The sequence below is a fragment of the Pongo pygmaeus genome, chromosome 21 (assembly GCF_028885625.2).
Source record: "Pongo pygmaeus isolate AG05252 chromosome 21, NHGRI_mPonPyg2-v2.0_pri, whole genome shotgun sequence".
Classification (NCBI taxonomy): Eukaryota; Metazoa; Chordata; class Mammalia; order Primates; family Hominidae; genus Pongo; species Pongo pygmaeus.
Genome location: NC_072394.2, coordinates 26,116,667 through 26,260,845, shown reverse-complemented (window position 1 = coordinate 26,260,845; position 144,179 = coordinate 26,116,667).

Genomic DNA, 144,179 nt, shown 5'->3' with positions numbered 1-144,179 from the left:
AGAACAGTTTTGAAACACTAAGTTTGTAGAATCCGCAAGTGTTTATTCGGAGCACCTTGAGGCTTATGTTGGAAAAGGAAATAACTTCACATAAAAACTAGAGAGAAGCATTCTCAGAACCTTCTTTGTGATGAGTGCATTCAAGTCGCAGACTTGAACCTTCCTTTTGAACGAGCAGTTTTGAAACACTCTTTTTGTAAAAGCTGCAAATGGATATTTGGAGCACTTTGAGACGTATGCTGGAAAATGGAATATCTTCATCTAAAAACTAGACAGAAGCATTCTCAGAAATTTCTTCTCGATGCGTGCATTCAACTCACAGAGTTGAACCTGTCTTTTGATAGAGCAGTTTGGCAGCACTGTTTTTGAGAAATCTGCAAGTGGATATTTCCAGCAAATTGAGGCCTATGCAAAGAAAAGGAAATATCTTCACATAAAAACTAGGTAGCGGCATTCTCAGAAACTTCTTTGTGAGGAGCGTATTCAACTCACAGACCTGAATGTTCCTTTTGATAGAACAGTTTTGAAACACTCCTTTTGTACAATCTGCAAGTGTTTATTCGGAGCGCTTTGAGGACTATGTTGGAAAAGGAAATATCTTCACATGAAAACTAGACACAAGCATTCTCAGAAACTTCTTTGTGATGAGTGCATTCTACTCACAGAGTTGAACCTTCCTTTTGATAGAACAGTACTGAAGCATTCTTTTTGTAGAATCTGCAATTGGATATTTCGAACGTTTTGAGTCCTATGCTGGAAAAGGTAATATATTCACATAAAAACTAGACAGAAGCATTCTCAGAAACTTCTTCGTGTTGAGTGCATTCAACTCACAGACATGGAGCTTCCTTTTGAAAGAGCAGTTTTGAAACACTCTTTTTGTAAAATCTGCAAGTGGATATTCGGAGCACTTTGAGGCCTATGCTGGGAAATGGAATATCTTCACCTAAAAACTAAACAGAACCTTTACTCAGAAAGCTCTTCTCGATGCATGCTTTCAACTCACAGAGTTGAACCTGCCTTTTGATAGAGCAGTTTGCAATCCCTCTTTTTATAGAATCTGCAAGTGTATATTTGGAGCGCTTTGAGGCCTATGCTGCAAAAGGAAATATCATTGCCTAAAAGCTAGACGGAAGCATTCTCAGAAACTTCTTTGCAATGAGTGCATTCAACTCACAGAGTTGAACCTTCCTTTTGATAGACCAGTTTTGAAACACTGTTTCTGTGGAATCCGCAAGCGGATATTTGGAGCTCTTTGACACTTATGCTGGAAAAGGAGATATCTTCATATACAAAGCAGACAGAAGCATTCTCAGAAACTTCTATGTCATGTGGGGATTGAACTCACAGAGTTGAACTTTCCTTTTTATGGAGCAGTTCTGCAACACTCTTTTTGTGGAAACTGCAAGTGGATATTTGGTGCGATTGCGGCATCTAGTGGAAAAGGAAATATATACAGATGAAAACAAGAGAGAATCATTCTCAGAAACTTCTTTCTGATGAGTGCATTCAACTCACAGACTTGAACCTTCCTTTTCAAAGAGCAGTTTTGAAACACTCTCTTTGTAGGATCTGCAAGTGGATATTTGGATCGCTTTGACGCCTATGCTGGGAAATGAAATATCTTCACCGAAAAACTAGACAGAAGCATTCTCAGAAACTTCTTCACGATATGTGCATTCAACTCACAGAGTTGAATCTTTCTTTTCAAAGAGCAGTTTTGAAACACACTTTTGGTAAAATCTGCAAGTGGATATTTGGAGCGATTTCAGGCCTATGCTGGAAAAGGAAATATCCTCACATAAATACTAGACAGAAGCATTCTCAGAAATTTCTGTGTGATGAGTGCCTTCAACTCACAGACTTGAACGTTCCTTTTGAGGGAACGGTTTTGAAACAGTCCTTTGGTAGAATCTGCAAGTGTTTATTTGGAGCGCTTTGAGGCCTATGTTGGAAAAGGAAATATCTTCACATAAAAACTAGACAGAAGCATTCTCCGAAACTTCTTTGTGATGATTGCATTCTACTCACAGAGTGGAACCTTCCTTTTGAAAGAACAGTTTTGAAACACTCTTTTGGTAGAATCTGCAAGTGGATATTTGGAGCGATTTGAGGCCTATGCTGGAAAAGGAGATATCTTCACATAAAAACTAGACAGAAGCATCCTCAGAAACTTTTTCTGATGTGCGCATTCAACTCACCGAGTTGAACCTTCCTTTTGATAGAGAGGTTTTGAAACACTCTTTGTCTAGAATCTGCAGGTGAATATTTGGAGTGCTAAGAGGCCAACACTGGAAAAGGAAATATCTTCACATGAGAACTAGACGGAAGCATTCTCAGAAAACTTCCGTGGCTTTATGCACTCAACTCACATAGTGGAAACTTCCTTTTGATAGCCAGTTTTGGAAACACTCCTTTTGTAGAATTTGCTAGTGGATGTTTGGAGCGATTTGAGGCCTATGCTGGAAATGGAAATATCTTCACATAAAAACTAGACAGAAGCATTCTCAGAAACTTCTTTGTGATGAATGCATTCAACTCAAAGACTTGAACTTTCCTTTTGAAAGAGCAGTTTTGAAGCAATCTTTATGTAGAATCTGCAAGTGGATATTTGGAGCGCTTTGAGGCCTATGCTGGGAAATGAAATAATTTCACCTGAAAACTAGACAGAAGCCTTCTGAGAAACTTCTTTGTGATGAGTGCATTCAACTCACAGACATGAACGTTCCTTTTCTTGGGACAGTTTTGAAACACTGAGTTTGTAGAATCCGCAAGTGTTTATTCGGAGCACCTTGAGGCCTATGCTGGTAAAGGAAATATCTTCACATAAAAATTCGACAGAAGCATTCTCAGAAACTTCTTTGCGTTGAGTGCATTCAACTCCCAGACTTGAACCTTCTTTTTGAACGAGCAGCTTTGAAACACTCTTCTTGTAAAATCTGCAAATGGATATTTGGAGCACTTTGAGGCGTATGCTGGAAAATGGAATATCTTCACCTGAAAACTAGACGGAAGCATTCTCAGAAAGTTCTTCTCGATGCGTGCATTCAACTCACAGAGTTGAACCTGTCTTTTGATAGAGCAGTTTGGAAACACTCTTTTTGTGAGATCAGCAAGTGGATATTTCCAGCGATTTGAGGCCTATGCAAGGAAAACGAAATATCTTCACATAAAAACTAGATAGCAGCATTCTCAGAAACTTCTTTGTGAGGAGCGCATTCAGCTCACAGACTGGAACGTTCCTTTTGATAGAACAGTTTTGAACCACTCCTTTTGTACTATCTGTAAGTGTTTATTCGGAGCGCTTTGGGGCCTATGTTGGAAAAGGAATTATCTTCACTTAAAAACTAGACAGAAGCATTCTCAGAAACTTCTTTGTGATGATTGCATTCTACTCACAGAGTTGAACCTTCCTTTTGATAGAACAGTTTTGAAACACTCTTTTTGCAGAATCTGCTAGTGGCTATTTGGAGCGCTTTGAGGCCTATGTTGGAAAAGGAAGAATCTTCACATAAAAACTAGGCAGAAGACTTCTCAGAAACTTCTTCCGATGGGCACATTCAACTCACAGACTTGAAGCTTCCTTCTGATAGAGAGGATTTGAAACAATCTTTGTCCAGAATCTGCAAGGAGATATTTGGGGTGCTAAGAGGCCAAAACTGCAAAAGAAAATATCACCACATGAGAACTGGACGGAAGCATTCTCAATAACTTCCATGCACTTTATGCATTCAAATCACATAGTGGAATCTTCCTTTTGATAGCGCAGTTTTGAAACACTCCTTTTGTAGAATTTGCTAGTGGATGTTTGGAGCGATTTGAGGCCTATGCTGGGAATGGAAATATCTTCACATAAAAACCAGACAAAAGCATTCTCAGAAACTTCTTTGTGATGAGTGCATTCAACTCACAGACTTGAACCTTCCTTTTGAAAGAGCAGTTTTGAAACACACTTTTTGTAGAATCTGCAAGTGGATATTTGGAGAGCTTTGAGGCCTATGCTGGAAAATGAAATATCTTCACCTGGAAACCAGACAGAAGCACTCTGAGAATCTTCTTTGTGATGAGTGCATTCAACTCACAGACATGAACGTTCCTTTTGATAGAACAGTTTTGAAACACTAAGTTTGTAGAATCCGCAAGTGTTTATTCGGAGCACCTTGAGGCTTATGTTGGAAAAGGAAATAACTTCACATAAAAACTAGAGAGAAGCATTCTCAGAACCTTCTTTGTGATGAGTGCATTCAAGTCGCAGACTTGAACCTTCCTTTTGAACGAGCAGTTTTGAAACACTCTTTTTGTAAAAGCTGCAAATGGATATTTGGAGCACTTTGAGACGTATGCTGGAAAATGGAATATCTTCATCTAAAAACTAGACAGAAGCATTCTCAGAAATTTCTTCTCGATGCGTGCATTCAACTCACAGAGTTGAACCTGTCTTTTGATAGAGCAGTTTGGCAGCACTGTTTTTGAGAAATCTGCAAGTGGATATTTCCAGCAAATTGAGGCCTATGCAAAGAAAAGGAAATATCTTCACATAAAAACTAGGTAGCGGCATTCTCAGAAACTTCTTTGTGAGGAGCGTATTCAACTCACAGACTTGAATGTTCCTTTTGATACAACAGTTTTGAAACACTCCTTTTGTACAATCTGCAAGTGTTTATTCGGAGCGCTTTGAGGACTATGTTGGAAAAGGAAATATCTTCACATGAAAACTAGACACAAGCATTCTCAGAAACTTCTTTGTGATGAGTGCATTCTACTCACAGAGTTGAACCTTCCTTTTGATAGAACAGTACTGAAGCATTCTTTTTGTAGAATCTGCAATTGGATATTTCGAACGTTTTGAGTCCTATGCTGGAAAAGGTAATATATTCACATAAAAACTAGACAGAAGCATTCTCAGAAACTTCTTTGTGTTGAGTGCATTCAACTCACAGACATGGAGCTTCCTTTTGAAAGAGCAGTTTTGAAACACTCTTTTTGTAAAATCTGCAAGTGGATATTCGGAGCACTTTGAGGCCTATGCTGGGAAATGGAATATCTTCACCTAAAAACTAAACAGAACCTTTCTCAGAAAGCTCTTCTCGATGCATGCTTTCAACTCACAGAGTTGAACCTGCCTTTTGATAGAGCAGTTTGCAATCCCTCTTTTTATAGAATCTGCAAGTGTATATTTGGAGCGCTTTGAGGCCTATGCTGCAAAAGGAAATATCATTGCCTAAAAGCTAGACGGAAGCATTCTCAGAAACTTCTTTGCAATGAGTGCATTCAACTCACAGAGTTGAACCTTCCTTTTGATAGACCAGTTTTGAAACACTGTTTCTGTGGAATCCGCAAGCGGATATTTGGAGCTCTTTGACACTTATGCTGGAAAAGGAGATATCTTCATATACAAAGCAGACAGAAGCATTCTCAGAAACTTCTATGTCATGTGGGGATTGAACTCACAGAGTTGAACTTTCCTTTTTATGGAGCAGTTCTGCAACACTCTTTTTGTGGAAACTGCAAGTGGATATTTGGTGCGATTGCGGCATCTAGTGGAAAAGGAAATATATACAGATGAAAACAAGAGAGAATCATTCTCAGAAACTTCTTTCTGATGAGTGCATTCAACTCACAGACTTGAACCTTCCTTTTCAAAGAGCAGTTTTGAAACACTCTCTTTGTAGGATCTGCAAGTGGATATTTGGATCGCTTTGACGCCTATGCTGGGAAATGAAATATCTTCACCGAAAAACTAGACAGAAGCATTCTCAGAAACTTCTTCACGATACGTGCATTCAACTCACAGAGTTGAATCTTTCTTTTCAAAGAGCAGTTTTGAAACACACTTTTGGTAAAATCTGCAAGTGGATATTTGGAGCGATTTCAGGCCTATGCTGGAAAAGGAAATATCCTCACATAAATACTAGACAGAAGCATTCTCAGAAATTTCTGTGTGATGAGTGCCTTCAACTCACAGACTTGAACGTTCCTTTTGAGGGAACGGTTTTGAAACAGTCCTTTGGTAGAATCTGCAAGTGTTTATTTGGAGCGCTTTGAGGCCTATGTTGGAAAAGGAAATATCTTCACATAAAAACTAGACAGAAGCATTCTCCGAAACTTCTTTGTGATGATTGCATTCTACTCACAGAGTGGAACCTTCCTTTTGAAAGAACAGTTTTGAAACACTCTTTTGGTAGAATCTGCAAGTGGATATTTGGAGCGATTTGAGGCCTATGCTGGAAAAGGAGATATCTTCACATAAAAACTAGACAGAAGCATCCTCAGAAACTTTTTCTGATGTGCGCATTCAACTCACCAAGTTGAACCTTCCTTTTGATTGAGAGGTTTTGAAACACTCTTTGTCTAGAATCTGCAGGTGAATATTTGGAGTGCTAAGAGGCCAACACTGGAAAAGGAAATATCTTCACATGAGAACTAGACGGAAGCATTCTCAGAAAACTTCCGTGGCTTTATGCACTCAACTCACATAGTGGAAACTTCCTTTTGATAGCCAGTTTTGGAAACACTCCTTTTGTAGAATTTGCTAGTGGATGTTTGGAGCGATTTGAGGCCTATGCTGGAAATGGAAATATCTTCACATAAAAACTAGACAGAAGCATTCTCAGAAACTTCTTTGTGATGAATGCATTCAACTCAAAGACTTGAACTTTCCTTTTGAAAGAGCAGTTTTGAAACAATCTTTATGTAGAATCTGCAAGTGGATATTTGGAGCGCTTTGAGGCCTATGCTGGGAAATGAAATAATTTCACCTGAAAACTAGACAGAAGCCTTCTGAGAAACTTCTTTGTGATGAGTGCATTCAACTCACAGACATGAACGTTCCTTTTCTTGGGACAGTTTTGAAACACTGAGTTTGTAGAATCCGCAAGTGTTTATTCGGAGCACCTTGAGGCCTATGCTGGTAAAGGAAATATCTTCACATAAAAATTCGACAGAAGCATTCTCAGAAACTTCTTTGCGTTGAGTGCATTCAACTCCCAGACTTGAACCTTCTTTTTGAACGAGCAGCTTCGAAACACTCTTCTTGTAAAATCTGCAAATGGATATTTGGAGCACTTTGAGGCGTATGCTGGAAAATGGAATATCTTCACCTGAAAACTAGACGGAAGCATTCTCAGAAAGTTCTTCTCGATGCGTGCATTCAACTCACAGAGTTGAACCTGTCTTTTGATAGAGCAGTTTGGAAACACTCTTTTTGTGAGATCAGCAAGTGGATATTTCCAGCGATTTGAGGCCTATGCAAGGAAAACGAAATATCTTCACATAAAAACTAGATAGCAGCATTCTCAGAAACTTCTTTGTGAGGAGCGCATTCAGCTCACAGACTGGAACGTTCCTTTTGATAGAACAGTTTTGAACCACTCCTTTTGTACTATCTGTAAGTGTTTATTCGGAGCGCTTTGGGGCCTGTGTTGGAAAAGGAATTATCTTCACTTAAAAACTAGACAGAAGCATTCTCAGAAACTTCTTTGTGATGATTGCATTCTACTCACAGAGTTGAACCTTCCTTTTGATAGAACAGTTTTGAAACACTCTTTTTGCAGAATCTGCTAGTGGCTATTTGGAGCGCTTTGAGGCCTATGTTGGAAAAGGAAGAATCTTCACATAAAAACTAGGCAGAAGACTTCTCAGAAACTTCTTCCGATGGGCACATTCAACTCACAGACTTGAAGCTTCCTTCTGATAGAGAGGATTTGAAACAATCTTTGTCCAGAATCTGCAAGGAGATATTTGGGGTGCTAAGAGGCCAAAACTGCAAAAGAAAATATCACCACATGAGAACTGGACGGAAGCATTCTCAATAACTTCCATGCACTTTATGCATTCAAATCACATAGTGGAATCTTCCTTTTGATAGCGCAGTTTTGAAACACTCCTTTTGTCGAATTTGCTAGTGGATGTTTGGAGCGATTTGAGGCCTATGCTGGGAATGGAAATATCTTCACATAAAAACCAGACAAAAGCATTCTCAGAAACTTCTTTGTGATGAGTGCATTCAACTCACAGACTTGAACCTTCCTTTTGAAAGAGCAGTTTTGAAACACACTTTTTGTAGAATCTGCAAGTGGATATTTGGAGAGCTTTGAGGCCTATGCTGGAAAATGAAATATCTTCACCTGGAAACCAGACAGAAACATTCTGAGAATCTTCTTTGTGATGAGTGCATTCAACTCACAGACATGAACGTTCCTTTTGATAGAACAGTTTTGAAACACTAAGTTTGTAGAATCCGCAAGTGTTTATTCGGAGCACCTTGAGGCTTATGTTGGAAAAGGAAATAACTTCACATAAAAACTAGAGAGAAGCATTCTCAGAACCTTCTTTGTGATGAGTGCATTCAACTCGCAGACTTGAACCTTCCTTTTGAACGAGCAGTTTTGAAACACTCTTTTTGTAAAAGCTGCAAATGGATATTTGGAGCACTTTGAGACGTATGCTGGAAAATGGAATATCTTCATCTAAAAACTAGACAGAAGCATTCTCAGAAATTTCTTCTCGATGCGTGCATTCAACTCACAGAGTTGAACCTGTCTTTTGATAGAGCAGTTTGGCAGCACTGTTTTTGTGAAATCTGCAAGTGGATATTTCCAGCAAATTGAGGCCTATGCAAAGAAAAGGGAATATCTTCACATAAAAACTAGGTAGCGGCATTCTCAGAAACTTCTTTGTGAGGAGCGTGTTCAACTCACAGACTTGAATGTTCCTTTTGATAGAACAGTTCTGAAACACTCCTTTTGTACAATCTGCAAGTGTTTATTCGGAGCGCTTTGAGGACTATGTTGGAAAAGGAAATATCTTCACATGAAAACTAGACACAAGCATTCTCAGAAACTTCTTTGTGATGAGTGCATTCTACTCACAGAGTTGAACCTTCCTTTTGATAGAACAGTACTGAAGCATTCTTTTTGTAGAATCTGCAATTGGATATTTCGAACGTTTTGAGTCCTATGCTGGAAAAGGTAATATATTCACATAAAAACTAGACAGAAGCATTCTCAGAAACTTCTTTGTGTTGAGTGCATTCAACTCACAGACATGGAGCTTCCTTTTGAAAGAGCAGTTTTGAAACACTCTTTTTGTAAAATCTGCAAGTGGATATTCGGAGCACTTTGAGGCCTATGCTGGGAAATGGAATATCTTCACCTAAAAACTAAACAGAACCTTTCTCAGAAAGCTCTTCTCGATGCATGCTTTCAACTCACAGAGTTGAACCTGCCTTTTGATAGAGCAGTTTGCAATCCCTCTTTTTATAGAATCTGCAAGTGTATATTTGGAGCGCTTTGAGGCCTATGCTGCAAAAGGAAATATCATTGCCTAAAAGCTAGACGGAAGCATTCTCAGAAACTTCTTTGCAATGAGTGCATTCAACTCACAGAGTTGAACCTTCCTTTTGATAGACCAGTTTTGAAACACTGTTTCTGTGGAATCCGCAAGCGGATATTTGGAGCTCTTTGACACTTATGCTGGAAAAGGAGATATCTTCATATACAAAGCAGACAGAAGCATTCTCAGAAACTTCTATGTCATGTGGGGATTGAACTCACAGAGTTGAACTTTCCTTTTTATGGAGCAGTTCTGCAACACTCTTTTTGTGGAAACTGCAAGTGGATATTTGGTGCGATTGCGGCATCTAGTGGAAAAGGAAATATATACAGATGAAAACAAGAGAGAATCATTCTCAGAAACTTCTTTCTGATGAGTGCATTCAACTCACAGACTTGAACCTTCCTTTTCAAAGAGCAGTTTTGAAACACTCTCTTTGTAGGATCTGCAAGTGGATATTTGGATCGCTTTGACGCCTATGCTGGGAAATGAAATATCTTCACCGAAAAACTAGACAGAAGCATTCTCAGAAACTTCTTCACGATACGTGCATTCAACTCACAGAGTTGAATCTTTCTTTTCAAAGAGCAGTTTTGAAACACACTTTTGGTAAAATCTGCAAGTGGATATTTGGAGCGATTTCAGGCCTATGCTGGAAAAGGAAATATCCTCACATAAATACTAGACAGAAGCATTCTCAGAAATTTCTGTGTGATGAGTGCCTTCAACTCACAGACTTGAACGTTCCTTTTGAGGGAACGGTTTTGAAACAGTCCTTTGGTAGAATCTGCAAGTGTTTATTTGGAGCGCTTTGAGGCCTATGTTGGAAAAGGAAATATCTTCACATAAAAACTAGACAGAAGCATTCTCCGAAACTTCTTTGTGATGATTGCATTCTACTCACAGAGTGGAACCTTCCTTTTGAAAGAACAGTTTTGAAACACTCTTTTGGTAGAATCTGCAAGTGGATATTTGGAGCGATTTGAGGCCTATGCTGGAAAAGGAGATATCTTCACATAAAAACTAGACAGAAGCATCCTCAGAAACTTTTTCTGATGTGCGCATTCAACTCACCAAGTTGAACCTTCCTTTTGATTGAGAGGTTTTGAAACACTCTTTGTCTAGAATCTGCAGGTGAATATTTGGAGTGCTAAGAGGCCAACACTGGAAAAGGAAATATCTTCACATGAGAACTAGACGGAAGCATTCTCAGAAAACTTCCGTGGCTTTATGCACTCAACTCACATAGTGGAAACTTCCTTTTGATAGCCAGTTTTGGAAACACTCCTTTTGTAGAATTTGCTAGTGGATGTTTGGAGCGATTTGAGGCCTATGCTGGAAATGGAAATATCTTCACATAAAAACTAGACAGAAGCATTCTCAGAAACTTCTTTGTGATGAATGCATTCAACTCAAAGACTTGAACTTTCCTTTTGAAAGAGCAGTTTTGAAACAATCTTTATGTAGAATCTGCAAGTGGATATTTGGAGCGCTTTGAGGCCTATGCTGGGAAATGAAATAATTTCACCTGAAAACTAGACAGAAGCCTTCTGAGAAACTTCTTTGTGATGAGTGCATTCAACTCACAGACATGAACGTTCCTTTTCTTGGGACAGTTTTGAAACACTGAGTTTGTAGAATCCGCAAGTGTTTATTCGGAGCACCTTGAGGCCTATGCTGGTAAAGGAAATATCTTCACATAAAAATTCGACAGAAGCATTCTCAGAAACTTCTTTGCGTTGAGTGCATTCAACTCCCAGACTTGAACCTTCTTTTTGAACGAGCAGCTTCGAAACACTCTTCTTGTAAAATCTGCAAATGGATATTTGGAGCACTTTGAGGCGTATGCTGGAAAATGGAATATCTTCACCTGAAAACTAGACGGAAGCATTCTCAGAAAGTTCTTCTCGATGCGTGCATTCAACTCACAGAGTTGAACCTGTCTTTTGATAGAGCAGTTTGGAAACACTCTTTTTGTGAGATCAGCAAGTGGATATTTCCAGCGATTTGAGGCCTATGCAAGGAAAACGAAATATCTTCACATAAAAACTAGATAGCAGCATTCTCAGAAACTTCTTTGTGAGGAGCGCATTCAGCTCACAGACTGGAACGTTCCTTTTGATAGAACAGTTTTGAACCACTCCTTTTGTACTATCTGTAAGTGTTTATTCGGAGCGCTTTGGGGCCTGTGTTGGAAAAGGAATTATCTTCACTTAAAAACTAGACAGAAGCATTCTCAGAAACTTCTTTGTGATGATTGCATTCTACTCACAGAGTTGAACCTTCCTTTTGATAGAACAGTTTTGAAACACTCTTTTTGCAGAATCTGCTAGTGGCTATTTGGAGCGCTTTGAGGCCTATGTTGGAAAAGGAAGAATCTTCACATAAAAACTAGGCAGAAGACTTCTCAGAAACTTCTTCCGATGGGCACATTCAACTCACAGACTTGAAGCTTCCTTCTGATAGAGAGGATTTGAAACAATCTTTGTCCAGAATCTGCAAGGAGATATTTGGGGTGCTAAGAGGCCAAAACTGCAAAAGAAAATATCACCACATGAGAACTGGACGGAAGCATTCTCAATAACTTCCATGCACTTTATGCATTCAAATCACATAGTGGAATCTTCCTTTTGATAGCGCAGTTTTGAAACACTCCTTTTGTCGAATTTGCTAGTGGATGTTTGGAGCGATTTGAGGCCTATGCTGGGAATGGAAATATCTTCACATAAAAACCAGACAAAAGCATTCTCAGAAACTTCTTTGTGATGAGTGCATTCAACTCACAGACTTGAACCTTCCTTTTGAAAGAGCAGTTTTGAAACACACTTTTTGTAGAATCTGCAAGTGGATATTTGGAGAGCTTTGAGGCCTATGCTGGAAAATGAAATATCTTCACCTGGAAACCAGACAGAAACATTCTGAGAATCTTCTTTGTGATGAGTGCATTCAACTCACAGACATGAACGTTCCTTTTGATAGAACAGTTTTGAAACACTAAGTTTGTAGAATCCGCAAGTGTTTATTCGGAGCACCTTGAGGCTTATGTTGGAAAAGGAAATAACTTCACATAAAAACTAGAGAGAAGCATTCTCAGAACCTTCTTTGTGATGAGTGCATTCAACTCGCAGACTTGAACCTTCCTTTTGAACGAGCAGTTTTGAAACACTCTTTTTGTAAAAGCTGCAAATGGATATTTGGAGCACTTTGAGACGTATGCTGGAAAATGGAATATCTTCATCTAAAAACTAGACAGAAGCATTCTCAGAAATTTCTTCTCGATGCGTGCATTCAACTCACAGAGTTGAACCTGTCTTTTGATAGAGCAGTTTGGCAGCACTGTTTTTGTGAAATCTGCAAGTGGATATTTCCAGCAAATTGAGGCCTATGCAAAGAAAAGGGAATATCTTCACATAAAAACTAGGTAGCGGCATTCTCAGAAACTTCTTTGTGAGGAGCGTGTTCAACTCACAGACTTGAATGTTCCTTTTGATAGAACAGTTCTGAAACACTCCTTTTGTACAATCTGCAAGTGTTTATTCGGAGCGCTTTGAGGACTATGTTGGAAAAGGAAATATCTTCACATGAAAACTAGACACAAGCATTCTCAGAAACTTCTTTGTGATGAGTGCATTCTACTCACAGAGTTGAACCTTCCTTTTGATAGAACAGTACTGAAGCATTCTTTTTGTAGAATCTGCAATTGGATATTTCGAACGTTTTGAGTCCTATGTTGGAAAAGGTAATATATTCACATAAAAACTAGACAGAAGCATTCTCAGAAACTTCTTCGTGTTGAGTGCATTCAACACACGGACATGGAGCTTCCTTTTGAAAGAGCAGTTTGAAACACTCTTTTTGTAAAATCTGCAAGTGGATATTCGGAGCACTTTGAGGCCTATGCTGGGAAATGGAATATCTTCACCTAAAAACTAAACAGAACCTTTCTCAGAAAGCTCTTCTCGATGCATGCTTTCAACTCACAGAGTTGAACCTGCCTTTTGATAGAGCAGTTTGTAATCCCTCTTTTTATAGAATCTGCAAGTGTATATTTGGAGCGCTTTGAGGCCTATGCTGCAAAAGGAAATATCATTGCCTAAAAGCTAGACGGAAGCATTCTCAGAAACTTCTTTGTAATGAGTGCATTCAACTCATAGAGTTGAACCTTCCTTTTGATAGACCAGTTTTGAAACACTGTTTCTGTGGAATCCGCAAGCGGATATTTGGAGCTCTTTGACACTTATGCTGGAAAAGGAGATATCTTCATATACAAAGCAGACAGAAGCATTCTCAGAAACTTCTATGTCATGTGGGGATTGAACTCACAGAGTTGAACTTTCCTTTTTATGGAGCAGTTCTGCAACACTCTTTTTGTGGAAACTGCAAGTGGATATTTGGTGCGATTGCGGCATCTAGTGGAAAAGGAAATATATACAGATGAAAACAAGAGAGAATCATTCTCAGAAACTTCTTTCTGATGAGTGCATTCAACTCACAGACTTGAACCTTCCTTTTCAAAGAGCAGTTTTGAAACACTCTTTTTGTAGGATCTGCAAGTGGATATTTGGATCGCTTTGACGCCTATGCTGGGAAATGAAATATCTTCACCGAAAAACTAGACAGAAGCATTCTCAGAAACTTCTTCACGATACGTGCATTCAACTCACAGAGTTGAATCTTTCCTTTCAAAGAGCAGTTTTGAAACACACTTTTGGTAAAATCTGCAAGTGGATATTTGGAGCGATTTCAGGCCTATGCTGGAAAAGGAAATATCCTCACTTAAATACTAGACAGAAGCATTCTCAGAAATTTCTGTGTGATGAGTGCCTTCAACTCACAGACTTGAACGTTCCTTTTGAGGGAACGGTTTTGAAACAGTCCTTTGGTAGAATCTGCAAGTGTTTATTTGGAGCGCTTTGAGGCCTATGTTGGAAAAGGAAATATCTTCACATAAAAACTAGACAGAAGCATTCTCCGAAACTTCTTTGTGATGATTGCATTCTACTCACAGAGTGGAACCTTCCTTTTGAAAGAACAGTTTTGAAACACTCTTTTGGTAGAATCTGCAAGTGGATATTTGGAGCGATTTGAGGCCTATGCTGGAAAAGGAGATATCTTCACATAAAAACTAGACAGAAGCATCCTCAGAAACTTTTTCTGATGTGCGCATTCAACTCACCGAGTTGAACCTTCCTTTTGATAGAGAGGTTTTGAAACACTCTTTGTCTAGAATCTGCAGGTGAATATTTGGAGTGCTAAGAGGCCAACACTGGAAAAGGAAATATCTTCACATGAGAACTAGACGGAAGCATTCTCAGAAAACTTCCGTGGCTTTATGCACTCAACTCACATAGTGGAAACTTCCTTTTGATAGCCAGTTTTGGAAACACTCCTTTTGTAGAATTTGCTAGTGGATGTTTGGAGCGATTTGAGGCCTATGCTGGAAATGGAAATATCTTCACATAAAAACTAGACAGAAGCATTCTCAGAAACTTCTTTGTGATGAATGCATTCAACTCAAAGACTTGAACTTTCCTTTTGAAAGAGCAGTTTTGAAACAATCTTTATGTAGAATCTGCAAGTGGATATTTGGAGCGCTTTGAGGCCTATGCTGGGAAATGAAATAATTTCACCTGAAAACTAGACAGAAGCCTTCTGAGAAACTTCTTTGTGATGAGTGCATTCAACTCACAGACATGAACGTTCCTTTTCTTGGGACAGTTTTGAAACACTGAGTTTGTAGAATCCGCAAGTGTTTATTCGGAGCACCTTGAGGCCTATGCTGGTAAAGGAAATATCTTCACATAAAAATTCGACAGAAGCATTCTCAGAAACTTCTTTGCGTTGAGTGCATTCAACTCCCAGACTTGAACCTTCTTTTTGAACGAGCAGCTTTGAAACACTCTTCTTGTAAAATCTGCAAATGGATATTTGGAGCACTTTGAGGCGTATGCTGGAAAATGGAATATCTTCACCTGAAAACTAGACGGAAGCATTCTCAGAAAGTTCTTCTCGATGCGTGCATTCAACTCACAGAGTTGAACCTGTCTTTTGATAGAGCAGTTTGGAAACACTCTTTTTGTGAGATCAGCAAGTGGATATTTCCAGCGATTTGAGGCCTATGCAAGGAAAACGAAATATCTTCACATAAAAACTAGATAGCAGCATTCTCAGAAACTTCTTTGTGAGGAGCGCATTCAGCTCACAGACTGGAACGTTCCTTTTGATAGAACAGTTTTGAACCACTCCTTTTGTACTATCTGTAAGTGTTTATTCGGAGCGCTTTGGGGCCTATGTTGGAAAAGGAATTATCTTCACTTAAAAACTAGACAGAAGCATTCTCAGAAACTTCTTTGTGATGATTGCATTCTACTCACAGAGTTGAACCTTCCTTTTGATAGAACAGTTTTGAAACACTCTTTTTGCAGAATCTGCTAGTGGCTATTTGGAGCGCTTTGAGGCCTATGTTGGAAAAGGAAGAATCTTCACATAAAAACTAGGCAGAAGACTTCTCAGAAACTTCTTCCGATGGGCACATTCAACTCACAGACTTGAAGCTTCCTTCTGATAGAGAGGATTTGAAACAATCTTTGTCCAGAATCTGCAAGGAGATATTTGGGGTGCTAAGAGGCCAAAACTGCAAAAGAAAATATCACCACATGAGAACTGGACGGAAGCATTCTCAATAACTTCCATGCACTTTATGCATTCAAATCACATAGTGGAATCTTCCTTTTGATAGCGCAGTTTTGAAACACTCCTTTTGTAGAATTTGCTAGTGGATGTTTGGAGCGATTTGAGGCCTATGCTGGGAATGGAAATATCTTCACATAAAAACCAGACAAAAGCATTCTCAGAAACTTCTTTGTGATGAGTGCATTCAACTCACAGACTTGAACCTTCCTTTTGAAAGAGCAGTTTTGAAACACACTTTTTGTAGAATCTGCAAGTGGATATTTGGAGAGCTTTGAGGCCTATGCTGGAAAATGAAATATCTTCACCTGGAAACCAGACAGAAGCACTCTGAGAATCTTCTTTGTGATGAGTGCATTCAACTCACAGACATGAACGTTCCTTTTGATAGAACAGTTTTGAAACACTAAGTTTGTAGAATCCGCAAGTGTTTATTCGGAGCACCTTGAGGCTTATGTTGGAAAAGGAAATAACTTCACATAAAAACTAGAGAGAAGCATTCTCAGAACCTTCTTTGTGATGAGTGCATTCAAGTCGCAGACTTGAACCTTCCTTTTGAACGAGCAGTTTTGAAACACTCTTTTTGTAAAAGCTGCAAATGGATATTTGGAGCACTTTGAGACGTATGCTGGAAAATGGAATATCTTCATCTAAAAACTAGACAGAAGCATTCTCAGAAATTTCTTCTCGATGCGTGCATTCAACTCACAGAGTTGAACCTGTCTTTTGATAGAGCAGTTTGGCAGCACTGTTTTTGAGAAATCTGCAAGTGGATATTTCCAGCAAATTGAGGCCTATGCAAAGAAAAGGAAATATCTTCACATAAAAACTAGGTAGCGGCATTCTCAGAAACTTCTTTGTGAGGAGCGTATTCAACTCACAGACTTGAATGTTCCTTTTGATACAACAGTTTTGAAACACTCCTTTTGTACAATCTGCAAGTGTTTATTCGGAGCGCTTTGAGGACTATGTTGGAAAAGGAAATATCTTCACATGAAAACTAGACACAAGCATTCTCAGAAACTTCTTTGTGATGAGTGCATTCTACTCACAGAGTTGAACCTTCCTTTTGATAGAACAGTACTGAAGCATTCTTTTTGTAGAATCTGCAATTGGATATTTCGAACGTTTTGAGTCCTATGCTGGAAAAGGTAATATATTCACATAAAAACTAGACAGAAGCATTCTCAGAAACTTCTTTGTGTTGAGTGCATTCAACTCACAGACATGGAGCTTCCTTTTGAAAGAGCAGTTTTGAAACACTCTTTTTGTAAAATCTGCAAGTGGATATTCGGAGCACTTTGAGGCCTATGCTGGGAAATGGAATATCTTCACCTAAAAACTAAACAGAACCTTTCTCAGAAAGCTCTTCTCGATGCATGCTTTCAACTCACAGAGTTGAACCTGCCTTTTGATAGAGCAGTTTGCAATCCCTCTTTTTATAGAATCTGCAAGTGTATATTTGGAGCGCTTTGAGGCCTATGCTGCAAAAGGAAATATCATTGCCTAAAAGCTAGACGGAAGCATTCTCAGAAACTTCTTTGCAATGAGTGCATTCAACTCACAGAGTTGAACCTTCCTTTTGATAGACCAGTTTTGAAACACTGTTTCTGTGGAATCCGCAAGCGGATATTTGGAGCTCTTTGACACTTATGCTGGAAAAGGAGATATCTTCATATACAAAGCAGACAGAAGCATTCTCAGAAACTTCTATGTCATGTGGGGATTGAACTCACAGAGTTGAACTTTCCTTTTTATGGAGCAGTTCTGCAACACTCTTTTTGTGGAAACTGCAAGTGGATATTTGGTGCGATTGCGGCATCTAGTGGAAAAGGAAATATATACAGATGAAAACAAGAGAGAATCATTCTCAGAAACTTCTTTCTGATGAGTGCATTCAACTCACAGACTTGAACCTTCCTTTTCAAAGAGCAGTTTTGAAACACTCTCTTTGTAGGATCTGCAAGTGGATATTTGGATCGCTTTGACGCCTATGCTGGGAAATGAAATATCTTCACCGAAAAACTAGACAGAAGCATTCTCAGAAACTTCTTCACGATACGTGCATTCAACTCACAGAGTTGAATCTTTCTTTTCAAAGAGCAGTTTTGAAACACACTTTTGGTAAAATCTGCAAGTGGATATTTGGAGCGATTTCAGGCCTATGCTGGAAAAGGAAATATCCTCACATAAATACTAGACAGAAGCATTCTCAGAAATTTCTGTGTGATGAGTGCCTTCAACTCACAGACTTGAACGTTCCTTTTGAGGGAACGGTTTTGAAACAGTCCTTTGGTAGAATCTGCAAGTGTTTATTTGGAGCGCTTTGAGGCCTATGTTGGAAAAGGAAATATCTTCACATAAAAACTAGACAGAAGCATTCTCCGAAACTTCTTTGTGATGATTGCATTCTACTCACAGAGTGGAACCTTCCTTTTGAAAGAACAGTTTTGAAACACTCTTTTGGTAGAATCTGCAAGTGGATATTTGGAGCGATTTGAGGCCTATGCTGGAAAAGGAGATATCTTCACATAAAAACTAGACAGAAGCATCCTCAGAAACTTTTTCTGATGTGCGCATTCAACTCACCGAGTTGAACCTTCCTTTTGATTGAGAGGTTTTGAAACACTCTTTGTCTAGAATCTGCAGGTGAATATTTGGAGTGCTAAGAGGCCAACACTGGAAAAGGAAATATCTTCACATGAGAACTAGACGGAAGCATTCTCAGAAAACTTCCGTGGCTTTATGCACTCAACTCACATAGTGGAAACTTCCTTTTGATAGCCAGTTTTGGAAACACTCCTTTTGTAGAATTTGCTAGTGGATGTTTGGAGCGATTTGAGGCCTATGCTGGAAATGGAAATATCTTCACATAAAAACTAGACAGAAGCATTCTCAGAAACTTCTTTGTGATGAATGCATTCAACTCAAAGACTTGAACTTTCCTTTTGAAAGAGCAGTTTTGAAACAATCTTTATGTAGAATCTGCAAGTGGATATTTGGAGCGCTTTGAGGCCTATGCTGGGAAATGAAATAATTTCACCTGAAAACTAGACAGAAGCCTTCTGAGAAACTTCTTTGTGATGAGTGCATTCAACTCACAGACATGAACGTTCCTTTTCTTGGGACAGTTTTGAAACACTGAGTTTGTAGAATCCGCAAGTGTTTATTCGGAGCACCTTGAGGCCTATGCTGGTAAAGGAAATATCTTCACATAAAAATTCGACAGAAGCATTCTCAGAAACTTCTTTGCGTTGAGTGCATTCAACTCCCAGACTTGAACCTTCTTTTTGAACGAGCAGCTTTGAAACACTCTTCTTGTAAAATCTGCAAATGGATATTTGGAGCACTTTGAGGCGTATGCTGGAAAATGGAATATCTTCACCTGAAAACTAGACGGAAGCATTCTCAGAAAGTTCTTCTCGATGCGTGCATTCAACTCACAGAGTTGAACCTGTCTTTTGATAGAGCAGTTTGGAAACACTCTTTTTGTGAGATCAGCAAGTGGATATTTCCAGCGATTTGAGGCCTATGCAAGGAAAACGAAATATCTTCACATAAAAACTAGATAGCAGCATTCTCAGAAACTTCTTTGTGAGGAGCGCATTCAGCTCACAGACTGGAACGTTCCTTTTGATAGAACAGTTTTGAACCACTCCTTTTGTACTATCTGTAAGTGTTTATTCGGAGCGCTTTGGGGCCTGTGTTGGAAAAGGAATTATCTTCACTTAAAAACTAGACAGAAGCATTCTCAGAAACTTCTTTGTGATGATTGCATTCTACTCACAGAGTTGAACCTTCCTTTTGATAGAACAGTTTTGAAACACTCTTTTTGCAGAATCTGCTAGTGGCTATTTGGAGCGCTTTGAGGCCTATGTTGGAAAAGGAAGAATCTTCACATAAAAACTAGGCAGAAGACTTCTCAGAAACTTCTTCCGATGGGCACATTCAACTCACAGACTTGAAGCTTCCTTCTGATAGAGAGGATTTGAAACAATCTTTGTCCAGAATCTGCAAGGAGATATTTGGGGTGCTAAGAGGCCAAAACTGCAAAAGAAAATATCACCACATGAGAACTGGACGGAAGCATTCTCAATAACTTCCATGCACTTTATGCATTCAAATCACATAGTGGAATCTTCCTTTTGATAGCGCAGTTTTGAAACACTCCTTTTGTCGAATTTGCTAGTGGATGTTTGGAGCGATTTGAGGCCTATGCTGGGAATGGAAATATCTTCACATAAAAACCAGACAAAAGCATTCTCAGAAACTTCTTTGTGATGAGTGCATTCAACTCACAGACTTGAACCTTCCTTTTGAAAGAGCAGTTTTGAAACACACTTTTTGTAGAATCTGCAAGTGGATATTTGGAGAGCTTTGAGGCCTATGCTGGAAAATGAAATATCTTCACCTGGAAACCAGACAGAAGCATTCTGAGAATCTTCTTTGTGATGAGTGCATTCAACTCACAGACATGAACGTTCCTTTTGATAGAACAGTTTTGAAACACTAAGTTTGTAGAATCCGCAAGTGTTTATTCGGAGCACCTTGAGGCTTATGTTGGAAAAGGAAATAACTTCACATAAAAACTAGAGAGAAGCATTCTCAGAACCTTCTTTGTGATGAGTGCATTCAACTCGCAGACTTGAACCTTCCTTTTGAACGAGCAGTTTTGAAACACTCTTTTTGTAAAAGCTGCAAATGGATATTTGGAGCACTTTGAGACGTATGCTGGAAAATGGAATATCTTCATCTAAAAACTAGACAGAAGCATTCTCAGAAATTTCTTCTCGATGCGTGCATTCAACTCACAGAGTTGAACCTGTCTTTTGATAGAGCAGTTTGGCAGCACTGTTTTTGTGAAATCTGCAAGTGGATATTTCCAGCAAATTGAGGCCTATGCAAAGAAAAGGGAATATCTTCACATAAAAACTAGGTAGCGGCATTCTCAGAAACTTCTTTGTGAGGAGCGTGTTCAACTCACAGACTTGAATGTTCCTTTTGATAGAACAGTTCTGAAACACTCCTTTTGTACAATCTGCAAGTGTTTATTCGGAGCGCTTTGAGGACTATGTTGGAAAAGGAAATATCTTCACATGAAAACTAGACACAAGCATTCTCAGAAACTTCTTTGTGATGAGTGCATTCTACTCACAGAGTTGAACCTTCCTTTTGATAGAACAGTACTGAAGCATTCTTTTTGTAGAATCTGCAATTGGATATTTCGAACGTTTTGAGTCCTATGTTGGAAAAGGTAATATATTCACATAAAAACTAGACAGAAGCATTCTCAGAAACTTCTTCGTGTTGAGTGCATTCAACACACGGACATGGAGCTTCCTTTTGAAAGAGCAGTTTGAAACACTCTTTTTGTAAAATCTGCAAGTGGATATTCGGAGCACTTTGAGGCCTATGCTGGGAAATGGAATATCTTCACCTAAAAACTAAACAGAACCTTTCTCAGAAAGCTCTTCTCGATGCATGCTTTCAACTCACAGAGTTGAACCTGCCTTTTGATAGAGCAGTTTGCAATCCCTCTTTTTATAGAATCTGCAAGTGTATATTTGGAGCGCTTTGAGGCCTATGCTGCAAAAGGAAATATCATTGCCTAAAAGCTAGACGGAAGCATTCTCAGAAACTTCTTTGTAATGAGTGCATTCAACTCATAGAGTTGAACCTTCCTTTTGATAGACCAGTTTTGAAACACTGTTTCTGTGGAATCCGCAAGCGGATATTTGGAGCTCTTTGACACTTATGCTGGAAAAGGAGATATCTTCATATACAAAGCAGACAGAAGCATTCTCAGAAACTTCTATGTCATGTGGGGATTGAACTCACAGAGTTGAACTTTCCTTTTTATGGAGCAGTTCTGCAACACTCTTTTTGTGGAAACTGCAAGTGGATATTTGGTGCGATTGCGGCATCTAGTGGAAAAGGAAATATATACAGATGAAAACAAGAGAGAATCATTCTCAGAAACTTCTTTCTGATGAGTGCATTCAACTCACAGACTTGAACCTTCCTTTTCAAAGAGCAGTTTTGAAACACTCTTTTTGTAGGATCTGCAAGTGGATATTTGGATCGCTTTGACGCCTATGCTGGGAAATGAAATATCTTCACCGAAAAACTAGACAGAAGCATTCTCAGAAACTTCTTCACGATATGTGCATTCAACTCACAGAGTTGAATCTTTCTTTTCAAAGAGCAGTTTTGAAACACACTTTTGGTAAAATCTGCAAGTGGATATTTGGAGCGATTTCAGGCCTACGCTGGAAAAGGAAATATCCTCACTTAAATACTAGACAGAAGCATTCTCAGAAATTTCTGTGTGATGAGTGCCTTCCACTCACAGACTTGAACGTTCCTTTTGAGGGAACGGTTTTGAAACAGTCCTTTGGTAGAATCTGCAAGTGTTTATTTGGAGCGCTTTGAGGCCTATGTTGGAAAAGGAAATATCTTCACATAAAAACTAGACAGAAGCATTCTCCGAAACTTCTTTGTGATGATTGCATTCTACTCACAGAGTGGAACCTTCCTTTTGAAAGAACAGTTTTGAAACACTCTTTTGGTAGAATCTGCAAGTGGATATTTGGAGCGATTTGAGGCCTATGCTGGAAAAGGAGATATCTTCACATAAAAACTAGACAGAAGCATCCTCAGAAACTTTTTCTGATGTGCGCATTCAACTCACCGAGTTGAACCTTCCTTTTGATAGAGAGGTTTTGAAACACTCTTTGTCTAGAATCTGCAGGTGAATATTTGGAGTGCTAAGAGGCCAACACTGGAAAAGGAAATATCTTCACATGAGAACTAGACGGAAGCATTCTCAGAAAACTTCCGTGGCTTTATGCACTCAACTCACATAGTGGAAACTTCCTTTTGATAGCCAGTTTTGGAAACACTCCTTTTGTAGAATTTGCTAGTGGATGTTTGGAGCGATTTGAGGCCTATGCTGGAAATGGAAATATCTTCACATAAAAACTAGACAGAAGCATTCTCAGAAACTTCTTTGTGATGAATGCATTCAACTCAAAGACTTGAACTTTCCTTTTGAAAGAGCAGTTTTGAAACAATCTTTATGTAGAATCTGCAAGTGGATATTTGGAGCGCTTTGAGGCCTATGCTGGGAAATGAAATAATTTCACCTGAAAACTAGACAGAAGCCTTCTGAGAAACTTCTTTGTGATGAGTGCATTCAACTCACAGCCATGAACGTTCCTTTTCTTGGGACAGTTTTGAAACACTGAGTTTGTAGAATCCGCAAGTGTTTATTCGGAGCACCTTGAGGCCTATGCTGGTAAAGGAAATATCTTCACATAAAAATTCGACAGAAGCATTCTCAGAAACTTCTTTGCGTTGAGTGCATTCAACTCCCAGACTTGAACCTTCTTTTTGAACGAGCAGCTTTGAAACACTCTTCTTGTAAAATCTGCAAATGGATATTTGGAGCACTTTGAGGCGTATGCTGGAAAATGGAATATCTTCACCTGAAAACTAGACGGAAGCATTCTCAGAAAGTTCTTCTCGATGCGTGCATTCAACTCACAGAGTTGAACCTGTCTTTTGATAGAGCAGTTTGGAAACACTCTTTTTGTGAGATCAGCAAGTGGATATTTCCAGCGATTTGAGGCCTATGCAAGGAAAACGAAATATCTTCACATAAAAACTAGATAGCAGCATTCTCAGAAACTTCTTTGTGAGGAGCGCATTCAGCTCACAGACTGGAACGTTCCTTTTGATAGAACAGTTTTGAACCACTCCTTTTGTACTATCTGTAAGTGTTTATTCGGAGCGCTTTGGGGCCTATGTTGGAAAAGGAATTATCTTCACTTAAAAACTAGACAGAAGCATTCTCAGAAACTTCTTTGTGATGATTGCATTCTACTCACAGAGTTGAACCTTCCTTTTGATAGAACAGTTTTGAAACACTCTTTTTGCAGAATCTGCTAGTGGCTATTTGGAGCGCTTTGAGGCCTATGTTGGAAAAGGAAGAATCTTCACATAAAAACTAGGCAGAAGACTTCTCAGAAACTTCTTCCGATGGGCACATTCAACTCACAGACTTGAAGCTTCCTTCTGATAGAGAGGATTTGAAACAATCTTTGTCCAGAATCTGCAAGGAGATATTTGGGGTGCTAAGAGGCCAAAACTGCAAAAGAAAATATCACCACATGAGAAGTGGACGGAAGCATTCTCAATAACTTCCATGCACTTTATGCATTCAAATCACATAGTGGAATCTTCCTTTTGATAGCGCAGTTTTGAAACACTCCTTTTGTAGAATTTGCTAGTGGATGTTTGGAGCGATTTGAGGCCTATGCTGGGAATGGAAATATCTTCACATAAAAACCAGACAAAAGCATTCTCAGAAACTTCTTTGTGATGAGTGCATTCAACTCACAGACTTGAACCTTCCTTTAGAAAGAGCAGTTTTGAAACACACTTTTTGTAGAATCTGCAAGTGGATATTTGGAGAGCTTTGAGGCCTATGCTGGAAAATGAAATATCTTCACCTGGAAACCAGACAGAAGCATTCTGAGAATCTTCTTTGTGATGAGTGCATTCAACTCACAGACATGAACGTTCCTTTTGATAGAACAGGTTTGAAACACTAAGTTTGTAGAATCCGCAAGTGTTTATTCGGAGCACCTTGAGGCTTATGTTGGAAAAGGAAATAACTTCACATAAAAACTAGAGAGAAGCATTCTCAGAACCTTCTTTGTGATGAGTGCATTCAACTCGCAGACTTGAACCTTCCTTTTGAACGAGCAGTTTTGAAACACTCTTTTTGTAAAAGCTGCAAATGGATATTTGGAGCACTTTGAGACGTATGCTGGAAAATGGAATATCTTCATCTAAAAACTAGACAGAAGCATTCTCAGAAATTTCTTCTCGATGCGTGCATTCAACTCACAGAGTTGAACCTGTCTTTTGATAGAGCAGTTTGGCAGCACTGTTTTTGTGAAATCTGCAAGTGGATATTTCCAGCAAATTGAGGCCTATGCAAAGAAAAGGAAATATCTTCACATAAAAACTAGGTAGCGGCATTCTCAGAAACTTCTTTGTGAGGAGCGTATTCAACTCACAGACTTGAATGTTCCTTTTGATAGAACAGTTTTGAAACACTCCTTTTGTACAATCTGCAAGTGTTTATTCGGAGCGCTTTGAGGACTATGTTGGAAAAGGAAATATCTTCACATGAAAACTAGACACAAGCATTCTCAGAAACTTCTTTGTGATGAGTGCATTCTACTCACAGAGTTGAACCTTCCTTTTGATAGAACAGTACTGAAGCATTCTTTTTGTAGAATCTGCAATTGGATATTTCGAACGTTTTGAGTCCTATGCTGGAAAAGGTAATATATTCACATAAAAACTAGACAGAAGCATTCTCAGAAACTTCTTTGTGTTGAGTGCATTCAACTCACGGACATGGAGATTCCTTTTGAAAGAGCAGTTTTGAAACACTCTTTTTGTAAAATCTGCAAGTGGATATTCGGAGCACTTTGAGGCCTATGCTGGGAAATGGAATATCTTCACCTAAAAACTAAACAGAACCTTTCTCAGAAAGCTCTTCTCGATGCATGCTTTCAACTCACAGAGTTGAACCTGCCTTTTGATAGAGCAGTTTGCAATCCCTCTTTTTATAGAATCTGCAAGTGTATATTTGGAGCGCTTTGAGGCCTATGCTGCAAAAGGAAATATCATTGCCTAAAAGCTAGACGGAAGCATTCTCAGAAACTTCTTTGCAATGAGTGCATTCAACTCACAGAGTTGAACCTTCCTTTTGATAGACCAGTTTTGAAACACTGTTTCTGTGGAATCCGCAAGCGGATATTTGGAGCTCTTTGACACTTATGCTGGAAAAGGAGATATCTTCATATACAAAGCAGACAGAAGCATTCTCAGAAACTTCTATGTCATGTGGGGATTGAACTCACAGAGTTGAACTTTCCTTTTTATGGAGCAGTTCTGCAACACTCTTTTTGTGGAAACTGCAAGTGGATATTTGGTGCGATTGCGGCATCTAGTGGAAAAGGAAATATATACAGATGAAAACAAGAGAGAATCATTCTCAGAAACTTCTTTCTGATGAGTGCATTCAACTCACAGACTTGAACCTTCCTTTTCAAAGAGCAGTTTTGAAACACTCTTTTTGTAGGATCTGCAAGTGGATATTTGGATCGCTTTGACGCCTATGCTGGGAAATGAAATATCTTCACCGAAAAACTAGACAGAAGCATTCTCAGAAACTTCTTCACGATACGTGCATTCAACTCACAGAGTTGAATCTTTCTTTTCAAAGAGCAGTTTTGAAACACACTTTTGGTAAAATCTGCAAGTGGATATTTGGAGCGATTTCAGGCCTATGCTGGAAAAGGAAATATCCTCACTTAAATACTAGACAGAAGCATTCTCAGAAATTTCTGTGTGATGAGTGCCTTCCACTCACAGACTTGAACGTTCCTTTTGAGGGAACGGTTTTGAAACAGTCCTTTGGTAGAATCTGCAAGTGTTTATTTGGAGCGCTTTGAGGCCTATGTTGGAAAAGGAAATATCTTCACATAAAAACTAGACAGAAGCATTCTCCGAAACTTCTTTGTGATGATTGCATTCTACTCACAGAGTGGAACCTTCCTTTTGAAAGAACAGTTTTGAAACACTCTTTTGGTAGAATCTGCAAGTGGATATTTGGAGCGATTTGAGGCCTATGCTGGAAAAGGAGATATCTTCACATAAAAACTAGACAGAAGCATCCTCAGAAACTTTTTCTGATGTGCGCATTCAACTCACCGAGTTGAACCTTCCTTTTGATAGAGAGGTTTTGAAACACTCTTTGTCTAGAATCTGCAGGTGAATATTTGGAGTGCTAAGAGGCCAACACTGGAAAAGGAAATATCTTCACATGAGAACTAGACGGAAGCATTCTCAGAAAACTTCCGTGGCTTTATGCACTCAACTCACATAGTGGAAACTTCCTTTTGATAGCCAGTTTTGGAAACACTCCTTTTGTAGAATTTGCTAGTGGATGTTTGGAGCGATTTGAGGCCTATGCTGGAAATGGAAATATCTTCACATAAAAACTAGACAGAAGCATTCTCAGAAACTTCTTTGTGATGAATGCATTCAACTCAAAGACTTGAACTTTCCTTTTGAAAGAGCAGTTTTGAAACAATCTTTATGTAGAATCTGCAAGTGGATATTTGGAGCGCTTTGAGGCCTATGCTGGGAAATGAAATAATTTCACCTGAAAACTAGACAGAAGCCTTCTGAGAAACTTCTTTGTGATGAGTGCATTCAACTCACAGCCATGAACGTTCCTTTTCTTGGGACAGTTTTGAAACACTGAGTTTGTAGAATCCGCAAGTGTTTATTCGGAGCACCTTGAGGCCTATGCTGGTAAAGGAAATATCTTCACATAAAAATTCGACAGAAGCATTCTCAGAAACTTCTTTGCGTTGAGTGCATTCAACTCCCAGACTTGAACCTTCTTTTTGAACGAGCAGCTTTGAAACACTCTTCTTGTAAAATCTGCAAATGGATATTTGGAGCACTTTGAGGCCTATGCTGGAAAATGGAATATCTTCACCTGAAAACTAGACGGAAGCATTCTCAGAAAGTTCTTCTCGATGCGTGCATTCAACTCACAGAGTTGAACCTGTCTTTTGATAGAGCAGTTTGGAAACACTCTTTTTGTGAGATCAGCAAGTGGATATTTCCAGCGATTTGAGGCCTATGCAAGGAAAACGAAATATCTTCACATAAAAACTAGATAGCAGCATTCTCAGAAACTTCTTTGTGAGGAGCGCATTCAGCTCACAGACTGGAACGTTCCTTTTGATAGAACAGTTTTGAACCACTCCTTTTGTACTATCTGTAAGTGTTTATTCGGAGCGCTTTGGGGCCTATGTTGGAAAAGGAATTATCTTCACTTAAAAACTAGACAGAAGCATTCTCAGAAACTTCTTTGTGATGATTGCATTCTACTCACAGAGTTGAACCTTCCTTTTGATAGAACAGTTTTGAAACACTCTTTTTGCAGAATCTGCTAGTGGCTATTTGGAGCGCTTTGAGGCCTATGTTGGAAAAGGAAGAATCTTCACATAAAAACTAGGCAGAAGACTTCTCAGAAACTTCTTCCGATGGGCACATTCAACTCACAGACTTGAAGCTTCCTTCTGATAGAGAGGATTTGAAACAATCTTTGTCCAGAATCTGCAAGGAGATATTTGGGGTGCTAAGAGGCCAAAACTGCAAAAGAAAATATCACCACATGAGAACTGGACGGAAGCATTCTCAATAACTTCCATGCACTTTATGCATTCAAATCACATAGTGGAATCTTCCTTTTGATAGCGCAGTTTTGAAACACTCCTTTTGTAGAATTTGCTAGTGGATGTTTGGAGCGATTTGAGGCCTATGCTGGGAATGGAAATATCTTCACATAAAAACCAGACAAAAGCATTCTCAGAAACTTCTTTGTGATGAGTGCATTCAACTCACAGACTTGAACCTTCCTTTTGAAAGAGCAGTTTTGAAACACACTTTTTGTAGAATCTGCAAGTGGATATTTGGAGAGCTTTGAGGCCTCTGCTGGAAAATGAAATATCTTCACCTGGAAACCAGACAGAAGCATTCTGAGAATCTTCTTTGTGATGAGTGCATTCAACTCACAGACATGAACGTTCCTTTTGATAGAACAGTTTTGAAACACTAAGTTTGTAGAATCCGCAAGTGTTTATTCGGAGCACCTTGAGGCTTATGTTGGAAAAGGAAATAACTTCACATAAAAACTAGAGAGAAGCATTCTCAGAACCTTCTTTGTGATGAGTGCATTCAACTCGCAGACTTGAACCTTCCTTTTGAACGAGCAGTTTTGAAACACTCTTTTTGTAAAAGCTGCAAATGGATATTTGGAGCACTTTGAGACGTATGCTGGAAAATGGAATATCTTCATCTAAAAACTAGACAGAAGCATTCTCAGAAATTTCTTCTCGATGCGTGCATTCAACTCACAGAGTTGAACCTGTCTTTTGATAGAGCAGTTTGGCAGCACTGTTTTTGTGAAATCTGCAAGTGGATATTTCCAGCAAATTGAGGCCTATGCAAAGAAAAGGAAATATCTTCACATAAAAACTAGGTAGCGGCATTCTCAGAAACTTCTTTGTGAGGAGCGTATTCAACTCACAGACTTGAATGTTCCTTTTGATAGAACAGTTTTGAAACACTCCTTTTGTACAATCTGCAAGTGTTTATTCGGGGCGCTTTGAGGACTATGTTGGAAAAGGAAATATCTTCACATGAAAACTAGACACAAGCATTCTCAGAAACTTCTTTGTGATGAGTGCATTCTACTCACAGAGTTGAACCTTCCTTTTGATAGAACAGTACTGAAGCATTCTTTTTGTAGAATCTGCAATTGGATATTTCGAACGTTTTGAGTCCTATGCTGGAAAAGGTAATATATTCACATAAAAACTAGACAGAAGCATTCTCAGAAACTTCTTTGTGTTGAGTGCATTCAACTCACAGACATGGAGCTTCCTTTTGAAAGAGCAGTTTTGAAACACTCTTTTTGTAAAATCTGCAAGTGGATATTCGGAGCACTTTGAGGCCTATGCTGGGAAATGGAATATCTTCACCTAAAAACTAAACAGAACCTTTCTCAGAAAGCTCTTCTCGATGCATGCTTTCAACTCACAGAGTTGAACCTGCCTTTTGATAGAGCAGTTTGCAATCCCTCTTTTTATAGAATCTGCAAGTGTATATTTGGAGCGCTTTGAGGCCTATGCTGCAAAAGGAAATATCATTGCCTAAAAGCTAGACGGAAGCATTCTCAGAAACTTCTTTGCAATGAGTGCATTCAACTCACAGAGTTGAACCTTCCTTTTGATAGACCAGTTTTGAAACACTGTTTCTGTGGAATCCGCAAGCGGATATTTGGAGCTCTTTGACACTTATGCTGGAAAAGGAGATATCTTCATATACAAAGCAGACAGAAGCATTCTCAGAAACTTCTATGTCATGTGGGGATTGAACTCACAGAGTTGAACTTTCCTTTTTATGGAGCAGTTCTGCAACACTCTTTTTGTGGAAACTGCAAGTGGATATTTGGTGCGATTGCGGCATCTAGTGGAAAAGGAAATATATACAGATGAAAACAAGAGAGAATCATTCTCAGAAACTTCTTTCTGATGAGTGCATTCAACTCACAGACTTGAACCTTCCTTTTCAAAGAGCAGTTTTGAAACACTCTCTTTGTAGGATCTGCAAGTGGATATTTGGATCGCTTTGACGCCTATGCTGGGAAATGAAATATCTTCACCGAAAAACTAGACAGAAGCATTCTCAGAAACTTCTTCACGATATGTGCATTCAACTCACAGAGTTGAATCTTTCTTTTCAAAGAGCAGTTTTGAAACACACTTTTGGTAAAATCTGCAAGTGGATATTTGGAGCGATTTCAGGCCTATGCTGGAAAAGGAAATATCCTCACATAAATACTGGACAGAAGCATTCTCAGAAATTTCTGTGTGATGAGTGCCTTCAACTCACAGACTTGAACGTTCCTTTTGAGGGAACGGTTTTGAAACAGTCCTTTGGTAGAATCTGCAAGTGTTTATTTGGAGCGCTTTGAGGCCTATGTTGGAAAAGGAAATATCTTCACATAAAAACTAGACAGAAGCATTCTCCGAAACTTCTTTGTGATGATTGCATTCTACTCACAGAGTGGAACCTTCCTTTTGAAAGAACAGTTTTGAAACACTCTTTTGGTAGAATCTGCAAGTGGATATTTGGAGCGATTTGAGGCCTATGCTGGAAAAGGAGATATCTTCACATAAAAACTAGACAGAAGCATCCTCAGAAACTTTTTCTGATGTGCGCATTCAACTCACCGAGTTGAACCTTCCTTTTGATTGAGAGGTTTTGAAACACTCTTTGTCTAGAATCTGCAGGTGAATATTTGGAGTGCTAAGAGGCCAACACTGGAAAAGGAAATATCTTCACATGAGAACTAGACGGAAGCATTCTCAGAAAACTTCCGTGGCTTTATGCACTCAACTCACATAGTGGAAACTTCCTTTTGATAGCCAGTTTTGGAAACACTCCTTTTGTAGAATTTGCTAGTGGATGTTTGGAGCGATTTGAGGCCTATGCTGGAAATGGAAATATCTTCACATAAAAACTAGACAGAAGCATTCTCAGAAACTTCTTTGTGATGAATGCATTCAACTCAAAGACTTGAACTTTCCTTTTGAAAGAGCAGTTTTGAAACAATCTTTATGTAGAATCTGCAAGTGGATATTTGGAGCGCTTTGAGGCCTATGCTGGGAAATGAAATAATTTCACCTGAAAACTAGACAGAAGCCTTCTGAGAAACTTCTTTGTGATGAGTGCATTCAACTCACAGACATGAACGTTCCTTTTCTTGGAACAGTTTTGAAACACTGAGTTTGTAGAATCCGCAAGTGTTTATTCGGAGCACCTTGAGGCCTATGCTGGTAAAGGAAATATCTTCACATAAAAATTCGACAGAAGCATTCTCAGAAACTTCTTTGCGTTGAGTGCATTCAACTCCCAGACTTGAACCTTCTTTTTGAACGAGCAGCTTTGAAACACTCTTCTTGTAAAATCTGCAAATGGATATTTGGAGCACTTTGAGGCGTATGCTGGAAAATGGAATATCTTCACCTGAAAACTAGACGGAAGCATTCTCAGAAAGTTCTTCTCGATGCGTGCATTCAACTCACAGAGTTGAACCTGTCTTTTGATAGAGCAGTTTGGAAACACTCTTTTTGTGAGATCAGCAAGTGGATATTTCCAGCGATTTGAGGCCTATGCAAGGAAAACGAAATATCTTCACATAAAAACTAGATAGCAGCATTCTCAGAAACTTCTTTGTGAGGAGCGCATTCAGCTCACAGACTGGAACGTTCCTTTTGATAGAACAGTTTTGAACCACTCCTTTTGTACTATCTGTAAGTGTTTATTCGGAGCGCTTTGGGGCCTATGTTGGAAAAGGAATTATCTTCACTTAAAAACTAGACAGAAGCATTCTCAGAAACTTCTTTGTGATGATTGCATTCTACTCACAGAGTTGAACCTTCCTTTTGATAGAACAGTTTTGAAACACTCTTTTTGCAGAATCTGCTAGTGGCTATTTGGAGCGCTTTGAGGCCTATGTTGGAAAAGGAAGAATCTTCACATAAAAACTAGGCAGAAGACTTCTCAGAAACTTCTTCCGATGGGCACATTCAACTCACAGACTTGAAGCTTCCTTCTGATAGAGAGGATTTGAAACAATCTTTGTCCAGAATCTGCAAGGAGATATTTGGGGTGCTAAGAGGCCAAAACTGCAAAAGAAAATATCACCACATGAGAACTGGACGGAAGCATTCTCAATAACTTCCATGCACTTTATGCATTCAAATCACATAGTGGAATCTTCCTTTTGATAGCGCAGTTTTGAAACACTCCTTTTGTAGAATTTGCTAGTGGATGTTTGGAGCGATTTGAGGCCTATGCTGGGAATGGAAATATCTTCACATAAAAACCAGACAAAAGCATTCTCAGAAACTTCTTTGTGATGAGTGCATTCAACTCACAGACTTGAACCTTCCTTTTGAAAGAGCAGTTTTGAAACACACTTTTTGTAGAATCTGCAAGTGGATATTTGGAGAGCTTTGAGGCCTCTGCTGGAAAATGAAATATCTTCACCTGGAAACCAGACAGAAGCATTCTGAGAATCTTCTTTGTGATGAGTGCATTCAACTCACAGACATGAACGTTCCTTTTGATAGAACAGTTTTGAAACACTAAGTTTGTAGAATCGGCAAGTGTTTATTCGGAGCACCTTGAGGCTTATGTTGGAAAAGGAAATAACCTCACATAAAAACTAGAGAGAAGCATTCTCAGAACCTTCTTTGTGATGAGTGCATTCAACTCGCAGACTTGAACCTTCCTTTTGAACGAGCAGTTTTGAAACACTCTTTTTGTAAAAGCTGCAAATGGATATTTGGAGCACTTTGAGACGTATGCTGGAAAATGGAATATCTTCATCTAAAAACTAGACAGAAGCATTCTCAGAAATTTCTTCTCGATGCGTGCATTCAACTCACAGAGTTGAACCTGTCTTTTGATAGAGCAGTTTGGCAGCACTGTTTTTGTGAAATCTGCAAGTGGATATTTCCAGCAAATTGAGGCCTATGCAAAGAAAAGGAAATATCTTCACATAAAAACTAGGTAGCGGCATTCTCAGAAACTTCTTTGTGAGGAGCGTATTCAACTCACAGACCTGAATGTTCCTTTTGATAGAACAGTTTTGAAACACTCCTTTTGTACAATCTGCAAGTGTTTATTCGGAGCGCTTTGAGGACTATGTTGGAAAAGGAAATATCTTCACATGAAAACTAGACACAAGCATTCTCAGAAACTTCTTTGTGATGAGTGCATTCTACTCACAGAGTTGAACCTTCCTTTTGATAGAACAGTACTGAAGCATTCTTTTTGTAGAATCTGCAATTGGATATTTCGAACGTTTTGAGTCCTATGCTGGAAAAGGTAATATATTCACATAAAAACTAGACAGAAGCATTCTCAGAAACTTCTTCGTGTTGAGTGCATTCAACTCACAGACATGGAGCTTCCTTTTGAAAGAGCAGTTTTGAAACACTCTTTTTGTAAAATCTGCAAGTGGATATTCGGAGCACTTTGAGGCCTATGCTGGGAAATGGAATATCTTCACCTAAAAACTAAACAGAACCTTTCTCAGAAAGCTCTTCTCGATGCATGCTTTCAACTCACAGAGTTGAACCTGCCTTTTGATAGAGCAGTTTGCAATCCCTCTTTTTATAGAATCTGCAAGTGTATATTTGGAGCGCTTTGAGGCCTATGCTGCAAAAGGAAATATCATTGCCTAAAAGCTAGACGGAAGCATTCTCAGAAACTTCTTTGCAATGAGTGCATTCAACTCACAGAGTTGAACCTTCCTTTTGATAGACCAGTTTTGAAACACTGTTTCTGTGGAATGCGCAAGCGGATATTTGGAGCTCTTTGACACTTATGCTGGAAAAGGAGATATCTTCATATACAAAGCAGACAGAAGCATTCTCAGAAACTTCTATGTCATGTGGGGATTGAACTCACAGAGTTGAACTTTCCTTTTTATGGAGCAGTTCTGCAACACTCTTTTTGTGGAAACTGCAAGTGGATATTTGGTGCGATTGCGGCATCTAGTGGAAAAGGAAATATATACAGATGAAAACAAGAGAGAATCATTCTCAGAAACTTCTTTCTGATGAGTGCATTCAACTCACAGACTTGAACCTTCCTTTTCAAAGAGCAGTTTTGAAACACTCTCTTTGTAGGATCTGCAAGTGGATATTTGGATCGCTTTGACGCCTATGCTGGGAAATGAAATATCTTCACCGAAAAACTAGACAGAAGCATTCTCAGAAACTTCTTCAAGATACGTGCATTCAACTCACAGAGTTGAATCTTTCTTTTCAAAGAGCAGTTTTGAAACACACTTTTGGTAAAATCTGCAAGTGGATATTTGGAGCGATTTCAGGCCTATGCTGGAAAAGGAAATATCCTCACATCAATACTAGACAGAAGCATTCTCAGAAATTTCTGTGTGATGAGTGCCTTCAACTCACAGACTTGAACGTTCCTTTTGAGGGAACGGTTTGAAACAGTCCTTTGGTAGAATCTGCAAGTGTTTATTTGGAGCGCTTTGAGGCCTATGTTGGAAAAGGAAATATCTTCACATAAAAACTAGACAGAAGCATTCTCCGAAACTTCTTTGTGATGATTGCATTCTACTCACAGAGTGGAACCTTCCTTTTGAGAGAACAGTTTTGAAACACTCTTTTGGTAGAATCTGCAAGTGGATATTTGGAGCGATTTGAGGCCTATGCTGGAAAAGGAGATATCTTCACATAAAAACTAGACAGAAGCATCCTCAGAAACTTTTTCTGATGTGCGCATTCAACTCACCGAGTTGAACCTTCCTTTTGATAGAGAGGTTTTGAAACACTCTTTGTCTAGAATCTGCAGGTGAATATTTGGAGTGCTAAGAGGCCAACACTGGAAAAGGAAATATCTTCACATGAGAACTAGACGGAAGCATTCTCAGAAAACTTCCGTGGCTTTATGCACTCAACTCACATAGTGGAAACTTCCTTTTGATAGCCAGTTTTGGAAACACTCCTTTTGTAGAATTTGCTAGTGGATGTTTGGAGCGATTTGAGGCCTATGCTGGAAATGGAAATATCTTCACATAAAAACTAGACAGAAGCATTCTCAGAAACTTCTTTGTGATGAATGCATTCAACTCAAAGACTTGAACTTTCCTTTTGAAAGAGCAGTTTTGAAACAATCTTTATGTAGAATCTGCAAGTGGATATTTGGAGCGCTTTGAGGCCTATGCTGGGAAATGAAATAATTTCACCTGAAAACTAGACAGAAGCCTTCTGAGAAACTTCTTTGTGATGAGTGCATTCAACTCACAGCCATGAACGTTCCTTTTCTTGGGACAGTTTTGAAACACTGAGTTTGTAGAATCCGCAAGTGTTTATTCGGAGCACCTTGAGGCCTATGCTGGTAAAGGAAATATCTTCACATAAAAATTCGACAGAAGCATTCTCAGAAACTTCTTTGCGTTGAGTGCATTCAACTCCCAGACTTGAACCTTCTTTTTGAACGAGCAGCTTTGAAACACTCTTCTTGTAAAATCTGCAAATGGATATTTGGAGCACTTTGAGGCGTATGCTGGAAAATGGAATATCTTCACCTGAAAACTAGACGGAAGCATTCTCAGAAAGTTCTTCTCGATGCGTGCATTCAACTCACAGAGTTGAACCTGTCTTTTGATAGAGCAGTTTGGAAACACTCTTTTTGTGAGATCAGCAAGTGGATATTTCCAGCGATTTGAGGCCTATGCAAGGAAAACGAAATATCTTCACATAAAAACTAGATAGCAGCATTCTCAGAAACTTCTTTGTGAGGAGCGCATTCAGCTCACAGACTGGAACGTTCCTTTTGATAGAACAGTTTTGAACCACTCCTTTTGTACTATCTGTAAGTGTTTATTCGGAGCGCTTTGGGGCCTATGTTGGAAAAGGAATTATCTTCACTTAAAAACTAGACAGAAGCATTCTCAGAAACTTCTTTGTGATGATTGCATTCTACTCACAGAGTTGAACCTTCCTTTTGATAGAACAGTTTTGAAACACTCTTTTTGCAGAATCTGCTAGTGGCTATTTGGAGCGCTTTGAGGCCTATGTTGGAAAAGGAAGAATCTTCACATAAAAACTAGGCAGAAGACTTCTCAGAAACTTCTTCCGATGGGCACATTCAACTCACAGACTTGAAGCTTCCTTCTGATAGAGAGGATTTGAAACAATCTTTGTCCAGAATCTGCAAGGAGATATTTGGGGTGCTAAGAGGCCAAAACTGCAAAAGAAAATATCACCACATGAGAACTGGACGGAAGCATTCTCAATAACTTCCATGCACTTTATGCATTCAAATCACATAGTGGAATCTTCCTTTTGATAGCGCAGTTTTGAAACACTCCTTTTGTAGAATTTGCTAGTGGATGTTTGGAGCGATTTGAGGCCTATGCTGGGAATGGAAATATCTTCACATAAAAACCAGACAAAAGCATTCTCAGAAACTTCTTTGTGATGAGTGCATTCAACTCACAGACTTGAACCTTCCTTTTGAAAGAGCAGTTTTGAAACACACTTTTTGTAGAATCTGCAAGTGGATATTTGGAGAGCTTTGAGGCCTCTGCTGGAAAATGAAATATCTTCACCTGGAAACCAGACAGAAGCATTCTGAGAATCTTCTTTGTGATGAGTGCATTCAACTCACAGACATGAACGTTCCTTTTGATAGAACAGTTTTGAAACACTAAGTTTGTAGAATCCGCAAGTGTTTATTCGGAGCACCTTGAGGCTTATGTTGGAAAAGGAAATAACTTCACATAAAAACTAGAGAGAAGCATTCTCAGAACCTTCTTTGTGATGAGTGCATTCAACTCGCAGACTTGAACCTTCCTTTTGAACGAGCAGTTTTGAAACACTCTTTTTGTAAAAGCTGCAAATGGATATTTGGAGCACTTTGAGACGTATGCTGGAAAATGGAATATCTTCATCTAAAAACTAGACAGAAGCATTCTCAGAAATTTCTTCTCGATGCGTGCATTCAACTCACAGAGTTGAACCTGTCTTTTGATAGAGCAGTTTGGCAGCACTGTTTTTGTGAAATCTGCAAGTGGATATTTCCAGCAAATTGAGGCCTATGCAAAGAAAAGGAAATATCTTCACATAAAAACTAGGTAGCGGCATTCTCAGAAACTTCTTTGTGAGGAGCGTATTCAACTCACAGACTTGAATGTTCCTTTTGATAGAACAGTTTTGAAACACTCCTTTTGTACAATCTGCAAGTGTTTATTCGGGGCGCTTTGAGGACTATGTTGGAAAAGGAAATATCTTCACATGAAAACTAGACACAAGCATTCTCAGAAACTTCTTTGTGATGAGTGCATTCTACTCACAGAGTTGAACCTTCCTTTTGATAGAACAGTACTGAAGCATTCTTTTTGTAGAATCTGCAATTGGATATTTCGAACGTTTTGAGTCCTATGCTGGAAAAGGTAATATATTCACATAAAAACTAGACAGAAGCATTCTCAGAAACTTCTTTGTGTTGAGTGCATTCAACTCACAGACATGGAGCTTCCTTTTGAAAGAGCAGTTTTGAAACACTCTTTTTGTAAAATCTGCAAGTGGATATTCGGAGCACTTTGAGGCCTATGCTGGGAAATGGAATATCTTCACCTAAAAACTAAACAGAACCTTTCTCAGAAAGCTCTTCTCGATGCATGCTTTCAACTCACAGAGTTGAACCTGCCTTTTGATAGAGCAGTTTGCAATCCCTCTTTTTATAGAATCTGCAAGTGTATATTTGGAGCGCTTTGAGGCCTATGCTGCAAAAGGAAATATCATTGCCTAAAAGCTAGACGGAAGCATTCTCAGAAACTTCTTTGCAATGAGTGCATTCAACTCACAGAGTTGAACCTTCCTTTTGATAGACCAGTTTTGAAACACTGTTTCTGTGGAATCCGCAAGCGGATATTTGGAGCTCTTTGACACTTATGCTGGAAAAGGAGATATCTTCATATACAAAGCAGACAGAAGCATTCTCAGAAACTTCTATGTCATGTGGGGATTGAACTCACAGAGTTGAACTTTCCTTTTTATGGAGCAGTTCTGCAACACTCTTTTTGTGGAAACTGCAAGTGGATATTTGGTGCGATTGCGGCATCTAGTGGAAAAGGAAATATATACAGATGAAAACAAGAGAGAATCATTCTCAGAAACTTCTTTCTGATGAGTGCATTCAACTCACAGACTTGAACCTTCCTTTTCAAAGAGCAGTTTTGAAACACTCTCTTTGTAGGATCTGCAAGTGGATATTTGGATCGCTTTGACGCCTATGCTGGGAAATGAAATATCTTCACCGAAAAACTAGACAGAAGCATTCTCAGAAACTTCTTCACGATATGTGCATTCAACTCACAGAGTTGAATCTTTCTTTTCAAAGAGCAGTTTTGAAACACACTTTTGGTAAAATCTGCAAGTGGATATTTGGAGCGATTTCAGGCCTATGCTGGAAAAGGAAATATCCTCACATAAATACTGGACAGAAGCATTCTCAGAAATTTCTGTGTGATGAGTGCCTTCAACTCACAGACTTGAACGTTCCTTTTGAGGGAACGGTTTTGAAACAGTCCTTTGGTAGAATCTGCAAGTGTTTATTTGGAGCGCTTTGAGGCCTATGTTGGAAAAGGAAATATCTTCACATAAAAACTAGACAGAAGCATTCTCCGAAACTTCTTTGTGATGATTGCATTCTACTCACAGAGTGGAACCTTCCTTTTGAAAGAACAGTTTTGAAACACTCTTTTGGTAGAATCTGCAAGTGGATATTTGGAGCGATTTGAGGCCTATGCTGGAAAAGGAGATATCTTCACATAAAAACTAGACAGAAGCATCCTCAGAAACTTTTTCTGATGTGCGCATTCAACTCACCGAGTTGAACCTTCCTTTTGATTGAGAGGTTTTGAAACACTCTTTGTCTAGAATCTGCAGGTGAATATTTGGAGTGCTAAGAGGCCAACACTGGAAAAGGAAATATCTTCACATGAGAACTAGACGGAAGCATTCTCAGAAAACTTCCGTGGCTTTATGCACTCAACTCACATAGTGGAAACTTCCTTTTGATAGCCAGTTTTGGAAACACTCCTTTTGTAGAATTTGCTAGTGGATGTTTGGAGCGATTTGAGGCCTATGCTGGAAATGGAAATATCTTCACATAAAAACTAGACAGAAGCATTCTCAGAAACTTCTTTGTGATGAATGCATTCAACTCAAAGACTTGAACTTTCCTTTTGAAAGAGCAGTTTTGAAACAATCTTTATGTAGAATCTGCAAGTGGATATTTGGAGCGCTTTGAGGCCTATGCTGGGAAATGAAATAATTTCACCTGAAAACTAGACAGAAGCCTTCTGAGAAACTTCTTTGTGATGAGTGCATTCAACTCACAGACATGAACGTTCCTTTTCTTGGAACAGTTTTGAAACACTGAGTTTGTAGAATCCGCAAGTGTTTATTCGGAGCACCTTGAGGCCTATGCTGGTAAAGGAAATATCTTCACATAAAAATTCGACAGAAGCATTCTCAGAAACTTCTTTGCGTTGAGTGCATTCAACTCCCAGACTTGAACCTTCTTTTTGAACGAGCAGCTTTGAAACACTCTTCTTGTAAAATCTGCAAATGGATATTTGGAGCACTTTGAGGCGTATGCTGGAAAATGGAATATCTTCACCTGAAAACTAGACGGAAGCATTCTCAGAAAGTTCTTCTCGATGCGTGCATTCAACTCACAGAGTTGAACCTGTCTTTTGATAGAGCAGTTTGGAAACACTCTTTTTGTGAGATCAGCAAGTGGATATTTCCAGCGATTTGAGGCCTATGCAAGGAAAACGAAATATCTTCACATAAAAACTAGATAGCAGCATTCTCAGAAACTTCTTTGTGAGGAGCGCATTCAGCTCACAGACTGGAACGTTCCTTTTGATAGAACAGTTTTGAACCACTCCTTTTGTACTATCTGTAAGTGTTTATTCGGAGCGCTTTGGGGCCTATGTTGGAAAAGGAATTATCTTCACTTAAAAACTAGACAGAAGCATTCTCAGAAACTTCTTTGTGATGATTGCATTCTACTCACAGAGTTGAACCTTCCTTTTGATAGAACAGTTTTGAAACACTCTTTTTGCAGAATCTGCTAGTGGCTATTTGGAGCGCTTTGAGGCCTATGTTGGAAAAGGAAGAATCTTCACATAAAAACTAGGCAGAAGACTTCTCAGAAACTTCTTCCGATGGGCACATTCAACTCACAGACTTGAAGCTTCCTTCTGATAGAGAGGATTTGAAACAATCTTTGTCCAGAATCTGCAAGGAGATATTTGGGGTGCTAAGAGGCCAAAACTGCAAAAGAAAATATCACCACATGAGAACTGGACGGAAGCATTCTCAATAACTTCCATGCACTTTATGCATTCAAATCACATAGTGGAATCTTCCTTTTGATAGCGCAGTTTTGAAACACTCCTTTTGTAGAATTTGCTAGTGGATGTTTGGAGCGATTTGAGGCCTATGCTGGGAATGGAAATATCTTCACATAAAAACCAGACAAAAGCATTCTCAGAAACTTCTTTGTGATGAGTGCATTCAACTCACAGACTTGAACCTTCCTTTTGAAAGAGCAGTTTTGAAACACACTTTTTGTAGAATCTGCAAGTGGATATTTGGAGAGCTTTGAGGCCTCTGCTGGAAAATGAAATATCTTCACCTGGAAACCAGACAGAAGCATTCTGAGAATCTTCTTTGTGATGAGTGCATTCAACTCACAGACATGAACGTTCCTTTTGATAGAACAGTTTTGAAACACTAAGTTTGTAGAATCGGCAAGTGTTTATTCGGAGCACCTTGAGGCTTATGTTGGAAAAGGAAATAACCTCACATAAAAACTAGAGAGAAGCATTCTCAGAACCTTCTTTGTGATGAGTGCATTCAACTCGCAGACTTGAACCTTCCTTTTGAACGAGCAGTTTTGAAACACTCTTTTTGTAAAAGCTGCAAATGGATATTTGGAGCACTTTGAGACGTATGCTGGAAAATGGAATATCTTCATCTAAAAACTAGACAGAAGCATTCTCAGAAATTTCTTCTCGATGCGTGCATTCAACTCACAGAGTTGAACCTGTCTTTTGATAGAGCAGTTTGGCAGCACTGTTTTTGTGAAATCTGCAAGTGGATATTTCCAGCAAATTGAGGCCTATGCAAAGAAAAGGAAATATCTTCACATAAAAACTAGGTAGCGGCATTCTCAGAAACTTCTTTGTGAGGAGCGTATTCAACTCACAGACCTGAATGTTCCTTTTGATAGAACAGTTTTGAAACACTCCTTTTGTACAATCTGCAAGTGTTTATTCGGAGCGCTTTGAGGACTATGTTGGAAAAGGAAATATCTTCACATGAAAACTAGACACAAGCATTCTCAGAAACTTCTTTGTGATGAGTGCATTCTACTCACAGAGTTGAACCTTCCTTTTGATAGAACAGTACTGAAGCATTCTTTTTGTAGAATCTGCAATTGGATATTTCGAACGTTTTGAGTCCTATGCTGGAAAAGGTAATATATTCACATAAAAACTAGACAGAAGCATTCTCAGAAACTTCTTCGTGTTGAGTGCATTCAACTCACAGACATGGAGCTTCCTTTTGAAAGAGCAGTTTTGAAACACTCTTTTTGTAAAATCTGCAAGTGGATATTCGGAGCACTTTGAGGCCTATGCTGGGAAATGGAATATCTTCACCTAAAAACTAAACAGAACCTTTCTCAGAAAGCTCTTCTCGATGCATGCTTTCAACTCACAGAGTTGAACCTGCCTTTTGATAGAGCAGTTTGCAATCCCTCTTTTTATAGAATCTGCAAGTGTATATTTGGAGCGCTTTGAGGCCTATGCTGCAAAAGGAAATATCATTGCCTAAAAGCTAGACGGAAGCATTCTCAGAAACTTCTTTGCAATGAGTGCATTCAACTCACAGAGTTGAACCTTCCTTTTGATAGACCAGTTTTGAAACACTGTTTCTGTGGAATCCGCAAGCGGATATTTGGAGCTCTTTGACACTTATGCTGGAAAAGGAGATATCTTCATATACAAAGCAGACAGAAGCATTCTCAGAAACTTCTATGTCATGTGGGGATTGAACTCACAGAGTTGAACTTTCCTTTTTATGGAGCAGTTCTGCAACACTCTTTTTGTGGAAACTGCAAGTGGATATTTGGTGCGATTGCGGCATCTAGTGGAAAAGGAAATATATACAGATGAAAACAAGAGAGAATCATTCTCAGAAACTTCTTTCTGATGAGTGCATTCAACTCACAGACTTGAACCTTCCTTTTCAAAGAGCAGTTTTGAAACACTCTCTTTGTAGGATCTGCAAGTGGATATTTGGATCGCTTTGACGCCTATGCTGGGAAATGAAATATCTTCACCGAAAAACTAGACAGAAGCATTCTCAGAAACTTCTTCACGATATGTGCATTCAACTCACAGAGTTGAATCTTTCTTTTCAAAGAGCAGTTTTGAAACACACTTTTGGTAAAATCTGCAAGTGGATATTTGGAGCGATTTCAGGCCTATGCTGGAAAAGGAAATATCCTCACATAAATACTAGACAGAAGCATTCTCAGAAATTTCTGTGTGATGAGTGCCTTCAACTCACAGACTTGAACGTTCCTTTTGAGGGAACGGTTTTGAAACAGTCCTTTGGTAGAATCTGCAAGTGTTTATTTGGAGCGCTTTGAGGCCTATGTTGGAAAAGGAAATATCTTCACATAAAAACTAGACAGAAGCATTCTCCGAAACTTCTTTGTGATGATTGCATTCTACTCACAGAGTGGAACCTTCCTTTTGAAAGAACAGTTTTGAAACACTCTTTTGGTAGAATCTGCAAGTGGATATTTGGAGCGATTTGAGGCCTATGCTGGAAAAGGAGATATCTTCACATAAAAACTAGACAGAAGCATCCTCAGAAACTTTTTCTGATGTGCGCATTCAACTCACCGAGTTGAACCTTCCTTTTGATTGAGAGGTTTTGAAACACTCTTTGTCTAGAATCTGCAGGTGAATATTTGGAGTGCTAAGAGGCCAACACTGGAAAAGGAAATATCTTCACATGAGAACTAGACGGAAGCATTCTCAGAAAACTTCCGTGGCTTTATGCACTCAACTCACATAGTGGAAACTTCCTTTTGATAGCCAGTTTTGGAAACACTCCTTTTGTAGAATTTGCTAGTGGATGTTTGGAGCGATTTGAGGCCTATGCTGGAAATGGAAATATCTTCACATAAAAACTAGACAGAAGCATTCTCAGAAACTTCTTTGTGATGAATGCATTCAACTCAAAGACTTGAACTTTCCTTTTGAAAGAGCAGTTTTGAAACAATCTTTATGTAGAATCTGCAAGTGGATATTTGGAGCGCTTTGAGGCCTATGCTGGGAAATGAAATAATTTCACCTGAAAACTAGACAGAAGCCTTCTGAGAAACTTCTTTGTGATGAGTGCATTCAACTCACAGACATGAACGTTCCTTTTCATGGAACAGTTTTGAAACACTGAGTTTGTAGAATCCGCAAGTGTTTATTCGGAGCACCTTGAGGCCTATGCTGGTAAAGGAAATATCTTCACATAAAAATTCGACAGAAGCATTCTCAGAAACTTCTTTGCGTTGAGTGCATTCAACTCCCAGACTTGAACCTTCTTTTTGAACGAGCAGCTTTGAAACACTCTTCTTGTAAAATCTGCAAATGGTTATTTGGAGCACTTTGAGGCGTATGCTGGAAAATGGAATATCTTCACCTGAAAACTAGACGGAAGCATTCTCAGAAAGTTCTTCTCGATGCGTGCATTCAACTCACAGAGTTGAACCTGTCTTTTGATAGAGCAGTTTGGAAACACTCTTTTTGTGAGATCAGCAAGTGGATATTTCCAGCGATTTGAGGCCTATGCAAGGAAAACGAAATATCTTCACATAAAAACTAGATAGCAGCATTCTCAGAAACTTCTTTGTGAGGAGCGCATTCAGCTCACAGACTGGAACGTTCCTTTTGATAGAACAGTTTTGAACCACTCCTTTTGTACTATCTGTAAGTGTTTATTCGGAGCGCTTTGGGGCCTATGTTGGAAAAGGAATTATCTTCACTTAAAAACTAGACAGAAGCATTCTCAGAAACTTCTTTGTGATGATTGCATTCTACTCACAGAGTTGAACCTTCCTTTTGATAGAACAGTTTTGAAACACTCTTTTTGCAGAATCTGCTAGTGGCTATTTGGAGCGCTTTGAGGCCTATGTTGGAAAAGGAAGAATCTTCACATAAAAACTAGGCAGAAGACTTCTCAGAAACTTCTTCCGATGGGCACATTCAACTCACAGACTTGAAGCTTCCTTCTGATAGAGAGGATTTGAAACAATCTTTGTCCAGAATCTGCAAGGAGATATTTGGGGTGCTAAGAGGCCAAAACTGCAAAAGAAAATATCACCACATGAGAACTGGACGGAAGCATTCTCAATAACTTCCATGCACTTTATGCATTCAAATCACATAGTGGAATCTTCCTTTTGATAGCGCAGTTTTGAAACACTCCTTTTGTAGAATTTGCTAGTGGATGTTTGGAGCGATTTGAGGCCTATGCTGGGAATGGAAATATCTTCACATAAAAACCAGACAAAAGCATTCTCAGAAACTTCTTTGTGATGAGTGCATTCAACTCACAGACTTGAACCTTCCTTTTGAAAGAGCAGTTTTGAAACACACTTTTTGTAGAATCTGCAAGTGGATATTTGGAGAGCTTTGAGGCCTCTGCTGGAAAATGAAATATCTTCACCTGGAAACCAGACAGAAGCATTCTGAGAATCTTCTTTGTGATGAGTGCATTCAACTCACAGACATGAACGTTCCTTTTGATAGAACAGTTTTGAAACACTAAGTTTGTAGAATCGGCAAGTGTTTATTCGGAGCACCTTGAGGCTTATGTTGGAAAAGGAAATAACCTCACATAAAAACTAGAGAGAAGCATTCTCAGAACCTTCTTTGTGATGAGTGCATTCAACTCGCAGACTTGAACCTTCCTTTTGAACGAGCAGTTTTGAAACACTCTTTTTGTAAAAGCTGCAAATGGATATTTGGAGCACTTTGAGACGTATGCTGGAAAATGGAATATCTTCATCTAAAAACTAGACAGAAGCATTCTCAGAAATTTCTTCTCGATGCGTGCATTCAACTCACAGAGTTGAACCTGTCTTTTGATAGAGCAGTTTGGCAGCACTGTTTTTGTGAAATCTGCAAGTGGATATTTCCAGCAAATTGAGGCCTATGCAAAGAAAAGGAAATATCTTCACATAAAAACTAGGTAGCGGCATTCTCAGAAACTTCTTTGTGAGGAGCGTATTCAACTCACAGACCTGAATGTTCCTTTTGATAGAACAGTTTTGAAACACTCCTTTTGTACAATCTGCAAGTGTTTATTCGGAGCGCTTTGAGGACTATGTTGGAAAAGGAAATATCTTCACATGAAAACTAGACACAAGCATTCTCAGAAACTTCTTTGTGATGAGTGCATTCTACTCACAGAGTTGAACCTTCCTTTTGATAGAACAGTACTGAAGCATTCTTTTTGTAGAATCTGCAATTGGATATTTCGAACGTTTTGAGTCCTATGCTGGAAAAGGTAATATATTCACATAAAAACTAGACAGAAGCATTCTCAGAAACTTCTTTGTGTTGAGTGCATTCAACTCACAGACATGGAGCTTCCTTTTGAAAGAGCAGTTTTGAAACACTCTTTTTGTAAAATCTGCAAGTGGATATTCGGAGCACTTTGAGGCCTATGCTGGGAAATGGAATATCTTCACCTAAAAACTAAACAGAACCTTTCTCAGAAAGCTCTTCTCGATGCATGCTTTCAACTCACAGAGTTGAACCTGCCTTTTGATAGAGCAGTTTGCAATCCCTCTTTTTATAGAATCTGCAAGTGTATATTTGGAGCGCTTTGAGGCCTATGCTGCAAAAGGAAATATCATTGCCTAAAAGCTAGACGGAAGCATTCTCAGAAACTTCTTTGCAATGAGTGCATTCAACTCACAGAGTTGAACCTTCCTTTTGATAGACCAGTTTTGAAACACTGTTTCTGTGGAATCCGCAAGCGGATATTTGGAGCTCTTTGACACTTATGCTGGAAAAGGAGATATCTTCATATACAAAGCAGACAGAAGCATTCTCAGAAACTTCTATGTCATGTGGGGATTGAACTCACAGAGTTGAACTTTCCTTTTTATGGAGCAGTTCTGCAACACTCTTTTTGTGGAAACTGCAAGTGGATATTTGGTGCGATTGCGGCATCTAGTGGAAAAGGAAATATATACAGATGAAAACAAGAGAGAATCATTCTCAGAAACTTCTTTCTGATGAGTGCATTCAACTCACAGACTTGAACCTTCCTTTTCAAAGAGCAGTTTTGAAACACTCTCTTTGTAGGATCTGCAAGTGGATATTTGGATCGCTTTGACGCCTATGCTGGGAAATGAAATATCTTCACCGAAAAACTAGACAGAAGCATTCTCAGAAACTTCTTCACGATATGTGCATTCAACTCACAGAGTTGAATCTTTCTTTTCAAAGAGCAGTTTTGAAACACACTTTTGGTAAAATCTGCAAGTGGATATTTGGAGCGATTTCAGGCCTATGCTGGAAAAGGAAATATCCTCACATAAATACTAGACAGAAGCATTCTCAGAAATTTCTGTGTGATGAGTGCCTTCAACTCACAGACTTGAACGTTCCTTTTGAGGGAACGGTTTTGAAACAGTCCTTTGGTAGAATCTGCAAGTGTTTATTTGGAGCGCTTTGAGGCCTATGTTGGAAAAGGAAATATCTTCACATAAAAACTAGACAGAAGCATTCTCCGAAACTTCTTTGTGATGATTGCATTCTACTCACAGAGTGGAACCTTCCTTTTGAAAGAACAGTTTTGAAACACTCTTTTGGTAGAATCTGCAAGTGGATATTTGGAGCGATTTGAGGCCTATGCTGGAAAAGGAGATATCTTCACATAAAAACTAGACAGAAGCATCCTCAGAAACTTTTTCTGATGTGCGCATTCAACTCACCGAGTTGAACCTTCCTTTTGATTGAGAGGTTTTGAAACACTCTTTGTCTAGAATCTGCAGGTGAATATTTGGAGTGCTAAGAGGCCAACACTGGAAAAGGAAATATCTTCACATGAGAACTAGACGGAAGCATTCTCAGAAAACTTCCGTGGCTTTATGCACTCAACTCACATAGTGGAAACTTCCTTTTGATAGCCAGTTTTGGAAACACTCCTTTTGTAGAATTTGCTAGTGGATGTTTGGAGCGATTTGAGGCCTATGCTGGAAATGGAAATATCTTCACATAAAAACTAGACAGAAGCATTCTCAGAAACTTCTTTGTGATGAATGCATTCAACTCAAAGACTTGAACTTTCCTTTTGAAAGAGCAGTTTTGAAACAATCTTTATGTAGAATCTGCAAGTGGATATTTGGAGCGCTTTGAGGCCTATGCTGGGAAATGAAATAATTTCACCTGAAAACTAGACAGAAGCCTTCTGAGAAACTTCTTTGTGATGAGTGCATTCAACTCACAGACATGAACGTTCCTTTTCATGGAACAGTTTTGAAACACTGAGTTTGTAGAATCCGCAAGTGTTTATTCGGAGCACCTTGAGGCCTATGCTGGTAAAGGAAATATCTTCACATAAAAATTCGACAGAAGCATTCTCAGAAACTTCTTTGCGTTGAGTGCATTCAACTCCCAGACTTGAACCTTCTTTTTGAACGAGCAGCTTTGAAACACTCTTCTTGTAAAATCTGCAAATGGTTATTTGGAGCACTTTGAGGCGTATGCTGGAAAATGGAATATCTTCACCTGAAAACTAGACGGAAGCATTCTCAGAAAGTTCTTCTCGATGCGTGCATTCAACTCACAGAGTTGAACCTGTCTTTTGATAGAGCAGTTTGGAAACACTCTTTTTGTGAGATCAGCAAGTGGATATTTCCAGCGATTTGAGGCCTATGCAAGGAAAACGAAATATCTTCACATAAAAACTAGATAGCAGCATTCTCAGAAACTTCTTTGTGAGGAGCGCATTCAGCTCACAGACTGGAACGTTCCTTTTGATAGAACAGTTTTGAACCACTCCTTTTGTACTATCTGTAAGTGTTTATTCGGAGCGCTTTGGGGCCTATGTTGGAAAAGGAATTATCTTCACTTAAAAACTAGACAGAAGCATTCTCAGAAACTTCTTTGTGATGATTGCATTCTACTCACAGAGTTGAACCTTCCTTTTGATAGAACAGTTTTGAAACACTCTTTTTGCAGAATCTGCTAGTGGCTATTTGGAGCGCTTTGAGGCCTATGTTGGAAAAGGAAGAATCTTCACATAAAAACTAGGCAGAAGACTTCTCAGAAACTTCTTCCGATGGGCACATTCAACTCACAGACTTGAAGCTTCCTTCTGATAGAGAGGATTTGAAACAATCTTTGTCCAGAATCTGCAAGGAGATATTTGGGGTGCTAAGAGGCCAAAACTGCAAAAGAAAATATCACCACATGAGAACTGGACGGAAGCATTCTCAATAACTTCCATGCACTTTATGCATTCAAATCACATAGTGGAATCTTCCTTTTGATAGCGCAGTTTTGAAACACTCCTTTTGTAGAATTTGCTAGTGGATGTTTGGAGCGATTTGAGGCCTATGCTGGGAATGGAAATATCTTCACATAAAAACCAGACAAAAGCATTCTCAGAAACTTCTTTGTGATGAGTGCATTCAACTCACAGACTTGAACCTTCCTTTTGAAAGAGCAGTTTTGAAACACACTTTTTGTAGAATCTGCAAGTGGATATTTGGAGAGCTTTGAGGCCTCTGCTGGAAAATGAAATATCTTCACCTGGAAACCAGACAGAAGCACTCTGAGAATCTTCTTTGTGATGAGTGCATTCAACTCACAGACATGAACGTTCCTTTTGATAGAACAGTTTTGAAACACTAAGTTTGTAGAATCCGCAAGTGTTTATTCGGAGCACCTTGAGGCTTATGTTGGAAAAGGAAATAACTTCACATAAAAACTAGAGAGAAGCATTCTCAGAACCTTCTTTGTGATGAGTGCATTCAAGTCGCAGACTTGAACCTTCCTTTTGAACGAGCAGTTTTGAAACACTCTTTTTGTAAAAGCTGCAAATGGATATTTGGAGCACTTTGAGACGTATGCTGGAAAATGGAATATCTTCATCTAAAAACTAGACAGAAGCATTCTCAGAAATTTCTTCTCGATGCGTGCATTCAACTCACAGAGTTGAACCTGTCTTTTGATAGAGCAGTTTGGCAGCACTCTTTTTGAGAAATCTGCAAGTGGATATTTCCAGCAAATTGAGGCCTATGCAAAGAAAAGGAAATATCTTCACATAAAAACTAGGTAGCGGCATTCTCAGAAACTTCTTTGTGAGGAGCGTATTCAACTCACAGACCTGAATGTTCCTTTTGATAGAACAGTTTTGAAACACTCCTTTTGTACAATCTGCAAGTGTTTATTCGGAGCGCTTTGAGGACTATGTTGGAAAAGGAAATATCTTCACATGAAAACTAGACACAAGCATTCTCAGAAACTTCTTTGTGATGAGTGCATTCTACTCACAGAGTTGAACCTTCCTTTTGATAGAACAGTACTGAAGCATTCTTTTTGTAGAATCTGCAATTGGATATTTCGAACGTTTTGAGTCCTATGCTGGAAAAGGTAATATATTCACATAAAAACTAGACAGAAGCATTCTCAGAAACTTCTTTGTGTTGAGTGCATTCAACTCACAGACATGGAGCTTCCTTTTGAAAGAGCAGTTTTGAAACACTCTTTTTGTAAAATCTGCAAGTGGATATTCGGAGCACTTTGAGGCCTATGCTGGGAAATGGAATATCTTCACCTAAAAACTAAACAGAACCTTTCTCAGAAAGCTCTTCTCGATGCATGCTTTCAACTCACAGAGTTGAACCTGCCTTTTGATAGAGCAGTTTGCAATCCCTCTTTTTATAGAATCTGCAAGTGTATATTTGGAGCGCTTTGAGGCCTATGCTGCAAAAGGAAATATCATTGCCTAAAAGCTAGACGGAAGCATTCTCAGAAACTTCTTTGCAATGAGTGCATTCAACTCACAGAGTTGAACCTTCCTTTTGATAGACCAGTTTTGAAACACTGTTTCTGTGGAATCCGCAAGCGGATATTTGGAGCTCTTTGACACTTATGCTGGAAAAGGAGATATCTTCATATACAAAGCAGACAGAAGCATTCTCAGAAACTTCTATGTCATGTGGGGATTGAACTCACAGAGTTGAACTTTCCTTTTTATGGAGCAGTTCTGCAACACTCTTTTTGTGGAAACTGCAAGTGGATATTTGGTGCGATTGCGGCATCTAGTGGAAAAGGAAATATATACAGATGAAAACAAGAGAGAATCATTCTCAGAAACTTCTTTCTGATGAGTGCATTCAACTCACAGACTTGAACCTTCCTTTTCAAAGAGCAGTTTTGAAACACTCTCTTTGTAGGATCTGCAAGTGGATATTTGGATCGCTTTGACGCCTATGCTGGGAAATGAAATATCTTCACCGAAAAACTAGACAGAAGCATTCTCAGAAACTTCTTCACGATATGTGCATTCAACTCACAGAGTTGAATCTTTCTTTTCAAAGAGCAGTTTTGAAACACACTTTTGGTAAAATCTGCAAGTGGATATTTGGAGCGATTTCAGGCCTATGCTGGAAAAGGAAATATCCTCACATAAATACTAGACAGAAGCATTCTCAGAAATTTCTGTGTGATGAGTGCCTTCAACTCACAGACTTGAACGTTCCTTTTGAGGGAACGGTTTTGAAACAGTCCTTTGGTAGAATCTGCAAGTGTTTATTTGGAGCGCTTTGAGGCCTATGTTGGAAAAGGAAATATCTTCACATAAAAACTAGACAGAAGCATTCTCCGAAACTTCTTTGTGATGATTGCATTCTACTCACAGAGTGGAACCTTCCTTTTGAAAGAACAGTTTTGAAACACTCTTTTGGTAGAATCTGCAAGTGGATATTTGGAGCGATTTGAGGCCTATGCTGGAAAAGGAGATATCTTCACATAAAAACTAGACAGAAGCATCCTCAGAAACTTTTTCTGATGTGCGCATTCAACTCACCGAGTTGAACCTTCCTTTTGATAGAGAGGTTTTGAAACACTCTTTGTCTAGAATCTGCAGGTGAATATTTGGAGTGCTAAGAGGCCAACACTGGAAAAGGAAATATCTTCACATGAGAACTAGACGGAAGCATTCTCAGAAAACTTCCGTGGCTTTATGCACTCAACTCACATAGTGGAAACTTCCTTTTGATAGCCAGTTTTGGAAACACTCCTTTTGTAGAATTTGCTAGTGGATGTTTGGAGCGATTTGAGGCCTATGCTGGAAATGGAAATATCTTCACATAAAAACTAGACAGAAGCATTCTCAGAAACTTCTTTGTGATGAATGCATTCAACTCAAAGACTTGAACTTTCCTTTTGAAAGAGCAGTTTTGAAACAATCTTTATGTAGAATCTGCAAGTGGATATTTGGAGCGCTTTGAGGCCTATGCTGGGAAATGAAATAATTTCACCTGAAAACTAGACAGAAGCCTTCTGAGAAACTTCTTTGTGATGAGTGCATTCAACTCACAGCCATGAACGTTCCTTTTCTTGGGACAGTTTTGAAACACTGAGTTTGTAGAATCCGCAAGTGTTTATTCGGAGCACCTTGAGGCCTATGCTGGTAAAGGAAATATCTTCACATAAAAATTCGACAGAAGCATTCTCAGAAACTTCTTTGCGTTGAGTGCATTCAACTCCCAGACTTGAACCTTCTTTTTGAACGAGCAGCTTTGAAACACTCTTCTTGTAAAATCTGCAAATGGATATTTGGAGCACTTTGAGGCGTATGCTGGAAAATGGAATATCTTCACCTGAAAACTAGACGGAAGCATTCTCAGAAAGTTCTTCTCGATGCGTGCATTCAACTCACAGAGTTGAACCTGTCTTTTGATAGAGCAGTTTGGAAACACTCTTTTTGTGAGATCAGCAAGTGGATATTTCCAGCGATTTGAGGCCTATGCAAGGAAAACGAAATATCTTCACATAAAAACTAGATAGCAGCATTCTCAGAAACTTCTTTGTGAGGAGCGCATTCAGCTCACAGACTGGAACGTTCCTTTTGATAGAACAGTTTTGAACCACTCCTTTTGTACTATCTGTAAGTGTTTATTCGGAGCGCTTTGGGGCCTGTGTTGGAAAAGGAATTATCTTCACTTAAAAACTAGACAGAAGCATTCTCAGAAACTTCTTTGTGATGATTGCATTCTACTCACAGAGTTGAACCTTCCTTTTGATAGAACAGTTTTGAAACACTCTTTTTGCAGAATCTGCTAGTGGCTATTTGGAGCGCTTTGAGGCCTATGTTGGAAAAGGAAGAATCTTCACATAAAAACTAGGCAGAAGACTTCTCAGAAACTTCTTCCGATGGGCACATTCAACTCACAGACTTGAAGCTTCCTTCTGATAGAGAGGATTTGAAACAATCTTTGTCCAGAATCTGCAAGGAGATATTTGGGGTGCTAAGAGGCCAAAACTGCAAAAGAAAATATCACCACATGAGAACTGGACGGAAGCATTCTCAATAACTTCCATGCACTTTATGCATTCAAATCACATAGTGGAATCTTCCTTTTGATAGCGCAGTTTTGAAACACTCCTTTTGTCGAATTTGCTAGTGGATGTTTGGAGCGATTTGAGGCCTATGCTGGGAATGGAAATATCTTCACATAAAAACCAGACAAAAGCATTCTCAGAAACTTCTTTGTGATGAGTGCATTCAACTCACAGACTTGAACCTTCCTTTTGAAAGAGCAGTTTTGAAACACACTTTTTGTAGAATCTGCAAGTGGATATTTGGAGAGCTTTGAGGCCTATGCTGGAAAATGAAATATCTTCACCTGGAAACCAGACAGAAGCATTCTGAGAATCTTCTTTGTGATGAGTGCATTCAACTCACAGACATGAACGTTCCTTTTGATAGAACAGTTTTGAAACACTAAGTTTGTAGAATCCGCAAGTGTTTATTCGGAGCACCTTGAGGCTTATGTTGGAAAAGGAAATAACTTCACATAAAAACTAGAGAGAAGCATTCTCAGAACCTTCTTTGTGATGAGTGCATTCAACTCGCAGACTTGAACCTTCCTTTTGAACGAGCAGTTTTGAAACACTCTTTTTGTAAAAGCTGCAAATGGATATTTGGAGCACTTTGAGACGTATGCTGGAAAATGGAATATCTTCATCTAAAAACTAGACAGAAGCATTCTCAGAAATTTCTTCTCGATGCGTGCATTCAACTCACAGAGTTGAACCTGTCTTTTGATAGAGCAGTTTGGCAGCACTGTTTTTGTGAAATCTGCAAGTGGATATTTCCAGCAAATTGAGGCCTAGGCAAAGAAAAGGGAATATCTTCACATAAAAACTAGGTAGCGGCATTCTCAGAAACTTCTTTGTGAGGAGCGTGTTCAACTCACAGACTTGAATGTTCCTTTTGATAGAACAGTTCTGAAACACTCCTTTTGTACAATCTGCAAGTGTTTATTCGGAGCGCTTTGAGGACTATGTTGGAAAAGGAAATATCTTCACATGAAAACTAGACACAAGCATTCTCAGAAACTTCTTTGTGATGAGTGCATTCTACTCACAGAGTTGAACCTTCCTTTTGATAGAACAGTACTGAAGCATTCTTTTTGTAGAATCTGCAATTGGATATTTCGAACGTTTTGAGTCCTATGTTGGAAAAGGTAATATATTCACATAAAAACTAGACAGAAGCATTCTCAGAAACTTCTTCGTGTTGAGTGCATTCAACACACGGACATGGAGCTTCCTTTTGAAAGAGCAGTTTGAAACACTCTTTTTGTAAAATCTGCAAGTGGATATTCGGAGCACTTTGAGGCCTATGCTGGGAAATGGAATATCTTCACCTAAAAACTAAACAGAACCTTTCTCAGAAAGCTCTTCTCGATGCATGCTTTCAACTCACAGAGTTGAACCTGCCTTTTGATAGAGCAGTTTGCAATCCCTCTTTTTATAGAATCTGCAAGTGTATATTTGGAGCGCTTTGAGGCCTATGCTGCAAAAGGAAATATCATTGCCTAAAAGCTAGACGGAAGCATTCTCAGAAACTTCTTTGTAATGAGTGCATTCAACTCATAGAGTTGAACCTTCCTTTTGATAGACCAGTTTTGAAACACTGTTTCTGTGGAATCCGCAAGCGGATATTTGGAGCTCTTTGACACTTATGCTGGAAAAGGAGATATCTTCATATACAAAGCAGACAGAAGCATTCTCAGAAACTTCTATGTCATGTGGGGATTGAACTCACAGAGTTGAACTTTCCTTTTTATGGAGCAGTTCTGCAACACTCTTTTTGTGGAAACTGCAAGTGGATATTTGGTGCGATTGCGGCATCTAGTGGAAAAGGAAATATATACAGATGAAAACAAGAGAGAATCATTCTCAGAAACTTCTTTCTGATGAGTGCATTCAACTCACAGACTTGAACCTTCCTTTTCAAAGAGCAGTTTTGAAACACTCTTTTTGTAGGATCTGCAAGTGGATATTTGGATTGCTTTGACGCCTATGCTGGGAAATGAAATATCTTCACCGAAAAACTAGACAGAAGCATTCTCAGAAACTTCTTCACGATACGTGCGTTCAACTCACAGAGTTGAATCTTTCCTTTCAAAGAGCAGTTTTGAAACACACTTTTGGTAAAATCTGCAAGTGGATATTTGGAGCGATTTCAGGCCTATGCTGGAAAAGGAAATATCCTCACTTAAATACTAGACAGAAGCATTCTCAGAAATTTCTGTGTGATGAGTGCCTTCAACTCACAGACTTGAACGTTCCTTTGGAGGGAACGGTTTTGAAACAGTCCTTTGGTAGAATCTGCAAGTGTTTATTTGGAGCGCTTTGAGGCCTATGTTGGAAAAGGAAATATCTTCACATAAAAACTAGACAGAAGCATTCTCCGAAACTTCTTTGTGATGATTGCATTCTACTCACAGAGTGGAACCTTCCTTTTGAAAGAACAGTTTTGAAACACTCTTTTGGTAGAATCTGCAAGTGGATATTTGGAGCGATTTGAGGCCTATGCTGGAAAAGGAGATATCTTCACATAAAAACTAGACAGAAGCATCCTCAGAAACTTTTTCTGATGTGCGCATTCAACTCACCGAGTTGAACCTTCCTTTTGATAGAGAGGTTTTGAAACACTCTTTGTCTAGAATCTGCAGGTGAATATTTGGAGTGCTAAGAGGCCAACACTGGAAAAGGAAATATCTTCACATGAGAACTAGACGGAAGCATTCTCAGAAAACTTCCGTGGCTTTATGCACTCAACTCACATAGTGGAAACTTCCTTTTGATAGCCAGTTTTGGAAACACTCCTTTTGTAGAATTTGCTAGTGGATGTTTGGAGCGATTTGAGGCCTATGCTGGAAATGGAAATATCTTCACATAAAAACTAGACAGAAGCATTCTCAGAAACTTCTTTGTGATGAATGCATTCAACTCAAAGACTTGAACTTTCCTTTTGAAAGAGCAGTTTTGAAACAATCTTTATGTAGAATCTGCAAGTGGATATTTGGAGCGCTTTGAGGCCTATGCTGGGAAATGAAATAATTTCACCTGAAAACTAGACAGAAGCCTTCTGAGAAACTTCTTTGTGATGAGTGCATTCAACTCACAGACATGAACGTTCCTTTTCTTGGGACAGTTTTGAAACACTGAGTTTGTAGAATCCGCAAGTGTTTATTCGGAGCACCTTGAGGCCTATGCTGGTAAAGGAAATATCTTCACATAAAAATTCGACAGAAGCATTCTCAGAAACTTCTTTGCGTTGAGTGCATTCAACTCCCAGACTTGAACCTTCTTTTTGAACGAGCAGCTTTGAAACACTCTTCTTGTAAAATCTGCAAATGGATATTTGGAGCACTTTGAGGCGTATGCTGGAAAATGGAATATCTTCACCTGAAAACTAGACGGAAGCATTCTCAGAAAGTTCTTCTCGATGCGTGCATTCAACTCACAGAGTTGAACCTGTCTTTTGATAGAGCAGTTTGGAAACACTCTTTTTGTGAGATCAGCAAGTGGATATTTCCAGCGATTTGAGGCCTATGCAAGGAAAACGAAATATCTTCACCTAAAAACTAGATAGCAGCATTCTCAGAAACTTCTTTGTGAGGAGCGCATTCAGCTCACAGACTGGAACGTTCCTTTTGATAGAACAGTTTTGAACCACTCCTTTTGTACTATCTGTAAGTGTTTATTCGGAGCGCTTTGGGGCCTATGTTGGAAAAGGAATTATCTTCACTTAAAAACTAGACAGAAGCATTCTCAGAAACTTCTTTGTGATGATTGCATTCTACTCACAGAGTTGAACCTTCCTTTTGATAGAACAGTTTTGAAACACTCTTTTTGCAGAATCTGCTAGTGGCTATTTGGAGCGCTTTGAGGCCTATGTTGGAAAAGGAAGAATCTTCACATAAAAACTAGGCAGAAGACTTCTCAGAAACTTCTTCCGATGGGCACATTCAACTCACAGACTTGAAGCTTCCTTCTGATAGAGAGGATTTGAAACAATCTTTGTCCAGAATCTGCAAGGAGATATTTGGGGTGCTAAGAGGCCAAAACTGCAAAAGAAAATATCACCACATGAGAACTGGACGGAAGCATTCTCAATAACTTCCATGCACTTTATGCATTCAAATCACATAGTGGAATCTTCCTTTTGATAGCGCAGTTTTGAAACACTCCTTTTGTAGAATTTGCTAGTGGTTGTTTGGAGCGATTTGAGGCCTATGCTGGGAATGGAAATATCTTCACATAAAAACCAGACAAAAGCATTCTCAGAAACTTCTTTGTGATGAGTGCATTCAACTCACAGACTTGAACCTTCCTTTTGAAAGAGCAGTTTTGAAACACACTTTTTGTAGAATCTGCAAGTGGATATTTGGAGAGCTTTGAGGCCTATGCTGGAAAATGAAATATCTTCACCTGGAAACCAGACAGAAGCATTCTGAGAATCTTCTTTGTGATGAGTGCATTCAACTCACAGACATGAACGTTCCTTTTGATAGAACAGTTTTGAAACACTAAGTTTGTAGAATCCGCAAGTGTTTATTCGGAGCACCTTGAGGCTTATGTTGGAAAAGGAAATAACTTCACATAAAAACTAGAGAGAAGCATTCTCAGAACCTTCTTTGTGATGAGTGCATTCAAGTCGCAGACTTGAACCTTCCTTTTGAACGAGCAGTTTTGAAACACTCTTTTTGTAAAAGCTGCAAATGGATATTTGGAGCACTTTGAGACGTATGCTGGAAAATGGAATATCTTCATCTAAAAACTAGACAGAAGCATTCTCAGAAATTTCTTCTCGATGCGTGCATTCAACTCACAGAGTTGAACCTGTCTTTTGATAGAGCAGTTTGGCAGCACTGTTTTTGTGAAATCTGCAAGTGGATATTTCCAGCAAATTGAGGCCTATGCAAAGAAAAGGAAATATCTTCACATAAAAACTAGGTAGCGGCATTCTCAGAAACTTCTTTGTGAGGAGCGTATTCAACTCACAGACTTGAATGTTCCTTTTGATAGAACAGTTTTGAAACACTCCTTTTGTACAATCTGCAAGTGTTTATTCGGAGCGCTTTGAGGACTATGTTGGAAAAGGAAATATCTTCACATGAAAACTAGACACAAGCATTCTCAGAAACTTCTTTGTGATGAGTGCATTCTACTCACAGAGTTGAACCTTCCTTTTGATAGAACAGTACTGAAGCATTCTTTTTGTAGAATCTGCAATTGGATATTTCGAACGTTTTGAGTCCTATGCTGGAAAAGGTAATATATTCACATAAAAACTAGACAGAAGCATTCTCAGAAACTTCTTTGTGTTGAGTGCATTCAACTCACAGACATGGAGCTTCCCTTTGAAAGAGCAGTTTTGAAACACTCTTTTTGTAAAATCTGCAAGTGGATATTCGGAGCACTTTGAGGCCTATGCTGGGAAATGGAATATCTTCACCTAAAAACTAAACAGAACCTTTCTCAGAAAGCTCTTCTCGATGCATGCTTTCAACTCACAGAGTTGAACCTGCCTTTTGATAGAGCAGTTTGCAATCCCTCTTTTTATAGAATCTGCAAGTGTATATTTGGAGCGCTTTGAGGCCTATGCTGCAAAAGGAAATATCATTGCCTAAAAGCTAGACGGAAGCATTCTCAGAAACTTCTTTGTAATGAGTGCATTCAACTCACAGAGTTGAACCTTCCTTTTGATAGACCAGTTTTGAAACACTGTTTCTGTGGAATCCGCAAGCGGATATTTGGAGCTCTTTGACACTTATGCTGGAAAAGGAGATATCTTCATATACAAAGCAGACAGAAGCATTCTCAGAAACTTCTATGTCATGTGGGGATTGAACTCACAGAGTTGAACTTTCCTTTTTATGGAGCAGTTCTGCAACACTCTTTTTGTGGAAACTGCAAGTGGATATTTGGTGCGATTGCGGCATCTAGTGGAAAAGGAAATATATACAGATGAAAACAAGAGAGAATCATTCTCAGAAACTTCTTTCTGATGAGTGCATTCAACTCACAGACTTGAACCTTCCTTTTCAAAGAGCAGTTTTGAAACACTCTTTTTGTAGGATCTGCAAGTGGATATTTGGATCGCTTTGACGCCTATGCTGGGAAATGAAATATCTTCACCGAAAAACTAGACAGAAGCATTCTCAGAAACTTCTTCACGATATGTGCATTCAACTCACAGAGTTGAATCTTTCTTTTCAAAGAGCAGTTTTGAAACACACTTTTGGTAAAATCTGCAAGTGGATATTTGGAGCGCTTTCAGGCCTATGCTGGAAAAGGAAATATCCTCACATCAATACTAGACAGAAGCATTCTCAGAAATTTCTGTGTGATGAGTGCCTTCCACTCACAGACTTGAACGTTCCTTTGGAGGGAACGGTTTTGAAACAGTCCTTTGGTAGAATCTGCAAGTGTTTATTTGGAGCGCTTTGAGGCCTATGTTGGAAAAGGAAATATCTTCACATAAAAACTAGACAGAAGCATTCTCCGAAACTTCTTTGTGATGATTGCATTCTACTCACAGAGTGGAACCTTCCTTTTGAAAGAACAGTTTTGAAACACTCTTTTGGTAGAATCTGCAAGTGGATATTTGGAGCGATTTGAGGCCTATGCTGGAAAAGGAGATATCTTCACATAAAAACTAGACAGAAGCATCCTCAGAAACTTTTTCTGATGTGCGCATTCAACTCACCGAGTTGAACCTTCCTTTTGATAGAGAGGTTTTGAAACACTCTTTGTCTAGAATCTGCAGGTGAATATTTGGAGTGCTAAGAGGCCAACACTGGAAAAGGAAATATCTTCACATGAGAACTAGACGGAAGCATTCTCAGAAAACTTCCGTGGCTTTATGCACTCAACTCACATAGTGGAAACTTCCTTTTGATAGCCAGTTTTGGAAACACTCCTTTTGTAGAATTTGCTAGTGGATGTTTGGAGCGATTTGAGGCCTATGCTGGAAATGGAAATATCTTCACATAAAAACTAGACAGAAGCATTCTCAGAAACTTCTTTGTGATGAATGCATTCAACTCAAAGACTTGAACTTTCCTTTTGAAAGAGCAGTTTTGAAACAATCTTTATGTAGAATCTGCAAGTGGATATTTGGAGCGCTTTGAGGCCTATGCTGGGAAATGAAATAATTTCACCTGAAAACTAGACAGAAGCCTTCTGAGAAACTTCTTTGTGATGAGTGCATTCAACTCACAGCCATGAACGTTCCTTTTCTTGGGACAGTTTTGAAACACTGAGTTTGTAGAATCCGCAAGTGTTTATTCGGAGCACCTTGAGGCCTATGCTGGTAAAGGAAATATCTTCACATAAAAATTCGACAGAAGCATTCTCAGAAACTTCTTTGCGTTGAGTGCATTCAACTCCCAGACTTGAACCTTCTTTTTGAACGAGCAGCTTTGAAACACTCTTCTTGTAAAATCTGCAAATGGATATTTGGAGCACTTTGAGGCGTATGCTGGAAAATGGAATATCTTCACCTGAAAACTAGACGGAAGCATTCTCAGAAAGTTCTTCTCGATGCGTGCATTCAACTCACAGAGTTGAACCTGTCTTTTGATAGAGCAGTTTGGAAACACTCTTTTTGTGAGATCAGCAAGTGGATATTTCCAGCGATTTGAGGCCTATGCAAGGAAAACGAAATATCTTCACATAAAAACTAGATAGCAGCATTCTCAGAAACTTCTTTGTGAGGAGCGCATTCAGCTCACAGACTGGAACGTTCCTTTTGATAGAACAGTTTTGAACCACTCCTTTTGTACTATCTGTAAGTGTTTATTCGGAGCGCTTTGGGGCCTATGTTGGAAAAGGAATTATCTTCACTTAAAAACTAGACAGAAGCATTCTCAGAAACTTCTTTGTGATGATTGCATTCTACTCACAGAGTTGAACCTTCCTTTTGATAGAACAGTTTTGAAACACTCTTTTTGCAGAATCTGCTAGTGGCTATTTGGAGCGCTTTGAGGCCTATGTTGGAAAAGGAAGAATCTTCACATAAAAACTAGGCAGAAGACTTCTCAGAAACTTCTTCCGATGGGCACATTCAACTCACAGACTTGAAGCTTCCTTCTGATAGAGAGGATTTGAAACAATCTTTGTCCAGAATCTGCAAGGAGATATTTGGGGTGCTAAGAGGCCAAAACTGCAAAAGAAAATATCACCACATGAGAAGTGGACGGAAGCATTCTCAATAACTTCCATGCACTTTATGCATTCAAATCACATAGTGGAATCTTCCTTTTGATAGCGCAGTTTTGAAACACTCCTTTTGTAGAATTTGCTAGTGGATGTTTGGAGCGATTTGAGGCCTATGCTGGGAATGGAAATATCTTCACATAAAAACCAGACAAAAGCATTCTCAGAAACTTCTTTGTGATGAGTGCATTCAACTCACAGACTTGAACCTTCCTTTAGAAAGAGCAGTTTTGAAACACACTTTTTGTAGAATCTGCAAGTGGATATTTGGAGAGCTTTGAGGCCTATGCTGGAAAATGAAATATCTTCACCTGGAAACCAGACAGAAGCATTCTGAGAATCTTCTTTGTGATGAGTGCATTCAACTCACAGACATGAACGTTCCTTTTGATAGAACAGTTTTGAAACACTAAGTTTGTAGAATCCGCAAGTGTTTATTCGGAGCACCTTGAGGCTTATGTTGGAAAAGGAAATAACTTCACATAAAAACTAGAGAGAAGCATTCTCAGAACCTTCTTTGTGATGAGTGCATTCAACTCGCAGACTTGAACCTTCCTTTTGAACGAGCAGTTTTGAAACACTCTTTTTGTAAAAGCTGCAAATGGATATTTGGAGCACTTTGAGACGTATGCTGGAAAATGGAATATCTTCATCTAAAAACTAGACAGAAGCATTCTCAGAAATTTCTTCTCGATGCGTGCATTCAACTCACAGAGTTGAACCTGTCTTTTGATAGAGCAGTTTGGCAGCACTGTTTTTGTGAAATCTGCAAGTGGATATTTCCAGCAAATTGAGGCCTATGCAAAGAAAAGGAAATATCTTCACATAAAAACTAGGTAGCGGCATTCTCAGAAACTTCTTTGTGAGGAGCGTATTCAACTCACAGACTTGAATGTTCCTTTTGATAGAACAGTTTTGAAACACTCCTTTTGTACAATCTGCAAGTGTTTATTCGGAGCGCTTTGAGGACTATGTTGGAAAAGGAAATATCTTCACATGAAAACTAGACACAAGCATTCTCAGAAACTTCTTTGTGATGAGTGCATTCTACTCACAGAGTTGAACCTTCCTTTTGATAGAACAGTACTGAAGCATTCTTTTTGTAGAATCTGCAATTGGATATTTCGAACGTTTTGAGTCCTATGCTGGAAAAGGTAATATATTCACATAAAAACTAGACAGAAGCATTCTCAGAAACTTCTTTGTGTTGAGTGCATTCAACTCACGGACATGGAGATTCCTTTTGAAAGAGCAGTTTTGAAACACTCTTTTTGTAAAATCTGCAAGTGGATATTCGGAGCACTTTGAGGCCTATGCTGGGAAATGGAATATCTTCACCTAAAAACTAAACAGAACCTTTCTCAGAAAGCTCTTCTCGATGCATGCTTTCAACTCACAGAGTTGAACCTGCCTTTTGATAGAGCAGTTTGCAATCCCTCTTTTTATAGAATCTGCAAGTGTATATTTGGAGCGCTTTGAGGCCTATGCTGCAAAAGGAAATATCATTGCCTAAAAGCTAGACGGAAGCATTCTCAGAAACTTCTTTGCAATGAGTGCATTCAACTCACAGAGTTGAACCTTCCTTTTGATAGACCAGTTTTGAAACACTGTTTCTGTGGAATCCGCAAGCGGATATTTGGAGCTCTTTGACACTTATGCTGGAAAAGGAGATATCTTCATATACAAAGCAGACAGAAGCATTCTCAGAAACTTCTATGTCATGTGGGGATTGAACTCACAGAGTTGAACTTTCCTTTTTATGGAGCAGTTCTGCAACACTCTTTTTGTGGAAACTGCAAGTGGATATTTGGTGCGATTGCGGCATCTAGTGGAAAAGGAAATATATACAGATGAAAACAAGAGAGAATCATTCTCAGAAACTTCTTTCTGATGAGTGCATTCAACTCACAGACTTGAACCTTCCTTTTCAAAGAGCAGTTTTGAAACACTCTTTTTGTAGGATCTGCAAGTGGATATTTGGATCGCTTTGACGCCTATGCTGGGAAATGAAATATCTTCACCGAAAAACTAGACAGAAGCATTCTCAGAAACTTCTTCACGATACGTGCATTCAACTCACAGAGTTGAATCTTTCTTTTCAAAGAGCAGTTTTGAAACACACTTTTGGTAAAATCTGCAAGTGGATATTTGGAGCGATTTCAGGCCTATGCTGGAAAAGGAAATATCCTCACATCAATACTAGACAGAAGCATTCTCAGAAATTTCTGTGTGATGAGTGCCTTCAACTCACAGACTTGAACGTTCCTTTTGAGGGAACGGTTTTGAAACAGTCCTTTGGTAGAATCTGCAAGTGTTTATTTGGAGCGCTTTGAGGCCTATGTTGGAAAAGGAAATATCTTCACATAAAAACTAGACAGAAGCATTCTCCGAAACTTCTTTGTGATGATTGCATTCTACTCACAGAGTGGAACCTTCCTTTTGAGAGAACAGTTTTGAAACACTCTTTTGGTAGAATCTGCAAGTGGATATTTGGAGCGATTTGAGGCCTATGCTGGAAAAGGAGATATCTTCACATAAAAACTAGACAGAAGCATCCTCAGAAACTTTTTCTGATGTGCGCATTCAACTCACCGAGTTGAACCTTCCTTTTGATAGAGAGGTTTTGAAACACTCTTTGTCTAGAATCTGCAGGTGAATATTTGGAGTGCTAAGAGGCCAACACTGGAAAAGGAAATATCTTCACATGAGAACTAGACGGAAGCATTCTCAGAAAACTTCCGTGGCTTTATGCACTCAACTCACATAGTGGAAACTTCCTTTTGATAGCCAGTTTTGGAAACACTCCTTTTGTAGAATTTGCTAGTGGATGTTTGGAGCGATTTGAGGCCTATGCTGGAAATGGAAATATCTTCACATAAAAACTAGACAGAAGCATTCTCAGAAACTTCTTTGTGATGAATGCATTCAACTCAAAGACTTGAACTTTCCTTTTGAAAGAGCAGTTTTGAAACAATCTTTATGTAGAATCTGCAAGTGGATATTTGGAGCGCTTTGAGGCCTATGCTGGGAAATGAAATAATTTCACCTGAAAACTAGACAGAAGCCTTCTGAGAAACTTCTTTGTGATGAGTGCATTCAACTCACAGACATGAACGTTCCTTTTCTTGGAACAGTTTTGAAACACTGAGTTTGTAGAATCCGCAAGTGTTTATTCGGAGCACCTTGAGGCCTATGCCTGTAAAGGAAGTATCTTCACATAAAAATTCGACAGAAGCATTCTCAGAAACTTCTTTGCGTTGAGTGCATTCAACTCCCAGACTTGAACCTTCTTTTTGAACGAGCAGCTTTGAAACACTCTTCTTGTAAAATCTGCAAATGGATATTTGGAGCACTTTGAGGCGTATGCTGGAAAATGGAATATCTTCACCTGAAAACTAGACGGAAGCATTCTCAGAAAGTTCTTCTCGATGCGTGCATTCAACTCACAGAGTTGAACCTGTCTTTTGATAGAGCAGTTTGGAAACACTCTTTTTGTGAGATCAGCAAGTGGATATTTCCAGCGATTTGAGGCCTATGCAAGGAAAACGAAATATCTTCACATAAAAACTAGATAGCAGCATTCTCAGAAACTTCTTTGTGAGGAGCGCATTCAGCTCACAGACTGGAACGTTCCTTTTGATAGAACAGTTTTGAACCACTCCTTTTGTACTATCTGTAAGTGTTTATTCGGAGCGCTTTGGGGCCTATGTTGGAAAAGGAATTATCTTCACTTAAAAACTAGACAGAAGCATTCTCAGAAACTTCTTTGTGATGATTGCATTCTACTCACAGAGTTGAACCTTCCTTTTGATAGAACAGTTTTGAAACACTCTTTTGGCAGAATCTGCTAGTGGCTATTTGGAGCGCTTTGAGGCCTATGTTGGAAAAGGAAGAATCTTCACATAAAAACTAGGCAGAAGACTTCTCAGAAACTTCTTCCGATGGGCACATTCAACTCACAGACTTGAAGCTTCCTTCTGATAGAGAGGATTTGAAACAATCTTTGTCCAGAATCTGCAAGGAGATATTTGGGGTGCTAAGAGGCCAGAACTGCAAAAGAAAATATCACCACATGAGAACTGGACGGAAGCATTCTCAATAACTTCCATGCACTTTATGCATTCAAATCACATAGTGGAATCTTCCTTTTGATAGCGCAGTTTTGAAACACTCCTTTTGTAGAATTTGCTAGTGGATGTTTGGAGCGATTTGAGGCCTATGCTGGGAATGGAAATATCTTCACATAAAAACCAGACAAAAGCATTCTCAGAAACTTCTTTGTGATGAGTGCATTCAACTCACAGACTTGAACCTTCCTTTTGAAAGAGCAGTTTTGAAACACACTTTTTGTAGAATCTGCAAGTGGATATTTGGAGAGCTTTGAGGCCTATGCTGGAAAATGAAATATCTTCACCTGGAAACCAGACAGAAGCATTCTGAGAATCTTCTTTGTGATGAGTGCATTCAACTCACAGACATGAACGTTCCTTTTGATAGAACAGTTTTGAAACACTAAGTTTGTAGAATCCGCAAGTGTTTATTCGGAGCACCTTGAGGCTTATGTTGGAAAAGGAAATAACTTCACATAAAAACTAGAGAGAAGCATTCTCAGAACCTTCTTTGTGATGAGTGCATTCAACTCGCAGACTTGAACCTTCCTTTTGAACGAGCAGTTTTGAAACACTCTTTTTGTAAAAGCTGCAAATGGATATTTGGAGCACTTTGAGACGTATGCTGGAAAATGGAATATCTTCATCTAAAAACTAGACAGAAGCATTCTCAGAAATTTCTTCTCGATGCGTGCATTCAACTCACAGAGTTGAACCTGTCTTTTGATAGAGCAGTTTGGCAGCACTGTTTTTGTGAAATCTGCAAGTGGATATTTCCAGCAAATTGAGGCCTATGCAAAGAAAAGGAAATATCTTCACATAAAAACTAGGTAGCGGCATTCTCAGAAACTTCTTTGTGAGGAGCGTATTCAACTCACAGACTTGAATGTTCCTTTTGATAGAACAGTTTTGAAACACTCCTTTTGTACAATCTGCAAGTGTTTATTCGGAGCGCTTTGAGGACTATGTTGGAAAAGGAAATATCTTCACATGAAAACTAGACACAAGCATTCTCAGAAACTTCTTTGTGATGAGTGCATTCTACTCACAGAGTTGAACCTTCCTTTTGATAGAACAGTACTGAAGCATTCTTTTTGTAGAATCTGCAATTGGATATTTCGAACGTTTTGAGTCCTATGCTGGAAAAGGTAATATATTCACATAAAAACTAGACAGAAGCATTCTCAGAAACTTCTTTGTGTTGAGTGCATTCAACTCACGGACATGGAGCTTCCTTTTGAAAGAGCAGTTTTGAAACACTCTTTTTGTAAAATCTGCAAGTGGATATTCGGAGCACTTTGAGGCCTATGCTGGGAAATGGAATATCTTCACCTAAAAACTAAACAGAACCTTTCTCAGAAAGCTCTTCTCGATGCATGCTTTCAACTCACAGAGTTGAACCTGCCTTTTGATAGAGCAGTTTGCAATCCCTCTTTTTATAGAATCTGCAAGTGTATATTTGGAGCGCTTTGAGGCCTATGCTGCAAAAGGAAATATCATTGTCTAAAAGCTAGACGGAAGCATTCTCAGAAACTTCTTTGTAATGAGTGCATTCAACTCACAGATTTGAACCTTCCTTTTGATAGACCAGTTTTGAAACACTGTTTCTGTGGAATCCGCAAGCGGATATTTGGAGCTCTTTGACACTTATGCTGGAAAAGGAGATATCTTCATATACAAAGCAGACAGAAGCATTCTCAGAAACTTCTATGTCATGTGGGGATTGAACTCACAGAGTTGAACTTTCCTTTTTATGGAGCAGTTCTGCAACACTCTTTTTGTGGAAACTGCAAGTGGATATTTGGTGCGATTGCGGCATCTAGTGGAAAAGGAAATATATACAGATGAAAACAAGAGAGAATCATTCTCAGAAACTTCTTTCTGATGAGTGCATTCAACTCACAGACTTGAACCTTCCTTTTCAAAGAGCAGTTTTGAAACACTCTTTTTGTAGGATCTGCAAGTGGATATTTGGATCGCTTTGACGCCTATGCTGGGAAATGAAATATCTTCACCGAAAAACTAGACAGAAGCATTCTCAGAAACTTCTTCAAGATACGTGCATTCAACTCACAGAGTTGAATCTTTCTTTTCAAAGAGCAGTTTTGAAACACACTTTTGGTAAAATCTGCAAGTGGATATTTGGAGCGATTTCAGGCCTATGCTGGAAAAGGAAATATCCTCACATCAATACTAGACAGAAGCATTCTCAGAAATTTCTGTGTGATGAGTGCCTTCAACTCACAGACTTGAACGTTCCTTTTGAGGGAACGGTTTTGAAACAGTCCTTTGGTAGAATCTGCAAGTGTTTATTTGGAGCGCTTTGAGGCCTATGTTGGAAAAGGAAATATCTTCACATAAAAACTAGACAGAAGCATTCTCCGAAACTTCTTTGTGATGATTGCATTCTACTCACAGAGTGGAACCTTCCTTTTCAAAGAACAGTTTTGAAACACTCTTTTGGTAGAATCTGCAAGTGGATATTTGGAGCGATTTGAGGCCTATGCTGGAAAAGGAGATATCTTCACATAAAAACTAGACAGAAGCATCCTCAGAAACTTTTTCTGATGTGCGCATTCAACTCACCGAGTTGAACCTTCCTTTTGATAGAGAGGTTTTGAAACACTCTTTGTCTAGAATCTGCAGGTGAATATTTGGAGTGCTAAGAGGCCAACACTGGAAAAGGAAATATCTTCACATGAGAACTAGACGGAAGCATTCTCAGAAAACTTCCGTGGCTTTATGCACTCAACTCACATAGTGGAAACTTCCTTTTGATAGCCAGTTTTGGAAACACTCCTTTTGTAGAATTTGCTAGTGGATGTTTCGAGCGATTTGAGGCCTATGCTGGAAATGGAAATATCTTCACATAAAAACTAGACAGAAGCATTCTCAGAAACTTCTTTGTGATGAATGCATTCAACTCAAAGACTTGAACTTTCCTTTTGAAAGAGCAGTTTTGAAACAATCTTTATGTAGAATCTGCAAGTGGATATTTGGAGCGCTTTGAGGCCTATGCTGGGAAATGAAATAATTTCACCTGAAAACTAGACAGAAGCCTTCTGAGAAACTTCTTTGTGATGAGTGCATTCAACTCACAGCCATGAACGTTCCTTTTCTTGGGACAGTTTTGAAACACTGAGTTTGTAGAATCCGCAAGTGTTTATTCGGAGCACCTTGAGGCCTATGCTGGTAAAGGAAATATCTTCACATAAAAATTCGACAGAAGCATTCTCAGAAACTTCTTTGCGTTGAGTGCATTCAACTCCCAGACTTGAACCTTCTTTTTGAACGAGCAGCTTTGAAACACTCTTCTTGTAAAATCTGCAAATGGATATTTGGAGCACTTTGAGGCGTATGCTGGAAAATGGAATATCTTCACCTGAAAACTAGACGGAAGCATTCTCAGAAAGTTCTTCTCGATGCGTGCATTCAACTCACAGAGTTGAACCTGTCTTTTGATAGAGCAGTTTGGAAACACTCTTTTTGTGAGATCAGCAAGTGGATATTTCCAGCGATTTGAGGCCTATGCAAGGAAAACGAAATATCTTCACATAAAAACTAGATAGCAGCATTCTCAGAAACTTCTTTGTGAGGAGCGCATTCAGCTCACAGACTGGAACGTTCCTTTTGATAGAACAGTTTTGAACCACTCCTTTTGTACTATCTGTAAGTGTTTATTCGGAGCGCTTTGGGGCCTATGTTGGAAAAGGAATTATCTTCACTTAAAAACTAGACAGAAGCATTCTCAGAAACTTCTTTGTGATGGTTGCATTCTACTCACAGAGTTGAACCTTCCTTTTGATAGAACAGTTTTGAAACACTCTTTTTGCAGAATCTGCTAGTGGCTATTTGGAGCGCTTTGAGGCCTATGTTGGAAAAGGAAGAATCTTCACATAAAAACTAGGCAGAAGACTTCTCACAAACTTCCTCCGATGGGCACATTCAACTCACAGACTTGAAGCTTCCTTCTGATAGAGAGGATTTGAAACAATCTTTGTCCAGAATCTGCAAGTAGATATTTGGGGTGCTAAGAGGCCAAAACTGCAAAAGAAAATATCACCACATGAGAACTGGACGGAAGCATTCTCAATAACTTCCATGCACTTTATGCATTCAAATCACATAGTGGAATCTTCCTTTTGATAGCGCAGTTTTGAAACACTCCTTTTGTAGAATTTGCTAGTGGATGTTTGGAGCGATTTGAGGCCTATGCTGGGAATGGAAATATCTTCACATAAAAACCAGACAAAAGCATTCTCAGAAACTTCTTTGTGATGAGTGCATTCAACTCACAGACTTGAACCTTCCTTTTGAAAGAGCAGTTTTGAAACACACTTTTTGTAGAATCTGCAAGTGGATATTTGGAGAGCTTTGAGGCCTATGCTGGAAAATGAAATATCTTCACCTGGAAACCAGACAGAAGCATTCTGAGAATCTTCTTTGTGATGAGTGCATTCAACTCACAGACATGAACGTTCCTTTTGATAGAACAGTTTTGAAACACTAAGTTTGTAGAATCCGCACGTGTTTATTCGGAGCACCTTGAGGCTTATGTTGGAAAAGGAAATAACTTCACATAAAAACTAGAGAGAAGCATTCTCAGAACCTTCTTTGTGATGAGTGCATTCAACTCGCAGACTTGAACCTTCCTTTTGAACGAGCAGTTTTGAAACACTCTTTTTGTAAAAGCTGCAAATGGATATTTGGAGCACTTTGAGACGTATGCTGGAAAATGGAATATCTTCATCTAAAAACTAGACAGAAGCATTCTCAGAAATTTCTTCTCGATGCGTGCATTCAACTCACAGAGTTGAACCTGTCTTTTGATAGAGCAGTTTGGCAGCACTGTTTTTGTGAAATCTGCAAGTGGATATTTCCAGCAAATTGAGGCCTATGCAAAGAAAAGGAAATATCTTCACATAAAATCTAGGTAGCGGCATTCTCAGAAACTTCTTTGCGAGGAGCGTATTCAACTCACAGACTTGAATGTTCCTTTTGATAGAACAGTTCTGAAACACTCCTTTTGTACAATCTGCAAGTGTTTATTCGGAGCGCTTTGAGGACTATGTTGGAAAAGGAAATATCTTCACATGAAAACTAGACACAAGCATTCTCAGAAACTTCTTTGTGATGAGTGCATTCTACTCACAGAGTTGAACCTTCCTTTTGATAGAACAGTACTGAAGCATTCTTTTTGTAGAATCTGCAATTGGATATTTCGAACGTTTTGAGTCCTATGCTGGAAAAGGTAATATATTCACATAAAAACTAGACAGAAGCATTCTCAGAAACTTCTTCGTGTTGAGTGCATTCAACTCACAGACATGGAGCTTCCTTTTGAAAGAGCAGTTTTGAAACACTCTTTTTGTAAAATCTGCAAGTGGATATTCGGAGCACTTTGAGGCCTATGCTGGGAAATGGAATATCTTCACCTAAAAACTAAACAGAACCTTTCTCAGAAAGCTCTTCTCGATGCATGCTTTCAACTCTGTGAGTTGAACCTGCCTTTTGATAGAGCAGTTTGCAATCCCTCTTTTTATAGAATCTGCAAGTGTATATTTGGAGCGCTTTGAGGCCTATGCTGCAAAAGGAAATATCATTGCCTAAAAGCTAGACGGAAGCATTCTCAGAAACTTCTTTGTAATGAGTGCATTCAACTCACAGAGTTGAACCTTCCTTTTGATAGACCAGTTTTGAAACACTGTTTCTGTGGAATCCGCAAGCGGATATTTGGAGCTCTTTGACACTTATGCTGGAAAAGGAGATATCTTCATATACAAAGCAGACAGAAGCATTCTCAGAAACTTCTATGTCATGTGGGGATTGAACTCACAGAGTTGAACTTTCCTTTTTATGGAGCAGTTCTGCAACACTCTTTTGGTGGAAACTGCAAGTGGATATTTGGTGCGATTGCGGCATCTAGTGGAAAAGGAAATATATACAGATGAAAACAAGAGAGAATCATTCTCAGAAACTTCTTTCTGATGAGTGCATTCAACTCACAGACTTGAACCTTCCTTTTCAAAGAGCAGTTTTGAAACACTCTTTTTGTAGGATCTGCAAGTGGATATTTGGATCGCTTTGACGCCTATGCTGGGAAATGAAATATCTTCACCGAAAAACTAGACAGAAGCATTCTCAGAAACTTCTTCACGATACGTGCATTCAACTCACAGAGTTGAATCTTTCTTTTCAAAGAGCAGTTTTGAAACACACTTTTGGTAAAATCTGCAAGTGGATATTTGGAGCGATTTCAGGCCTATGCTGGAAAAGGAAATATCCTCACATCAATACTAGACAGAAGCATTCTCAGAAATTTCTGTGTGATGAGTGCCTTCAACTCACAGACTTGAACGTTCCTTTTGAGGGAACGGTTTTGAAACAGTCCTTTGGTAGAATCTGCAAGTGTTTATTTGGAGCGCTTTGAGGCCTATGTTGGAAAAGGAAATATCTTCACATAAAAACTAGACAGAAGCATTCTCCGAAACTTCTTTGTGATGATTGCATTCTACTCACAGAGTGGAACCTTCCTTTTGAAAGAAGAGTTCTGAAACACTCTTTTGGTAGAATCTGCAAGTGGATATTTGGAGCGATTTGAGGCCTATGCTGGAAAAGGAGATATCTTCACATAAAAACTAGACAGAAGCATCCTCAGAAACTTTTTCTGATGTGCGCATTCAACTCACCGAGTTGAACCTTCCTTTTGATAGAGAGGTTTTGAAACACTCTTTGTCTAGAATCTGCAGGTGAATATTTGGAGTGCTAAGAGGCCAACACTGGAAAAGGAAATATCTTCACATGAGAACTAGACGGAAGCATTCTCAGAAAACTTCCGTGGCTTTATGCACTCAACTCACATAGTGGAAACTTCCTTTTGATAGCCAGTTTTGGAAACACTCCTTTTGTAGAATTTGCTAGTGGATGTTTGGAGCGATTTGAGGCCTATGCTGGAAATGGAAATATCTTCACATAAAAACTAGACAGAAGCATTCTCAGAAACTTCTTTGTGATGAATGCATTCAACTCAAAGACTTGAACTTTCCTTTTGAAAGAGCAGTTTTGAAACAATCTTTATGTAGAATCTGCAAGTGGATATTTGGAGCGCTTTGAGGCCTATGCTGGGAAATGAAATAATTTCACCTGAAAACTAGACAGAAGCCTTCTGAGAAACTTCTTTGTGATGAGTGCATTCAACTCACAGACATGAACGTTCCTTTTCTTGGAACAGTTTTGAAACACTGAGTTTGTAGAATCCGCAAGTGTTTATTCGGAGCACCTTGAGGCCTATGCTTGTAAAGGAAGTATCTTCACATAAAAATTCGACAGAAGCATTCTCAGAAACTTCTTTGCGTTGAGTGCATTCAACTCCCAGACTTGAACCTTCTTTTTGAACGAGCAGCTTTGAAACACTCTTCTTGTAAAATCTGCAAATGGATATTTGGAGCACTTTGAGGCGTATGCTGGAAAATGGAATATCTTCACCTGAAAACTAGACGGAAGCATTCTCAGAAAGTTCTTCTCGATGCGTGCATTCAACTCACAGAGTTGAACCTGTCTTTTGATAGAGCAGTTTGGAAACACTCTTTTTGTGAGATCAGCAAGTGGATATTTCCAGCGATTTGAGGCCTATGCAAGGAAAACGAAATATCTTCACATAAAAACTAGATAGCAGCATTCTCAGAAACTTCTTTGTGAGGAGCGCATTCAGCTCACAGACTGGAACGTTCCTTTTGATAGAACAGTTTTGAACCACTCCTTTTGTACTATCTGTAAGTGTTTATTCGGAGCGCTTTGGGGCCTATGTTGGAAAAGGAATTATCTTCACTTAAAAACTAGACAGAAGCATTCTCAGAAACTTCTTTGTGATGATTGCATTCTACTCACAGAGTTGAACCTTCCTTTTGATAGAACAGTTTTGAAACACTCTTTTGGCAGAATCTGCTAGTGGCTATTTGGAGCGCTTTGAGGCCTATGTTGGAAAAGGAAGAATCTTCACATAAAAACTAGGCAGAAGACTTCTCAGAAACTTCTTCCGATGGGCACATTCAACTCACAGACTTGAAGCTTCCTTCTGATAGAGAGGATTTGAAACAATCTTTGTCCAGAATCTGCAAGGAGATATTTGGGGTGCTAAGAGGCCAGAACTGCAAAAGAAAATATCACCACATGAGAACTGGACGGAAGCATTCTCAATAACTTCCATGCACTTTATGCATTCAAATCACATAGTGGAATCTTCCTTTTGATAGCGCAGTTTTGAAACACTCCTTTTGTAGAATTTGCTAGTGGATGTTTGGAGCGATTTGAGGCCTATGCTGGGAATGGAAATATCTTCACATAAAAACCAGACAAAAGCATTCTCAGAAACTTCTTTGTGATGAGTGCATTCAACTCACAGACTTGAACCTTCCTTTTGAAAGAGCAGTTTTGAAACACACTTTTTGTAGAATCTGCAAGTGGATATTTGGAGAGCTTTGAGGCCTATGCTGGAAAATGAAATATCTTCACCTGGAAACCAGACAGAAGCATTCTGAGAATCTTCTTTGTGATGAGTGCATTCAACTCACAGACATGAACGTTCCTTTTGATAGAACAGTTTTGAAACACTAAGTTTGTAGAATCCGCAAGTGTTTATTCGGAGCACCTTGAGGCTTATGTTGGAAAAGGAAATAACTTCACATAAAAACTAGAGAGAAGCATTCTCAGAACCTTCTTTGTGATGAGTGCATTCAACTCGCAGACTTGAACCTTCCTTTTGAACGAGCAGTTTTGAAACACTCTTTTTGTAAAAGCTGCAAATGGATATTTGGAGCACTTTGAGACGTATGCTGGAAAATGGAATATCTTCATCTAAAAACTAGACAGAAGCATTCTCAGAAATTTCTTCTCGATGCGTGCATTCAACTCACAGAGTTGAACCTGTCTTTTGATAGAGCAGTTTGGCAGCACTGTTTTTGTGAAATCTGCAAGTGGATATTTCCAGCAAATTGAGGCCTATGCAAAGAAAAGGAAATATCTTCACATAAAAACTAGGTAGCGGCATTCTCAGAAACTTCTTTGTGAGGAGCGTATTCAACTCACAGACTTGAATGTTCCTTTTGATAGAACAGTTTTGAAACACTCCTTTTGTACAATCTGCAAGTGTTTATTCGGAGCGCTTTGAGGACTATGTTGGAAAAGGAAATATCTTCACATGAAAACTAGACACAAGCATTCTCAGAAACTTCTTTGTGATGAGTGCATTCTACTCACAGAGTTGAACCTTCCTTTTGATAGAACAGTACTGAAGCATTCTTTTTGTAGAATCTGCAATTGGATATTTCGAACGTTTTGAGTCCTATGCTGGAAAAGGTAATATATTCACATAAAAACTAGACAGAAGCATTCTCAGAAACTTCTTTGTGTTGAGTGCATTCAACTCACGGACATGGAGCTTCCTTTTGAAAGAGCAGTTTTGAAACACTCTTTTTGTAAAATCTGCAAGTGGATATTCGGAGCACTTTGAGGCCTATGCTGGGAAATGGAATATCTTCACCTAAAAACTAAACAGAACCTTTCTCAGAAAGCTCTTCTCGATGCATGCTTTCAACTCACAGAGTTGAACCTGCCTTTTGATAGAGCAGTTTGCAATCCCTCTTTTTATAGATTCTGCAAGTGTATATTTGGAGCGCTTTGAGGCCTATGCTGCAAAAGGAAATATCATTGTCTAAAAGCTAGACGGAAGCATTCTCAGAAACTTCTTTGTAATGAGTGCATTCAACTCACAGATTTGAACCTTCCTTTTGATAGACCAGTTTTGAAACACTGTTTCTGTGGAATCCGCAAGCGGATATTTGGAGCTCTTTGACACTTATGCTGGAAAAGGAGATATCTTCATATACAAAGCAGACAGAAGCATTCTCAGAAACTTCTATGTCATGTGGGGATTGAACTCACAGAGTTGAACTTTCCTTTTTATGGAGCAGTTCTGCAACACTCTTTTTGTGGAAACTGCAAGTGGATATTTGGTGCGATTGCGGCATCTAGTGGAAAAGGAAATATATACAGATGAAAACAAGAGAGAATCATTCTCAGAAACTTCTTTCTGATGAGTGCATTCAACTCACAGACTTGAACCTTCCTTTTCAAAGAGCAGTTTTGAAACACTCTTTTTGTAGGATCTGCAAGTGGATATTTGGATCGCTTTGACGCCTATGCTGGGAAATGAAATATCTTCACCGAAAAACTAGACAGAAGCATTCTCAGAAACTTCTTCAAGATACGTGCATTCAACTCACAGAGTTGAATCTTTCTTTTCAAAGAGCAGTTTTGAAACACACTTTTGGTAAAATCTGCAAGTGGATATTTGGAGCGATTTCAGGCCTATGCTGGAAAAGGAAATATCCTCACATCAATACTAGACAGAAGCATTCTCAGAAATTTCTGTGTGATGAGTGCCTTCAACTCACAGACTTGAACGTTCCTTTTGAGGGAACGGTTTTGAAACAGTCCTTTGGTAGAATCTGCAAGTGTTTATTTGGAGCGCTTTGAGGCCTATGTTGGAAAAGGAAATATCTTCACATAAAAACTAGACAGAAGCATTCTCCGAAACTTCTTTGTGATGATTGCATTCTACTCACAGAGTGGAACCTTCCTTTTCAAAGAACAGTTTTGAAACACTCTTTTGGTAGAATCTGCAAGTGGATATTTGGAGCGATTTGAGGCCTATGCTGGAAAAGGAGATATCTTCACATAAAAACTAGACAGAAGCATCCTCAGAAACTTTTTCTGATGTGCGCATTCAACTCACCGAGTTGAACCTTCCTTTTGATAGAGAGGTTTTGAAACACTCTTTGTCTAGAATCTGCAGGTGAATATTTGGAGTGCTAAGAGGCCAACACTGGAAAAGGAAATATCTTCACATGAGAACTAGACGGAAGCATTCTCAGAAAACTTCCGTGGCTTTATGCACTCAACTCACATAGTGGAAACTTCCTTTTGATAGCCAGTTTTGGAAACACTCCTTTTGTAGAATTTGCTAGTGGATGTTTCGAGCGATTTGAGGCCTATGCTGGAAATGGAAATATCTTCACATAAAAACTAGACAGAAGCATTCTCAGAAACTTCTTTGTGATGAATGCATTCAACTCAAAGACTTGAACTTTCCTTTTGAAAGAGCAGTTTTGAAACAATCTTTATGTAGAATCTGCAAGTGGATATTTGGAGCGCTTTGAGGCCTATGCTGGGAAATGAAATAATTTCACCTGAAAACTAGACAGAAGCCTTCTGAGAAACTTCTTTGTGATGAGTGCATTCAACTCACAGCCATGAACGTTCCTTTTCTTGGGACAGTTTTGAAACACTGAGTTTGTAGAATCCGCAAGTGTTTATTCGGAGCACCTTGAGGCCTATGCTGGTAAAGGAAATATCTTCACATAAAAATTCGACAGAAGCATTCTCAGAAACTTCTTTGCGTTGAGTGCATTCAACTCCCAGACTTGAACCTTCTTTTTGAACGAGCAGCTTTGAAACACTCTTCTTGTAAAATCTGCAAATGGATATTTGGAGCACTTTGAGGCGTATGCTGGAAAATGGAATATCTTCACCTGAAAACTAGACGGAAGCATTCTCAGAAAGTTCTTCTCGATGCGTGCATTCAACTCACAGAGTTGAACCTGTCTTTTGATAGAGCAGTTTGGAAACACTCTTTTTGTGAGATCAGCAAGTGGATATTTCCAGCGATTTGAGGCCTATGCAAGGAAAACGAAATATCTTCACATAAAAACTAGATAGCAGCATTCTCAGAAACTTCTTTGTGAGGAGCGCATTCAGCTCACAGACTGGAACGTTCCTTTTGATAGAACAGTTTTGAACCACTCCTTTTGTACTATCTGTAAGTGTTTATTCGGAGCGCTTTGGGGCCTATGTTGGAAAAGGAATTATCTTCACTTAAAAACTAGACAGAAGCATTCTCAGAAACTTCTTTGTGATGGTTGCATTCTACTCACAGAGTTGAACCTTCCTTTTGATAGAACAGTTTTGAAACACTCTTTTTGCAGAATCTGCTAGTGGCTATTTGGAGCGCTTTGAGGCCTATGTTGGAAAAGGAAGAATCTTCACATAAAAACTAGGCAGAAGACTTCTCACAAACTTCCTCCGATGGGCACATTCAACTCACAGACTTGAAGCTTCCTTCTGATAGAGAGGATTTGAAACAATCTTTGTCCAGAATCTGCAAGTAGATATTTGGGGTGCTAAGAGGCCAAAACTGCAAAAGAAAATATCACCACATGAGAACTGGACGGAAGCATTCTCAATAACTTCCATGCACTTTATGCATTCAAATCACATAGTGGAATCTTCCTTTTGATAGCGCAGTTTTGAAACACTCCTTTTGTAGAATTTGCTAGTGGATGTTTGGAGCGATTTGAGGCCTATGCTGGGAATGGAAATATCTTCACATAAAAACCAGACAAAAGCATTCTCAGAAACTTCTTTGTGATGAGTGCATTCAACTCACAGACTTGAACCTTCCTTTTGAAAGAGCAGTTTTGAAACACACTTTTTGTAGAATCTGCAAGTGGATATTTGGAGAGCTTTGAGGCCTATGCTGGAAAATGAAATATCTTCACCTGGAAACCAGACAGAAGCATTCTGAGAATCTTCTTTGTGATGAGTGCATTCAACTCACAGACATGAACGTTCCTTTTGATAGAACAGTTTTGAAACACTAAGTTTGTAGAATCCGCACGTGTTTATTCGGAGCACCTTGAGGCTTATGTTGGAAAAGGAAATAACTTCACATAAAAACTAGAGAGAAGCATTCTCAGAACCTTCTTTGTGATGAGTGCATTCAACTCGCAGACTTGAACCTTCCTTTTGAACGAGCAGTTTTGAAACACTCTTTTTGTAAAAGCTGCAAATGGATATTTGGAGCACTTTGAGACGTATGCTGGAAAATGGAATATCTTCATCTAAAAACTAGACAGAAGCATTCTCAGAAATTTCTTCTCGATGCGTGCATTCAACTCACAGAGTTGAACCTGTCTTTTGATAGAGCAGTTTGGCAGCACTGTTTTTGTGAAATCTGCAAGTGGATATTTCCAGCAAATTGAGGCCTATGCAAAGAAAAGGAAATATCTTCACATAAAATCTAGGTAGCGGCATTCTCAGAAACTTCTTTGCGAGGAGCGTATTCAACTCACAGACTTGAATGTTCCTTTTGATAGAACAGTTCTGAAACACTCCTTTTGTACAATCTGCAAGTGTTTATTCGGAGCGCTTTGAGGACTATGTTGGAAAAGGAAATATCTTCACATGAAAACTAGACACAAGCATTCTCAGAAACTTCTTTGTGATGAGTGCATTCTACTCACAGAGTTGAACCTTCCTTTTGATAGAACAGTACTGAAGCATTCTTTTTGTAGAATCTGCAATTGGATATTTCGAACGTTTTGAGTCCTATGCTGGAAAAGGTAATATATTCACATAAAAACTAGACAGAAGCATTCTCAGAAACTTCTTCGTGTTGAGTGCATTCAACTCACAGACATGGAGCTTCCTTTTGAAAGAGCAGTTTTGAAACACTCTTTTTGTAAAATCTGCAAGTGGATATTCGGAGCACTTTGAGGCCTATGCTGGGAAATGGAATATCTTCACCTAAAAACTAAACAGAACCTTTCTCAGAAAGCTCTTCTCGATGCATGCTTTCAACTCTGTGAGTTGAACCTGCCTTTTGATAGAGCAGTTTGCAATCCCTCTTTTTATAGAATCTGCAAGTGTATATTTGGAGCGCTTTGAGGCCTATGCTGCAAAAGGAAATATCATTGCCTAAAAGCTAGACGGAAGCATTCTCAGAAACTTCTTTGTAATGAGTGCATTCAACTCACAGAGTTGAACCTTCCTTTTGATAGACCAGTTTTGAAACACTGTTTCTGTGGAATCCGCAAGCGGATATTTGGAGCTCTTTGACACTTATGCTGGAAAAGGAGATATCTTCATATACAAAGCAGACAGAAGCATTCTCAGAAACTTCTATGTCATGTGGGGATTGAACTCACAGAGTTGAACTTTCCTTTTTATGGAGCAGTTCTGCAACACTCTTTTGGTGGGAACTGCAAGTGGATATTTGGTGCGATTGCGGCATCTAGTGGAAAAGGAAATATATACAGATGAAAACAAGAGAGAATCATTCTCAGAAACTTCTTTCTGATGAGTGCATTCAACTCACAGACTTGAACCTTCCTTTTCAAAGAGCAGTTTTGAAACACTCTTTTTGTAGGATCTGCAAGTGGATATTTGGATCGCTTTGACGCCTATGCTGGGAAATGAAATATCTTCACCGAAAAACTAGACAGAAGCATTCTCAGAAACTTCTTCACGATACGTGCATTCAACTCACAGAGTTGAATCTTTCTTTTCAAAGAGCAGTTTTGAAACACACTTTTGGTAAAATCTGCAAGTGGATATTTGGAGCGATTTCAGGCCTATGCTGGAAAAGGAAATATCCTCACATCAATACTAGACAGAAGCATTCTCAGAAATTTCTGTGTGATGAGTGCCTTCAACTCACAGACTTGAACGTTCCTTTTGAGGGAACGGTTTTGAAACAGTCCTTTGGTAGAATCTGCAAGTGTTTATTTGGAGCGCTTTGAGGCCTATGTTGGAAAAGGAAATATCTTCACATAAAAACTAGACAGAAGCATTCTCCGAAACTTCTTTGTGATGATTGCATTCTACTCACAGAGTGGAACCTTCCTTTTGAAAGAAGAGTTCTGAAACACTCTTTTGGTAGAATCTGCAAGTGGATATTTGGAGCGATTTGAGGCCTATGCTGGAAAAGGAGATATCTTCACATAAAAACTAGACAGAAGCATCCTCAGAAACTTTTTCTGATGTGCGCATTCAACTCACCGAGTTGAACCTTCCTTTTGATAGAGAGGTTTTGAAACACTCTTTGTCTAGAATCTGCAGGTGAATATTTGGAGTGCTAAGAGGCCAACACTGGAAAAGGAAATATCTTCACATGAGAACTAGACGGAAGCATTCTCAGAAAACTTCCGTGGCTTTATGCACTCAACTCACATAGTGGAAACTTCCTTTTGATAGCCAGTTTTGGAAACACTCCTTTTGTAGAATTTGCTAGTGGATGTTTGGAGCGATTTGAGGCCTATGCTGGAAATGGAAATATCTTCACATAAAAACTAGACAGAAGCATTCTCAGAAACTTCTTTGTGATGAATGCATTCAACTCAAAGACTTGAACTTTCCTTTTGAAAGAGCAGTTTTGAAACAATCTTTATGTAGAATCTGCAAGTGGATATTTGGAGCGCTTTGAGGCCTATGCTGGGAAATGAAATAATTTCACCTGAAAACTAGACAGAAGCCTTCTGAGAAACTTCTTTGTGATGAGTGCATTCAACTCACAGACATGAACGTTCCTTTTCTTGGAACAGTTTTGAAACACTGAGTTTGTAGAATCCGCAAGTGTTTATTCGGAGCACCTTGAGGCCTATGCTGGTAAAGGAAATATCTTCACATAAAAATTCGACAGAAGCATTCTCAGAAACTTCTTTGCGTTGAGTGCATTCAACTCCCAGACTTGAACCTTCTTTTTGAACGAGCAGCTTTGAAACACTCTTCTTGTAAAATCTGCAAATGGATATTTGGAGCACTTTGAGGCGTATGCTGGAAAATGGAATATCTTCACCTGAAAACTAGACGGAAGCATTCTCAGAAAGTTCTTCTCGATGCGTGCATTCAACTCACAGAGTTGAACCTGTCTTTTGATAGAGCAGTTTGGAAACACTCTTTTTGTGAGATCAGCAAGTGGATATTTCCAGCGATTTGAGGCCTATGCAAGGAAAACGAAATATCTTCACATAAAAACTAGATAGCAGCATTCTCAGAAACTTCTTTGTGAGGAGCGCATTCAGCTCACAGACTGGAACGTTCCTTTTGATAGAACAGTTTTGAACCACTCCTTTTGTACTATCTGTAAGTGTTTATTCGGAGCGCTTTGGGGCCTATGTTGGAAAAGGAATTATCTTCACTTAAAAACTAGACAGAAGCATTCTCAGAAACTTCTTTGTGATGGTTGCATTCTACTCACAGAGTTGAACCTTCCTTTTGATAGAACAGTTTTGAAACACTCTTTTTGCAGAATCTGCTAGTGGCTATTTGGAGCGCTTTGAGGCCTATGTTGGAAAAGGAAGAATCTTCACATAAAAACTAGGCAGAAGAATTCTCAGAAACTTCTTCCGATGGGCACATTCAACTCACAGACTTGAAGCTTCCTTCTGATAGAGAGGATTTGAAACAATCTTTGTCCAGAATCTGCAAGTAGATATTTGGGGTGCTAAGAGGCCAAAACTGCAAAAGAAAATATCACCACATGAGAACTGGACGGAAGCATTCTCAATAACTTCCATGCACTTTATGCATTCAAATCACATAGTGGAATCTTCCTTTTGATAGCGCAGTTTTGAAACACTCCTTTTGTCGAATTTGCTAGTGGATGTTTGGAGCGATTTGAGGCCTATGCTGGGAATGGAAATATCTTCACATAAAAACCAGACAAAAGCATTCTCAGAAACTTCTTTGTGATGAGTGCATTCAACTCACAGACTTGAACCTTCCTTTTGAAAGAGCAGTTTTGAAACACACTTTTTGTAGAATCTGCAAGTGGATATTTGGAGAGCTTTGAGGCCTATGCTGGAAAATGAAATATCTTCACCTGGAAACCAGACAGAAGCATTCTGAGAATCTTCTTTGTGATGAGTGCATTCAACTCACAGACATGAACGTTCCTTTTGATAGAACAGTTTTGAAACACTAAGTTTGTAGAATCCGCACGTGTTTATTCGGAGCACCTTGAGGCTTATGTTGGAAAAGGAAATAACTTCACATAAAAACTAGAGAGAAGCATTCTCAGAACCTTCTTTGTGATGAGTGCATTCAACTCGCAGACTTGAACCTTCCTTTTGAACGAGCAGTTTTGAAACACTCTTTTTGTAAAAGCTGCAAATGGATATTTGGAGCACTTTGAGACGTATGCTGGAAAATGGAATATCTTCATCTAAAAACTAGACAGAAGCATTCTCAGAAATTTCTTCTCGATGCGTGCATTCAACACACAGAGTTGAACCTGTCTTTTGATAGAGCAGTTTGGCAGCACTGTTTTTGTGAAATCTGCAAGTGGATATTTCCAGCAAATTGAGGCCTATGCAAAGAAAAGGAAATATCTTCACATAAAAACTAGGTAGCGGCATTCTCAGAAACTTCTTTGCGAGGAGCGTATTCAACTCACAGACTTGAATGTTCCTTTTGATAGAACAGTTTTGAAACACTCCTTTTGTACAATCTGCAAGTGTTTATTCGGAGCGCTTTGAGGACTATGTTGGAAAAGGAAATATCTTCACATGAAAACTAGACACAAGCATTCTCAGAAACTTCTTTGTGATGAGTGCATTCTACTCACAGAGTTGAACCTTCCTTTTGATAGAACAGTACTGAAGCATTCTTTTTGTAGAATCTGCAATTGGATATTTCGAACGTTTTGAGTCCTATGCTGGAAAAGGTAATATATTCACATAAAAACTAGACAGAAGCATTCTCAGAAACTTCTTCGTGTTGAGTGCATTCAACTCACAGACATGGAGCTTCCTTTTGAAAGAGCAGTTTTGAAACACTCTTTTTGTAAAATCTGCAAGTGGATATTCGGAGCACTTTGAGGCCTATGCTGGGAAATGGAATATCTTCACCTAAAAACTAAACAGAACCTTTCTCAGAAAGCTCTTCTCGATGCATGCTTTCAACTCACAGAGTTGAACCTGCCTTTTGATAGAGCAGTTTGCAATCCCTCTTTTTATAGAATCTGCAAGTGTATATTTGGAGCGCTTTGAGGCCTATGCTGCAAAAGGAAATATCATTGCCTAAAAGCTAGACGGAAGCATTCTCAGAAACTTCTTTGTAATGAGTGCATTCAACTCACAGAGTTGAACCTTCCTTTTGATAGACCAGTTTTGAAACACTGTTTCTGTGGAATCCGCAAGCGGATATTTGGAGCTCTTTGACACTTATGCTGGAAAAGGAGATATCTTCATATACAAAGCAGACAGAAGCATTCTCAGAAACTTCTATGTCATGTGGGGATTGAACTCACAGAGTTGAACTTTCCTTTTTATGGAGCAGTTCTGCAACACTCTTTTGGTGGAAACTGCAAGTGGATATTTGGTGCGATTGCGGCATCTAGTGGAAAAGGAAATATATACAGATGAAAACAAGAGAGAATCATTCTCAGAAACTTCTTTCTGATGAGTGCATTCAACTCACAGACTTGAACCTTCCTTTTCAAAGAGCAGTTTTGAAACACTCTTTTTGTAGGATCTGCAAGTGGATATTTGGATCGCTTTGACGCCTATGCTGGGAAATGAAATATCTTCACCGAAAAACTAGACAGAAGCATTCTCAGAAACTTCTTCACGATACGTGCATTCAACTCACAGAGTTGAATCTTTCTTTTCAAAGAGCAGTTTTGAAACACACTTTTGGTAAAATCTGCAAGTGGATATTTGGAGCGATTTCAGGCCTATGCTGGAAAAGGAAATATCCTCACATCAATACTAGACAGAAGCATTCTCAGAAATTTCTGTGTGATGAGTGCCTTCCACTCACAGACTTGAACGTTCCTTTTGAGGGAACAGTTTTGAAACAGTCCTTTGGTAGAATCTGCAAGTGTTTATTTGGAGCGCTTTGAGGCCTATGTTGGAAAAGGAAATATCTTCACATAAAAACTAGACAGAAGCATTCTCCGAAACTTCTTTGTGATGATTGCATTCTACTCACAGAGTGGAACCTTCCTTTTGAAAGAAGAGTTCTGAAACACTCTTTTGGTAGAATCTGCAAGTGGATATTTGGAGCGATTTGAGGCCTATGCTGGAAAAGGAGATATCTTCACATAAAAACTAGACAGAAGCATCCTCAGAAACTTTTTCTGATGTGCGCATTCAACTCACCGAGTTGAACCTTCCTTTTGATAGAGAGGTTTTGAAACACTCTTTGTCTAGAATCTGCAGGTGAATATTTGGAGTGCTAAGAGGCCAACACTGGAAAAGGAAATATCTTCACATGAGAACTAGACGGAAGCATTCTCAGAAAACTTCCGTGGCTTTATGCACTCAACTCACATAGTGGAAACTTCCTTTTGATAGCCAGTTTTGGAAACACTCCTTTTGTAGAATTTGCTAGTGGATGTTTGGAGCGATTTGAGGCCTATGCTGGAAATGGAAATATCTTCACATAAAAACTAGACAGAAGCATTCTCAGAAACTTCTTTGTGATGAATGCATTCAACTCAAAGACTTGAACTTTCCTTTTGAAAGAGCAGTTTTGAAACAATCTTTATGTAGAATCTGCAAGTGGATATTTGGAGCGCTTTGAGGCCTATGCTGGGAAATGAAATAATTTCACCTGAAAACTAGACAGAAGCCTTCTGAGAAACTTCTTTGTGATGAGTGCATTCAACTCACAGACATGAACGTTCCTTTTCTTGGAACAGTTTTGAAACACTGAGTTTGTAGAATCCGCAAGTGTTTATTCGGAGCACCTTGAGGCCTATGCTGGTAAAGGAAATATCTTCACATAAAAATTCGACAGAAGCATTCTCAGAAACTTCTTTGCGTTGAGTGCATTCAACTCCCAGACTTGAACCTTCTTTTTGAACGAGCAGCTTTGAAACACTCTTCTTGTAAAATCTGCAAATGGATATTTGGAGCACTTTGAGGCGTATGCTGGAAAATGGAATATCTTCACCTGAAAACTAGACGGAAGCATTCTCAGAAAGTTCTTCTCGATGCGTGCATTCAACTCACAGAGTTGAACCTGTCTTTTGATAGAGCAGTTTGGAAACACTCTTTTTGTGAGATCAGCAAGTGGATATTTCCAGCGATTTGAGGCCTATGCAAGGAAAACGAAATATCTTCACATAAAAACTAGATAGCAGCATTCTCAGAAACTTCTTTGTGAGGAGCGCATTCAGCTCACAGACTGGAACGTTCCTTTTGATAGAACAGTTTTGAACCACTCCTTTTGTACTATCTGTAAGTGTTTATTCGGAGCGCTTTGGGGCCTATGTTGGAAAAGGAATTATCTTCACTTAAAAACTAGACAGAAGCATTCTCAGAAACTTCTTTGTGATGGTTGCATTCTACTCACAGAGTTGAACCTTCCTTTTGATAGAACAGTTTTGAAACACTCTTTTTGCAGAATCTGCTAGTGGCTATTTGGAGCGCTTTGAGGCCTATGTTGGAAAAGGAAGAATCTTCACATAAAAACTAGGCAGAAGAATTCTCAGAAACTTCTTCCGATGGGCACATTCAACTCACAGACTTGAAGCTTCCTTCTGATAGAGAGGATTTGAAACAATCTTTGTCCAGAATCTGCAAGTAGATATTTGGGGTGCTAAGAGGCCAAAACTGCAAAAGAAAATATCACCACATGAGAACTGGACGGAAGCATTCTCAATAACTTCCATGCACTTTATGCATTCAAATCACATAGTGGAATCTTCCTTTTGATAGCGCAGTTTTGAAACACTCCTTTTGTCGAATTTGCTAGTGGATGTTTGGAGCGATTTGAGGCCTATGCTGGGAATGGAAATATCTTCACATAAAAACCAGACAAAAGCATTCTCAGAAACTTCTTTGTGATGAGTGCATTCAACTCACAGACTTGAACCTTCCTTTTGAAAGAGCAGTTTTGAAACACACTTTTTGTAGAATCTGCAAGTGGATATTTGGAGAGCTTTGAGGCCTATGCTGGAAAATGAAATATCTTCACCTGGAAACCAGACAGAAGCATTCTGAGAATCTTCTTTGTGATGAGTGCATTCAACTCACAGACATGAACGTTCCTTTTGATAGAACAGTTTTGAAACACTAAGTTTGTAGAATCCGCACGTGTTTATTCGGAGCACCTTGAGGCTTATGTTGGAAAAGGAAATAACTTCACATAAAAACTAGAGAGAAGCATTCTCAGAACCTTCTTTGTGATGAGTGCATTCAACTCGCAGACTTGAACCTTCCTTTTGAACGAGCAGTTTTGAAACACTCTTTTTGTAAAAGCTGCAAATGGATATTTGGAGCACTTTGAGACGTATGCTGGAAAATGGAATATCTTCATCTAAAAACTAGACAGAAGCATTCTCAGAAATTTCTTCTCGATGCGTGCATTCAACACACAGAGTTGAACCTGTCTTTTGATAGAGCAGTTTGGCAGCACTGTTTTTGTGAAATCTGCAAGTGGATATTTCCAGCAAATTGAGGCCTATGCAAAGAAAAGGAAATATCTTCACATAAAAACTAGGTAGCGGCATTCTCAGAAACTTCTTTGCGAGGAGCGTATTCAACTCACAGACTTGAATGTTCCTTTTGATAGAACAGTTTTGAAACACTCCTTTTGTACAATCTGCAAGTGTTTATTCGGAGCGCTTTGAGGACTATGTTGGAAAAGGAAATATCTTCACATGAAAACTAGACACAAGCATTCTCAGAAACTTCTTTGTGATGAGTGCATTCTACTCACAGAGTTGAACCTTCCTTTTGATAGAACAGTACTGAAGCATTCTTTTTGTAGAATCTGCAATTGGATATTTCGAACGTTTTGAGTCCTATGCTGGAAAAGGTAATATATTCACATAAAAACTAGACAGAAGCATTCTCAGAAACTTCTTCGTGTTGAGTGCATTCAACTCACAGACATGGAGCTTCCTTTTGAAAGAGCAGTTTTGAAACACTCTTTTTGTAAAATCTGCAAGTGGATATTCGGAGCACTTTGAGGCCTATGCTGGGAAATGGAATATCTTCACCTAAAAACTAAACAGAACCTTTCTCAGAAAGCTCTTCTCGATGCATGCTTTCAACTCACAGAGTTGAACCTGCCTTTTGATAGAGCAGTTTGCAATCCCTCTTTTTATAGAATCTGCAAGTGTATATTTGGAGCGCTTTGAGGCCTATGCTGCAAAAGGAAATATCATTGCCTAAAAGCTAGACGGAAGCATTCTCAGAAACTTCTTTGTAATGAGTGCATTCAACTCACAGAGTTGAACCTTCCTTTTGATAGACCAGTTTTGAAACACTGTTTCTGTGGAATCCGCAAGCGGATATTTGGAGCTCTTTGACACTTATGCTGGAAAAGGAGATATCTTCATATACAAAGCAGACAGAAGCATTCTCAGAAACTTCTATGTCATGTGGGGATTGAACTCACAGAGTTGAACTTTCCTTTTTATGGAGCAGTTCTGCAACACTCTTTTGGTGGAAACTGCAAGTGGATATTTGGTGCGATTGCGGCATCTAGTGGAAAAGGAAATATATACAGATGAAAACAAGAGAGAATCATTCTCAGAAACTTCTTTCTGATGAGTGCATTCAACTCACAGACTTGAACCTTCCTTTTCAAAGAGCAGTTTTGAAACACTCTTTTTGTAGGATCTGCAAGTGGATATTTGGATCGCTTTGACGCCTATGCTGGGAAATGAAATATCTTCACCGAAAAACTAGACAGAAGCATTCTCAGAAACTTCTTCACGATACGTGCATTCAACTCACAGAGTTGAATCTTTCTTTTCAAAGAGCAGTTTTGAAACACACTTTTGGTAAAATCTGCAAGTGGATATTTGGAGCGATTTCAGGCCTATGCTGGAAAAGGAAATATCCTCACATCAATACTAGACAGAAGCATTCTCAGAAATTTCTGTGTGATGAGTGCCTTCCACTCACAGACTTGAACGTTCCTTTTGAGGGAACAGTTTTGAAACAGTCCTTTGGTAGAATCTGCAAGTGTTTATTTGGAGCGCTTTGAGGCCTATGTTGGAAAAGGAAATATCTTCACATAAAAACTAGACAGAAGCATTCTCCGAAACTTCTTTGTGATGATTGCATTCTACTCACAGAGTGGAACCTTCCTTTTGAAAGAAGAGTTCTGAAACACTCTTTTGGTAGAATCTGCAAGTGGATATTTGGAGCGATTTGAGGCCTATGCTGGAAAAGGAGATATCTTCACATAAAAACTAGACAGAAGCATCCTCAGAAACTTTTTCTGATGTGCGCATTCAACTCACCGAGTTGAACCTTCCTTTTGATAGAGAGGTTTTGAAACACTCTTTGTCTAGAATCTGCAGGTGAATATTTGGAGTGCTAAGAGGCCAACACTGGAAAAGGAAATATCTTCACATGAGAACTAGACGGAAGCATTCTCAGAAAACTTCCGTGGCTTTATGCACTCAACTCACATAGTGGAAACTTCCTTTTGATAGCCAGTTTTGGAAACACTCCTTTTGTAGAATTTGCTAGTGGATGTTTGGAGCGATTTGAGGCCTATGCTGGAAATGGAAATATCTTCACATAAAAACTAGACAGAAGCATTCTCAGAAACTTCTTTGTGATGAATGCATTCAACTCAAAGACTTGAACTTTCCTTTTGAAAGAGCAGTTTTGAAACAATCTTTATGTAGAATCTGCAAGTGGATATTTGGAGCGCTTTGAGGCCTATGCTGGGAAATGAAATAATTTCACCTGAAAACTAGACAGAAGCCTTCTGAGAAACTTCTTTGTGATGAGTGCATTCAACTCACAGACATGAACGTTCCTTTTCTTGGAACAGTTTTGAAACACTGAGTTTGTAGAATCCGCAAGTGTTTATTCGGAGCACCTTGAGGCCTATGCTGGTAAAGGAAATATCTTCACATAAAAATTCGACAGAAGCATTCTCAGAAACTTCTTTGCGTTGAGTGCATTCAACTCCCAGACTTGAACCTTCTTTTTGAACGAGCAGCTTTGAAACACTCTTCTTGTAAAATCTGCAAATGGATATTTGGAGCACTTTGAGGCGTATGCTGGAAAATGGAATATCTTCACCTGAAAACTAGACGGAAGCATTCTCAGAAAGTTCTTCTCGATGCGTGCATTCAACTCACAGAGTTGAACCTGTCTTTTGATAGAGCAGTTTGGAAACACTCTTTTTGTGAGATCAGCAAGTGGATATTTCCAGCGATTTGAGGCCTATGCAAGGAAAACGAAATATCTTCACATAAAAACTAGATAGCAGCATTCTCAGAAACTTCTTTGTGAGGAGCGCATTCAGCTCACAGACTGGAACGTTCCTTTTGATAGAACAGTTTTGAACCACTCCTTTTGTACTATCTGTAAGTGTTTATTCGGAGCGCTTTGGGGCCTATGTTGGAAAAGGAATTATCTTCACTTAAAAACTAGACAGAAGCATTCTCAGAAACTTCTTTGTGATGGTTGCATTCTACTCACAGAGTTGAACCTTCCTTTTGATAGAACAGTTTTGAAACACTCTTTTTGCAGAATCTGCTAGTGGCTATTTGGAGCGCTTTGAGGCCTATGTTGGAAAAGGAAGAATCTTCACATAAAAACTAGGCAGAAGAATTCTCAGAAACTTCTTCCGATGGGCACATTCAACTCACAGACTTGAAGCTTCCTTCTGATAGAGAGGATTTGAAACAATCTTTGTCCAGAATCTGCAAGTAGATATTTGGGGTGCTAAGAGGCCAAAACTGCAAAAGAAAATATCACCACATGAGAACTGGACGGAAGCATTCTCAATAACTTCCATGCACTTTATGCATTCAAATCACATAGTGGAATCTTCCTTTTGATAGCGCAGTTTTGAAACACTCCTTTTGTCGAATTTGCTAGTGGATGTTTGGAGCGATTTGAGGCCTATGCTGGGAATGGAAATATCTTCACATAAAAACCAGACAAAAGCATTCTCAGAAACTTCTTTGTGATGAGTGCATTCAACTCACAGACTTGAACCTTCCTTTTGAAAGAGCAGTTTTGAAACACACTTTTTGTAGAATCTGCAAGTGGATATTTGGAGAGCTTTGAGGCCTATGCTGGAAAATGAAATATCTTCACCTGGAAACCAGACAGAAGCATTCTGAGAATCTTCTTTGTGATGAGTGCATTCAACTCACAGACATGAACGTTCCTTTTGATAGAACAGTTTTGAAACACTAAGTTTGTAGAATCCGCACGTGTTTATTCGGAGCACCTTGAGGCTTATGTTGGAAAAGGAAATAACTTCACATAAAAACTAGAGAGAAGCATTCTCAGAACCTTCTTTGTGATGAGTGCATTCAACTCGCAGACTTGAACCTTCCTTTTGAACGAGCAGTTTTGAAACACTCTTTTTGTAAAAGCTGCAAATGGATATTTGGAGCACTTTGAGACGTATGCTGGAAAATGGAATATCTTCATCTAAAAACTAGACAGAAGCATTCTCAGAAATTTCTTCTCGATGCGTGCATTCAACACACAGAGTTGAACCTGTCTTTTGATAGAGCAGTTTGGCAGCACTGTTTTTGTGAAATCTGCAAGTGGATATTTCCAGCAAATTGAGGCCTATGCAAAGAAAAGGAAATATCTTCACATAAAAACTAGGTAGCGGCATTCTCAGAAACTTCTTTGCGAGGAGCGTATTCAACTCACAGACTTGAATGTTCCTTTTGATAGAACAGTTTTGAAACACTCCTTTTGTACAATCTGCAAGTGTTTATTCGGAGCGCTTTGAGGACTATGTTGGAAAAGGAAATATCTTCACATGAAAACTAGACACAAGCATTCTCAGAAACTTCTTTGTGATGAGTGCATTCTACTCACAGAGTTGAACCTTCCTTTTGATAGAACAGTACTGAAGCATTCTTTTTGTAGAATCTGCAATTGGATATTTCGAACGTTTTGAGTCCTATGCTGGAAAAGGTAATATATTCACATAAAAACTAGACAGAAGCATTCTCAGAAACTTCTTCGTGTTGAGTGCATTCAACTCACAGACATGGAGCTTCCTTTTGAAAGAGCAGTTTTGAAACACTCTTTTTGTAAAATCTGCAAGTGGATATTCGGAGCACTTTGAGGCCTATGCTGGGAAATGGAATATCTTCACCTAAAAACTAAACAGAACCTTTCTCAGAAAGCTCTTCTCGATGCATGCTTTCAACTCACAGAGTTGAACCTGCCTTTTGATAGAGCAGTTTGCAATCCCTCTTTTTATAGAATCTGCAAGTGTATATTTGGAGCGCTTTGAGGCCTATGCTGCAAAAGGAAATATCATTGCCTAAAAGCTAGACGGAAGCATTCTCAGAAACTTCTTTGTAATGAGTGCATTCAACTCACAGAGTTGAACCTTCCTTTTGATAGACCAGTTTTGAAACACTGTTTCTGTGGAATCCGCAAGCGGATATTTGGAGCTCTTTGACACTTATGCTGGAAAAGGAGATATCTTCATATACAAAGCAGACAGAAGCATTCTCAGAAACTTCTATGTCATGTGGGGATTGAACTCACAGAGTTGAACTTTCCTTTTTATGGAGCAGTTCTGCAACACTCTTTTGGTGGAAACTGCAAGTGGATATTTGGTGCGATTGCGGCATCTAGTGGAAAAGGAAATATATACAGATGAAAACAAGAGAGAATCATTCTCAGAAACTTCTTTCTGATGAGTGCATTCAACTCACAGACTTGAACCTTCCTTTTCAAAGAGCAGTTTTGAAACACTCTTTTTGTAGGATCTGCAAGTGGATATTTGGATCGCTTTGACGCCTATGCTGGGAAATGAAATATCTTCACCGAAAAACTAGACAGAAGCATTCTCAGAAACTTCTTCACGATACGTGCATTCAACTCACAGAGTTGAATCTTTCTTTTCAAAGAGCAGTTTTGAAACACACTTTTGGTAAAATCTGCAAGTGGATATTTGGAGCGATTTCAGGCCTATGCTGGAAAAGGAAATATCCTCACATCAATACTAGACAGAAGCATTCTCAGAAATTTCTGTGTGATGAGTGCCTTCCACTCACAGACTTGAACGTTCCTTTTGAGGGAACAGTTTTGAAACAGTCCTTTGGTAGAATCTGCAAGTGTTTATTTGGAGCGCTTTGAGGCCTATGTTGGAAAAGGAAATATCTTCACATAAAAACTAGACAGAAGCATTCTCCGAAACTTCTTTGTGATGATTGCATTCTACTCACAGAGTGGAACCTTCCTTTTGAAAGAAGAGTTCTGAAACACTCTTTTGGTAGAATCTGCAAGTGGATATTTGGAGCGATTTGAGGCCTATGCTGGAAAAGGAGATATCTTCACATAAAAACTAGACAGAAGCATCCTCAGAAACTTTTTCTGATGTGCGCATTCAACTCACCGAGTTGAACCTTCCTTTTGATAGAGAGGTTTTGAAACACTCTTTGTCTAGAATCTGCAGGTGAATATTTGGAGTGCTAAGAGGCCAACACTGGAAAAGGAAATATCTTCACATGAGAACTAGACGGAAGCATTCTCAGAAAACTTCCGTGGCTTTATGCACTCAACTCACATAGTGGAAACTTCCTTTTGATAGCCAGTTTTGGAAACACTCCTTTTGTAGAATTTGCTAGTGGATGTTTGGAGCGATTTGAGGCCTATGCTGGAAATGGAAATATCTTCACATAAAAACTAGACAGAAGCATTCTCAGAAACTTCTTTGTGATGAATGCATTCAACTCAAAGACTTGAACTTTCCTTTTGAAAGAGCAGTTTTGAAACAATCTTTATGTAGAATCTGCAAGTGGATATTTGGAGCGCTTTGAGGCCTATGCTGGGAAATGAAATAATTTCACCTGAAAACTAGACAGAAGCCTTCTGAGAAACTTCTTTGTGATGAGTGCATTCAACTCACAGACATGAACGTTCCTTTTCTTGGAACAGTTTTGAAACACTGAGTTTGTAGAATCCGCAAGTGTTTATTCGGAGCACCTTGAGGCCTATGCTGGTAAAGGAAATATCTTCACATAAAAATTCGACAGAAGCATTCTCAGAAACTTCTTTGCGTTGAGTGCATTCAACTCCCAGACTTGAACCTTCTTTTTGAACGAGCAGCTTTGAAACACTCTTCTTGTAAAATCTGCAAATGGATATTTGGAGCACTTTGAGGCGTATGCTGGAAAATGGAATATCTTCACCTGAAAACTAGACGGAAGCATTCTCAGAAAGTTCTTCTCGATGCGTGCATTCAACTCACAGAGTTGAACCTGTCTTTTGATAGAGCAGTTTGGAAACACTCTTTTTGTGAGATCAGCAAGTGGATATTTCCAGCGATTTGAGGCCTATGCAAGGAAAACGAAATATCTTCACATAAAAACTAGATAGCAGCATTCTCAGAAACTTCTTTGTGAGGAGCGCATTCAGCTCACAGACTGGAACGTTCCTTTTGATAGAACAGTTTTGAACCACTCCTTTTGTACTATCTGTAAGTGTTTATTCGGAGCGCTTTGGGGCCTATGTTGGAAAAGGAATTATCTTCACTTAAAAACTAGACAGAAGCATTCTCAGAAACTTCTTTGTGATGGTTGCATTCTACTCACAGAGTTGAACCTTCCTTTTGATAGAACAGTTTTGAAACACTCTTTTTGCAGAATCTGCTAGTGGCTATTTGGAGCGCTTTGAGGCCTATGTTGGAAAAGGAAGAATCTTCACATAAAAACTAGGCAGAAGAATTCTCAGAAACTTCTTCCGATGGGCACATTCAACTCACAGACTTGAAGCTTCCTTCTGATAGAGAGGATTTGAAACAATCTTTGTCCAGAATCTGCAAGTAGATATTTGGGGTGCTAAGAGGCCAAAACTGCAAAAGAAAATATCACCACATGAGAACTGGACGGAAGCATTCTCAATAACTTCCATGCACTTTATGCATTCAAATCACATAGTGGAATCTTCCTTTTGATAGCGCAGTTTTGAAACACTCCTTTTGTCGAATTTGCTAGTGGATGTTTGGAGCGATTTGAGGCCTATGCTGGGAATGGAAATATCTTCACATAAAAACCAGACAAAAGCATTCTCAGAAACTTCTTTGTGATGAGTGCATTCAACTCACAGACTTGAACCTTCCTTTTGAAAGAGCAGTTTTGAAACACACTTTTTGTAGAATCTGCAAGTGGATATTTGGAGAGCTTTGAGGCCTATGCTGGAAAATGAAATATCTTCACCTGGAAACCAGACAGAAGCATTCTGAGAATCTTCTTTGTGATGAGTGCATTCAACTCACAGACATGAACGTTCCTTTTGATAGAACAGTTTTGAAACACTAAGTTTGTAGAATCCGCACGTGTTTATTCGGAGCACCTTGAGGCTTATGTTGGAAAAGGAAATAACTTCACATAAAAACTAGAGAGAAGCATTCTCAGAACCTTCTTTGTGATGAGTGCATTCAACTCGCAGACTTGAACCTTCCTTTTGAACGAGCAGTTTTGAAACACTCTTTTTGTAAAAGCTGCAAATGGATATTTGGAGCACTTTGAGACGTATGCTGGAAAATGGAATATCTTCATCTAAAAACTAGACAGAAGCATTCTCAGAAATTTCTTCTCGATGCGTGCATTCAACACACAGAGTTGAACCTGTCTTTTGATAGAGCAGTTTGGCAGCACTGTTTTTGTGAAATCTGCAAGTGGATATTTCCAGCAAATTGAGGCCTATGCAAAGAAAAGGAAATATCTTCACATAAAAACTAGGTAGCGGCATTCTCAGAAACTTCTTTGCGAGGAGCGTATTCAACTCACAGACTTGAATGTTCCTTTTGATAGAACAGTTTTGAAACACTCCTTTTGTACAATCTGCAAGTGTTTATTCGGAGCGCTTTGAGGACTATGTTGGAAAAGGAAATATCTTCACATGAAAACTAGACACAAGCATTCTCAGAAACTTCTTTGTGATGAGTGCATTCTACTCACAGAGTTGAACCTTCCTTTTGATAGAACAGTACTGAAGCATTCTTTTTGTAGAATCTGCAATTGGATATTTCGAACGTTTTGAGTCCTATGCTGGAAAAGGTAATATATTCACATAAAAACTAGACAGAAGCATTCTCAGAAACTTCTTCGTGTTGAGTGCATTCAACTCACAGACATGGAGCTTCCTTTTGAAAGAGCAGTTTTGAAACACTCTTTTTGTAAAATCTGCAAGTGGATATTCGGAGCACTTTGAGGCCTATGCTGGGAAATGGAATATCTTCACCTAAAAACTAAACAGAACCTTTCTCAGAAAGCTCTTCTCGATGCATGCTTTCAACTCACAGAGTTGAACCTGCCTTTTGATAGAGCAGTTTGCAATCCCTCTTTTTATAGAATCTGCAAGTGTATATTTGGAGCGCTTTGAGGCCTATGCTGCAAAAGGAAATATCATTGCCTAAAAGCTAGACGGAAGCATTCTCAGAAACTTCTTTGTAATGAGTGCATTCAACTCACAGAGTTGAACCTTCCTTTTGATAGACCAGTTTTGAAACACTGTTTCTGTGGAATCCGCAAGCGGATATTTGGAGCTCTTTGACACTTATGCTGGAAAAGGAGATATCTTCATATACAAAGCAGACAGAAGCATTCTCAGAAACTTCTATGTCATGTGGGGATTGAACTCACAGAGTTGAACTTTCCTTTTTATGGAGCAGTTCTGCAACACTCTTTTGGTGGAAACTGCAAGTGGATATTTGGTGCGATTGCGGCATCTAGTGGAAAAGGAAATATATACAGATGAAAACAAGAGAGAATCATTCTCAGAAACTTCTTTCTGATGAGTGCATTCAACTCACAGACTTGAACCTTCCTTTTCAAAGAGCAGTTTTGAAACACTCTTTTTGTAGGATCTGCAAGTGGATATTTGGATCGCTTTGACGCCTATGCTGGGAAATGAAATATCTTCACCGAAAAACTAGACAGAAGCATTCTCAGAAACTTCTTCACGATACGTGCATTCAACTCACAGAGTTGAATCTTTCTTTTCAAAGAGCAGTTTTGAAACACACTTTTGGTAAAATCTGCAAGTGGATATTTGGAGCGATTTCAGGCCTATGCTGGAAAAGGAAATATCCTCACATCAATACTAGACAGAAGCATTCTCAGAAATTTCTGTGTGATGAGTGCCTTCCACTCACAGACTTGAACGTTCCTTTTGAGGGAACAGTTTTGAAACAGTCCTTTGGTAGAATCTGCAAGTGTTTATTTGGAGCGCTTTGAGGCCTATGTTGGAAAAGGAAATATCTTCACATAAAAACTAGACAGAAGCATTCTCCGAAACTTCTTTGTGATGATTGCATTCTACTCACAGAGTGGAACCTTCCTTTTGAAAGAAGAGTTCTGAAACACTCTTTTGGTAGAATCTGCAAGTGGATATTTGGAGCGATTTGAGGCCTATGCTGGAAAAGGAGATATCTTCACATAAAAACTAGACAGAAGCATCCTCAGAAACTTTTTCTGATGTGCGCATTCAACTCACCGAGTTGAACCTTCCTTTTGATAGAGAGGTTTTGAAACACTCTTTGTCTAGAATCTGCAGGTGAATATTTGGAGTGCTAAGAGGCCAACACTGGAAAAGGAAATATCTTCACATGAGAACTAGACGGAAGCATTCTCAGAAAACTTCCGTGGCTTTATGCACTCAACTCACATAGTGGAAACTTCCTTTTGATAGCCAGTTTTGGAAACACTCCTTTTGTAGAATTTGCTAGTGGATGTTTGGAGCGATTTGAGGCCTATGCTGGAAATGGAAATATCTTCACATAAAAACTAGACAGAAGCATTCTCAGAAACTTCTTTGTGATGAATGCATTCAACTCAAAGACTTGAACTTTCCTTTTGAAAGAGCAGTTTTGAAACAATCTTTATGTAGAATCTGCAAGTGGATATTTGGAGCGCTTTGAGGCCTATGCTGGGAAATGAAATAATTTCACCTGAAAACTAGACAGAAGCCTTCTGAGAAACTTCTTTGTGATGAGTGCATTCAACTCACAGACATGAACGTTCCTTTTCTTGGAACAGTTTTGAAACACTGAGTTTGTAGAATCCGCAAGTGTTTATTCGGAGCACCTTGAGGCCTATGCTGGTAAAGGAAATATCTTCACATAAAAATTCGACAGAAGCATTCTCAGAAACTTCTTTGCGTTGAGTGCATTCAACTCCCAGACTTGAACCTTCTTTTTGAACGAGCAGCTTTGAAACACTCTTCTTGTAAAATCTGCAAATGGATATTTGGAGCACTTTGAGGCGTATGCTGGAAAATGGAATATCTTCACCTGAAAACTAGACGGAAGCATTCTCAGAAAGTTCTTCTCGATGCGTGCATTCAACTCACAGAGTTGAACCTGTCTTTTGATAGAGCAGTTTGGAAACACTCTTTTTGTGAGATCAGCAAGTGGATATTTCCAGCGATTTGAGGCCTATGCAAGGAAAACGAAATATCTTCACATAAAAACTAGATAGCAGCATTCTCAGAAACTTCTTTGTGAGGAGCGCATTCAGCTCACAGACTGGAACGTTCCTTTTGATAGAACAGTTTTGAACCACTCCTTTTGTACTATCTGTAAGTGTTTATTCGGAGCGCTTTGGGGCCTATGTTGGAAAAGGAATTATCTTCACTTAAAAACTAGACAGAAGCATTCTCAGAAACTTCTTTGTGATGGTTGCATTCTACGCACAGAGTTGAACCTTCCTTTTGATAGAACAGTTTTGAAACACTCTTTTTGCAGAATCTGCTAGTGGCTATTTGGAGCGCTTTGAGGCCTATGTTGGAAAAGGAAGAATCTTCACATAAAAACTAGGCAGAAGAATTCTCAGAAACTTCTTCCGATGGGCACATTCAACTCACAGACTTGAAGCTTCCTTCTGATAGAGAGGATTTGAAACAATCTTTGTCCAGAATCTGCAAGTAGATATTTGGGGTGCTAAGAGGCCAAAACTGCAAAAGAAAATATCACCACATGAGAACTGGACGGAAGCATTCTCAATAACTTCCATGCACTTTATGCATTCAAATCACATAGTGGAATCTTCCTTTTGATAGCGCAGTTTTGAAACACTCCTTTTGTAGAATTTGCTAGTGGATGTTTGGAGCGATTTGAGGCCTATGCTGGGAATGGAAATATCTTCACATAAAAACCAGACAAAAGCATTCTCAGAAACTTCTTTGTGATGAGTGCATTCAACTCACAGACTTGAACCTTCCTTTTGAAAGAGCAGTTTCGAAACACACTTTTTGTAGAATCTGCAAGTGGATATTTGGAGAGCTTTGAGGCCTATGCTGGAAAATGAAATATCTTCACCTGGAAACCAGACAGAAGCATTCTGAGAATCTTCTTTGTGATGAGTGCATTCAACTCACAGACATGAACGTTCCTTTTGATAGAACAGTTTTGAAACACTAAGTTTGTAGAATCCGCACGTGTTTATTCGGAGCACCTTGAGGCTTATGTTGGAAAAGGAAATAACTTCACATAAAAACTAGAGAGAAGCATTCTCAGAACCTTCTTTGTGATGAGTGCATTCAACTCGCAGACTTGAACCTTCCTTTTGAACGAGCAGTTTTGAAACACTCTTTTTGTAAAAGCTGCAAATGGATATTTGGAGCACTTTGAGACGTATGCTGGAAAATGGAATATCTTCATCTAAAAACTAGACAGAAGCATTCTCAGAAATTTCTTCTCGATGCGTGCATTCAACACACAGAGTTGAACCTGTCTTTTGATAGAGCAGTTTGGCAGCACTGTTTTTGTGAAATCTGCAAGTGGATATTTCCAGCAAATTGAGGCCTATGCAAAGAAAAGGAAATATCTTCACATAAAAACTAGGTAGCGGCATTCTCAGAAACTTCTTTGCGAGGAGCGTATTCAACTCACAGACTTGAATGTTCCTTTTGATAGAACAGTTTTGAAACACTCCTTTTGTACAATCTGCAAGTGTTTATTCGGAGCGCTTTGAGGACTATGTTGGAAAAGGAAATATCTTCACATGAAAACTAGACACAAGCATTCTCAGAAACTTCTTTGTGATGAGTGCATTCTACTCACAGAGTTGAACCTTCCTTTTGATAGAACAGTACTGAAGCATTCTTTTTGTAGAATCTGCAATTGGATATTTCGAACGTTTTGAGTCCTATGCTGGAAAAGGTAATATATTCACATAAAAACTAGACAGAAGCATTCTCAGAAACTTCTTCGTGTTGAGTGCATTCAACTCACAGACATGGAGCTTCCTTTTGAAAGAGCAGTTTTGAAACACTCTTTTTGTAAAATCTGCAAGTGGATATTCGGAGCACTTTGAGGCCTATGCTGGGAAATGGAATATCTTCACCTAAAAACTAAACAGAACCTTTCTCAGAAAGCTCTTCTCGATGCATGCTTTCAACTCACAGAGTTGAACCTGCCTTTTGATAGAGCAGTTTGCAATCCCTCTTTTTATAGAATCTGCAAGTGTATATTTGGAGCGCTTTGAGGCCTATGCTGCAAAAGGAAATATCATTGCCTAAAAGCTAGACGGAAGCATTCTCAGAAACTTCTTTGTAATGAGTGCATTCAACTCACAGAGTTGAACCTTCCTTTTGATAGACCAGTTTTGAAACACTGTTTCTGTGGAATCCGCAAGCGGATATTTGGAGCTCTTTGACACTTATGCTGGAAAAGGAGATATCTTCATATACAAAGCAGACAGAAGCATTCTCAGAAACTTCTATGTCATGTGGGGATTGAACTCACAGAGTTGAACTTTCCTTTTTATGGAGCAGTTCTGCAACACTCTTTTGGTGGAAACTGCAAGTGGATATTTGGTGCGATTGCGGCATCTAGTGGAAAAGGAAATATATACAGATGAAAACAAGAGAGAATCATTCTCAGAAACTTCTTTCTGATGAGTGCATTCAACTCACAGACTTGAACCTTCCTTTTCAAAGAGCAGTTTTGAAACACTCTTTTTGTAGGATCTGCAAGTGGATATTTGGATCGCTTTGACGCCTATGCTGGGAAATGAAATATCTTCACCGAAAAACTAGACAGAAGCATTCTCAGAAACTTCTTCACGATACGTGCATTCAACTCACAGAGTTGAATCTTTCTTTTCAAAGAGCAGTTTTGAAACACACTTTTGGTAAAATCTGCAAGTGGATATTTGGAGCGATTTCAGGCCTATGCTGGAAAAGGAAATATCCTCACATCAATACTAGACAGAAGCATTCTCAGAAATTTCTGTGTGATGAGTGCCTTCCACTCACAGACTTGAACGTTCCTTTTGAGGGAACAGTTTTGAAACAGTCCTTTGGTAGAATCTGCAAGTGTTTATTTGGAGCGCTTTGAGGCCTATGTTGGAAAAGGAAATATCTTCACATAAAAACTAGACAGAAGCATTCTCCGAAACTTCTTTGTGATGATTGCATTCTACTCACAGAGTGGAACCTTCCTTTTGAAAGAAGAGTTCTGAAACACTCTTTTGGTAGAATCTGCAAGTGGATATTTGGAGCGATTTGAGGCCTATGCTGGAAAAGGAGATATCTTCACATAAAAACTAGACAGAAGCATCCTCAGAAACTTTTTCTGATGTGCGCATTCAACTCACCGAGTTGAACCTTCCTTTTGATAGAGAGGTTTTGAAACACTCTTTGTCTAGAATCTGCAGGTGAATATTTGGAGTGCTAAGAGGCCAACACTGGAAAAGGAAATATCTTCACATGAGAACTAGACGGAAGCATTCTCAGAAAACTTCCGTGGCTTTATGCACTCAACTCACATAGTGGAAACTTCCTTTTGATAGCCAGTTTTGGAAACACTCCTTTTGTAGAATTTGCTAGTGGATGTTTGGAGCGATTTGAGGCCTATGCTGGAAATGGAAATATCTTCACATAAAAACTAGACAGAAGCATTCTCAGAAACTTCTTTGTGATGAATGCATTCAACTCAAAGACTTGAACTTTCCTTTTGAAAGAGCAGTTTTGAAACAATCTTTATGTAGAATCTGCAAGTGGATATTTGGAGCGCTTTGAGGCCTATGCTGGGAAATGAAATAATTTCACCTGAAAACTAGACAGAAGCCTTCTGAGAAACTTCTTTGTGATGAGTGCATTCAACTCACAGACATGAACGTTCCTTTTCTTGGAACAGTTTTGAAACACTGAGTTTGTAGAATCCGCAAGTGTTTATTCGGAGCACCTTGAGGCCTATGCTGGTAAAGGAAATATCTTCACATAAAAATTCGACAGAAGCATTCTCAGAAACTTCTTTGCGTTGAGTGCATTCAACTCCCAGACTTGAACCTTCTTTTTGAACGAGCAGCTTTGAAACACTCTTCTTGTAAAATCTGCAAATGGATATTTGGAGCACTTTGAGGCGTATGCTGGAAAATGGAATATCTTCACCTGAAAACTAGACGGAAGCATTCTCAGAAAGTTCTTCTCGATGCGTGCATTCAACTCACAGAGTTGAACCTGTCTTTTGATAGAGCAGTTTGGAAACACTCTTTTTGTGAGATCAGCAAGTGGATATTTCCAGCGATTTGAGGCCTATGCAAGGAAAACGAAATATCTTCACATAAAAACTAGATAGCAGCATTCTCAGAAACTTCTTTGTGAGGAGCGCATTCAGCTCACAGACTGGAACGTTCCTTTTGATAGAACAGTTTTGAACCACTCCTTTTGTACTATCTGTAAGTGTTTATTCGGAGCGCTTTGGGGCCTATGTTGGAAAAGGAATTATCTTCACTTAAAAACTAGACAGAAGCATTCTCAGAAACTTCTTTGTGATGGTTGCATTCTACTCACAGAGTTGAACCTTCCTTTTGATAGAACAGTTTTGAAACACTCTTTTTGCAGAATCTGCTAGTGGCTATTTGGAGCGCTTTGAGGCCTATGTTGGAAAAGGAAGAATCTTCACATAAAAACTAGGCAGAAGAATTCTCAGAAACTTCTTCCGATGGGCACATTCAACTCACAGACTTGAAGCTTCCTTCTGATAGAGAGGATTTGAAACAATCTTTGTCCAGAATCTGCAAGTAGATATTTGGGGTGCTAAGAGGCCAAAACTGCAAAAGAAAATATCACCACATGAGAACTGGACGGAAGCATTCTCAATAACTTCCATGCACTTTATGCATTCAAATCACATAGTGGAATCTTCCTTTTGATAGCGCAGTTTTGAAACACTCCTTTTGTCGAATTTGCTAGTGGATGTTTGGAGCGATTTGAGGCCTATGCTGGGAATGGAAATATCTTCACATAAAAACCAGACAAAAGCATTCTCAGAAACTTCTTTGTGATGAGTGCATTCAACTCACAGACTTGAACCTTCCTTTTGAAAGAGCAGTTTTGAAACACACTTTTTGTAGAATCTGCAAGTGGATATTTGGAGAGCTTTGAGGCCTATGCTGGAAAATGAAATATCTTCACCTGGAAACCAGACAGAAGCATTCTGAGAATCTTCTTTGTGATGAGTGCATTCAACTCACAGACATGAACGTTCCTTTTGATAGAACAGTTTTGAAACACTAAGTTTGTAGAATCCGCACGTGTTTATTCGGAGCACCTTGAGGCTTATGTTGGAAAAGGAAATAACTTCACATAAAAACTAGAGAGAAGCATTCTCAGAACCTTCTTTGTGATGAGTGCATTCAACTCGCAGACTTGAACCTTCCTTTTGAACGAGCAGTTTTGAAACACTCTTTTTGTAAAAGCTGCAAATGGATATTTGGAGCACTTTGAGACGTATGCTGGAAAATGGAATATCTTCATCTAAAAACTAGACAGAAGCATTCTCAGAAATTTCTTCTCGATGCGTGCATTCAACACACAGAGTTGAACCTGTCTTTTGATAGAGCAGTTTGGCAGCACTGTTTTTGTGAAATCTGCAAGTGGATATTTCCAGCAAATTGAGGCCTATGCAAAGAAAAGGAAATATCTTCACATAAAAACTAGGTAGCGGCATTCTCAGAAACTTCTTTGCGAGGAGCGTATTCAACTCACAGACTTGAATGTTCCTTTTGATAGAACAGTTTTGAAACACTCCTTTTGTACAATCTGCAAGTGTTTATTCGGAGCGCTTTGAGGACTATGTTGGAAAAGGAAATATCTTCACATGAAAACTAGACACAAGCATTCTCAGAAACTTCTTTGTGATGAGTGCATTCTACTCACAGAGTTGAACCTTCCTTTTGATAGAACAGTACTGAAGCATTCTTTTTGTAGAATCTGCAATTGGATATTTCGAACGTTTTGAGTCCTATGCTGGAAAAGGTAATATATTCACATAAAAACTAGACAGAAGCATTCTCAGAAACTTCTTCGTGTTGAGTGCATTCAACTCACAGACATGGAGCTTCCTTTTGAAAGAGCAGTTTTGAAACACTCTTTTTGTAAAATCTGCAAGTGGATATTCGGAGCACTTTGAGGCCTATGCTGGGAAATGGAATATCTTCACCTAAAAACTAAACAGAACCTTTCTCAGAAAGCTCTTCTCGATGCATGCTTTCAACTCACAGAGTTGAACCTGCCTTTTGATAGAGCAGTTTGCAATCCCTCTTTTTATAGAATCTGCAAGTGTATATTTGGAGCGCTTTGAGGCCTATGCTGCAAAAGGAAATATCATTGCCTAAAAGCTAGACGGAAGCATTCTCAGAAACTTCTTTGTAATGAGTGCATTCAACTCACAGAGTTGAACCTTCCTTTTGATAGACCAGTTTTGAAACACTGTTTCTGTGGAATCCGCAAGCGGATATTTGGAGCTCTTTGACACTTATGCTGGAAAAGGAGATATCTTCATATACAAAGCAGACAGAAGCATTCTCAGAAACTTCTATGTCATGTGGGGATTGAACTCACAGAGTTGAACTTTCCTTTTTATGGAGCAGTTCTGCAACACTCTTTTGGTGGAAACTGCAAGTGGATATTTGGTGCGATTGCGGCATCTAGTGGAAAAGGAAATATATACAGATGAAAACAAGAGAGAATCATTCTCAGAAACTTCTTTCTGATGAGTGCATTCAACTCACAGACTTGAACCTTCCTTTTCAAAGAGCAGTTTTGAAACACTCTTTTTGTAGGATCTGCAAGTGGATATTTGGATCGCTTTGACGCCTATGCTGGGAAATGAAATATCTTCACCGAAAAACTAGACAGAAGCATTCTCAGAAACTTCTTCACGATACGTGCATTCAACTCACAGAGTTGAATCTTTCTTTTCAAAGAGCAGTTTTGAAACACACTTTTGGTAAAATCTGCAAGTGGATATTTGGAGCGATTTCAGGCCTATGCTGGAAAAGGAAATATCCTCACATCAATACTAGACAGAAGCATTCTCAGAAATTTCTGTGTGATGAGTGCCTTCCACTCACAGACTTGAACGTTCCTTTTGAGGGAACAGTTTTGAAACAGTCCTTTGGTAGAATCTGCAAGTGTTTATTTGGAGCGCTTTGAGGCCTATGTTGGAAAAGGAAATATCTTCACATAAAAACTAGACAGAAGCATTCTCCGAAACTTCTTTGTGATGATTGCATTCTACTCACAGAGTGGAACCTTCCTTTTGAAAGAAGAGTTCTGAAACACTCTTTTGGTAGAATCTGCAAGTGGATATTTGGAGCGATTTGAGGCCTATGCTGGAAAAGGAGATATCTTCACATAAAAACTAGACAGAAGCATCCTCAGAAACTTTTTCTGATGTGCGCATTCAACTCACCGAGTTGAACCTTCCTTTTGATAGAGAGGTTTTGAAACACTCTTTGTCTAGAATCTGCAGGTGAATATTTGGAGTGCTAAGAGGCCAACACTGGAAAAGGAAATATCTTCACATGAGAACTAGACGGAAGCATTCTCAGAAAACTTCCGTGGCTTTATGCACTCAACTCACATAGTGGAAACTTCCTTTTGATAGCCAGTTTTGGAAACACTCCTTTTGTAGAATTTGCTAGTGGATGTTTGGAGCGATTTGAGGCCTATGCTGGAAATGGAAATATCTTCACATAAAAACTAGACAGAAGCATTCTCAGAAACTTCTTTGTGATGAATGCATTCAACTCAAAGACTTGAACTTTCCTTTTGAAAGAGCAGTTTTGAAACAATCTTTATGTAGAATCTGCAAGTGGATATTTGGAGCGCTTTGAGGCCTATGCTGGGAAATGAAATAATTTCACCTGAAAACTAGACAGAAGCCTTCTGAGAAACTTCTTTGTGATGAGTGCATTCAACTCACAGACATGAACGTTCCTTTTCTTGGAACAGTTTTGAAACACTGAGTTTGTAGAATCCGCAAGTGTTTATTCGGAGCACCTTGAGGCCTATGCTGGTAAAGGAAATATCTTCACATAAAAATTCGACAGAAGCATTCTCAGAAACTTCTTTGCGTTGAGTGCATTCAACTCCCAGACTTGAACCTTCTTTTTGAACGAGCAGCTTTGAAACACTCTTCTTGTAAAATCTGCAAATGGATATTTGGAGCACTTTGAGGCGTATGCTGGAAAATGGAATATCTTCACCTGAAAACTAGACGGAAGCATTCTCAGAAAGTTCTTCTCGATGCGTGCATTCAACTCACAGAGTTGAACCTGTCTTTTGATAGAGCAGTTTGGAAACACTCTTTTTGTGAGATCAGCAAGTGGATATTTCCAGCGATTTGAGGCCTATGCAAGGAAAACGAAATATCTTCACATAAAAACTAGATAGCAGCATTCTCAGAAACTTCTTTGTGAGGAGCGCATTCAGCTCACAGACTGGAACGTTCCTTTTGATAGAACAGTTTTGAACCACTCCTTTTGTACTATCTGTAAGTGTTTATTCGGAGCGCTTTGGGGCCTATGTTGGAAAAGGAATTATCTTCACTTAAAAACTAGACAGAAGCATTCTCAGAAACTTCTTTGTGATGGTTGCATTCTACGCACAGAGTTGAACCTTCCTTTTGATAGAACAGTTTTGAAACACTCTTTTTGCAGAATCTGCTAGTGGCTATTTGGAGCGCTTTGAGGCCTATGTTGGAAAAGGAAGAATCTTCACATAAAAACTAGGCAGAAGAATTCTCAGAAACTTCTTCCGATGGGCACATTCAACTCACAGACTTGAAGCTTCCTTCTGATAGAGAGGATTTGAAACAATCTTTGTCCAGAATCTGCAAGTAGATATTTGGGGTGCTAAGAGGCCAAAACTGCAAAAGAAAATATCACCACATGAGAACTGGACGGAAGCATTCTCAATAACTTCCATGCACTTTATGCATTCAAATCACATAGTGGAATCTTCCTTTTGATAGCGCAGTTTTGAAACACTCCTTTTGTAGAATTTGCTAGTGGATGTTTGGAGCGATTTGAGGCCTATGCTGGGAATGGAAATATCTTCACATAAAAACCAGACAAAAGCATTCTCAGAAACTTCTTTGTGATGAGTGCATTCAACTCACAGACTTGAACCTTCCTTTTGAAAGAGCAGTTTTGAAACACACTTTTTGTAGAATCTGCAAGTGGATATTTGGAGAGCTTTGAGGCCTCTGCTGGAAAATGAAATATCTTCACCTGGAAACCAGACAGAAGCATTCTGAGAATCTTCTTTGTGATGAGTGCATTCAACTCACAGACATGAACGTTCCTTTTGATAGAACAGTTTTGAAACACTAAGTTTGTAGAATCCGCACGTGTTTATTCGGAGCACCTTGAGGCTTATGTTGGAAAAGGAAATAACTTCACATAAAAACTAGAGAGAAGCATTCTCAGAACCTTCTTTGTGATGAGTGCATTCAACTCGCAGACTTGAACCTTCCTTTTGAACGAGCAGTTTTGAAACACTCTTTTTGTAAAAGCTGCAAATGGATATTTGGAGCACTTTGAGACGTATGCTGGAAAATGGAATATCTTCATCTAAAAACTAGACAGAAGCATTCTCAGAAATTTCTTCTCGATGCGTGCATTCAACACACAGAGTTGAACCTGTCTTTTGATAGAGCAGTTTGGCAGCACTGTTTTTGTGAAATCTGCAAGTGGATATTTCCAGCAAATTGAGGCCTATGCAAAGAAAAGGAAATATCTTCACATAAAAACTAGGTAGCGGCATTCTCAGAAACTTCTTTGCGAGGAGCGTATTCAACTCACAGACTTGAATGTTCCTTTTGATAGAACAGTTTTGAAACACTCCTTTTGTACAATCTGCAAGTGTTTATTCGGAGCGCTTTGAGGACTATGTTGGAAAAGGAAATATCTTCACATGAAAACTAGACACAAGCATTCTCAGAAACTTCTTTGTGATGAGTGCATTCTACTCACAGAGTTGAACCTTCCTTTTGATAGAACAGTACTGAAGCATTCTTTTTGTAGAATCTGCAATTGGATATTTCGAACGTTTTGAGTCCTATGCTGGAAAAGGTAATATATTCACATAAAAACTAGACAGAAGCATTCTCAGAAACTTCTTCGTGTTGAGTGCATTCAACTCACAGACATGGAGCTTCCTTTTGAAAGAGCAGTTTTGAAACACTCTTTTTGTAAAATCTGCAAGTGGATATTCGGAGCACTTTGAGGCCTATGCTGGGAAATGGAATATCTTCACCTAAAAACTAAACAGAACCTTTCTCAGAAAGCTCTTCTCGATGCATGCTTTCAACTCACAGAGTTGAACCTGCCTTTTGATAGAGCAGTTTGCAATCCCTCTTTTTATAGAATCTGCAAGTGTATATTTGGAGCGCTTTGAGGCCTATGCTGCAAAAGGAAATATCATTGCCTAAAAGCTAGACGGAAGCATTCTCAGAAACTTCTTTGTAATGAGTGCATTCAACTCACAGAGTTGAACCTTCCTTTTGATAGACCAGTTTTGAAACACTGTTTCTGTGGAATCCGCAAGCGGATATTTGGAGCTCTTTGACACTTATGCTGGAAAAGGAGATATCTTCATATACAAAGCAGACAGAAGCATTCTCAGAAACTTCTATGTCATGTGGGGATTGAACTCACAGAGTTGAACTTTCCTTTTTATGGAGCAGTTCTGCAACACTCTTTTGGTGGAAACTGCAAGTGGATATTTGGTGCGATTGCGGCATCTAGTGGAAAAGGAAATATATACAGATGAAAACAAGAGAGAATCATTCTCAGAAACTTCTTTCTGATGAGTGCATTCAACTCACAGACTTGAACCTTCCTTTTCAAAGAGCAGTTTTGAAACACTCTTTTTGTAGGATCTGCAAGTGGATATTTGGATCGCTTTGACGCCTATGCTGGGAAATGAAATATCTTCACCGAAAAACTAGACAGAAGCATTCTCAGAAACTTCTTCACGATACGTGCATTCAACTCACAGAGTTGAATCTTTCTTTTCAAAGAGCAGTTTTGAAACACACTTTTGGTAAAATCTGCAAGTGGATATTTGGAGCGATTTCAGGCCTATGCTGGAAAAGGAAATATCCTCACATCAATACTAGACAGAAGCATTCTCAGAAATTTCTGTGTGATGAGTGCCTTCCACTCACAGACTTGAACGTTCCTTTTGAGGGAACAGTTTTGAAACAGTCCTTTGGTAGAATCTGCAAGTGTTTATTTGGAGCGCTTTGAGGCCTATGTTGGAAAAGGAAATATCTTCACATAAAAACTAGACAGAAGCATTCTCCGAAACTTCTTTGTGATGATTGCATTCTACTCACAGAGTGGAACCTTCCTTTTGAAAGAAGAGTTCTGAAACACTCTTTTGGTAGAATCTGCAAGTGGATATTTGGAGCGATTTGAGGCCTATGCTGGAAAAGGAGATATCTTCACATAAAAACTAGACAGAAGCATCCTCAGAAACTTTTTCTGATGTGCGCATTCAACTCACCGAGTTGAACCTTCCTTTTGATAGAGAGGTTTTGAAACACTCTTTGTCTAGAATCTGCAGGTGAATATTTGGAGTGCTAAGAGGCCAACACTGGAAAAGGAAATATCTTCACATGAGAACTAGACGGAAGCATTCTCAGAAAACTTCCGTGGCTTTATGCACTCAACTCACATAGTGGAAACTTCCTTTTGATAGCCAGTTTTGGAAACACTCCTTTTGTAGAATTTGCTAGTGGATGTTTGGAGCGATTTGAGGCCTATGCTGGAAATGGAAATATCTTCACATAAAAACTAGACAGAAGCATTCTCAGAAACTTCTTTGTGATGAATGCATTCAACTCAAAGACTTGAACTTTCCTTTTGAAAGAGCAGTTTTGAAACAATCTTTATGTAGAATCTGCAAGTGGATATTTGGAGCGCTTTGAGGCCTATGCTGGGAAATGAAATAATTTCACCTGAAAACTAGACAGAAGCCTTCTGAGAAACTTCTTTGTGATGAGTGCATTCAACTCACAGACATGAACGTTCCTTTTCTTGGAACAGTTTTGAAACACTGAGTTTGTAGAATCCGCAAGTGTTTATTCGGAGCACCTTGAGGCCTATGCTGGTAAAGGAAATATCTTCACATAAAAATTCGACAGAAGCATTCTCAGAAACTTCTTTGCGTTGAGTGCATTCAACTCCCAGACTTGAACCTTCTTTTTGAACGAGCAGCTTTGAAACACTCTTCTTGTAAAATCTGCAAATGGATATTTGGAGCACTTTGAGGCGTATGCTGGAAAATGGAATATCTTCACCTGAAAACTAGACGGAAGCATTCTCAGAAAGTTCTTCTCGATGCGTGCATTCAACTCACAGAGTTGAACCTGTCTTTTGATAGAGCAGTTTGGAAACACTCTTTTTGTGAGATCAGCAAGTGGATATTTCCAGCGATTTGAGGCCTATGCAAGGAAAACGAAATATCTTCACATAAAAACTAGATAGCAGCATTCTCAGAAACTTCTTTGTGAGGAGCGCATTCAGCTCACAGACTGGAACGTTCCTTTTGATAGAACAGTTTTGAACCACTCCTTTTGTACTATCTGTAAGTGTTTATTCGGAGCGCTTTGGGGCCTATGTTGGAAAAGGAATTATCTTCACTTAAAAACTAGACAGAAGCATTCTCAGAAACTTCTTTGTGATGGTTGCATTCTACTCACAGAGTTGAACCTTCCTTTTGATAGAACAGTTTTGAAACACTCTTTTTGCAGAATCTGCTAGTGGCTATTTGGAGCGCTTTGAGGCCTATGTTGGAAAAGGAAGAATCTTCACATAAAAACTAGGCAGAAGAATTCTCAGAAACTTCTTCCGATGGGCACATTCAACTCACAGACTTGAAGCTTCCTTCTGATAGAGAGGATTTGAAACAATCTTTGTCCAGAATCTGCAAGTAGATATTTGGGGTGCTAAGAGGCCAAAACTGCAAAAGAAAATATCACCACATGAGAACTGGACGGAAGCATTCTCAATAACTTCCATGCACTTTATGCATTCAAATCACATAGTGGAATCTTCCTTTTGATAGCGCAGTTTTGAAACACTCCTTTTGTCGAATTTGCTAGTGGATGTTTGGAGCGATTTGAGGCCTATGCTGGGAATGGAAATATCTTCACATAAAAACCAGACAAAAGCATTCTCAGAAACTTCTTTGTGATGAGTGCATTCAACTCACAGACTTGAACCTTCCTTTTGAAAGAGCAGTTTTGAAACACACTTTTTGTAGAATCTGCAAGTGGATATTTGGAGAGCTTTGAGGCCTATGCTGGAAAATGAAATATCTTCACCTGGAAACCAGACAGAAGCATTCTGAGAATCTTCTTTGTGATGAGTGCATTCAACTCACAGACATGAACGTTCCTTTTGATAGAACAGTTTTGAAACACTAAGTTTGTAGAATCCGCACGTGTTTATTCGGAGCACCTTGAGGCTTATGTTGGAAAAGGAAATAACTTCACATAAAAACTAGAGAGAAGCATTCTCAGAACCTTCTTTGTGATGAGTGCATTCAACTCGCAGACTTGAACCTTCCTTTTGAACGAGCAGTTTTGAAACACTCTTTTTGTAAAAGCTGCAAATGGATATTTGGAGCACTTTGAGACGTATGCTGGAAAATGGAATATCTTCATCTAAAAACTAGACAGAAGCATTCTCAGAAATTTCTTCTCGATGCGTGCATTCAACACACAGAGTTGAACCTGTCTTTTGATAGAGCAGTTTGGCAGCACTGTTTTTGTGAAATCTGCAAGTGGATATTTCCAGCAAATTGAGGCCTATGCAAAGAAAAGGAAATATCTTCACATAAAAACTAGGTAGCGGCATTCTCAGAAACTTCTTTGCGAGGAGCGTATTCAACTCACAGACTTGAATGTTCCTTTTGATAGAACAGTTTTGAAACACTCCTTTTGTACAATCTGCAAGTGTTTATTCGGAGCGCTTTGAGGACTATGTTGGAAAAGGAAATATCTTCACATGAAAACTAGACACAAGCATTCTCAGAAACTTCTTTGTGATGAGTGCATTCTACTCACAGAGTTGAACCTTCCTTTTGATAGAACAGTACTGAAGCATTCTTTTTGTAGAATCTGCAATTGGATATTTCGAACGTTTTGAGTCCTATGCTGGAAAAGGTAATATATTCACATAAAAACTAGACAGAAGCATTCTCAGAAACTTCTTCGTGTTGAGTGCATTCAACTCACAGACATGGAGCTTCCTTTTGAAAGAGCAGTTTTGAAACACTCTTTTTGTAAAATCTGCAAGTGGATATTCGGAGCACTTTGAGGCCTATGCTGGGAAATGGAATATCTTCACCTAAAAACTAAACAGAACCTTTCTCAGAAAGCTCTTCTCGATGCATGCTTTCAACTCACAGAGTTGAACCTGCCTTTTGATAGAGCAGTTTGCAATCCCTCTTTTTATAGAATCTGCAAGTGTATATTTGGAGCGCTTTGAGGCCTATGCTGCAAAAGGAAATATCATTGCCTAAAAGCTAGACGGAAGCATTCTCAGAAACTTCTTTGTAATGAGTGCATTCAACTCACAGAGTTGAACCTTCCTTTTGATAGACCAGTTTTGAAACACTGTTTCTGTGGAATCCGCAAGCGGATATTTGGAGCTCTTTGACACTTATGCTGGAAAAGGAGATATCTTCATATACAAAGCAGACAGAAGCATTCTCAGAAACTTCTATGTCATGTGGGGATTGAACTCACAGAGTTGAACTTTCCTTTTTATGGAGCAGTTCTGCAACACTCTTTTGGTGGAAACTGCAAGTGGATATTTGGTGCGATTGCGGCATCTAGTGGAAAAGGAAATATATACAGATGAAAACAAGAGAGAATCATTCTCAGAAACTTCTTTCTGATGAGTGCATTCAACTCACAGACTTGAACCTTCCTTTTCAAAGAGCAGTTTTGAAACACTCTTTTTGTAGGATCTGCAAGTGGATATTTGGATCGCTTTGACGCCTATGCTGGGAAATGAAATATCTTCACCGAAAAACTAGACAGAAGCATTCTCAGAAACTTCTTCACGATATGTGCATTCAACTCACAGAGTTGAATCTTTCTTTTCAAAGAGCAGTTTTGAAACACACTTTTGGTAAAATCTGCAAGTGGATATTTGGAGCGATTTCAGGCCTATGCTGGAAAAGGAAATATCCTCACATCAATACTAGACAGAAGCATTCTCAGAAATTTCTGTGTGATGAGTGCCTTCCACTCACAGACTTGAACGTTCCTTTTGAGGGAACAGTTTTGAAACAGTCCTTTGGTAGAATCTGCAAGTGTTTATTTGGAGCGCTTTGAGGCCTATGTTGGAAAAGGAAATATCTTCACATAAAAACTAGACAGAAGCATTCTCCGAAACTTCTTTGTGATGATTGCATTCTACTCACAGAGTGGAACCTTCCTTTTGAAAGAAGAGTTCTGAAACACTCTTTTGGTAGAATCTGCAAGTGGATATTTGGAGCGATTTGAGGCCTATGCTGGAAAAGGAGATATCTTCACATAAAAACTAGACAGAAGCATCCTCAGAAACTTTTTCTGATGTGCGCATTCAACTCACCGAGTTGAACCTTCCTTTTGATAGAGAGGTTTTGAAACACTCTTTGTCTAGAATCTGCAGGTGAATATTTGGAGTGCTAAGAGGCCAACACTGGAAAAGGAAATATCTTCACATGAGAACTAGACGGAAGCATTCTCAGAAAACTTCCGTGGCTTTATGCACTCAACTCACATAGTGGAAACTTCCTTTTGATAGCCAGTTTTGGAAACACTCCTTTTGTAGAATTTGCTAGTGGATGTTTGGAGCGATTTGAGGCCTATGCTGGAAATGGAAATATCTTCACATAAAAACTAGACAGAAGCATTCTCAGAAACTTCTTTGTGATGAATGCATTCAACTCAAAGACTTGAACTTTCCTTTTGAAAGAGCAGTTTTGAAACAATCTTTATGTAGAATCTGCAAGTGGATATTTGGAGCGCTTTGAGGCCTATGCTGGGAAATGAAATAATTTCACCTGAAAACTAGACAGAAGCCTTCTGAGAAACTTCTTTGTGATGAGTGCATTCAACTCACAGACATGAACGTTCCTTTTCTTGGAACAGTTTTGAAACACTGAGTTTGTAGAATCCGCAAGTGTTTATTCGGAGCACCTTGAGGCCTATGCTGGTAAAGGAAATATCTTCACATAAAAATTCGACAGAAGCATTCTCAGAAACTTCTTTGCGTTGAGTGCATTCAACTCCCAGACTTGAACCTTCTTTTTGAACGAGCAGCTTTGAAACACTCTTCTTGTAAAATCTGCAAATGGATATTTGGAGCACTTTGAGGCGTATGCTGGAAAATGGAATATCTTCACCTGAAAACTAGACGGAAGCATTCTCAGAAAGTTCTTCTCGATGCGTGCATTCAACTCACAGAGTTGAACCTGTCTTTTGATAGAGCAGTTTGGAAACACTCTTTTTGTGAGATCAGCAAGTGGATATTTCCAGCGATTTGAGGCCTATGCAAGGAAAACGAAATATCTTCACATAAAAACTAGATAGCAGCATTCTCAGAAACTTCTTTGTGAGGAGCGCATTCAGCTCACAGACTGGAACGTTCCTTTTGATAGAACAGTTTTGAACCACTCCTTTTGTACTATCTGTAAGTGTTTATTCGGAGCGCTTTGGGGCCTATGTTGGAAAAGGAATTATCTTCACTTAAAAACTAGACAGAAGCATTCTCAGAAACTTCTTTGTGATGGTTGCATTCTACTCACAGAGTTGAACCTTCCTTTTGATAGAACAGTTTTGAAACACTCTTTTTGCAGAATCTGCTAGTGGCTATTTGGAGCGCTTTGAGGCCTATGTTGGAAAAGGAAGAATCTTCACATAAAAACTAGGCAGAAGAATTCTCAGAAACTTCTTCCGATGGGCACATTCAACTCACAGACTTGAAGCTTCCTTCTGATAGAGAGGATTTGAAACAATCTTTGTCCAGAATCTGCAAGTAGATATTTGGGGTGCTAAGAGGCCAAAACTGCAAAAGAAAATATCACCACATGAGAACTGGACGGAAGCATTCTCAATAACTTCCATGCACTTTATGCATTCAAATCACATAGTGGAATCTTCCTTTTGATAGCGCAGTTTTGAAACACTCCTTTTGTAGAATTTGCTAGTGGATGTTTGGAGCGATTTGAGGCCTATGCTGGGAATGGAAATATCTTCACATAAAAACCAGACAAAAGCATTCTCAGAAACTTCTTTGTGATGAGTGCATTCAACTCACAGACTTGAACCTTCCTTTTGAAAGAGCAGTTTTGAAACACACTTTTTGTAGAATCTGCAAGTGGATATTTGGAGAGCTTTGAGGCCTATGCTGGAAAATGAAATATCTTCACCTGGAAACCAGACAGAAGCATTCTGAGAATCTTCTTTGTGATGAGTGCATTCAACTCACAGACATGAACGTTCCTTTTGATAGAACAGTTTTGAAACACTAAGTTTGTAGAATCCGCACGTGTTTATTCGGAGCACCTTGAGGCTTATGTTGGAAAAGGAAATAACTTCACATAAAAACTAGAGAGAAGCATTCTCAGAACCTTCTTTGTGATGAGTGCATTCAACTCGCAGACTTGAACCTTCCTTTTGAACGAGCAGTTTTGAAACACTCTTTTTGTAAAAGCTGCAAATGGATATTTGGAGCACTTTGAGACGTATGCTGGAAAATGGAATATCTTCATCTAAAAACTAGACAGAAGCATTCTCAGAACTTTCTTCTCGATGCGTGCATTCAACACACAGAGTTGAATCTGTCTTTTGATAGAGCAGTTTGGCAGCACTGTTTTTGTGAAATCTGCAAGTGGATATTTCCAGCAAATTGAGGCCTATGCAAAGAAAAGGAAATATCTTCACATAAAAACTAGGTAGCGGCATTCTCAGAAACTTCTTTGCGAGGAGCGTATTCAACTCACAGACTTGAATGTTCCTTTTGATAGAACAGTTTTGAAACACTCCTTTTGTACAATCTGCAAGTGTTTATTCGGAGCGCTTTGAGGACTATGTTGGAAAAGGAAATATCTTCACATGAAAACTAGACACAAGCATTCTCAGAAACTTCTTTGTGATGAGTGCATTCTACTCACAGAGTTGAACCTTCCTTTTGATAGAACAGTACTGAAGCATTCTTTTTGTAGAATCTGCAATTGGATATTTCGAACGTTTTGAGTCCTATGCTGGAAAAGGTAATATATTCACATAAAAACTAGACAGAAGCATTCTCAGAAACTTCTTCGTGTTGAGTGCATTCAACTCACAGACATGGAGCTTCCTTTTGAAAGAGCAGTTTTGAAACACTCTTTTTGTAAAATCTGCAAGTGGATATTCGGAGCACTTTGAGGCCTATGCTGGGAAATGGAATATCTTCACCTAAAAACTAAACAGAACCTTTCTCAGAAAGCTCTTCTCGATGCATGCTTTGAACTCACAGAGTTGAACCTGCCTTTTGATAGAGCAGTTTGCAATCCCTCTTTTTATAGAATCTGCAAGTGTATATTTGGAGCGCTTTGAGGCCTATGCTGCAAAAGGAAATATCATTGCCTAAAAGCTAGACGGAAGCATTCTCAGAAACTTCTTTGTAATGAGTGCATTCAACTCACAGAGTTGAACCTTCCTTTTGATAGACCAGTTTTGAAACACTGTTTCTGTGGAATCCGCAAGCGGATATTTGGAGCTCTTTGACACTTATGCTGGAAAAGGAGATATCTTCATATACAAAGCAGACAGAAGCATTCTCAGAAACTTCTATGTCATGTGGGGATGGAACTCACAGAGTTGAACTTTCCTTTTTATGGAGCAGTTCTGCAACACTCTTTTTGTGGAAACTGCAAGTGGATATTTGGTGCGATTGCGGCATCTAGTGGAAAAGGAAATATATACAGATGAAAACAAGAGAGAATCATTCTCAGAAACTTCTTTCTGATGAGTGCATTCAACTCACAGACTTGAACCTTCCTTTTCAAAGAGCAGTTTTGAAACACTCTTTTTGTAGGATCTGCAAGTGGATATTTGGATCGCTTTGACGCCTATGCTGGGAAATGAAATATCTTCACCGAAAAACTAGACAGAAGCATTCTCAGAAACTTCTTCACGATATGTGCATTCAACTCACAGAGTTGAATCTTTCTTTTCAAAGAGCAGTTTTGAAACACACTTTTGGTAAAATCTGCAAGTGGATATTTGGAGCGATTTCAGGCCTATGCTGGAAAAGGAAATATCCTCACATCCATACTAGACAGAAGCATTCTCAGAAATTTCTGTGTGATGAGTGCCTTCCACTCACAGACTTGAACGTTCCTTTTGAGGGAACGGTTTTGAAACAGTCCTTTGGTAGAATCTGCAAGTGTTTATTTGGAGCGCTTTGAGGCCTATGTTGGAAAAGGAAATATCTTCACATAAAAACTAGACAGAAGCATTCTCCGAAACTTCTTTGTGATGATTGCATTCTACTCACAGAGTGGAACCTTCCTTTTGAGAGAACAGTTTTGAAACACTCTTTTGGTAGAATCTGCAAGTGGATATTTGGAGCGATTTGAGGCCTATGCTGGAAAAGGAGATATCTTCACATAAAAACTAGACAGAAGCATCCTCAGAAACTTTTTCTGATGTGCGCATTCAACTCACCGAGTTGAACCTTCCTTTTGATAGAGAGGTTTTGAAACACTCTTTGTCTAGAATCTGCAGGTGAATATTTGGAGTGCTAAGAGGCCAACACTGGAAAAGGAAATATCTTCACATGAGAACTAGACGGAAGCATTCTCAGAAAACTTCCGTGGCTTTATGCACTCAACTCACATAGTGGAAACTTCCTTTTGATAGCCAGTTTTGGAAACACTCCTTTTGTAGAATTTGCTAGTGGATGTTTGGAGCGATTTGAGGCCTATGCTGGAAATGGAAATATCTTCACATAAAAACTAGACAGAAGCATTCTCAGAAACTTCTTTGTGATGAATGCATTCAACTCAAAGACTTGAACTTTCCTTTTGAAAGAGCAGTTTTGAAACAATCTTTATGTAGAATCTGCAAGTGGATATTTGGAGCGCTTTGAGGCCTATGCTGGGAAATGAAATAATTTCACCTGAAAACTAGACAGAAGCCTTCTGAGAAACTTCTTTGTGATGAGTGCATTCAACTCACAGACATGAACGTTCCTTTTCTTGGAACAGTTTTGAAACACTGAGTTTGTAGAATCCGCAAGTGTTTATTCGGAGCACCTTGAGGCCTATGCTGGTAAAGGAAGTATCTTCACATAAAAATTCGACAGAAGCATTCTCAGAAACTTCTTTGCGTTGAGTGCATTCAACTCCCAGACTTGAACCTTCTTTTTGAACGAGCAGCTTTGAAACACTCTTCTTGTAAAATCTGCAAATGGATATTTGGAGCACTTTGAGGCGTATGCTGGAAAATGGAATATCTTCACCTGAAAACTAGACGGAAGCATTCTCAGAAAGTTCTTCTCGATGCGTGCATTCAACTCACAGAGTTGAACCTGTCTTTTGATAGAGCAGTTTGGAAACACTCTTTTTGTGAGATCAGCAAGTGGATATTTCCAGCGATTTGAGGCCTATGCAAGGAAAACGAAATATCTTCACATAAAAACTAGATAGCAGCATTCTCAGAAACTTCTTTGTGAGGAGCGCATTCAGCTCACAGACTGGAACGTTCCTTTTGATAGAACAGTTTTGAACCACTCCTTTTGTACTATCTGTAAGTGTTTATTCGGAGCGCTTTGGGGCCTATGTTGGAAAAGGAATTATCTTCACTTAAAAACTAGACAGAAGCATTCTCAGAAACTTCTTTGTGATGATTGCATTCTACTCACAGAGTTGAACCTTCCTTTTGATAGAACAGTTTTGAAACACTCTTTTTGCAGAATCTGCTAGTGGCTATTTGGAGCGCTTTGAGGCCTATGTTGGAAAAGGAAGAATCTTCACATAGAAACTAGGCAGAAGACTTCTCAGAAACTTCTTCCGATGGGCACATTCAACTCACAGACTTGAAGCTTCCTTCTGATAGAGAGGATTTGAAACAATCTTTGTCCAGAATCTGCAAGGAGATATTTGGGGTGCTAAGAGGCCAAAACTGCAAAAGAAAATATCACCACATGAGAACTGGACGGAAGCATTCTCAATAACTTCCATGCACTTTATGCATTCAAATCACATAGTGGAATCTTCCTTTTGATAGCGCAGTTTTGAAACACTCCTTTTGTAGAATTTGCTAGTGGATGTTTGGAGCGATTTGAGGCCTATGCTGGGAATGGAAATATCTTCACATAAAAACCAGACAAAAGCATTCTCAGAAACTTCTTTGTGATGAGTGCATTCAACTCACAGACTTGAACCTTCCTTTTGAAAGAGCAGTTTTGAAACACACTTTTTGTAGAATCTGCAAGTGGATATTTGGAGAGCTTTGAGGCCTATGCTGGAAAATGAAATATCTTCACCTGGAAACCAGACAGAAGCATTCTGAGAATCTTCTTTGTGATGAGTGCATTCAACTCACAGACATGAACGTTCCTTTTGATAGAACAGTTTTGAAACACTAAGTTTGTAGAATCCGCACGTGTTTATTCGGAGCACCTTGAGGCTTATGTTGGAAAAGGAAATAACTTCACATAAAAACTAGAGAGAAGCATTCTCAGAACCTTCTTTGTGATGAGTGCATTCAACTCGCAGACTTGAACCTTCCTTTTGAACGAGCAGTTTTGAAACACTCTTTTTGTAAAAGCTGCAAATGGATATTTGGAGCACTTTGAGACGTATGCTGGAAAATGGAATATCTTCATCTAAAAACTAGACAGAAGCATTCTCAGAACTTTCTTCCCGATGCGTGCATTCAACTCACAGAGTTGAACCTGTCTTTTGATAGAGCAGTTTGGCAGCACTGTTTTTGTGAAATCTGCAAGTGGATATTTCCAGCAAATTGAGGCCTATGCAAAGAAAAGGAAATATCTTCACATAAAAACTAGGTAGCGGCATTCTCAGAAACTTCTTTGCGAGGAGCGTATTCAACTCACAGACTTGAATGTTCCTTTTGATAGAACAGTTTTGAAACACTCCTTTTGTACAATCTGCAAGTGTTTATTCGGAGCGCTTTGAGGACTATGTTGGAAAAGGAAATATCTTCACATGAAAACTAGACACAAGCATTCTCAGAAACTTCTTTGTGATGAGTGCATTCTACTCACAGAGTTGAACCTTCCTTTTGATAGAACAGTACTGAAGCATTCTTTTTGTAGAATCTGCAATTGGATATTTCGAACGTTTTGAGTCCTATGCTGGAAAAGGTAATATATTCACATAAAAACTAGACAGAAGCATTCTCAGAAACTTCTTCGTGTTGAGTGCATTCAACTCACAGACATGGAGCTTCCTTTTGAAAGAGCAGTTTTGAAACACTCTTTTTGTAAAATCTGCAAGTGGATATTCGGAGCACTTTGAGGCCTATGCTGGGAAATGGAATATCTTCACCTAAAAACTAAACAGAACCTTTCTCAGAAAGCTCTTCTCGATGCATGCTTTCAACTCACAGAGTTGAACCTGCCTTTTGATAGAGCAGTTTGCAATCCCTCTTTTTATAGAATCTGCAAGTGTATATTTGGAGCGCTTTGAGGCCTATGCTGCAAAAGGAAATATCATTGCCTAAAAGCTAGACGGAAGCATTCTCAGAAACTTCTTTGTAATGAGTGCATTCAACTCACAGAGTTGAACCTTCCTTTTGATAGACCAGTTTTGAAACACTGTTTCTGTGGAATCCGCAAGCGGATATTTGGAGCTCTTTGACACTTATGCTGGAAAAGGAGATATCTTCATATACAAAGCAGACAGAAGCATTCTCAGAAACTTCTATGTCATGTGGGGATTGAACTCACAGAGTTGAACTTTCCTTTTTATGGAGCAGTTCTGCAACACTCTTTTGGTGGAAACTGCAAGTGGATATTTGGTGCGATTGCGGCATCTAGTGGAAAAGGAAATATATACAGATGAAAACAAGAGAGAATCATTCTCAGAAACTTCTTTCTGATGAGTGCATTCAACTCACAGACTTGAACCTTCCTTTTCAAAGAGCAGTTTTGAAACACTCTTTTTGTAGGATCTGCAAGTGGATATTTGGATCGCTTTGACGCCTATGCTGGGAAATGAAATATCTTCACCGAAAAACTAGACAGAAGCATTCTCAGAAACTTCTTCACGATATGTGCATTCAACTCACAGAGTTGAATCTTTCTTTTCAAAGAGCAGTTTTGAAACACACTTTTGGTAAAATCTGCAAGTGGATATTTGGAGCGATTTCAGGCCTATGCTGGAAAAGGAAATATCCTCACATCAATACTAGACAGAAGCATTCTCAGAAATTTCTGTGTGATGAGTGCCTTCCACTCACAGACTTGAACGTTCCTTTTGAGGGAACAGTTTTGAAACAGTCCTTTGGTAGAATCTGCAAGTGTTTATTTGGAGCGCTTTGAGGCCTATGTTGGAAAAGGAAATATCTTCACATAAAAACTAGACAGAAGCATTCTCCGAAACTTCTTTGTGATGATTGCATTCTACTCACAGAGTGGAACCTTCCTTTTGAAAGAAGAGTTCTGAAACACTCTTTTGGTAGAATCTGCAAGTGGATATTTGGAGCGATTTGAGGCCTATGCTGGAAAAGGAGATATCTTCACATAAAAACTAGACAGAAGCATCCTCAGAAACTTTTTCTGATGTGCGCATTCAACTCACCGAGTTGAACCTTCCTTTTGATAGAGAGGTTTTGAAACACTCTTTGTCTAGAATCTGCAGGTGAATATTTGGAGTGCTAAGAGGCCAACACTGGAAAAGGAAATATCTTCACATGAGAACTAGACGGAAGCATTCTCAGAAAACTTCCGTGGCTTTATGCACTCAACTCACATAGTGGAAACTTCCTTTTGATAGCCAGTTTTGGAAACACTCCTTTTGTAGAATTTGCTAGTGGATGTTTGGAGCGATTTGAGGCCTATGCTGGAAATGGAAATATCTTCACATAAAAACTAGACAGAAGCATTCTCAGAAACTTCTTTGTGATGAATGCATTCAACTCAAAGACTTGAACTTTCCTTTTGAAAGAGCAGTTTTGAAACAATCTTTATGTAGAATCTGCAAGTGGATATTTGGAGCGCTTTGAGGCCTATGCTGGGAAATGAAATAATTTCACCTGAAAACTAGACAGAAGCCTTCTGAGAAACTTCTTTGTGATGAGTGCATTCAACTCACAGACATGAACGTTCCTTTTCTTGGAACAGTTTTGAAACACTGAGTTTGTAGAATCCGCAAGTGTTTATTCGGAGCACCTTGAGGCCTATGCTGGTAAAGGAAATATCTTCACATAAAAATTCGACAGAAGCATTCTCAGAAACTTCTTTGCGTTGAGTGCATTCAACTCCCAGACTTGAACCTTCTTTTTGAACGAGCAGCTTTGAAACACTCTTCTTGTAAAATCTGCAAATGGATATTTGGAGCACTTTGAGGCGTATGCTGGAAAATGGAATATCTTCACCTGAAAACTAGACGGAAGCATTCTCAGAAAGTTCTTCTCGATGCGTGCATTCAACTCACAGAGTTGAACCTGTCTTTTGATAGAGCAGTTTGGAAACACTCTTTTTGTGAGATCAGCAAGTGGATATTTCCAGCGATTTGAGGCCTATGCAAGGAAAACGAAATATCTTCACATAAAAACTAGATAGCAGCATTCTCAGAAACTTCTTTGTGAGGAGCGCATTCAGCTCACAGACTGGAACGTTCCTTTTGATAGAACAGTTTTGAACCACTCCTTTTGTACTATCTGTAAGTGTTTATTCGGAGCGCTTTGGGGCCTATGTTGGAAAAGGAATTATCTTCACTTAAAAACTAGACAGAAGCATTCTCAGAAACTTCTTTGTGATGGTTGCATTCTACTCACAGAGTTGAACCTTCCTTTTGATAGAACAGTTTTGAAACACTCTTTTTGCAGAATCTGCTAGTGGCTATTTGGAGCGCTTTGAGGCCTATGTTGGAAAAGGAAGAATCTTCACATAAAAACTAGGCAGAAGAATTCTCAGAAACTTCTTCCGATGGGCACATTCAACTCACAGACTTGAAGCTTCCTTCTGATAGAGAGGATTTGAAACAATCTTTGTCCAGAATCTGCAAGGAGATATTTGGGGTGCTAAGAGGCCAAAACTGCAAAAGAAAATATCACCACATGAGAACTGGACGGAAGCATTCTCAATAACTTCCATGCACTTTATGCATTCAAATCACATAGTGGAATCTTCCTTTTGATAGCGCAGTTTTGAAACACTCCTTTTGTAGAATTTGCTAGTGGATGTTTGGAGCGATTTGAGGCCTATGCTGGGAATGGAAATATCTTCACATAAAAACCAGACAAAAGCATTCTCAGAAACTTCTTTGTGATGAGTGCATTCAACTCACAGACTTGAACCTTCCTTTTGAAAGAGCAGTTTTGAAACACACTTTTTGTAGAATCTGCAAGTGGATATTTGGAGAGCTTTGAGGCCTATGCTGGAAAATGAAATATCTTCACCTGGAAACCAGACAGAAGCATTCTGAGAATCTTCTTTGTGATGAGTGCATTCAACTCACAGACATGAACGTTCCTTTTGATAGAACAGTTTTGAAACACTAAGTTTGTAGAATCCGCACGTGTTTATTCGGAGCACCTTGAGGCTTATGTTGGAAAAGGAAATAACTTCACATAAAAACTAGAGAGAAGCATTCTCAGAACCTTCTTTGTGATGAGTGCATTCAACTCGCAGACTTGAACCTTCCTTTTGAACGAGCAGTTTTGAAACACTCTTTTTGTAAAAGCTGCAAATGGATATTTGGAGCACTTTGAGACGTATGCTGGAAAATGGAATATCTTCATCTAAAAACTAGACAGAAGCATTCTCAGAAATTTCTTCTCGATGCGTGCATTCAACTCACAGAGTTGAACCTGTCTTTTGATAGAGCAGTTTGGCAGCACTGTTTTTGTGAAATCTGCAAGTGGATATTTCCAGCAAATTGAGGCCTATGCAAAGAAAAGGAAATATCTTCACATAAAAACTAGGTAGCGGCATTCTCAGAAACTTCTTTGCGAGGAGCGTATTCAACTCACAGACTTGAATGTTCCTTTTGATAGAACAGTTTTGAAACACTCCTTTTGTACAATCTGCAAGTGTTTATTCGGAGCGCTTTGAGGACTATGTTGGAAAAGGAAATATCTTCACATGAAAACTAGACACAAGCATTCTCAGAAACTTCTTTGTGATGAGTGCATTCTACTCACAGAGTTGAACCTTCCTTTTGATAGAACAGTACTGAAGCATTCTTTTTGTAGAATCTGCAATTGGATATTTCGAACGTTTTGAGTCCTATGCTGGAAAAGGTAATATATTCACATAAAAACTAGACAGAAGCACTCTCAGAAACTTCTTCGTGTTGAGTGCATTCAACTCACAGACATGGAGCTTCCTTTTGAAAGAGCAGTTTTGAAACACTCTTTTTGTAAAATCTGCAAGTGGATATTCGGAGCACTTTGAGGCCTATGCTGGGAAATGGAATATCTTCACCTAAAAACTAAACAGAACCTTTCTCAGAAAGCTCTTCTCGATGCATGCTTTCAACTCACAGAGTTGAACCTGCCTTTTGATAGAGCAGTTTGCAATCCCTCTTTTTATAGAATCTGCAAGTGTATATTTGGAGCGCTTTGAGGCCTATGCTGCAAAAGGAAATATCATTGCCTAAAAGCTAGACGGAAGCATTCTCAGAAACTTCTTTGTAATGAGTGCATTCAACTCACAGAGTTGAACCTTCCTTTTGATAGACCAGTTTTGAAACACTGTTTCTGTGGAATCCGCAAGCGGATATTTGGAGCTCTTTGACACTTATGCTGGAAAAGGAGATATCTTCATATACAAAGCAGACAGAAGCATTCTCAGAAACTTCTATGTCATGTGGGGATTGAACTCACAGAGTTGAACTTTCCTTTTTATGGAGCAGTTCTGCAACACTCTTTTGGTGGAAACTGCAAGTGGATATTTGGTGCGATTGCGGCATCTAGTGGAAAAGGAAATATATACAGATGAAAACAAGAGAGAATCATTCTCAGAAACTTCTTTCTGATGAGTGCATTCAACTCACAGACTTGAACCTTCCTTTTCAAAGAGCAGTTTTGAAACACTCTTTTTGTAGGATCTGCAAGTGGATATTTGGATCGCTTTGACGCCTATGCTGGGAAATGAAATATCTTCACCGAAAAACTAGACAGAAGCATTCTCAGAAACTTCTTCACGATATGTGCATTCAACTCACAGAGTTGAATCTTTCTTTTCAAAGAGCAGTTTTGAAACACACTTTTGGTAAAATCTGCAAGTGGATATTTGGAGCGATTTCAGGCCTATGCTGGAAAAGGAAATATCCTCACATCAATACTAGACAGAAGCATTCTCAGAAATTTCTGTGTGATGAGTGCCTTCCACTCACAGACTTGAACGTTCCTTTTGAGGGAACAGTTTTGAAACAGTCCTTTGGTAGAATCTGCAAGTGTTTATTTGGAGCGCTTTGAGGCCTATGTTGGAAAAGGAAATATCTTCACATAAAAACTAGACAGAAGCATTCTCCGAAACTTCTTTGTGATGATTGCATTCTACTCACAGAGTGGAACCTTCCTTTTGAAAGAAGAGTTCTGAAACACTCTTTTGGTAGAATCTGCAAGTGGATATTTGGAGCGATTTGAGGCCTATGCTGGAAAAGGAGATATCTTCACATAAAAACTAGACAGAAGCATCCTCAGAAACTTTTTCTGATGTGCGCATTCAACTCACCGAGTTGAACCTTCCTTTTGATAGAGAGGTTTTGAAACACTCTTTGTCTAGAATCTGCAGGTGAATATTTGGAGTGCTAAGAGGCCAACACTGGAAAAGGAAATATCTTCACATGAGAACTAGACGGAAGCATTCTCAGAAAACTTCCGTGGCTTTATGCACTCAACTCACATAGTGGAAACTTCCTTTTGATAGCCAGTTTTGGAAACACTCCTTTTGTAGAATTTGCTAGTGGATGTTTGGAGCGATTTGAGGCCTATGCTGGAAATGGAAATATCTTCACATAAAAACTAGACAGAAGCATTCTCAGAAACTTCTTTGTGATGAATGCATTCAACTCAAAGACTTGAACTTTCCTTTTGAAAGAGCAGTTTTGAAACAATCTTTATGTAGAATCTGCAAGTGGATATTTGGAGCGCTTTGAGGCCTATGCTGGGAAATGAAATAATTTCACCTGAAAACTAGACAGAAGCCTTCTGAGAAACTTCTTTGTGATGAGTGCATTCAACTCACAGACATGAACGTTCCTTTTCTTGGAACAGTTTTGAAACACTGAGTTTGTAGAATCCGCAAGTGTTTATTCGGAGCACCTTGAGGCCTATGCTGGTAAAGGAAATATCTTCACATAAAAATTCGACAGAAGCATTCTCAGAAACTTCTTTGCGTTGAGTGCATTCAACTCCCAGACTTGAACCTTCTTTTTGAACGAGCAGCTTTGAAACACTCTTCTTGTAAAATCTGCAAATGGATATTTGGAGCACTTTGAGGCGTATGCTGGAAAATGGAATATCTTCACCTGAAAACTAGACGGAAGCATTCTCAGAAAGTTCTTCTCGATGCGTGCATTCAACTCACAGAGTTGAACCTGTCTTTTGATAGAGCAGTTTGGAAACACTCTTTTTGTGAGATCAGCAAGTGGATATTTCCAGCGATTTGAGGCCTATGCAAGGAAAACGAAATATCTTCACATAAAAACTAGATAGCAGCATTCTCAGAAACTTCTTTGTGAGGAGCGCATTCAGCTCACAGACTGGAACGTTCCTTTTGATAGAACAGTTTTGAACCACTCCTTTTGTACTATCTGTAAGTGTTTATTCGGAGCGCTTTGGGGCCTATGTTGGAAAAGGAATTATCTTCACTTAAAAACTAGACAGAAGCATTCTCAGAAACTTCTTTGTGATGATTGCATTCTACTCACAGAGTTGAACCTTCCTTTTGATAGAACAGTTTTGAAACACTCTTTTTGCAGAATCTGCTAGTGGCTATTTGGAGCGCTTTGAGGCCTATGTTGGAAAAGGAAGAATCTTCACATAGAAACTAGGCAGAAGACTTCTCAGAAACTTCTTCCGATGGGCACATTCAACTCACAGACTTGAAGCTTCCTTCTGATAGAGAGGATTTGAAACAATCTTTGTCCAGAATCTGCAAGGAGATATTTGGGGTGCTAAGAGGCCAAAACTGCAAAAGAAAATATCACCACATGAGAACTGGACGGAAGCATTCTCAATAACTTCCATGCACTTTATGCATTCAAATCACATAGTGGAATCTTCCTTTTGATAGCGCAGTTTTGAAACACTCCTTTTGTAGAATTTGCTAGTGGATGTTTGGAGCGATTTGAGGCCTATGCTGGGAATGGAAATATCTTCACATAAAAACCAGACAAAAGCATTCTCAGAAACTTCTTTGTGATGAGTGCATTCAACTCACAGACTTGAACCTTCCTTTTGAAAGAGCAGTTTTGAAACACACTTTTTGTAGAATCTGCAAGTGGATATTTGGAGAGCTTTGAGGCCTATGCTGGAAAATGAAATATCTTCACCTGGAAACCAGACAGAAGCATTCTGAGAATCTTCTTTGTGATGAGTGCATTCAACTCACAGACATGAACGTTCCTTTTGATAGAACAGTTTTGAAACACTAAGTTTGTGGAATCCGCACGTGTTTATTCGGAGCACCTTGAGGCTTATGTTGGAAAAGGAAATAACTTCACATAAAAACTAGAGAGAAGCATTCTCAGAACCTTCTTTGTGATGAGTGCATTCAACTCGCAGACTTGAACCTTCCTTTTGAACGAGCAGTTTTGAAACACTCTTTTTGTAAAAGCTGCAAATGGATATTTGGAGCACTTTGAGACGTATGCTGGAAAATGGAATATCTTCATCTAAAAACTAGACAGAAGCATTCTCAGAAATTTCTTCTCGATGCGTGCATTCAACTCACAGAGTTGAACCTGTCTTTTGATAGAGCAGTTTGGCAGCACTGTTTTTGTGAAATCTGCAAGTGGATATTTCCAGCAAATTGAGGCCTATGCAAAGAAAAGGAAATATCTTCACATAAAAACTAGGTAGCGGCATTCTCAGAAACTTCTTTGCGAGGAGCGTATTCAACTCACAGACTTGAATGTTCCTTTTGATAGAACAGTTTTGAAACACTCCTTTTGTACAATCTGCAAGTGTTTATTCGGAGCGCTTTGAGGACTATGTTGGAAAAGGAAATATCTTCACATGAAAACTAGACACAAGCATTCTCAGAAACTTCTTTGTGATGAGTGCATTCTACTCACAGAGTTGAACCTTCCTTTTGATAGAACAGTACTGAAGCATTCTTTTTGTAGAATCTGCAATTGGATATTTCGAACGTTTTGAGTCCTATGCTGGAAAAGGTAATATATTCACATAAAAACTAGACAGAAGCATTCTCAGAAACTTCTTCGTGTTGAGTGCATTCAACTCACAGACATGGAGCTTCCTTTTGAAAGAGCAGTTTTGAAACACTCTTTTTGTAAAATCTGCAAGTGGATATTCGGAGCACTTTGAGGCCTATGCTGGGAAATGGAATATCTTCACCTAAAAACTAAACAGAACCTTTCTCAGAAAGCTCTTCTCGATGCATGCTTTCAACTCACAGAGTTGAACCTGCCTTTTGATAGAGCAGTTTGCAATCCCTCTTTTTATAGAATCTGCAAGTGTATATTTGGAGCGCTTTGAGGCCTATGCTGCAAAAGGAAATATCATTGCCTAAAAGCTAGACGGAAGCATTCTCAGAAACTTCTTTGTAATGAGTGCATTCAACTCACAGAGTTGAACCTTCCTTTTGATAGACCAGTTTTGAAACACTGTTTCTGTGGAATCCGCAAGCGGATATTTGGAGCTCTTTGACACTTATGCTGGAAAAGGAGATATCTTCATATACAAAGCAGACAGAAGCATTCTCAGAAACTTCTATGTCATGTGGGGATGGAACTCACAGAGTTGAACTTTCCTTTTTATGGAGCAGTTCTGCAACACTCTTTTTGTGGAAACTGCAAGTGGATATTTGGTGCGATTGCGGCATCTAGTGGAAAAGGAAATATATACAGATGAAAACAAGAGAGAATCATTCTCAGAAACTTCTTTCTGATGAGTGCATTCAACTCACAGACTTGAACCTTCCTTTTCAAAGAGCAGTTTTGAAACACTCTTTTTGTAGGATCTGCAAGTGGATATTTGGATCGCTTTGACGCCTATGCTGGGAAATGAAATATCTTCACCGAAAAACTAGACAGAAGCATTCTCAGAAACTTCTTCACGATATGTGCATTCAACTCACAGAGTTGAATCTTTCTTTTCAAAGAGCAGTTTTGAAACACACTTTTGGTAAAATCTGCAAGTGGATATTTGGAGCGATTTCAGGCCTATGCTGGAAAAGGAAATATCCTCACATCCATACTAGACAGAAGCATTCTCAGAAATTTCTGTGTGATGAGTGCCTTCCACTCACAGACTTGAACGTTCCTTTTGAGGGAACGGTTTTGAAACAGTCCTTTGGTAGAATCTGCAAGTGTTTATTTGGAGCGCTTTGAGGCCTATGTTGGAAAAGGAAATATCTTCACATAAAAACTAGACAGAAGCATTCTCCGAAACTTCTTTGTGATGATTGCATTCTACTCACAGAGTGGAACCTTCCTTTTGAGAGAACAGTTTTGAAACACTCTTTTGGTAGAATCTGCAAGTGGATATTTGGAGCGATTTGAGGCCTATGCTGGAAAAGGAGATATCTTCACATAAAAACTAGACAGAAGCATCCTCAGAAACTTTTTCTGATGTGCGCATTCAACTCACCGAGTTGAACCTTCCTTTTGATAGAGAGGTTTTGAAACACTCTTTGTCTAGAATCTGCAGGTGAATATTTGGAGTGCTAAGAGGCCAACACTGGAAAAGGAAATATCTTCACATGAGAACTAGACGGAAGCATTCTCAGAAAACTTCCGTGGCTTTATGCACTCAACTCACATAGTGGAAACTTCCTTTTGATAGCCAGTTTTGGAAACACTCCTTTTGTAGAATTTGCTAGTGGATGTTTGGAGCGATTTGAGGCCTATGCTGGAAATGGAAATATCTTCACATAAAAACTAGACAGAAGCATTCTCAGAAACTTCTTTGTGATGAATGCATTCAACTCAAAGACTTGAACTTTCCTTTTGAAAGAGCAGTTTTGAAACAATCTTTATGTAGAATCTGCAAGTGGATATTTGGAGCGCTTTGAGGCCTATGCTGGGAAATGAAATAATTTCACCTGAAAACTAGACAGAAGCCTTCTGAGAAACTTCTTTGTGATGAGTGCATTCAACTCACAGACATGAACGTTCCTTTTCTTGGAACAGTTTTGAAACACTGAGTTTGTAGAATCCGCAAGTGTTTATTCGGAGCACCTTGAGGCCTATGCTGGTAAAGGAAGTATCTTCACATAAAAATTCGACAGAAGCATTCTCAGAAACTTCTTTGCGTTGAGTGCATTCAACTCCCAGACTTGAACCTTCTTTTTGAACGAGCAGCTTTGAAACACTCTTCTTGTAAAATCTGCAAATGGATATTTGGAGCACTTTGAGGCGTATGCTGGAAAATGGAATATCTTCACCTGAAAACTAGACGGAAGCATTCTCAGAAAGTTCTTCTCGATGCGTGCATTCAACTCACAGAGTTGAACCTGTCTTTTGATAGAGCAGTTTGGAAACACTCTTTTTGTGAGATCAGCAAGTGGATATTTCCAGCGATTTGAGGCCTATGCAAGGAAAACGAAATATCTTCACATAAAAACTAGATAGCAGCATTCTCAGAAACTTCTTTGTGAGGAGCGCATTCAGCTCACAGACTGGAACGTTCCTTTTGATAGAACAGTTTTGAACCACTCCTTTTGTACTATCTGTAAGTGTTTATTCGGAGCGCTTTGGGGCCTATGTTGGAAAAGGAATTATCTTCACTTAAAAACTAGACAGAAGCATTCTCAGAAACTTCTTTGTGATGATTGCATTCTACTCACAGAGTTGAACCTTCCTTTTGATAGAACAGTTTTGAAACACTCTTTTTGCAGAATCTGCTAGTGGCTATTTGGAGCGCTTTGGGGCCTATGTTGGAAAAGGAAGAATCTTCACATAGAAACTAGGCAGAAGACTTCTCAGAAACTTCTTCCGATGGGCACATTCAACTCACAGACTTGAAGCTTCCTTCTGATAGAGAGGATTTGAAACAATCTTTGTCCTGAATCTGCAAGGAGATATTTGGGGTGCTAAGAGGCCAAAACTGCAAAAGAAAATATCACCACATGAGAACTGGACGGAAGCATTCTCAATAACTTCCATGCACTTTATGCATTCAAATCACATAGTGGAATCTTCCTTTTGATAGCGCAGTTTTGAAACACTCCTTTTGTAGAATTTGCTAGTGGATGTTTGGAGCGATTTGAGGCCTATGCTGGGAATGGAAATATCTTCACATAAAAACCAGACAAAAGCATTCTCAGAAACTTCTTTGTGATGAGTGCATTCAACTCACAGACTTGAACCTTCCTTTTGAAAGAGCAGTTTTGAAACACACTTTTTGTAGAATCTGCAAGTGGATATTTGGAGAGCTTTGAGGCCTATGCTGGAAAATGAAATATCTTCACCTGGAAACCAGACAGAAGCATTCTGAGAATCTTCTTTGTGATGAGTGCATTCAACTCACAGACATGAACGTTCCTTTTGATAGAACAGTTTTGAAACACTAAGTTTGTAGAATCCGCACGTGTTTATTCGGAGCACCTTGAGGCTTATGTTGGAAAAGGAAATAACTTCACATAAAAACTAGAGAGAAGCATTCTCAGAACCTTCTTTGTGATGAGTGCATTCAACTCGCAGACTTGAACCTTCCTTTTGAACGAGCAGTTTTGAAACACTCTTTTTGTAAAAGCTGCAAATGGATATTTGGAGCACTTTGAGACGTATGCTGGAAAATGGAATATCTTCATCTAAAAACTAGACAGAAGCATTCTCAGAAATTTCTTCTCGATGCGTGCATTCAACTCACAGAGTTGAACCTGTCTTTTGATAGAGCAGTTTGGCAGCACTGTTTTTGTGAAATCTGCAAGTGGATATTTCCAGCAAATTGAGGCCTATGCAAAGAAAAGGAAATATCTTCACATAAAAACTAGGTAGCGGCATTCTCAGAAACTTCTTTGTGAGGAGCGTATTCAACTCACAGACTTGAATGTTCCTTTTGATAGAACAGTTCTGAAACACTCCTTTTGTACAATCTGCAAGTGTTTATTCGGAGCGCTTTGAGGACTATGTTGGAAAAGGAAATATCTTCACATGAAAACTAGACACAAGCATTCTCAGAAACTTCTTTGTGATGAGTGCATTCTACTCACAGAGTTGAACCTTCCTTTTGATAGAACAGTACTGAAGCATTCTTTTTGTAGAATCTGCAATTGGATATTTCGAACGTTTTGAGTCCTATGCTGGAAAAGGTAATATATTCACATAAAAACTAGACAGAAGCATTCTCAGAAACTTCTTCGTGTTGAGTGCATTCAACTCACAGACATGGAGCTTCCTTTTGAAAGAGCAGTTTTGAAACACTCTTTTTGTAAAATCTGCAAGTGGATATTCGGAGCACTTTGAGGCCTATGCTGGGAAATGGAATATCTTCACCTAAAAACTAAACAGAACCTTTCTCAGAAAGCTCTTCTCGATGCATGCTTTCAACTCACAGAGTTGAACCTGCCTTTTGATAGAGCAGTTTGCAATCCCTCTTTTTATAGAATCTGCAAGTGTATATTTGGAGCGCTTTGAGGCCTATGCTGCAAAAGGAAATATCATTGCCTAAAAGCTAGACGGAAGCATTCTCAGAAACTTCTTTGTAATGAGTGCATTCAACTCACAGAGTTGAACCTTCCTTTTGATAGACCAGTTTTGAAACACTGTTTCTGTGGAATCCGCAAGCGGATATTTGGAGCTCTTTGACACTTATGCTGGAAAAGGAGATATCTTCATATACAAAGCAGACAGAAGCATTCTCAGAAACTTCTATGTCATGTGGGGATGGAACTCACAGAGTTGAACTTTCCTTTTTATGGAGCAGTTCTGCAACACTCTTTTTGTGGAAACTGCAAGTGGATATTTGGTGCGATTGCGGCATCTAGTGGAAAAGGAAATATATACAGATGAAAACAAGAGAGAATCATTCTCAGAAACTTCTTTCTGATGAGTGCATTCAACTCACAGACTTGAACCTTCCTTTTCAAAGAGCAGTTTTGAAACACTCTTTTTGTAGGATCTGCAAGTGGATATTTGGATCGCTTTGACGCCTATGCTGGGAAATGAAATATCTTCACCGAAAAACTAGACAGAAGCATTCTCAGAAACTTCTTCACGATATGTGCATTCAACTCACAGAGTTGAATCTTTCTTTTCAAAGAGCAGTTTTGAAACACACTTTTGGTAAAATCTGCAAGTGGATATTTGGAGCGATTTCAGGCCTATGCTGGAAAAGGAAATATCCTCACATCCATACTAGACAGAAGCATTCTCAGAAATTTCTGTGTGATGAGTGCCTTCCACTCACAGACTTGAACGTTCCTTTTGAGGGAACGGTTTTGAAACAGTCCTTTGGTAGAATCTGCAAGTGTTTATTTGGAGCGCTTTGAGGCCTATGTTGGAAAAGGAAATATCTTCACATAAAAACTAGACAGAAGCATTCTCCGAAACTTCTTTGTGATGATTGCATTCTACTCACAGAGTGGAACCTTCCTTTTGAGAGAACAGTTTTGAAACACTCTTTTGGTAGAATCTGCAAGTGGATATTTGGAGCGATTTGAGGCCTATGCTGGAAAAGGAGATATCTTCACATAAAAACTAGACAGAAGCATCCTCAGAAACTTTTTCTGATGTGCGCATTCAACTCACCGAGTTGAACCTTCCTTTTGATAGAGAGGTTTTGAAACACTCTTTGTCTAGAATCTGCAGGTGAATATTTGGAGTGCTAAGAGGCCAACACTGGAAAAGGAAATATCTTCACATGAGAACTAGACGGAAGCATTCTCAGAAAACTTCCGTGGCTTTATGCACTCAACTCACATAGTGGAAACTTCCTTTTGATAGCCAGTTTTGGAAACACTCCTTTTGTAGAATTTGCTAGTGGATGTTTGGAGCGATTTGAGGCCTATGCTGGAAATGGAAATATCTTCACATAAAAACTAGACAGAAGCATTCTCAGAAACTTCTTTGTGATGAATGCATTCAACTCAAAGACTTGAACTTTCCTTTTGAAAGAGCAGTTTTGAAACAATCTTTATGTAGAATCTGCAAGTGGATATTTGGAGCGCTTTGAGGCCTATGCTGGGAAATGAAATAATTTCACCTGAAAACTAGACAGAAGCCTTCTGAGAAACTTCTTTGTGATGAGTGCATTCAACTCACAGACATGAACGTTCCTTTTCTTGGAACAGTTTTGAAACACTGAGTTTGTAGAATCCGCAAGTGTTTATTCGGAGCACCTTGAGGCCTATGCTGGTAAAGGAAGTATCTTCACATAAAAATTCGACAGAAGCATTCTCAGAAACTTCTTTGCGTTGAGTGCATTCAACTCCCAGACTTGAACCTTCTTTTTGAACGAGCAGCTTTGAAACACTCTTCTTGTAAAATCTGCAAATGGATATTTGGAGCACTTTGAGGCGTATGCTGGAAAATGGAATATCTTCACCTGAAAACTAGACGGAAGCATTCTCAGAAAGTTCTTCTCGATGCGTGCATTCAACTCACAGAGTTGAACCTGTCTTTTGATAGAGCAGTTTGGAAACACTCTTTTTGTGAGATCAGCAAGTGGATATTTCCAGCGATTTGAGGCCTATGCAAGGAAAACGAAATATCTTCACATAAAAACTAGATAGCAGCATTCTCAGAAACTTCTTTGTGAGGAGCGCATTCAGCTCACAGACTGGAACGTTCCTTTTGATAGAACAGTTTTGAACCACTCCTTTTGTACTATCTGTAAGTGTTTATTCGGAGCGCTTTGGGGCCTATGTTGGAAAAGGAATTATCTTCACTTAAAAACTAGACAGAAGCATTCTCAGAAACTTCTTTGTGATGATTGCATTCTACTCACAGAGTTGAACCTTCCTTTTGATAGAACAGTTTTGAAACACTCTTTTTGCAGAATCTGCTAGTGGCTATTTGGAGCGCTTTGAGGCCTATGTTGGAAAAGGAAGAATCTTCACATAGAAACTAGGCAGAAGACTTCTCAGAAACTTCTTCCGATGGGCACATTCAACTCACAGACTTGAAGCTTCCTTCTGATAGAGAGGATTTGAAACAATCTTTGTCCAGAATCTGCAAGGAGATATTTGGGGTGCTAAGAGGCCAAAACTGCAAAAGAAAATATCACCACATGAGAACTGGACGGAAGCATTCTCAATAACTTCCATGCACTTTATGCATTCAAATCACATAGTGGAATCTTCCTTTTGATAGCGCAGTTTTGAAACACTCCTTTTGTAGAATTTGCTAGTGGATGTTTGGAGCGATTTGAGGCCTATGCTGGGAATGGAAATATCTTCACATAAAAACCAGACAAAAGCATTCTCAGAAACTTCTTTGTGATGAGTGCATTCAACTCACAGACTTGAACCTTCCTTTTGAAAGAGCAGTTTTGAAACACACTTTTTGTAGAATCTGCAAGTGGATATTTGGAGAGCTTTGAGGCCTATGCTGGAAAATGAAATATCTTCACCTGGAAACCAGACAGAAGCATTCTGAGAATCTTCTTTGTGATGAGTGCATTCAACTCACAGACATGAACGTTCCTTTTGATAGAACAGTTTTGAAACACTAAGTTTGTAGAATCCGCACGTGTTTATTCGGAGCACCTTGAGGCTTATGTTGGAAAAGGAAATAACTTCACATAAAAACTAGAGAGAAGCATTCTCAGAACCTTCTTTGTGATGAGTGCATTCAACTCGCAGACTTGAACCTTCCTTTTGAACGAGCAGTTTTGAAACACTCTTTTTGTAAAAGCTGCAAATGGATATTTGGAGCACTTTGAGACGTATGCTGGAAAATGGAATATCTTCATCTAAAAACTAGACAGAAGCATTCTCAGAAATTTCTTCTCGATGCGTGCATTCAACTCACAGAGTTGAACCTGTCTTTTGATAGAGCAGTTTGGCAGCACTGTTTTTGTGAAATCTGCAAGTGGATATTTCCAGCAAATTGAGGCCTATGCAAAGAAAAGGAAATATCTTCACATAAAAACTAGGTAGCGGCATTCTCAGAAACTTCTTTGTGAGGAGCGTATTCAACTCACAGACTTGAATGTTCCTTTTGATAGAACAGTTTTGAAACACTCCTTTTGTACAATCTGCAAGTGTTTATTCGGAGCGCTTTGAGGACTATGTTGGAAAAGGAAATATCTTCACATGAAAACTAGACACAAGCATTCTCAGAAACTTCTTTGTGATGAGTGCATTCTACTCACAGAGTTGAACCTTCCTTTTGATAGAACAGTACTGAAGCATTCTTTTTGTAGAATCTGCAATTGGATATTTCGAACGTTTTGAGTCCTATGCTGGAAAAGGTAATATATTCACATAAAAACTAGACAGAAGCACTCTCAGAAACTTCTTCGTGTTGAGTGCATTCAACTCACAGACATGGAGCTTCCTTTTGAAAGAGCAGTTTTGAAACACTCTTTTTGTAAAATCTGCAAGTGGATATTCGGAGCACTTTGAGGCCTATGCTGGGAAATGGAATATCTTCACCTAAAAACTAAACAGAACCTTTCTCAGAAAGCTCTTCTCGATGCATGCTTTCAACTCACAGAGTTGAACCTGCCTTTTGATAGAGCAGTTTGCAATCCCTCTTTTTATAGAATCTGCAAGTGTATATTTGGAGCGCTTTGAGGCCTATGCTGCAAAAGGAAATATCATTGCCTAAAAGCTAGACGGAAGCATTCTCAGAAACTTCTTTGTAATGAGTGCATTCAACTCACAGAGTTGAACCTTCCTTTTGATAGACCAGTTTTGAAACACTGTTTCTGTGGAATCCGCAAGCGGATATTTGGAGCTCTTTGACACTTATGCTGGAAAAGGAGATATCTTCATATACAAAGCAGACAGAAGCATTCTCAGAAACTTCTATGTCATGTGGGGATGGAACTCACAGAGTTGAACTTTCCTTTTTATGGAGCAGTTCTGCAACACTCTTTTTGTGGAAACTGCAAGTGGATATTTGGTGCGATTGCGGCATCTAGTGGAAAAGGAAATATATACAGATGAAAACAAGAGAGAATCATTCTCAGAAACTTCTTTCTGATGAGTGCATTCAACTCACAGACTTGAACCTTCCTTTTCAAAGAGCAGTTTTGAAACACTCTTTTTGTAGGATCTGCAAGTGGATATTTGGATCGCTTTGACGCCTATGCTGGGAAATGAAATATCTTCACCGAAAAACTAGACAGAAGCATTCTCAGAAACTTCTTCACGATATGTGCATTCAACTCACAGAGTTGAATCTTTCTTTTCAAAGAGCAGTTTTGAAACACACTTTTGGTAAAATCTGCAAGTGGATATTTGGAGCGATTTCAGGCCTATGCTGGAAAAGGAAATATCCTCACATCAATACTAGACAGAAGCATTCTCAGAAATTTCTGTGTGATGAGTGCCTTCCACTCACAGACTTGAACGTTCCTTTTGAGGGAACGGTTTTGAAACAGTCCTTTGGTAGAATCTGCAAGTGTTTATTTGGAGCGCTTTGAGGCCTATGTTGGAAAAGGAAATATCTTCACATAAAAACTAGACAGAAGCATTCTCCGAAACTTCTTTGTGATGATTGCATTCTACTCACAGAGTGGAACCTTCCTTTTGATAGAAGAGTTCTGAAACACTCTTTTGGTAGAATCTGCAAGTGGATATTTGGAGCGATTTGAGGCCTATGCTGGAAAAGGAGATATCTTCACATAAAAACTAGACAGAAGCATCCTCAGAAACTTTTTCTGATGTGCGCATTCAACTCACCGAGTTGAACCTTCCTTTTGATAGAGAGGTTTTGAAACACTCTTTGTCTAGAATCTGCAGGTGAATATTTGGAGTGCTAAGAGGCCAACACTGGAAAAGGAAATATCTTCACATGAGAACTAGACGGAAGCATTCTCAGAAAACTTCCGTGGCTTTATGCACTCAACTCACATAGTGGAAACTTCCTTTTGATAGCCAGTTTTGGAAACACTCCTTTTGTAGAATTTGCTAGTGGATGTTTGGAGCGATTTGAGGCCTATGCTGGAAATGGAAATATCTTCACATAAAAACTAGACAGAAGCATTCTCAGAAACTTCTTTGTGATGAATGCATTCAACTCAAAGACTTGAACTTTCCTTTTGAAAGAGCAGTTTTGAAACAATCTTTATGTAGAATCTGCAAGTGGATATTTGGAGCGCTTTGAGGCCTATGCTGGGAAATGAAATAATTTCACCTGAAAACTAGACAGAAGCCTTCTGAGAAACTTCTTTGTGATGAGTGCATTCAACTCACAGACATGAACGTTCCTTTTCTTGGAACAGTTTTGAAACACTGAGTTTGTAGAATCCGCAAGTGTTTATTCGGAGCACCTTGAGGCCTATGCTGGTAAAGGAAATATCTTCACATAAAAATTCGACAGAAGCATTCTCAGAAACTTCTTTGCGTTGAGTGCATTCAACTCCCAGACTTGAACCTTCTTTTTGAACGAGCAGCTTTGAAACACTCTTCTTGTAAAATCTGCAAATGGATATTTGGAGCACTTTGAGGCGTATGCTGGAAAATGGAATATCTTCACCTGAAAACTAGACGGAAGCATTCTCAGAAAGTTCTTCTCGATGCGTGCATTCAACTCACAGAGTTGAACCTGTCTTTTGATAGAGCAGTTTGGAAACACTCTTTTTGTGAGATCAGCAAGTGGATATTTCCAGCGATTTGAGGCCTATGCAAGGAAAACGAAATATCTTCACATAAAAACTAGATAGCAGCATTCTCAGAAACTTCTTTGTGAGGAGCGCATTCAGCTCACAGACTGGAACGTTCCTTTTGATAGAACAGTTTTGAACCACTCCTTTTGTACTATCTGTAAGTGTTTATTCGGAGCGCTTTGGGGCCTATGTTGGAAAAGGAATTATCTTCACTTAAAAACTAGACAGAAGCATTCTCAGAAACTTCTTTGTGATGATTGCATTCTACTCACAGAGTTGAACCTTCCTTTTGATAGAACAGTTTTGAAACACTCTTTTTGCAGAATCTGCTAGTGGCTATTTGGAGCGCTTTGAGGCCTATGTTGGAAAAGGAAGAATCTTCACATAGAAACTAGGCAGAAGACTTCTCAGAAACTTCTTCCGATGGGCACATTCAACTCACAGACTTGAAGCTTCCTTCTGATAGAGAGGATTTGAAACAATCTTTGTCCAGAATCTGCAAGGAGATATTTGGGGTGCTAAGAGGCCAAAACTGCAAAAGAAAATATCACCACATGAGAACTGGACGGAAGCATTCTCAATAACTTCCATGCACTTTATGCATTCAAATCACATAGTGGAATCTTCCTTTTGATAGCGCAGTTTTGAAACACTCCTTTTGTAGAATTTGCTAGTGGATGTTTGGAGCGATTTGAGGCCTATGCTGGGAATGGAAATATCTTCACATAAAAACCAGACAAAAGCATTCTCAGAAACTTCTTTGTGATGAGTGCATTCAACTCACAGACTTGAACCTTCCTTTTGAAAGAGCAGTTTTGAAACACACTTTTTGTAGAATCTGCAAGTGGATATTTGGAGAGCTTTGAGGCCTATGCTGGAAAATGAAATATCTTCACCTGGAAACCAGACAGAAGCATTCTGAGAATCTTCTTTGTGATGAGTGCATTCAACTCACAGACATGAACGTTCCTTTTGATAGAACAGTTTTGAAACACTAAGTTTGTGGAATCCGCACGTGTTTATTCGGAGCACCTTGAGGCTTATGTTGGAAAAGGAAATAACTTCACATAAAAACTAGAGAGAAGCATTCTCAGAACCTTCTTTGTGATGAGTGCATTCAACTCGCAGACTTGAACCTTCCTTTTGAACGAGCAGTTTTGAAACACTCTTTTTGTAAAAGCTGCAAATGGATATTTGGAGCACTTTGAGACGTATGCTGGAAAATGGAATATCTTCATCTAAAAACTAGACAGAAGCATTCTCAGAAATTTCTTCTCGATGCGTGCATTCAACTCACAGAGTTGAACCTGTCTTTTGATAGAGCAGTTTGGCAGCACTGTTTTTGTGAAATCTGCAAGTGGATATTTCCAGCAAATTGAGGCCTATGCAAAGAAAAGGAAATATCTTCACATAAAAACTAGGTAGCGGCATTCTCAGAAACTTCTTTGCGAGGAGCGTATTCAACTCACAGACTTGAATGTTCCTTTTGATAGAACAGTTTTGAAACACTCCTTTTGTACAATCTGCAAGTGTTTATTCGGAGCGCTTTGAGGACTATGTTGGAAAAGGAAATATCTTCACATGAAAACTAGACACAAGCATTCTCAGAAACTTCTTTGTGATGAGTGCATTCTACTCACAGAGTTGAACCTTCCTTTTGATAGAACAGTACTGAAGCATTCTTTTTGTAGAATCTGCAATTGGATATTTCGAACGTTTTGAGTCCTATGCTGGAAAAGGTAATATATTCACATAAAAACTAGACAGAAGCATTCTCAGAAACTTCTTCGTGTTGAGTGCATTCAACTCACAGACATGGAGCTTCCTTTTGAAAGAGCAGTTTTGAAACACTCTTTTTGTAAAATCTGCAAGTGGATATTCGGAGCACTTTGAGGCCTATGCTGGGAAATGGAATATCTTCACCTAAAAACTAAACAGAACCTTTCTCAGAAAGCTCTTCTCGATGCATGCTTTCAACTCACAGAGTTGAACCTGCCTTTTGATAGAGCAGTTTGCAATCCCTCTTTTTATAGAATCTGCAAGTGTATATTTGGAGCGCTTTGAGGCCTATGCTGCAAAAGGAAATATCATTGCCTAAAAGCTAGACGGAAGCATTCTCAGAAACTTCTTTGTAATGAGTGCATTCAACTCACAGAGTTGAACCTTCCTTTTGATAGACCAGTTTTGAAACACTGTTTCTGTGGAATCCGCAAGCGGATATTTGGAGCTCTTTGACACTTATGCTGGAAAAGGAGATATCTTCATATACAAAGCAGACAGAAGCATTCTCAGAAACTTCTATGTCATGTGGGGATGGAACTCACAGAGTTGAACTTTCCTTTTTATGGAGCAGTTCTGCAACACTCTTTTTGTGGAAACTGCAAGTGGATATTTGGTGCGATTGCGGCATCTAGTGGAAAAGGAAATATATACAGATGAAAACAAGAGAGAATCATTCTCAGAAACTTCTTTCTGATGAGTGCATTCAACTCACAGACTTGAACCTTCCTTTTCAAAGAGCAGTTTTGAAACACTCTTTTTGTAGGATCTGCAAGTGGATATTTGGATCGCTTTGACGCCTATGCTGGGAAATGAAATATCTTCACCGAAAAACTAGACAGAAGCATTCTCAGAAACTTCTTCACGATATGTGCATTCAACTCACAGAGTTGAATCTTTCTTTTCAAAGAGCAGTTTTGAAACACACTTTTGGTAAAATCTGCAAGTGGATATTTAGAGCGATTTCAGGCCTATGCTGGAAAAGGAAATATCCTCACATCCATACTAGACAGAAGCATTCTCAGAAATTTCTGTGTGATGAGTGCCTTCCACTCACAGACTTGAACGTTCCTTTTGAGGGAACGGTTTTGAAACAGTCCTTTGGTAGAATCTGCAAGTGTTTATTTGGAGCGCATTGAGGCCTATGTTGGAAAAGGAAATATCTTCACATAAAAACTAGACAGAAGCATTCTCCGAAACTTCTTTGTGATGATTGCATTCTACTCACAGAGTGGAACCTTCCTTTTGAAAGAACAGTTTTGAAACACTCTTTTGGTAGAATCTGCAAGTGGATATTTGGAGCGATTTGAGGCCTATGCTGGAAAAGGAGATATCTTCACATAAAAACTAGACAGAAGCATCCTCAGAAACTTTTTCTGATGTGCGCATTCAACTCACCGAGTTGAACCTTCCTTTTGATAGAGAGGTTTTGAAACACTCTTTGTCTAGAATCTGCAGGTGAATATTTGGAGTGCTAAGAGGCCAACACTGGAAAAGGAAATATCTTCACATGAGAACTAGACGGAAGCATTCTCAGAAAACTTCCGTGGCTTTATGCACTCAACTCACATAGTGGAAACTTCCTTTTGATAGCCAGTTTTGGAAACACTCCTTTTGTAGAATTTGCTAGTGGATGTTTGGAGCGATTTGAGGCCTATGCTGGAAATGGAAATATCTTCACATAAAAACTAGACAGAAGCATTCTCAGAAACTTCTTTGTGATGAATGCATTCAACTCAAAGACTTGAACTTTCCTTTTGAAAGAGCAGTTTTGAAACAATCTTTATGTAGAATCTGCAAGTGGATATTTGGAGCGCTTTGAGGCCTATGCTGGGAAATGAAATAATTTCACCTGAAAACTAGACAGAAGCCTTCTGAGAAACTTCTTTGTGATGAGTGCATTCAACTCACAGACATGAACGTTCCTTTTCTTGGAACAGTTTTGAAACACTGAGTTTGTAGAATCCGCAAGTGTTTATTCGGAGCACCTTGAGGCCTATGCTGGTAAAGGAAGTATCTTCACATAAAAATTCGACAGAAGCATTCTCAGAAACTTCTTTGCGTTGAGTGCATTCAACTCCCAGACTTGAACCTTCTTTTTGAACGAGCAGCTTTGAAACACTCTTCTTGTAAAATCTGCAAATGGATATTTGGAGCACTTTGAGGCGTATGCTGGAAAATGGAATATCTTCACCTGAAAACTAGACGGAAGCATTCTCAGAAAGTTCTTCTCGATGCGTGCATTCAACTCACAGAGTTGAACCTGTCTTTTGATAGAGCAGTTTGGAAACACTCTTTTTGTGAGATCAGCAAGTGGATATTTCCAGCGATTTGAGGCCTATGCAAGGAAAACGAAATATCTTCACATAAAAACTAGATAGCAGCATTCTCAGAAACTTCTTTGTGAGGAGCGCATTCAGCTCACAGACTGGAACGTTCCTTTTGATAGAACAGTTTTGAACCACTCCTTTTGTACTATCTGTAAGTGTTTATTCGGAGCGCTTTGGGGCCTATGTTGGAAAAGGAATTATCTTCACTTAAAAACTAGACAGAAGCATTCTCAGAAACTTCTTTGTGATGATTGCATTCTACTCACAGAGTTGAACCTTCCTTTTGATAGAACAGTTTTGAAACACTCTTTTTGCAGAATCTGCTAGTGGCTATTTGGAGCGCTTTGAGGCCTATGTTGGAAAAGGAAGAATCTTCACATAGAAACTAGGCAGAAGACTTCTCAGAAACTTCTTCCGATGGGCACATTCAACTCACAGACTTGAAGCTTCCTTCTGATAGAGAGGATTTGAAACAATCTTTGTCCAGAATCTGCAAGGAGATATTTGGGGTGCTAAGAGGCCAAAACTGCAAAAGAAAATATCACCACATGAGAACTGGACGGAAGCATTCTCAATAACTTCCATGCACTTTATGGATTCAAATCACATAGTGGAATCTTCCTTTTGATAGCGCAGTTTTGAAACACTCCTTTTGTAGAATTTGCTAGTGGATGTTTGGAGCGATTTGAGGCCTATGCTGGGAATGGAAATATCTTCACATAAAAACCAGACAAAAGCATTCTCAGAAACTTCTTTGTGATGAGTGCATTCAACTCACAGACTTGAACCTTCCTTTTGAAAGAGCAGTTTTGAAACACACTTTTTGTAGAATCTGCAAGTGGATATTTGGAGAGCTTTGAGGCCTATGCTGGAAAATGAAATATCTTCACCTGGAAACCAGACAGAAGCATTCTGAGAATCTTCTTTGTGATGAGTGCATTCAACTCACAGACATGAACGTTCCTTTTGATAGAACAGTTTTGAAACACTAAGTTTGTAGAATCCGCACGTGTTTATTCGGAGCACCTTGAGGCTTATGTTGGAAAAGGAAATAACTTCACATAAAAACTAGAGAGAAGCATTCTCAGAACCTTCTTTGTGATGAGTGCATTCAACTCGCAGACTTGAACCTTCCTTTTGAACGAGCAGTTTTGAAACACTCTTTTTGTAAAAGCTGCAAATGGATATTTGGAGCACTTTGAGACGTATGCTGGAAAATGGAATATCTTCATCTAAAAACTAGACAGAAGCATTCTCAGAAATTTCTTCTCGATGCGTGCATTCAACTCACAGAGTTGAACCTGTCTTTTGATAGAGCAGTTTGGCAGCACTGTTTTTGTGAAATCTGCAAGTGGATATTTCCAGCAAATTGAGGCCTATGCAAAGAAAAGGAAATATCTTCACATAAAAACTAGGTAGCGGCATTCTCAGAAACTTCTTTGTGAGGAGCGTATTCAACTCACAGACTTGAATGTTCCTTTTGATAGAACAGTTCTGAAACACTCCTTTTGTACAATCTGCAAGTGTTTATTCGGAGCGCTTTGAGGA